This window comes from Hevea brasiliensis, chromosome 4, assembly GCF_030052815.1.
Source record: "Hevea brasiliensis isolate MT/VB/25A 57/8 chromosome 4, ASM3005281v1, whole genome shotgun sequence".
Lineage (NCBI taxonomy): Eukaryota > Viridiplantae > Streptophyta > Magnoliopsida > Malpighiales > Euphorbiaceae > Hevea > Hevea brasiliensis.
The window spans coordinates 11,244,691-11,388,381 of record NC_079496.1 but is presented as its reverse complement, the minus strand read 5'-3'; the positions used below and the strand labels follow the sequence as shown (position 1 = coordinate 11,388,381).

General features: G+C 34.5%; 11 protein-coding genes, 1 long non-coding RNA gene and 1 pseudogene across 15 annotated transcripts; 3 read left to right on the top strand and 10 right to left on the bottom strand.

The window, feature by feature from the left end:
• Positions 1–10,819: 10,819 nt before the first annotated feature.
• Positions 10,820–12,408, top strand: LOC110665217 (uncharacterized). 3 transcript variants are annotated; one of them, XR_009148186.1, is made up of 3 exons: positions 10,820–11,202; positions 11,317–11,856; positions 12,248–12,408. It is a non-coding gene; the product is annotated as an uncharacterized LOC110665217 (long non-coding RNA). The 3 variants fall into 3 exon arrangements; XR_009148187.1 differs by having other exon boundaries at positions 12,171–12,408; XR_009148185.1 differs by lacking the exon at positions 12,248–12,408 and having other exon boundaries at positions 11,317–11,895.
• Positions 12,409–13,617: 1,209 nt separating this feature from the next.
• Positions 13,618–18,129, bottom strand: LOC110665218 (zinc finger CCCH domain-containing protein 18). Its single transcript, XM_021825243.2, has 9 exons — positions 18,061–18,129; positions 17,773–17,947; positions 15,810–16,732; positions 15,551–15,718; positions 15,279–15,458; positions 14,982–15,058; positions 14,590–14,760; positions 14,380–14,503; positions 13,618–14,232 (listed from the first exon to the last, which is right to left on the bottom strand). The coding sequence occupies exons 3-9, from the start codon at positions 16,721–16,723 to the stop codon at positions 14,163–14,165; spliced, it is 1,704 nt and encodes a 567-aa protein (XP_021680935.2). The 5' UTR covers positions 16,724–16,732; positions 17,773–17,947; positions 18,061–18,129; the 3' UTR covers positions 13,618–14,162.
• A 15,586-nt stretch (positions 18,130–33,715) lies between these two features.
• LOC110665219 (protein transport protein SEC24 A) lies at positions 33,716–44,003 on the top strand. The gene is made up of 14 exons (XM_058145325.1): positions 33,716–34,065; positions 34,365–35,467; positions 35,575–35,713; positions 37,657–37,847; positions 38,497–38,604; positions 38,745–38,948; positions 39,518–39,749; positions 40,311–40,460; positions 40,634–40,790; positions 41,234–41,361; positions 41,450–41,772; positions 41,854–42,042; positions 42,958–43,198; positions 43,715–44,003. The coding sequence occupies exons 2-13, from the start codon at positions 34,415–34,417 to the stop codon at positions 43,189–43,191; spliced, it is 3,108 nt and encodes a 1,035-aa protein (XP_058001308.1). The 5' UTR covers positions 33,716–34,065; positions 34,365–34,414; the 3' UTR covers positions 43,192–43,198; positions 43,715–44,003.
• A 3,801-nt stretch (positions 44,004–47,804) lies between these two features.
• On the top strand, positions 47,805–49,745 carry LOC110665220 (uncharacterized). The gene has a single exon (XM_021825246.2). The coding sequence runs from the start codon at positions 48,146–48,148 to the stop codon at positions 49,553–49,555; it is 1,410 nt and encodes a 469-aa protein (XP_021680938.2). The 5' UTR covers positions 47,805–48,145; the 3' UTR covers positions 49,556–49,745.
• Positions 49,746–52,230: 2,485 nt separating this feature from the next.
• On the bottom strand, positions 52,231–52,794 carry LOC110665183 (heavy metal-associated isoprenylated plant protein 47-like). Its single transcript, XM_021825194.2, has 2 exons — positions 52,604–52,794; positions 52,231–52,514 (listed from the first exon to the last, which is right to left on the bottom strand). The coding sequence occupies exons 1-2, from the start codon at positions 52,695–52,697 to the stop codon at positions 52,231–52,233; spliced, it is 378 nt and encodes a 125-aa protein (XP_021680886.2). The 5' UTR covers positions 52,698–52,794.
• A 4,670-nt stretch (positions 52,795–57,464) lies between these two features.
• On the bottom strand, positions 57,465–67,464 carry LOC110665221 (putative DUF21 domain-containing protein At3g13070, chloroplastic). Its single transcript, XM_021825247.2, has 14 exons — positions 66,475–67,464; positions 65,628–65,725; positions 65,437–65,530; positions 64,775–64,852; positions 64,544–64,647; positions 63,899–63,980; positions 62,837–62,976; positions 62,679–62,757; positions 62,502–62,565; positions 61,638–61,729; positions 60,774–60,839; positions 60,015–60,131; positions 58,833–59,012; positions 57,465–57,885 (listed from the first exon to the last, which is right to left on the bottom strand). The coding sequence occupies exons 1-14, from the start codon at positions 67,054–67,056 to the stop codon at positions 57,631–57,633; spliced, it is 2,031 nt and encodes a 676-aa protein (XP_021680939.2). The 5' UTR covers positions 67,057–67,464; the 3' UTR covers positions 57,465–57,630.
• Positions 67,465–68,483: 1,019 nt separating this feature from the next.
• On the bottom strand, positions 68,484–74,499 carry LOC110665223 (ABC transporter C family member 3). 2 transcript variants are annotated; one of them, XM_021825250.2, is made up of 10 exons: positions 71,919–74,499; positions 71,625–71,711; positions 70,913–71,533; positions 70,615–70,779; positions 70,085–70,376; positions 69,772–69,986; positions 69,384–69,689; positions 69,214–69,277; positions 68,889–69,128; positions 68,484–68,801 (listed from the first exon to the last, which is right to left on the bottom strand). In XM_021825250.2, exons 1-10 carry the CDS (start codon positions 74,292–74,294, stop codon positions 68,689–68,691), a joined length of 4,479 nt encoding a protein of 1,492 aa, XP_021680942.2. In that variant the 5' UTR covers positions 74,295–74,499; the 3' UTR covers positions 68,484–68,688. The 2 variants fall into 2 exon arrangements, with proteins under 2 accessions (XP_021680942.2, XP_058001306.1); XM_058145323.1 differs by lacking the exon at positions 71,625–71,711.
• Positions 74,500–76,649: 2,150 nt separating this feature from the next.
• Positions 76,650–78,972, bottom strand: LOC110665224 (putative glycerol-3-phosphate transporter 5). The gene is made up of 2 exons (XM_021825251.2): positions 77,757–78,972; positions 76,650–77,378 (listed from the first exon to the last, which is right to left on the bottom strand). The coding sequence occupies exons 1-2, from the start codon at positions 78,721–78,723 to the stop codon at positions 76,834–76,836; spliced, it is 1,512 nt and encodes a 503-aa protein (XP_021680943.2). The 5' UTR covers positions 78,724–78,972; the 3' UTR covers positions 76,650–76,833.
• Positions 78,973–79,432: 460 nt separating this feature from the next.
• Positions 79,433–85,853, bottom strand: LOC131179207 (ABC transporter C family member 3-like). Its single transcript, XM_058145322.1, has 10 exons — positions 83,097–85,853; positions 82,822–82,908; positions 82,081–82,731; positions 81,734–81,898; positions 81,140–81,431; positions 80,823–81,037; positions 80,438–80,743; positions 80,259–80,322; positions 79,921–80,160; positions 79,433–79,839 (listed from the first exon to the last, which is right to left on the bottom strand). The coding sequence occupies exons 1-10, from the start codon at positions 85,485–85,487 to the stop codon at positions 79,721–79,723; spliced, it is 4,530 nt and encodes a 1,509-aa protein (XP_058001305.1). The 5' UTR covers positions 85,488–85,853; the 3' UTR covers positions 79,433–79,720.
• Positions 85,854–90,729: 4,876 nt separating this feature from the next.
• LOC131179205 (ABC transporter C family member 3-like) lies at positions 90,730–96,942 on the bottom strand (annotated as a pseudogene).
• Positions 96,943–99,097: 2,155 nt separating this feature from the next.
• Positions 99,098–101,442, bottom strand: LOC131179204 (putative glycerol-3-phosphate transporter 5). The gene is made up of 2 exons (XM_058145321.1): positions 100,201–101,442; positions 99,098–99,824 (listed from the first exon to the last, which is right to left on the bottom strand). Exons 1-2 carry the CDS (start codon positions 101,165–101,167, stop codon positions 99,280–99,282), a joined length of 1,512 nt encoding a protein of 503 aa, XP_058001304.1. The 5' UTR covers positions 101,168–101,442; the 3' UTR covers positions 99,098–99,279.
• A 501-nt stretch (positions 101,443–101,943) lies between these two features.
• On the bottom strand, positions 101,944–108,271 carry LOC110665222 (ABC transporter C family member 3). The gene is made up of 10 exons (XM_058145319.1): positions 105,562–108,271; positions 105,287–105,373; positions 104,546–105,196; positions 104,199–104,363; positions 103,611–103,902; positions 103,294–103,508; positions 102,909–103,214; positions 102,730–102,793; positions 102,392–102,631; positions 101,944–102,310 (listed from the first exon to the last, which is right to left on the bottom strand). The coding sequence occupies exons 1-10, from the start codon at positions 107,950–107,952 to the stop codon at positions 102,192–102,194; spliced, it is 4,530 nt and encodes a 1,509-aa protein (XP_058001302.1). The 5' UTR covers positions 107,953–108,271; the 3' UTR covers positions 101,944–102,191.
• Positions 108,272–115,313: 7,042 nt separating this feature from the next.
• Positions 115,314–121,468, bottom strand: LOC131179203 (ABC transporter C family member 3-like). The gene is made up of 10 exons (XM_058145320.1): positions 118,971–121,468; positions 118,678–118,764; positions 117,967–118,587; positions 117,624–117,788; positions 117,037–117,328; positions 116,722–116,936; positions 116,337–116,642; positions 116,158–116,221; positions 115,709–115,948; positions 115,314–115,627 (listed from the first exon to the last, which is right to left on the bottom strand). The coding sequence occupies exons 1-10, from the start codon at positions 121,356–121,358 to the stop codon at positions 115,512–115,514; spliced, it is 4,494 nt and encodes a 1,497-aa protein (XP_058001303.1). The 5' UTR covers positions 121,359–121,468; the 3' UTR covers positions 115,314–115,511.
• Between the last annotated feature and the right edge of the window lie 22,223 nt (positions 121,469–143,691).

Sequence of the window (143,691 nt, the reverse complement as noted above, 5' to 3'; positions counted from 1 at the left end):
TATCAGATATAGACTCTTCAAAATGGATTGATGCTATGAAATCCGAGATTGATTCCATGTATAAGAATCAAGTTTGGGATCTTGTTGACCCACCTGAAGGTATTGTACCTATAGGGAACAAATGGGTTTTCAAGAAGAAAATTGATTCTGATGGAAAGGTAGAGACCTATAAGGCAAGGCTAGTAGCGAAAGGGTTTCGCCAAAGGCAAGGAATCGACTATGAGGAGACTTTCTCGCCTGTTGCCATGCTTAAATCAATTAGGATTTTATTAGCAATAGCTGCATACTATGATTATGAGATTTGGCAGATGGATGTCAAAACAGCTTTTCTCAATGGATACATTGAAGAAAACATTTTCATGGAACAACCTAGGGAATTTGAATCCCAAGATGGTTCCAAGGCATGCAAGCTAAAGCGATCCATTTATGGGTTGAAACAAGCTTCGAGGAGTTGGAACATCCGTTTTGATGAAGCCATTAAATCCTTTGGTTTTATCAAAAATGAGGATGAGCCATGTGTATATAAGAAGGTTAGTGACAGTGCTATCACTTTCCTTGTCTTATATGTGAATGACATACTATTGATGGGTAATGACACAGGTATGTTGATGACTATAAAGGTATAGTTGTCAAATACATTCTCCATGAAAGACTTAGGGGAGGCAACCTATATTCTTGGGATTCGCATCTATAGAGATAGAGCGAAAAGAATAATTGGTTTATCCCAAAGTTTATACTTGGAAAAGGTGTTAAAGAGGTTTAACATGCTTGATTCCAAGAGAGGATTGTTACCAGTGAGACATGGTATCCATCTTTCCAAAGAGATGTCTCCAAAGACACCTGAAGAAAGAGATAAGATAGCCAGGATTCCATATGCTTCGGCTATTGGAAGTTTAATGTATGCAATGTTGTGTACTAGGCCGGATATCGCATATGCTGTTAGTTTGACTAGCAGGTATCAATCCAATCCAGGTTTGGAACACTGGATAGCTGTCAAGAATATTCTTAAGCACTTGAGAAGAACTAAGGATTTATTCTTGATTTATGGAGGTGGAGACTTGCAATTGGATGGTTATACTGATTCTGATTTCCAATCAGATATCGATGATAGAAAGTCTACCTCTGGATATGTGTTCATTTGTAATGGAGGTGCGATCGGTTGGAAGAGTTCCAAGCAGAGCACGATCGCAGATTCCACTACGAGGTGAGTATATTCTTTGCATCGAGATCTGCAAAGGAAGGCTGTTTGGATAAAGAATTTTGTTACATAACTTACAGTAGTACCTTCCATTGAGTCAAAGCCCACTACACTGTGACAATAATGGAGCAGTCATACAGGCTAAGGAACCAAGGTCTCACCAGAAATCTAAACACATAGAAAGGCGCTACCACATTATCAGAGAAATAGTTGGGCGAGGCAATGTAGCCATGTAGAAAATAGCATCAGCTGAAAATCCAGCTGATCCATTCACTAAGCCTATGTCACAGACTCAGTTAGACCGACATCTTGAGAAGATAGGTCTAAGATATTGTAATGAATGGCTCTAGTGCTAGTGGGAGATTGTTAGTAGTATGCCCTAGAGCATATCATTTAGTATGTATCTTGTACATATTTTATTAATAAAAGGCATTTCCACTTTTCCGTTTACATAAGATATTTATGTGTAATAGAAAAGGTCCATTGATATTTTATTAGAAATATTATTCTTAAGTTGTTAAGAATATGAGTGACAATATTTCTAGTACAAAATATCATAAATAGGTTCACAATCGAGGATACTTCATAATGAGGACATGACTTATCCAGAAAGATTGTATTCATGTTTGTTCCTAAGTTATTTATATGAGATATAAATAAGATGGAATGGTGAGTCTCATGCCATATAACAAATATGATAGGCACTTATAAATGATAATTAGGTGAACCGGTGACACTTATGACAAGCACATGGAGTTTACTCTTGTCAATGTTTTGTCATAAATCATATCGATGCATATAATCTTTAGACACGAGATAGCACAGTTATCTTGTATATAGGTAGTTTGAGTTTGATCTGCTTTCATACTTGTACTTTGTATGAGTATATGGGCATGTGTTGGCTCCTACTAGTTATATATGGAGGTAGGTTTTGATCAAGATGGAATCTATTCCTCTAAGTAAATAGAGATAAAATCCTATGTTCATATAATTGTTCTTTATGTTTCAAGTTCTGGCCAGACAGATAGATTTATTCAGAAAAGAGTTTCTGATGAGAAAATCTTTTTAATCAAGAACTGGAATTAAAAGAGAACATAATATTCATAGCAAATGGAGTTTGACATAAACCATGACTCCAGCTTGAGTTGGGATTTTGTAACAGAGAGATTCTAGTGCATGGTAACATATGATTATAGGTTCATATAAGGTAAACCTTATTACTAATTGGGTGGCCATGGCATGCTATGCTAGGTGTTAACCATGGTCTATGAGGTTCATAAAATGATTTAGAGAAATCATTTATGGTAAGAAAGAGTTCTGATGATATTAAGAGTTTATATCATGTCTCATTGCCAATTAGTGATGAGCCTAGTAAGTCACACACATACACAAGTTATCACCTAATTAAATATGATTTAATTAATTAATTAAAGAGTTTAATTGATTAATTAAATAGGTTTGGTTTGCAATTAGTTTGCAAAGTCCCTAGCATGACTTGAAACCAAATCTAGATTATTGGATGTATAATATATGTTAAATTTATATTTAAAGTGTTTAAATATGAATTTAATTAATGAGAAATTAATTAATAGAGATTAATTAATTAATTTATATTTGATATAAATTAATTAGAAGAAGAAAAATAATTATTTTGGGTTGAGAACTCAAAATTAAGACACAGGGGCATTTTGGTCATTTTACAGTGTGACATGTGGCACCATGAGATGGTGACACATGGCATAACACATAAGCTTGCCAAATGTTTTTAATCATGTAAGATGATTAAAATCAAGATTACATATAGGTTTGACACTTGGCACAATGTGATTGGGTCACTTAAACCTAGAGCTAATCAAAGGGTGACATGTGGCAAGGGTTTAATGTGTTAACCTAGCTATTTAAGTGTTGTTATGAGAAAATAAAATGTAACCAGCAGCCACACTCCTTGGTCACGCCATTTTGCAGCCCTCCCTCTATTCTTCTTCATCTCTCATCAATTCAAAGAGATTAGCCATCAATCTCTTGAATTAAGAACACTAGAAATTGTTTCTAGTGTCCTGTTTACATCTCTAATCTCTTAAAAGGCAGAACTTGAATTTCTAATTAATAGAAAAGGCTTTAGAAGCTGTTCAAGGGCTGCCATAGGTGTTCTTGGTGTGGACAAGCTAGAGGACAACATCCGTGTCAAAACGAATCTCAAAGGCACGCAGACATTGCGATTGCATCAAGAGGTTAGTGTAATCGTTCTTGATTTAATCTAGAGTTCTAAAATTAATCTGATTAATTTTAAAATCTTAAATGGCAAATACAGATCCAAAGACATATTAAAAGAGTTTTAATATGTTGTTTATCATTGAAATCAAATATATAAAAATAAATCTTGCATGATGCATGTGACCCTAGGTGAAAATTTTTGAATTCAATGGTATAAACTTGTGTTTTTCACGCTTCCGTTCCTTCAAGGGCAACATGAGATAGAGAAGAGTGAGAAACCTGGTGGTCACAGCTCGAATAGTAATTTAGGGAAGAGAAAAGAATTTGAGAAACTCCGAGCACAGGGATATGATAGAGGCAGATCATCAGAACAGAAGCCACCAAGGTCCAGTCGTGGAACAATTAGAAGCTCATATCCTCCTTGCATTTGCAACTCTTGTGGCAAACTATATGGAGGCATTTTTCGTTAAGCCACTGGAGCTTGCTACAGTTGTAGAAAGCTTGGACACTTTGCTAGAGATTATACTAAAGAACCTCGATCTGCTCTCCAAAGTTCACAAACAGTCAGTAGAGGACGAGATAGAAATAGAGTTGGTACTTCTCACAATCTAAGTAGAACAAATCAACCTGAACAAAGTAGTGAACCAGCCAGGGTGTACTCCAGGCACCAGAAGGAAAGAGCAGAAACTTCGGATGTAACTACTGGTAAGTTCTTAATTTTTAGAAGAAATAATTAGTTATTATTTGATCCCAGTACTACTTATTTGTATGTTAGTGTTAGAATTATATGTTTTGTTGCTACTTCTTTATAAGGGGAATAAATTTTAATACGTTCGTAACTAGTCCTTTAGGATAAAAACTACAATAACAAGTATGATTGACATTAATTTTGGAAGAATTGTCAACGAAAAGTATTTTCTAACATACCATAATTTATAAAGCTAATTAGTGATCCTACTTAAAATAAGGCAAGAGGACCTAAAAGTTAATTACATTAATATAATTGCTCTAGATTAGGGCAAAAATGTTACTGCTAGTAATTGTCAATGGATACGATAATTAGAATAAGTTTTGGATATTAGTGAATTCGAAAAGAATAAAATGTAGGAAAGTTTTATCTATTGGAATGTATCGTAGACACTATGCAATGTTCTTAATGTTTGTACTGTAAGCTGCATATTACAGTACTGACTTGAGATTATTGTGTAGAGCTACATACTAGCCGATAGTGCACTAAGATGAGGATTATTGCAAACAACATCTGTTTTGGTAAAATTCTGCCAGGAAAGAATTTTATTATTGGAAGGGAGTTTGAAAGTCCTAACCCGGGATTTAAAACTCTAAAGTTAGAATATCGAAAGGTTATAGTTCAGTACAAAAGGAAGTAATGATTACACATTAGTGCAAAATAAGCTATAGAATATCGATAGATAAAAGAGTTGTGGAAGTAAAAATTAGAATAGTTGGTGCAAATGTAATAAAGAAACGTTATGAATATTAGTTAAAGTATTGACTATAATGGTCAGAGGACCAAATCAAAGTAATATTGAAGTATAGTGGATTTATTAGGGATGATAAGAGGTGCTAAATCATGACTCGACAGTCAAGTTAAGGAAGAAGATAAGATTGAGGAATAAAATAATTAAAGTTAAGTTGTGGAATGAAAAAAAAAAGGAAACAAATAGAATAGTAAGAAATGAGAAAAACACTAGATGAGGAATTGCCACCAGGGCAAACAACCTACTTAAGACGCGTAACGATATCCCGAACTATCTTATCAAGAAAGAAATAAGTTAAACAAAAGCAAACAAGATAGTGCAAAATAGCACATAGGCCTTAGTCATAAATAGAGATGGTAAGATAATGGTTATGGACCTATGGCCAATAAAGAGATAAGCAGTTCATATATGACCAACAAGGTCATTTAAAAAAAAAAAGACTACAAAGGAAAATAATTGCTAAAATAACAGCAAGAAAAGACTAAAATATTCCAAACTAAACTGAAGGTTGCATCAAATGATCAAGAGATTTGATAAGAAAAGAGTAAAACTAAGTTCTCACCCATAGGATCATACGAGGTCCTAGAAAAAGTGGATCCACTAGTACACAGATTTGCTTACCTCTAAAATTGAAATGAATTTGAATCTAACTTATGACAGAAGCTCATAAGAAATTTGGCACACGAGGTGAGCTATCGATGAGTAAATAGTATTGGTTAAAGTGCTATGGAACCATCATTCAGGCCAAGAAGCTACTTGGAAGCGTGAAGAGGACATGAGGAGACAGTACCCATAGCTGTTCAAAGACTGATACCAGGTAAAAATTTCGAGACGAAATTTATTTTAAGAGGGAGAGAATTGTAACACCCCTATATGCATAGCCTGGTATATTTCACTGTTCTGGTGACCAGTGTCAGTCCGGACAATTAAGAGGATTAAAACCATGTTAAGACACCTAGAAAAACCCTGAACGAAAATAAATAGTGCTGACTAGAAGGTTAAGTATAAATAAAAAAAACATTGCATAAAAAGTTAAATGAGCCGATGGTCACAGCGATGGGTGACCTTATCGAGAAGTGACTACGAGGTCAGTCCTAACTCCAATTTTGAATGGGAAATTGTGACACCGCAGTCCTAAGGACTATTACAAACCTAGTGGAAAAGAGAAAATTACAGAAAAAGGCTGATAAGTAGGTCAAATAATTAGGTCAGGACTCCAAAAGAAACGCTGAATTATTTACAAACCGGATCAAACTGGCGAGAGGCAAATTGGTCAATTCACCCCTAGAGGTAACTCCTGACCTAGCTGTCCAATAAAATATGAGAAATTAAAATTTTGAAGTATAGATTTAAATTGAAAAAGTATGAAGAAAATAAAGGAAAAGAAAAGAAAATTAAAATAAGAATTATGACATCACTAGTGTGACCTAAGCATGAGTTAATAATTTTATATTTTCTAATTATGATAATTATGGGATAATGACATAAAATGACAAGAAAAGAAAAAAAAATTACATCTCCATTTCTTCTTCCTAGTGCCGTCTCCCACATCTCTCTCTTCTCTCCCATCTTTCTCTCACAAACCACCATTAAAGCTCATTTGGAGCTTGATTAAACACCAAACTTAGCCCTAATTTCCCAACTCACTTAATTAAACCTTGCCCTTGCAACTTGAAAAGAAGATTGAAGAAGGAAAAAGAAGAAGAAATTGAAGAAATTAGAGCTTGAGAAATTGAAGAAAGAGGTTAGTAGTGAATTTCAATTTCTCTCTTTAAATTTATGCACATATAATTGAATTAACTTAGGAATTGTGTAAAAATCAAACAAAAATGTTGGATTAAGGGACTAATGGAATTTCAGCCAACATTAGAAAGGGTAGGGTTTGATAGATTTTTAGGGAATTAAAAGTGTAATTAAGCTTAATTTAGTGTTTAGATAGTGTTTATATACTTTAATTGCAAGAATTTAATCCAGTAGAAAAATTAGGGTTCTTGACCCTTAGGGTTTAGGGGGAAAAATTAAGAATTTAGTAAATTGATTTAGTTTGACCTAAATGGGGTTTAAAATGGTTAAATGGTGTTATTTAGAATGTGTTGAATGGTGAGAAGTTAAGTCAAATTCGGATTGGTGAGGGGTCACTATTGGGCAGCCTGACCTAGGTCCATTTCAAGGACCAAAACTGAAATTTTACCAACTCAATTGGTGTGAAGCTAATTGGGAATGAAATAGACACATAAAGACACAATTTTCATTTAGAAACCATGCCTAGAAAATGACATTTAGATAGTGAACAATTAGGTCAAATCTGGGTAATGTGCACTGCCACTGTACAAAAATGACCAAATGAATATTTGTTCATTTGGCCATAACTTGGCCTAGGCAGGTCCAAATGACCTGATTTTTGTGGCATTGGAAATATGTGACATAACACTACAACTTTCATGAAAAACACCAACTCAAATTCTGTCTATAACCAAATGAAATTGCCATCCAAATTTAGTTGTCCAAAACTGCCAGAACCTAAACAAGCCCAGAAATTCTGGGTCACCAATCCGGCCAGCCTTAGTAAAATGACCATATATTGGCCTAAAAACTCCAAATGGAGTGATTGAAAAAGAGAATTAAAGATAAGACAATAAGGAATAACTTTGATGAAGGACACTTAGCCAAATTTTTACAGTAACTAGACCAATAGAACAATGCAAAACAGGGGATCAAAACTGAAAAATGGCAATTTCTCTTAGGAGAGTTAGAAATTGAAATGGCAACCAAGACCAACAAATTTGACACTCAAAATGTGGTATGTGAGTGTAATTAGAATTCACATACCTATTAAGCATGAGAAATTCAATATTTTAACTTGAATAGTATCATAAATAGTAACCCCGAAAAGTAAATTTCAAAGAACGTTAATTTAAGCATATTAGGGCTAGAATTCAGTAGACATGAATTATTTATTAGATTTATTATAAGTTATGATACTAAAATACTGTAAATTGTGTGTTTCAGTTGAAAAAGAGACTGAAAAGGGATCTTCAAGAAAAAATCGAAATTTAGAGTAAACTAGTCAACAAAGAGGTTTGTGCACAACTAGTGTTTTTATTGGTTATGTTTCTTCATATGTCTTTTGACTAAATGATTTCATTTCTTATTGTATTATGTTTATCAAATATTGAATTTATCTCAACAATTATTGAAATGTGTTATGGTATGAATGAGTTTAGTTTTAGAAAATGAAATTAGTTATGATTTTATTTTGTCATGAATTGAATAAAGTTAACTTTGAAAAAATTTTGATTGAAACATACTTGACATGGGAATGGATAAAATTTATTTTGAATTGTGATGAGTATAAAATTTTTTGGATATTGGAATTGACATTGAATTGAATTGTGTTGTGATTTATACTAAAAAAAAAATAAAGAGATTCATGTTATTATTTTATATCTCACTATAGATGCTTGATAAAGTTATTACTCGTCTCTCTCATTTGTTGAGGAGACAATGGAGTTAGCTTTGTTTTGTTTTGAATACCATGGTATGTGCACAGGCTTAGATTCTCCTCTTATTAGAGGTTAGATCTAAGTTTTTCATTGGCCCTTTCAGAAGTTGCATTATTGTGGTGTATTGTGCACGATGATTCAACCTCCCCGACCACAGGGAGTTAGAATCCTGATTCGACCTCCCCGACCATAGGGAGTTAGAATTGCCCCGAAAGTGGCCCTTACGGATTAGTCTTGCATAGTTAGTGAGATAAAGAATGGGTTTTGAACAGTAAGAATTATGATTTCAAATGAGATTTGTGCATAATTGATTTTATTGAAATTAAGATTTGTTTCCATAAATTACTAGAATTAATTTAAATGTTCAGTTATGATTTGATAAATTGAAATTATTGAGCAGAGTCATTTTAACAAATGATTTATTTTATTGGCAACGAATATTCTGATTTTTAGAATTTTGATTGAATTTCAAAATTTTCAAATTCTTTGCTAAAATTTTGGTAAGATATTGTATATTATGTTTTAAATTATGGTTGTGCACCACTGAGTTCACCACTCAGCCATAGCTTTGTATGCTGTCGTAGGTGAAAGTAATGATAGAGCAGCCGAGTGAGATTTTCGGTAGCTATGCCTTGAAAACTCATTAGGATTAACTTCGGGTATATTAGAGGTATACCCTTGTGCATTAGATTTTGATGTATGCATGTAATTATATGTATGTAAATTGGTTGAGCAGTTGTACAAGAACTTTTGTAATATTATTTTGGATATGTAATTAAAATGCAAATTATTGTAATATTCAAATTTATTTCTGAGTTTTGTAATCAATGTAAATAATTAAATTTTTATATTTTGTGAATGAGAAATTATTCTTTTTTTGAAATGAGATGCTTCGAATTGCGGTTGATTTTGAGTTGAGCTTCTTGTATGAGATTGTGAGATGAAATTGATTTGTATTAGAGTTATGGTTGAGTAAAAATATTGGAAGTGTGTTTCTTTTCAGGTTTTGAAGAACTGTTTTCTCAAAATACAGCCGGTACTCTGTCGAAATTTTTGTAAAAATTGTGGTAGTTTTAAATATCTAAAAATTTGATTTGTGACTTAATGTCAATTAAAAGTTTTAATATTTGTGAAAAAAATTTACCCACAAACTTAAAAATGTATAGAAATTATTTTAAAATCCCTTATAGTTTATTTAATGGGTTACCGGTAGGCGAAGTACGGTAATTCGTTAGGTGTACTACGGGATCATGTTATGCTTTACGGAGGAGTATGATGTAACAGATGGCTCCTTGCTGCGTCATTTGGTTACGTTCTCTCTCTAAAGAGTGAGTTTTTCTCTGTTTTGTTCTTTTTTCTTAGGGTTCAAAGGCCCTCATTTTTCGTCATTTTCTATGGCCTTCCTCTATCCCAGGCAAGAGAAGGTCATCCTTTCCTGGCTCGATGAGTGGGTTCCCTCCCTACAGTTGGGTCGGGTAGTAGATACTTGTGATTTTGTTTTTGTGCAGCCTGGATGTATATTGGAAGATGATTCTCTGATAATCTACTTATTATGCTTGTTGTTAATAGTCTTTCTTGACTTTGGAAGAGGAAAATCGGCTTTGCATGAAGGTTTGGTACCCCTAGGATATAAGAGATAGTCGCATGTTGCAGCTGCCCCCTTGGCTATAAGAGGTGAGATGCTGGTGGGTTTTGCCATCCTTCAACCGTTGTCCATATTTGAACTGTCAACGACTTACAATTTTTCTATCCCTTGTGGGTTTAGAGGGTGTTGGCTGAGGATCTCTTACTTTGGTTGGTATAGGCATGCTCTTAGATAATGGCTTCTATGGAGATCCTCTTATTGTCTTCCAACCACAAGAGCTTTGGGAGATGATGGCGCTGGAGCTACTGGAATGCAAAGTTTCTTTGGTCATCTGCTAGCTAGGGTTCCACTTTGTTGGGCCATGGGCTTATTCATAGACCTTGGGCAGAATAGGTTGTTTATTTTTCTTATTTGGGCTGGATTTGACTTGGCCTTATTGTAATGATTAGTATCTTTATCAATTAAACAAGCTATCTTTGAGAAGAGGAGAAAAAAAAAAAAAAAAAAGATGTGAATGCATTTATTGTACGAGCTAGTCCTGGCTATTGTGGCCCTGAGCCAGATCAGTTTAAATTGCCTCAGAACTATATCAGAATTGGTCAAACTCATAGTTGATTTAAATTGTAATTAAATCGAATTGAAATTGAACCAAAATGGATTAGTTTGATTTCAAATTAAAACTGGATATTTTTTCATTTAAAAAATGAAAAATTTTGGAAAAAAAAATATGTTCCATTGAATTTGATCAAAATCAAAGCAAAAAATATAGAATAAGAATTGCATTGGACCAAAATCAAAATCAAAACTATGGAAGAATCTTAGGAATCGATTCAAGTTCATATCTCGGTGAACCAGAACTGGCGATTTGGAACCAGCCCGTCACGAGGTCTATTCCCAGCAAGTAACTGACAGTCTGACACCCCATTTTGTTTTAGTCGTTAGTTGTCAAATTGACATCTGTGGGATCTCTTTGCCTTTTTTTTTTAAAATTCATTTCTCTTCTTTTCGGGAGTGGCAGGCCAGTAATTGTTAGCTGTTTGTTGATAGTGTACTGTCAGTAAGATATACATGAATTTGCTTTTTCCTTGTTATAACTTCTTTCAATTTCATGTGCAACGTCTTCAGGATGAATTTGCAGAACCGGTAGAATTTTAAATTGCTGGAGAAGGTTGAAATCTCAAAAGAAATTCAATGAAAGACAAGGTGTGATCCAAATTCCAAGGAACTTTCAAGCTTTCATTGGAGAAAATGGCGCTTTCATTGGAGAAAATGGCGCTTTCATTGGAAAAAATGGCTAAGGATGATTTGTGCTTGCAGGTGGTCAGACAGATAGATGTAAGCAGGTACACTCAGGAGAAGAGAATTAGCTCCTAGGAGGCCATTTCCTCTGAGATCATTAGTTCCAACAGATGAATGTTTTTGTCAACAATGGGCTGGAACTAGTTTACATAAATATTTGGCATTTTGGCAACAATTACTAGTTAAGGAGTTTGCAAAGAAATATGGAAGACAGATAATGTATTACCAATTACCGTTAAGCCTGTGTGTTCTTTTCACTAACACCGAGTAATATAGCAAGGTCCTCCACTAGTCAGCAAGTCAGCAACTTGTATGGCTCATTTTGCAAAACTGACCTGGATATTCAAATTACTCTGAAACTGGCTGCTGACCTTTTGATCCACTTGTTTCTCATTTTACTATCTGTTCTGTATTACTGCAATAATCTATGCAGCTGCTGCTCTAGTTCTTCACATAGTTGAGGTTTAAACTCCAGAAGGCATGTAACCATGTTTGTGAGACTATTGTTAAACTGTGGTGACTGAGACACAAAAAGATGACAATAAGGTTTCCATAAAGGTCAGTATCATTGTCATAACAGCAAGTTTTTCTCGGTAATTATTCTTGTATGATTATTTTACTTCTCTACAAATTGTCAAAATTGCCCTGGTTCTTGCTTCTCTGTCTCAATTCTTGTTTGACGTAGTACTGCATAGGGATTTTGCTTGATCCACTTAAAAATCAGGGAACCTGGCAGCCTATTTTGTTCACAACTGCCACCAAGAATTCATTTTTTTTCCTCTATTTCCTCTCACTATTATATTTGAGACTGTCATCTGTAGAAGAGAATATAAGCAGTTTGTTAGAGTTATGGCTATTTTTTGTTGGTACAGCAAAAAGTTCTATACAACAGTGAGGGGCATGTCCAAGTATATGGCTTGACAGCATAATAATTGGTATGTTCCTGCAGGTCCTACCACTTTGTAGGGTACAGCTTCAGCTTTTTTTTGCGTTTTTCGGTGGTGGGTGGTTAGAGATTGTCTTATTGGGAATTATGCTATCCTATTTTTAAAGTACAACTGTATGTAACAACAATGATTAGTATGTAGACTGTAGTGTACTAGGAATAGGCCTATTAAATGGTAGCATGATTCTCATATGATATTTACTAATTACTTCTATTCGCTGGTTGTGTTTTCTCACAGTCAGAATTATTGCTCATTATTAGTATTAAACTAGTTCTTTGTGTTTAATTTACTACTCCTGTTTCTTTGAAATGTGTCTATTTTACTATTTATGGATGGATTTTTCTTGTCATTTTTGCTTTCCTTGGTTGGATCCCAAGAGGAGATGGAAAAGGGAGGAAAAAAAAAAAGGTAAATTAAAAGGCTACTTCAATTTGGGTATAAGGGTGGTTGGAAAGATTGAACTCATTCCTTCCTTCTATCTTCTGGGCAACCAAAAGCTTTATCAGGTATGCAATTGGTTAGCAGGTCACTCTCAGATGACAGGACAATTTTTCCCCTTTCTTTTATTGTCTTAAAAATGCTTCTAATAGTGATTCAATCAAGTGTGGCTCAGCTAAGGGAGATATCGTCAAGGGGTCCATCAATTGGTGATGTCAATTCCAGAAATTATATATAGCTCAACAGATAGAGATAATGAATGGGACTTGCTTGGAACAATGCAGGTTGTCTTGATCTTGCTTAGTGGAACTACTTTGTCTCTTTGTTATCTGGATTATGGGTTTTAATACTACTTCAAACATAGATATTTTTTGTGAGCTTCCACATATTATATTGCAAACCCTTATCTGGATGTCATTTGTGAAGAATGAGCATATTGCCTAACTTGCCTTTGTCAATGGGGTCCCCCAGAGTTTCATTTATTGTGTTGCTTGTTGTATGCTGAAGTTTTGGCTTTACTTATGTCCTGACACTTGTATCCATAGAATAATTTGCCAATACGAAAGGCTTTTTAAGATTTGCAGAGATGATTAGCTTAGATATATCACTAATCCCCATATCATAGTTAAATTATGTACATTTGTTCTTGTTTTTAGTGCCTCGTCTAGGTTGAGTTGTGAGTTGAACAATGCACCGAATGCAGAGAGTATGGTGGAGTTTACTTGGTTATAAAGAATTAGTCTATTTTTCAGTTTCTTGCCTTAAATGACAGGATTTTGAGCAGAGGACATGCTTTGTTTTCTGGAATACATACAACTTTAATTTTGAAGGACGAAAGTTTCATTGCCACTGTTTGCTCCCATCTTGGCATCTTTACATGAAAGAAAGATATGGCTATGGAGAGAGAATATAAAAATCAACTCCAACATCTATCTGAGGCAAGTAACTATTGAAAATTGCGGATAATGATTCTTTGTGCCTAAGCCAAAACAAAGGCAAAAGCATGCCTACCTTGTAAACAGAAAATGGAAAGACTATAAACAACTTTTGCTAAACTGGTATAAGCCAACTACTAATCCTTCTGTTGAAGTTATTTCATCTATCAGTGAGTGTTGCAGAGGTTTTAAACATTAACTTCTCCCAACACTGCATATGTTCTAATTCCTTTGATCCGCTAAAGACTAATTACATCTTAGCTACTTAATATTCAAACCTTCTTGCATTGTTTCTCTAACATTAGAAAAACTGTAGCATTCTTACGTGTATTTCTGTGTATCATATTCTGTTTTGCTACTTCCTTTAGGAGGAGATTCTTCTTGTTTCTTTCATTAGCCGTTTTGTGCTAGCTGTAAACATTGGTGAACAAGTTAAGAGAAGACGGAAGGAAAAACGCGAAAAAAAGGTGCTGTTATGTATCAAACCGAAGATGTTGCTGTTGCCTTTGTTCAGGTAACTCTATAATTCTTCTGCGTGCTGAACCTATATAACTGTAGAAATGCTGCTAGCTATTGGAGATGCAAACGGACTCTCTGGTAAGTTCAGTCCTTGACTGCACAGCAGAGGTAAAGATAAACTATAATGAGTCAAAAAGGGAAGGGATCTAAGACCAAGAACTCTGAAAGGCTAGAATGAAAATTCAGCATATCTATTTGCTATGAGCTCATGAAATCAACATTTACAAGAAGATGACTTATACCTGTCCGGATCCATGTAATTGGTCTCTGTATGCCTGAATTTGTCATCACTCACTGAGCCACTGTTCAAAGCGTCAAACAGAGCTTGACAACTAAAACGTTCAGTGGATGGCAAATTGAAATTATCTGCAAGAGCAATGAGATGAGAAAACAGGAATGAGAACACTAAAAGTATGCAGAGACAAAGGGAAATGAAAGCAGAACTCGCTAACCTTCTGAGACTTTAAGCCCATCCAAAGAGTAGCCAAAATAGGAATGATTGGACATTGGCTTTCGAGGCATTTGCAACTCTGCAAGTTGCCTCCTCCGAAATTCAAATGCTGGATCCTGCTCTTCCATTAGCTGCTTCCTCAGCAACCTTGAGGTCTCGTATCCTCTTGGCACTAAAATCAAAGTATATAATCAGATAATGCTAAAAATAAAAATAGAAAGGACAACTACCAATTGTTGTGTGCATTTGCAGTATATTAAGACTTCCAACAGATTTTACAGACTTAAAATTTGAATTTTTTTTTATTTCTTTATAATTATAATTGAATCTATATTAATATTTCACAATTTTATCTTTTCATTTATGGAAATTATTGAAAAAGACCAAACTTACTTGGATGAAGCTCAGAATCCATATCTACATACTGAGAAGAGAAATACATTGGAGGTTCAATTCTCTCCTGATACTTCCTGCACCGAAAAAAATGGCAACAAATAATTTCTGCAATTTATTCTAAAGTTCTACCATTAAAACATAATGTAGGTTTCTGATATGATGGTTTGGACACCAGAGTTAAATTCACATAAAAAGCTACGCTAGAAAAACATTAAATGGAATACAATTCTTGATAAATTGTAAAGTCACAAGGAGATTAGGCTCTTGCATTTCAAATGTTACAGATAATTTTACCTATCAATAAGCTTTGATTTTTCCCTGTAAGGTTTCACAAGAACTCGAGCACCACAAACAAAATGAGGATTTCCTTTTGCCAAAATCATCTTCACAGTATCTGCACTTTCAAATGTTACGAAGCCGAACATCCTTTTCTGTTGGCAGGGAATCCTTACATCCTCAACTGGTCCAAAGGTGCTGTAAATAAAACCGAAAACTATAAGAAACAAATGCACATTGAAAAAATAGATGCCAGGAGCCCGCAAAGAGTTTCTAGACTAGACAAGTACTTGAAGTAGTTGGAGACATCATCTTCTGTAAAAGTGCTCTCCGCTGGGAAGGTTAGATATATCTGCCGTGATCCACTAACAATTGGACCGGGATCATTTCTGTCACCCCAATTTTCCATGTATTTTGGAATATCTTCAGCCAACATTACTGCATGCTGACCGTGAGGTCTGCAACTCAAATCAAGAGAAGATACGAGTTAAACACTTGCATATAAAAAGATATTAAATGAGGAAACCCATAGAAGCTCATAATTTGCACCTGTCGATCAGTCGAATGCTGTTTTTCAATCTAGCAAGAAGTTTAGTCAAACTATAACCAGCTTTCCCATGTCTCTGGCTCTCTGTGAGGTACCCTTCTGCTTGAAGAACTTTTCCATACTTCTCGTAGTATATCATTGGTAAAGAAGCAATTGAAACAGGATTGCCTTTTCTTGATTTCAAGAGCTCTATGATTTCCAACTCCAACTTCTTAAGTGACCCTGGTGAGAAAATTTGGTCTTCATCGATAGCATCAAATGTTCGAGGGAAGCTCTCCGAGACTTGTCCATGATAGTATCGACAGTTACTTCCGTGCTTACAAAAACCCTTGTTGAAATAGTGACAAGTCTTAACTGGGAAATCATTTAAGCTTGAATAACGGTGACATGCCCTTGCACTTAAATTAGCCACTGCAGCATCCGAGTTGAAATAATCACTTGGGAACCCCATATTTCCCAAGTTGACGGGCTCTATTTGATCTTCCAAACTCAAGAACTGAGTTTGGTTTTGGAGCTCAGAAACAGAATCCAGGTAGCCCATGGATGCAAAATCTGAATTATGCTTAGCTCCAACTTGAGATTCCCAATAGGAAGAAGGGGGTCGGAAGCCTGCTGCTGGCGACAAAAAGGACCGAGAAGACACAGGAAAGAAAGGAGCGAACGGTGAGGAAACAGGTGGTGAATTCATGGATGGTGAGATTGGAGAAGTTGCTGATTTAAGGGCTAATTGATTTAGTTCAGCTTTAGCCTTATAAATCACTTCTTGAATAACCACATCAGGACTCATAGCCAGATTAATCATTTCTTGGTCACCACCATCTTGTAAAAGAAGATAGCCAATAATCTTAGTAACATTCTCTGGTTCCAGTTTCTTAATTCTATTGAACACAATCCTCGTATGCTCTGAAAAATCCATCTTGTATCACTGCAAATGATACCAAAAATAAAATAAAATAAAATTTCTACACCAATTAAAAAGTCAACCCAAAAAATAAAAGAAAAAGAAGGCTACAGGAGAATGGAGGGGTGAAAAATCCACTTCACAATCATTGTATCTGGCACTATAAGATAAACCAAGAACCAAACGAAGCCCAAGAAGAAGGAGAGAGAGAGAGAGAGTAAAAAAAGTACAGAATCTAAGCCGGCATAACAAGTTGCAGATCTAGTAAACCCACAAAATAACTCAAACAAAATGGAGGAAAAAAATTAGGGTTTCGAGGCTTATGAGAGGAGATCTTCCAGGATTCCATAACTCTAAAAAGGAAGATGGAAAAATAAAATAAAATAAAAAACGATTCATGCAGAGTCTAACCCAATCTCTGCACTGTATTTTTGTCTCCTGAACATAAAAGTAAACCCTTTTAAAGTCATCCTAACCAGAACATCATCAGAACCAGAAATAAATCTTTTCTACCCAAATATGGAAATATGAAACAGTATTAAACATTTACACGCTCTGAAGTTGAGAGAAAATAAGTCAATATATGCTTTCCATATTGCAAGAGGAGAGAAAGTAATAAAAACAAGAATGTGTTATGGTGATTTGAACAGAAAAACACAAGCAAAGCAGTAGGGAAGATTAATTTCTGTCTCTCTGTACCAATCCAAAAATGTTTCTTGCTCAGAAAAGAAAAAAAGTTCTTTTTTTACTATGAACTCTTATATAGAGCTAAAATGACAAAAGTTTAAATTGTTTTCGAACTCCACATCCCAATAATTAATCATGGGTAGAAATCCACATGAAGATAAAGTTTGCAGAGAAAACATGAAGAAAAAGGGGAGAAATTTGAAATTAAAAAAAAAAAAAGAATTAATTCATGTATAGAAATCCAAATGAAGAAAACAACTTTACAGGGAAAATTTCAAGAAAAATTCCACAGCGAAACCAAAACCAAATTTTACGCAAAGCTAATATGATATGATTGTACAATAAGAACAACATAAACAAATAGAGATCCAACATACCAACAAAATCTTTCAATCTCAGTTTTGAAGCAAAAGCTGTCTCAGATGAACCAATAAAGACATCTCTACAACCTCTTCTCCTCCTCCCCTATCTCTCTCTCTCAGGCCGTTGTTCTCGAGAAGCAAATTGGCAGAAATGATCTTTATACTTCAAGACACTCCACACCCACAAAAACTGCATCAGTTTGGTTTACAAATCACTGTTATTTATAGTATGTAAAGTATATATGATTAAAAGGAAAAACTTAAAAAAAAAAAAATCAATCATTAAAAATAGTTGCTACTCACTATAGCAGTAGACTTTTTTTTTATTATTATTTCTTAGATTCCATAATTTCTAGTCTAGATTTTATAAGCCACAGAGAAAAAAGGCTATATATTTTCCTTCATTTTAGAACTTATTATAACAGTTTCAACCCCCTTGAATTACTGAAATGACCTCAGAAAAATTTTTTATATTACAATTTAAAAAATAATAATAAATAAAGATTTAAAAAAAATAATTTATTTATTTATTCGGAAATTCCAATGTGCTAAAATTTAAAGTTACCACGACACTTGTCGGCAAGATGCATCTCCTGAGGCTGAGTGGCGGAAACATGTATTTTATTTTGTCTTTTATTAAGGAAGCTAAAAGCTTCCTTAATTATGTACCGTTGGATTGACACCGATACTCACTGTGTACCAATCTTAGTGGTGAGATCCGTAAGAAGGATGTATGCCTTCGGTGTATGCGAAAAGCCTATACCATTAATCCATGCAAATTTACTTCTTAGAAAAAAAAAAAAAGGAATTCTGTTTCATCCAAATCTGAATATTTTTTGTAAGTTGATTAAAATTAATTTATAAAATTTAAAAATATATATTTTTATTTAAAATTTATTTAATATCTTTTTAATTATTCTAATATAAATATATTTATAATCTGTTTTTTACTAAACACATTAAAAATAACTATTTCAACAATTAATTATTAACTTAGCATATATATATATATAATTATTAGATTATTAATAATATATTATAATATAGGACTTAAATTGAGGCACTGTCTTCAGTGAAAAGGTTATAATTAATATATGAAATTAATTTATTTTGAGAAAATGAAATGTGGGCTAGTAAAAAAAATGAAAATGAAATGTGGGAAAATGGAAATAGAGTTAATTTTGTGAATAAGAATGGTGAGGAGGGCAAGAAAGGAAGCATAAGAATGAAGATGAAGGTGGTGACCTATTCTAGTGGAGAGATATGTGGGGTTTACTAGTCAATAATAACAATAATTAGAGGAAAATAAATCTTTGTTGAAGAGAGATTAATAGATAAATGACTTAATTAAAAATAAATAAATTTAGTTAATATTTTGATTATAGTGAGAATCGGGCTTTCTGTTGTATTTATAATTTATATATCTCAATAATAACAAAGTGGCTTTTTTTTTTAACACCTCATTACAAAATAAACTGGTTTTAATAATAAAATTTAATATATATTTTTATATTTTATATTTTATATTTATTTTGTAAAATTTTATTAATAATAAAATTTAAATTAATTATAAATTTATATTAAGTGTTAATATATAATTTTTTAATAATAAACAATATAATTTTTTATTTGAAAACTTTTAAAAATGTATAATATTTAATTTTTAAATTTTTAAATAAGTTAGCTCATAGATTATTTTGAAATATAACAATAAAAGGATAAACAAAATAGAGAAAAAAAAACACATATATATCATGTGTAGATTTTTAAAATATTGTTATTAAAATTTTTATATTTCAAATATGAAAAATATTTTTAAAAATAAATATTTAAATTTTATAAAAAAAAATTCTGGTAAACAATTGTTTAAACATATATTAATATAATTTTATAAAAAAAAATATTCATCATTTTTCTAGTCTAAACGAAAATTTTAATTAAAAAAAATGTTGTTTTTGGAGATGTAAAATATGATCAACAAAATTTTATAATGACTGAAGCATAATTTTAAAATTTTTGGAAAGATATAGTAAAAGAAATTTTAGATAGCGTATTTTTTATTAGATAAGATATTAGTAGTTAAAATTTGAAAATATTTAAATAAAAAATTGGTTAATATGATAAGTTTATTTTTATTTAAAAAATATAAAATTAAAGAAAAAAAAGCTATGCACGAGAGAATTTCTAAAGCCTTTTTATTAAATTTTGTGGCACATTCAAGTTTTTTTTTAAGGTTCAGCTTTTATATATATATATATATATGGTTATTAAAGTTTTTAGATTTTAAATATAAATTTTTTAAAAATAAATGTTGAATTTTATAAATAATTTTTTAGTGAATAATTATTTAAAAATAATTCATTATTTTTTTAATATAATAAAAAATTTAATTAGAAAATAACAAAATTTTTATAATGTTTAAAATTGTAAAATTGAAAATTTTTAAAAGGTGTAGTAAAAAAATTTAAAATAATTACTGTTTGTGTGAGATAAGATTTTAATATTTGAAATTTAAAAATATTTAAATAAAAATTAATGTTAATATAATAAGTTACATTTTTATATAAAAAATTATATCAGAAGGTAATTTTTTAAACCTTTTTATTAAATTAAGTGATACTTACGAAATCTTTTTTAATTTAAGCTTTATATATATATATATATAGATTTTATTTCAAATAAATTGGAAAGCTAAAATTCAGGTGAATAATAATTTTGGATTTTTTCTTATATGAATTGATTTTATGTCAATAATATTATTTTTTTTTAATTTAGAGATTTTAAATTTAAATTGGAGTTAAAATTCAATTAACCAAATAAATTATAATGACTGAAGAATGTGTGATTAATTATTTGTTTTACTTACTATATGGTATAAGACATTAGAATTTAAATATTAATTTTTATGTTTTTTTAAGTTTTATAACATAAAAATAATAATAATTTATTACTAATTTATAATTTTTAATAATTATGAGAGTAGTATTATTCATATTTAAGGCAATAGGTCCACGTTCAACTATTATTAGGTCCGCATATAAAGAATATTCTGAATTATTTGTTTTGCATGCTGTTATTATGAAGAAAAAATATTTTAAAAAATACCAAGATAAGTTGGGAGTCCTTATCATATACATAATGTACTAATGCTATGCCTCTTTCCTCTTCATAGATACATTATACATATGATAATGGGATCGTCGCACCTAATATCATAACAAAGATATTTCTGATACACAGGATCCTCTATTAAGGCAAGTGTAGAGTATACGTATCTCTGATCATAAAAGTATAATACTCGTTCTAAGGTTTTCAGGAGAATGAGAGAGAGTTTAGAAAGCTATAGGAGAAAACTCACAATAGTATTTTAGAGAAAACTTAAGTCTGATTACAACTGAAGAGAGCAACTCCTTATATAGGCTTGGAGGCTCTGGGATTACAGGCAACCGGTTAGATACTGGTTACCGACACTCTAAAGCAGATAAATGAATAAAGTAAAATAAAGCACACTTATTACATGATTAATCGACAGACTTTAACTTTCATCATAGCGTTGTTGACAGATTAAATGTGTCATAGTCAGAATCATCTGAGTCAACTCCCAAAAAGTCCTTTGGCCACTGTCGGTGCACAGGTAATGGTGGGTCAGCACTCTTAATGGCTTCTCTTGCCTCGATGTCCATTGGATCCTGAGAATCTTGCCAGATTGGATGAGACCAATCTATGGGTTCATCAGTGAGAGACCGGATGGGACCTAGAGACATATAGTTCACATGAGGAAGGATCAGAGATTGGTAGCCATTGATTTCGCAGAGATGCTCTGCCAGTTGTCTCCTTAGTGGTCCCATAGTGTCCTTTTCAGTAACAGACCCTTCGTAGGTCCTCCATTCATACTCAGTGTTTTGGGTCCAGAGAAGTCCATCAGGCCTTCTGAAAAAAGGCCTATGCATGATAAACATGGTTCTGATGTTGGGCTGAGTTCTAATGGGCCTGTCCTCAATCCCATGGGTGTCTATGAGACGTTTGAGGCTGTATTGCCATGCTAAGATGGGCTTGAACCATTATAGGAATCTGAACAGGAGAGTCCTATTTGTCCTGTCTAGAGTGTACTGATACAAGCTTGTGAGCGGAAACTCTATTCCTGTAGAATAGAGAGTAACCATGCACCATAGGAGCGATAGTTCCTCAAGGATGAGGTATCTGTCAGGATGGATACTAAAACATGTGAGGAAGGGGTTGTCAGGAATAAAGATAGATGTGGAGGGAAGCAGTCCCCTTAAGGTATTCCTAGCGCTCAGATAATGGAACAGGTGGTCATTTGCAAACTGAGCTATTCTTGGGATGGGCTGATTAGGAGAATAGCCAAGTGGAAAACTGTCCGGAGTGGGAACAAGGAAACTAGGAGTATGTGGGGAAGATGAAGATGCCATAAAGATCAGGGGTAAAGTAAAATGAGACTTTATGAGATGAAGTTCCTTGGGTTTGGACAGTAGGTCTGGGATCAAGTTATGCTTTCCTGTAATGTGTTGGACTGTGAATTTATACTTAGCGAACTAGTCCTTTAACCTCAGAAGCTGTGGCTCAGGGAGAGACTTATTCTTGAAGTCTAGGATCTTCGGAAAGGATGAGCTATCCATAACCATAGTAAAGTGGTGGACAATGAGGTGGAATTCAAATCTCTTTATCCCATTTTTGACAGCCAATATCTCTTTGTACACTGAATGGTAGTGCTTCTGTGGCTTTGGAAATTCTCCACTAGCATGTTCGCAAATGTGCTTTTCTCCTTGGATTTCTTCGATAAGGACAGCACCCCAGTGAGTGTCACTAGCATCAGTCTGAAGGGTCCGGTATCCCATGCTAGGAATCTTTAGAGGTGGCGGATTTAAGGCCACTTCCTTTAGTGCTTTGACTGCTTCTGTTTGTTCCTTCTTCCAAGGTGGTGCAGTCTTTTTAAGCATCTTTGACAGCTGGCTGGTGTGAGTGGCAACATGTGGAGTAAATTTTCTGATATAGTTGATAATACCAAGGAACTATTGTATCTGTTTTACTGATAAGTCCCTGTCAGGGAACTTTAACAGTTCTTCTGCAATGTGAGGTCCCGGTTGGTATTTCACGTCTTTGAACTTCATTCCAAGGAAGTCAATATCAGTCTGGGCCAAGGAACTTTTCTTCTCAAATAGCATGATCCCATGAGAATCAACTAAAGTCTGGAAAGTGGATAAGAGTTCTTTACGGGCTGTGACATCTTTTGAGAATAGGAGGATGTCATCTATATAGATAAGAGCACTGTGGAGTATGGGCTCGAATATCTTTGTCATGGCCTTTTGGAAGACAGATGGGGCTGTCTTGAGACCAAATGGGAGAACAGTCCACTGGTATTGGGCTGTAGGGATATAGAAAGCTGTTTTGGGCCTATCCGAGGGATTGATGCCTAGTTGCCAAAATCCAGCTTTGAGATCGACTTTTGAGAAGATACGGGCCTTATGGAGTTGGGTGAACAAGGCTTCAGGTTTTGGTAAAGGGAACTTATCATCCTGAAGAAAATGGTTGAGAGGTTTATAGTCAGTGACAAGTCTGTTTTTCCCCCTTAGTCTTTTAGATCTTTTTTCCACATAAAAAGCCTGGCAAGCCCATTGAGAGGATGTGGGTTCTATGAGACCCTGTTGGAGGAGCTGCTTGCACTCTTCTTGGGCCAAAGCTAAGTCTGTTGGATTCATCCCCAGGTGTGATGCTCTGGTTGGATTTATATCTTCATTGAGCTTGAATGGGAGATTGACATAAAACTCTAGATTTTTGCACAAAGGGTGGTGATGATGGAATTGTGCATGAGAGTCAGCACAGCATCTTAGGAGAAATTCCTTGTGTTCTTAAAATTCAACTAAGACATCAGTCAAAGAGTACAACCTTGGGATAGAGGTGAATGATTGGAAACTCCTTTTGTATTTTTATCCTGTTGGAAGGATCTTCAAATGTTTTGCTTGCTAGTATAAATCAAAACCAATTAGCAAGTCTTCATTAGGAAGGTCTGACCCGATGACCTTGGTCCAAAGAACACAGTTGGGAAAGAATTGTATCACAATGGGTTGTTTGGTAATGAGGCTGGTCTTGAAGATATTTTCATCTGCTGCCTTAAAATATTCTGTATGAGGGACCCAATATTCTAAAGGTAAAATGGCTGGGTTCATCATGCTTTGATGGGCTCCAGTATCAAGAAAACCAATTATATTGATGGGCCGATCATACTTGCTAAGGAGGATGTGAAGTGGCATTAGTGGGATTGGAATAGTGTCTGGGTTGTAAGCTAGATGAGAAGATTGGATATGTTGGGCTAGGTAAGAAGGATAATGGGCTTCAATTTCAGATTCTGAATCTTTCGAAGACAGAGAATAGTCTTGGTAGAAATCAGTATCTGCTCTAAGGGCGAAAACAGTTTCTTCATCTGGTTCTTTTTGTGTTGAGAACAAAGACTCGATATCATCATTCTCTAAGGAAATGTGACAAGCTTGCTGCATGTGTTGTAGGAGTTTAACAGCCTTGTTAGGATTCTTGGGGCAATTCTTTGCATAGTGGCCCCGATTGCCACAAATGTAGCATCGATCAGATTTCTTTGTGCCCGTTCTTCTTTTTCGAAAATATCTGACTGGCTTCTTCCCTTTTCGCTGTTTGAAAAGGGGTTTCGATCCTGAAGAACTAGAATACTTCTTGTAGTGTCCCTTCTTCTTAGGTCTGCACTCATAATTCTTTTCCTTGCAAAAATAATAACTTCTGGTAATTATTTGATGGCAAGGTGAGACTTCTGGTAAACATTTTTCAAGGCCTTACTATTATCAATAATATCTTTGAATAACTTCTACTGTTCACACATCTTGTCTAAGCAGGCCAAAGTCATCTGATGGATTTCTCCGATGGTGATGGCATTCATTGCTCTTCTGGCAGCAGTAATGCTCCTATGGAGTTCTGGTTGGAGAGCCTCTGGGAGGGAGGCAATGTATGTATGCCAGAGGTTAATATCATTATAACCATTCAACAGGTAGTAACGCTGAGCTATGTGCTGATAATGTCTCTCGATATCTATCCTCTTCAAAGAATAACATCTCATGTCAAAATATTCCTGTCTCAACTGTTTGCTGTATAATGAAGCATCTCCAAGGAATTCAGCAAAAATAGCGTTGACAACTTGTACAGTATTTAGATGACCAAATTGGGCTTTATGATATTCTCCAATGGAGGCAAACCAGTCTTGTAATGTACCAACTATTCGAGATATAAATTCTCTAAGAACAGCATGAGAATCAGCACCACTTCGAAGCATTTGAACATCAAGCCACGCCTTGAATTCTGCAAGGCTATCTCTCCACTTTGATGGAGGAACATCATCTAATGTGAACCATGGGCCCGAGCTGGGCCTGGATTGTTGTTGGGCTCCTTGGAAGTTAAAATCCAATATTGGATCATCCTCAGGAATTTCTACATGCGGACTTGGGCTTGAGGAGGTCCAGTAGTGGGGCCCATAGTATCACTGGTAGAATCTGTGGCTGGCAAAGAATTTGTTTGGGATGAGGCTGGTGGTGGATCAGCCATGAGCAATGTCGTAACGTCCATTTGTCTATTCTCACTATCATCACTGGATAACTCTTATGAAGAGTCATATTCTGGGTCAGAAGGTACTGATATCATGTGCTGAGGAGGAGTCAATCTTTCTTTTTAGAGGATGAGATTCTTCCGAAGAAGATGGGCTTCTTGATTCATATCTGGTAGGTGTAGGAGTTGGTCTAAATAAGGGAGATGGGTTGTAAGTGGTTGGAGTTAGTTCATATGAATAGTTAAAAGGGCCAAAAGGGGAGTAAGCAGGTTCAGGAGTGGGAAGGAAAGGACTATGGGACATTTGTGTGGAGAATGGGTTATAAGAAATAGGGGCTTTTGTTAGTTTGTGCAGGTATGCTTCAACCTAGGCTAACTGTTTCTTTAGCCTTCTAATTTTAGCTTCCTTCTGGTTGAACTCCATGCCAAATCTCCGTTGTTGGATCAAGGATTTTAAATCCTTGTCAAGCTGTGTGATCTTCCCTTGTAAATCTCTATACATGTTCTGAGCAAATGCAGTGAAAGAATCGACCTTCTGATCAATATGCTGAGTCCTTGTAAGGACCTAATCAATCTTAGAGTCAATTCATTGCAACGTCTTATTCTAGATAGCTGCATTCTTTGTCTGCCAATTCAGAACTTCTTCAGCTTGAGTGATCGGGGTTATCTAACCTTCAGTGTTAACCTTAGTTGAATGAATGAAAGGTCTAGTAGAGATTTTGGTTTGCTGGTCTATCTGTTGAGCTAGTGGGGGAAAGTCTGCTTCATAAGAGGTAGAAGAGAACATTATACAAGGTTGCACCAAGGGTAGTGCGAGAGGAGTAGAAGGTTGTCTCCGAGGTCTGCTCTTTTCTTCCTTCCTGATGATCTTTAAAGCAAGTTCATAAATGGGAAGAGGTTTCTTCTGATTGGTTTCTTCATGGATGTCAATCCATGGACTGTTATCTGGATAATCTCTTCTGAGAACTTGTTGTGGCTTGCAAGAAGCCTTCTTAGTTTTCTTAGTAAGCTTCCTCTAGTTCTTATCAGACAAAGAATGATTGTATTCATTTTCCTAGTAATTATCGCAACAATCACAATCTTAATCACACATTCCAGATCCTGGGAGATCCCAGGGATAGTGACCATCTATCTTTTGGGGATAGACATAATGGTTATCTGGAGTTACTGCTCCGATGGGATAATCTTCCTGCTCTTTTTCTAAAGGCTGAATCATCATGGTCTGAAACACAGGCAAGGATCCTATGGAGTGCCAAGGTGGCTGGAAGATAGTCTGTACAGTACCATCAGCATTTCTTCTGAAAGAAGATTCTGTAATCTGGATCGGTTGAGAAGTTGAATGAAGCATTTCATAATTGTTAACCAATCCTTTGGAATGAGCTGCTCAAGCTCACTTTTAGGTAGTTGCCTAGGTATCTGAACTATAGTTAGAGTAGTTTCAGTATTAGCCAATACGAGCAAAGCATCAATGGAAATGGATAGCTGTGATAGGTCTACCGCATGATCTTGCAGCCTGTAGATGATATGATGATGTAAAGTAGCCATCATAGATGATATTACTTGTGTTGCGCCTGTAAGTTGAATCTGGACTTTCAGAGCAGTGCTAAGACGTGGATCTCTTAGAAAGAGATTATAATTTGGAAAGAACGTCAATACCATACTCCCAGCATATAAAGTGGTAAGACATGTTTCAATCACTGCATATTTATATTGTAAAAACCTAGTGTCAAGAAGTGACACCCTAGCCGTGACATTAGAAATCCCACCACAACTAATTCCAAAATGGAGACAGGAGGGATTTTCTCATCAATTTTTACTGCACTGATAAAAAATAATAATAAATTAATATTAAAAATTAGCTTCAAGTTAATTACATCTCACATTTATCGGAAAATTTTAATTTAGTTTACTTTTAAGTTTTAATTTAATTTAATTAAATTAATAAATTTTAATTTAAACTTAATTTATTTTAAAAATTAATAAATTAAATTTTTTAATTTTTAGATTTAAATAAAAAATTTAAAAATTTAGTCTCAAAATTAAAAAATTATATTTTTTAATTTTTTATTTAAATTAAAAACTAAAGAAATTTAATTTATAAATTTTAATTTTTAAATTAAATTAAGATTAAATTGAAATTTTGAGACTAAATTAAATAAGAAATTAAAAAATTAAAATTAAATTTTTTTAATAAATATAAGAGTTAAATTAAACAATTTTTTCATTAAGAATTAGAAAAAGGGTGGGACTTGGGAGGGAAGAAAAAAAAAAAAAGAAAAGCAAAATGGCACCTACATTTGTTGTTTTTACTCACAATAATTGAATAAAAGAATTAATAAGTTATTTGATGGCTGTCCGTCATGCTTATGGACCTGGATTATATTCTACAAAATAAGTCATTTTCAATGAACAACATTTATAGAATTCCCTCTGCCCTCGTCTTTGCAATCATGACAATGAACCACCTCTTCTTTATTTCTTTTTACACGTTTAATTGTCCCAATCAAGTTGAAATTGCTACCTTACCTTTCCACTGCTTATTTTTCTATTCATTTTGAACCAATTAAAAATTTTAATTTCCAAAATTTTAAAAATTAAAATTTAATTAATTTTTATAATATAAAATTGATTTATTCTAAAAAATATTATAAATTTTTATCAAGTAAAATACGTATGAATGGGATAAATATAATAGTTTTTATCACTTTTTTTTATTATTATTTATAAATATAAATATATTTTTTATATTTTATGAATGTTTTCAACTCAATGCATCATAACTAATCATATTCACGTTAGGTCGATCCACTAAGAGGTAAAGCTAATGAGTATTTTTTCTATATGTGAGGATCGCTTAATCTCACTTAAATGATAAGAATGCCAAATCACTCATATTAAATACTCATTGATATAAACATAAATGTATTTATGTGAGTGGAAGTGGGAGTGAGATAGAGATTTTATACATTAAAAAAAAATAATATATATATATATATTATTGAATTAAACAATGTATGGTTTATGCCAGTCAAAACTAACCCTAATATGGCTAAAATGTGTAACAATAATAATTAAAAGACAGTGATGATTACTTAACATATAAAATTTGATTAATAAAGTAATAAATCCAATAGGAAAGGGAAAGTCTATATATCAAGTGATCACAACTATCTATTTTAATGCCCAATTCAAACCATTCAGAGTGGCCATAGCCCATGTGGAATGAATGGATTCAACTTGAATTTCCATCTAAACTCAACTTCAAGTTTTAATGTGGCACATGCAATTTATGTTAGACATGGGTGGCCATAGAAAAAGTAGATACATTTTCATGCAAGTCATTCAAAAGAAAAACAACTAAATCTGATCAAGACTTCAAATTATATATCCATTCCCATTTTGCTTCCTTTAATTTTGAAAAATACCAAGGAAACAAATAAATGTCATATATATATATATATATATATATAGATATCAATCTCCCACTTTTAATTCAATGTAAGTATTAAGTAAATGTTTAAGCAGCTGACAAATCATGGATGTTGTTGTTTGATGTCCATGTCCAGTTTGCCTTCTTTATTATTGACTCCTTTCTCTTAAATGAACTCTTCAGTGGAAATTTAAACTGCCCATCAAATGCTTTAAGTTTGGATCCTACTTTTCTAGTGAAAGTGTGGTTTGAAGTTCTCATTGTTTCATCAAATGGAGCATTTATGGCAATCTTTTTTCAGATTGAAAAACATTGAATTTTTTTTTTTTTTTACGTTATAAGCTTTGTTTGAAAAGATTATTTGTAAGACAAAAAAAAAAATTAATTTAATTATAATTATATTTATTTTATTTTTTAAATATTTTTTTAAGTAAAAAAAAGTTTTTATAAAAAAAAAAAATTTCATTACATTAAAAAGGCCAAGGGTTTATTACATAAAGAGATCCATTTAAAATCTAAACGTCGCAAAATAAAGATATAGGCCCAAACTCTAAAAATATTCCAGTAAAGAAAGAGGAACACCCCAACTGCATCAAGTTTGATTCAACCCAATTATCCAAATCCTAAGAGAGAGCTAGGCCTGAAAGGCAAATCCTAGAGTACATTAGATCTTCAACACAAAATGGACCATGACCTGACACTTCTATAGCGCAGGAACCCTTTTCGCCCTTGAAGCCACTCGGAAAACAGAGCAAGCTATTAAATACTCTTGATGTATATATGTGCACCCTTACTCGTAGATTTAGGCCTCACATTCTTAAATTTAGAGTGTAACAGATTTTTTTAGAGTGATGAATACACTATTTTTTTTTAGTGTAGCAGATGCACCATATAATTTACCAAAAAATAGATCTACCCCAAAGGAGCCTCATCAAAGTAAGATGGCAACCATGCAAATTCTCCTGCACCAAACCATACTTGAAGGATCTTCTTTTCCCCAAAGAGTCCCAATGGCTTCCAGGCAGTTCAAATAAGCCTAACACATTAGAGAACTCCCAATAGATGTAGAAAATCGATAAGAGCAGAGAAGAAAATGTTGATGGTGTTTTTTAGTGTCCCATTCGCGTCTTCTCAACCAGTTTCCGCAATTCACCATCACAACTTCCCCTCACCGGGCACCAGCAAAACTCTAACTTGTATGCTTAAATCAAAACTAGAAATGAGTCACTTATAGAACTCTCTCCTTGCACACTCATAGACCTGTTAACCCAAAACAACCTAAAAAACGATCTACAATCCCTACCTTCGTGAGGGGAGTTTAAACGCCACACTCAGATAGAAAGGAGGAGCTCCCCCTTGCACGAAAGGGGCAGAGGAAAGCTATACACTGCCACCAGACGAATAAGACATGTTTTTACTAAATAAAGAAAAACTTGGACCAAAAAAAAAAAAAAAAAAGGGGATCCTCCTTTATTAAAGTCGCCCTCAGAAAGCTAAGATATCATAATGGTGAATTGAATTCTTTCGCCCATTAAATTTTTAAATACAAAAATTAATTAAATTAAATTATTATAAAATTTTAATTTCTAAAATAGGAGTTAAAGAATTTTATATTAAAGAACAGAAAAACAACATACATACAAAAATCTCCATAAATACATTACATGGTCACGCGAAGATGGGACACTGACACCATAAGATGTTTAGATGGACCGATTTGATTGGCCACATGTGAAATCCAGGGAGGCAAGTGTTAATTGGTCAGTTACTTTCCACCCTGTCATGTGGTTAATGATGATTTTAATCAAAGTTTTCATGCCGGTCCAAGAATTAAGGTTTAATGAAAGTTAAATTTCTACACCATATATTTAATATTTTTTTATACATTAGTATTCATATATTTTTAAATATTAATATATTAAATTAATAAATATAATCTTTTATAAATTAAATATAATATATTAGTTAGTATATTATAAATATTTTTTTAATATCTAAAAATTAATAAAATTTAAATAATGTCAAATAAATAATAAAAGACTTTAGATAAATTCTAGAAAAAATATCGGAAATATGTTATCTTACATTCATATAAATATAGAATTTATGTTTTTATAATTTATCAAAAAATTTACGTTAATATAAATATTATAAATACTAAAATTTAATACTTTATGTGCATTCAATATCTCTCTAGATTGCTAAAAATAAAAAATCCAAGTTTTCTAAAATATTTATAATAATATGTCCAGGTTTTATATGTTAACGCCTGGCCCAAGACTAACATACAAGCCCATTAATCTCTGTCAAAATTACAGTTTTTTATTTTTGTTGGATTGCGTTGATCTATATATATATTAAAGTTAGAGCCAATAAATAAATTTACAAAACTATGTAAAGTAACTTAAAATATTATTATTTGTCTTTTTTTAGTATAATTATCATTAATCTGTTGATATGTATACTACTTGTCAAAAATGTCACCCATTTAAGCTTGTTTTATTTACAAGTATAAAATATTTAGAATTTATAAAGTATAAAATATTTAAATTTTCATTTTAATTAATTTTTTATTTTAAAAAAAATATTGAAAATTTAAAAAATAAAAAATCTCTATTAAAAAATAATTAGTTCATTTGTCTAATTATTAAATTTAAATTTTCATTTTAATTAATTTCTTATCTTTTTTAATTATTAGTTATAAAAATATTTAAAATTTAAAATATAAAAAATATTTATTAAATAAAAAATGATTAGATTGTTTATCTAATCATTCAAAAATATCTTATTTTAATTATTAACGATATAAAATATTCAGATCATATATATATGTATATATAATTATTCATTAAAAATTAATTATGAAATTTAAGAATGTATTTTTAAATATATATTAATATATATTTAAATAATTATTCACTAAAAAATTATTTATGAAATTCGAAAATTTATTTTAAAAATATTTCTCATATTTAAAATTTAAGAATTTTATAATAATAATTCAAATATAAAAATTGCTTTTTTTTCTACTTTATTTGTACTTTTATTGATATATGAAAATTAATTTAAATAATAACATAAAATAATCTATTAATCAACTTATTTTAAATTTTAAAATTAAATGATGTATTTTCAAATAAAAAATTATATCCACTACAATTAAAAAATTTATATATTAATATTTGAAATAAAATCACCTTTTTATTTAAATATTTTTGAATTTTAATAACTAAAATTTTATCTAATACTAAAAAGTAAGCATAAAAAATAAAGTTATTTTAATTTAATTTTCAATTAGATTAAAAAAATGGTAAATTATTTTTTAAAAATTATATTAATATTTAAAAATAATTATTCATAGGAAAATTGTTTATAAAATCTAAACATTTATTTTTAAAAATATTTATTATATTTAAAATTTAATAATAATAATAATAATAATAATAATAATAATAATAATTTTAAAATCATCATATGATATACTTTTTTTTTTCTTTATTTATCCCTTTGTTGGTATATGAAAAAAAAACAATTAATTTAAAAAAACTAGAAAATAATCTATTAATCAGCTTATTTCAAATTTTAAAATAAAATGATATATTATTAAATATAAATTATATAAATTATTATTAAAAAATTATATATTAACACTTAAATAAATTAACTTTATATTTAAATATTTTTAAATTTCAACTATTAAAATCTTATATTATGCTAAAAAATTATCAAAAAATATTTAATTAAAATTTCAAACAGATTAGAAATAGTGAATTATTTTTAAAAAATTATGTCAAGATATATATTTAAATAATTATTTATTAGAAATTATTTAGGAAATTCAAATATTTATTTTTTTAAATATTTCTTATATTTAAAATCTAAGAATTTTAATAATAATAATAATAATAATTTAAAAGTTGCAGCATAATATATATTTTTTATTTTATTTATCTTTTTATTGGTATATGACAACTAATTTATAGAAAATATAAAAAATTTTAAATTAACTTATTTGAAAATTTAAAATTAAATGATATATTATCAAATTACTATTAAGAAATTTATATATTAATACTTCAAGTAAAATCAAAATTAACTAAAATTTTTTCATTGATAAAATTTTATAATATGATTATGAAAATATAAAATATAAAAAAATATATATTAAATTATATTATTAAATTAAAATAATAAATGTTCTGCATAAAGCGAGGACAAAACTATTAATTATTAAATAACATCTATGTATATGTATATATATATATATATATTTCATTACGTTAATCATATTCGTTTATATGTTTTTTCTAGAAGCAAGTATTTATGTTAATTAAATATATTTGACTTTTCTAATTATATCAATTTTCTCTTTATAAATATGTTAAATTATAACTAAAAAAATTGCTTTCTTTACTGTTAGTCAAATTTATTTAGATATGTTATAATTAATATAATCAAAATATTGTTTTAATTCTTTTTATCAATTTTCCTTAATTATGTTATAATTATTCAAAATTTATTTTCTTAAATAGTTAGGCTAGATTGTAAGATTTGGATTTGAAATTCGAACAAATGTTTGATTTGAATCAAACCCAAATCTATTTTCATTTAGGATATTTAAATAATAAAATTTAAATTTAAATTTATAAAATTTTAAAAATATTTATATTTTAAAATATAAATGATTAGTAGAAATATTTTTATAAAAATTATTATTTAAAATATTTAAATTTATTAAATAAATTCAAATATTAAAATAAATTTTAATAGATTTTATTTAAAATATATTTAAATTTAAATAAAATAATTTTTATAGTATTTAAATAAAATATTAAAATTTATAAAAATCATGAATATTATTTATATTTAATATTCATGATAAATATCACGGAGATAATTAGTTTTATCAGTTGAGGGATAAGAATTTTTCTAAAAAAAATGGGTCGGATCTAACGATAACTCGAATACCGCTCCTAATCGCACAGTCCATCTTCGCAATGCATACTATCGTATGAGTTGTTCGTTTGTGTACTGTGTCTGTGTCCCTCTCTTTCTCTCTCAAAAATCCTTGCTACTTTTCTTCGTCTCTACGTTGATTGGATCTAGGGTTTCTGTAGCCCAATTTCCGATTTAATCAATCGCAATTTCTCTCTCTAGCCTTTTTCTTTTCGTTCCAACTCCGCCCTCTCGAGGCAAAGCTAGAAGGAGATAATCAATTCTCCACCTCTTTTCATTCATTCTAGCCATTCTGTTACGCGGACACCCAAAGTTTTGCTCCTTACCTAATCTCTGATCAGGTAATCACTATAGCTTACCTGAATTGCTTGTTTGCTTTGTGTTGTTTTTTTTTTTTTCTGTTAGCTCTGAAATTTTTATTCAATTTCAGTTCTTGTGTTTTGCTGACTCCGTTTAGTTTGGTAGTTTTTGTTTGAATTGTAATGAATCTTTTGATCATTGCATTATGTATTTACTTCTCTAAAGCATGCTGGCTTATCCTTAATGTGTAATTTGTGAATAACTCATTGAGCTGCATTGTTATGTTATTTGTTAATTGCCATTTTTTAATTATTGAAACTTTCCTTACTTGCCTTGGCAGGTTATGGAAGCATAGTTATACGACATTGACAAAGTTGTTTTGTAGAAGCCATGGGGACTGAAAACCCTGGTCGACCTAATTTTCCTATGGCATCTTCCACTACACCATTTGCTGCTGTTCCTCCAACTATGTCACCATTTTCATCATCTGGTCCTGTGGTTGGTTCAGAGGCCCCTGGTTTTAGAGCTACCCCATCAGCGTTTCCTCAAACTACAATACCTTCGACACTATCTGGGCCTGCAGGTGGACCACAGACCTCTGGCTTTAGACCTGCTTCCCCGGCATCATACATACCTTCTACTGTTGGACCCTTCCAGCGTTTCCCGGCTCCACAATTTCCTACTACACCTCAACCTTCCCCTGCTGGAGCTCCTTCTGCTGGGCAACAATCATTTCAACCTTCTGCTGGTCAGGTATCATCTCCACTTATATTTCGCCCACAGCCACCACATATGCCTTCAGTGCCAATGGGATCTCCTCCCCCTTCAAATGTGAACGTTCCTCAATCTACATCAGATTCATCCTTTTTTGCTTCAGGGCCCAATTTTCAGCCATCTTTTCCTCCAGCAGATTCGTCTTATCCTCCTGCTAGAGCCACTTTGCAGCCACCTTTACCTGGATACATAAAGCAGTCGACTGCAGTTTCACAAGCCCCTCCTATACAGTCCCCTTTTGAAGCTCAACAAGGAAGTTACATACCTCCTGCACCAACACCATCTCCCCCTTTTCCTTCTCACCGAGGAGCTTTTGGTCAACCTCCATCAGTTGCTGCCCCTTATGGCTTGCATTCAAAGGACCAATTCCAACAGCCAGGCTCCATACCTCCCATGGGTGGCATCCAAGGTTTGTTGGAAGATTTCAGTTCACTGTCAGTTAGTTCTATGCCAGGATCAATAGAGCCTGGACTTGATCCAAAAGCTTTGCCAAGGCCTTTGGATGGTGATGTGGAGCCAACTCCATTACCTGAGGCATACTCTATGAATTGTGATCCTAGATATCTTCGGCTTACCACTAGTGCTATACCAAATTCTCAGTCTTTGGTTTCAAGGTGGCATTTACCTCTTGGAGCAGTTGTTTGTCCTCTTGCAGAAGCTCCAGATGGGGTTAGTGTTTCTGCAATTAAAGTGAATTGACAATTGACATGCCATAATTACCATTTATTTGAGAAATCTTTTCATCTTCATTGTTTTGGCTCTTCTTTTCTACTCAGGAGGAGGTGCCGGTACTCAATTTTGTTTCAACTGGCATTATTCGTTGTAGGAGATGTCGTACATATGTGAATCCATATGTAACCTTTACAGATGCTGGAAGGAAGTGGCGTTGCAACATCTGTTCTCTACTAAATGATGGTAGATCAAAAATAGCTTTTGATAAATGTAGATGTAGGGGCCAGAAAGAAAATCTGTTTACAATCAGTAGCCTTAAGTGTCTTCTGAAGATTTTACCTATGGCTAAGTGTGTATTTTCTGCTATGAAGCATGGAAACGCCTATCACTGGCGTTTCCAAGTGTCGGAAATGTTTCAAAGTGTCCCGGAAACGGTGGGACACGGACACGGCCTTGAAACGTTTCGGGGCCGTGTCTGGAAAATCCAAAAAATGGAAAAGCTTTTCCCATTTCTCCAAAAAAAAAGGAAATTGCAGCAGGAGGAGAAGAGGATCCAACTCTCTTTTACTGTTTCATTTCCCATCAGCAAGCAACCAGGCCAACAAAACAAAATTTACCAGATCAACAAACCAAGTCTTTTTTTTTTCTTTTAATTACACAATAATACAAAATGTAATAAAAAGGATCAAGGCAAAGCAAAAGCACAGGAATTGAAAGATGAATTAGAAGAAAGAAAACCCTAGATTAACTAGGCAAAAGTTCAAACAATGACTCACTTGGAAGAGAAGAGATTAGATTGAAAAGACAAATTAGAAATGGAGGTTGTGAGATCTGAAAAAGTTGAAAGGCAATTAAGGAGAAAGAGAGAGGGAGATTAGGGTTTGATAGAATGGAACCAAAAAAGATGATAAAAAGCTGATAATCGGTGGAGAAGAAGAGTATTAGAGAGAGAGCGTGAGAATGAGAAGAACGGGAGGCTGGCTTTTAACGTTGTGTTGCACATGGCCAGAAAACAAATGCTAGAAATGCTAGCTTTTACGGAGAGAGAGAGAGAGAGAGAAATGAGAGGCTGGCTTTTAAATTGAAAATTTTTATTGTAATTTTTATCTTTTTATTTTTACTCTTTATTTTTTGAATTGATTTTAATTGAGATGTAAACTCAAATTTTAATATCTTTAATAGACTACTTTTTTTAATAATTATACAGGAGGTGGGAGTTCAAAATAAATAAACCAATAATACAAAATGCAGTTTCCCAGTGTCCGTTTCCGTGCTACATAGATTTTCTGCATGCGTTAAACAATTTTAGTCGTTTTGAGAAACATCTTTATGAGTAACTTAAAAATTTACTGGGCTGTATATTAATTGTAATTGATGACACAGGTGTACATCTTGGTGCTGTTTGAACCTGCCATTTGAGGATTTTTGGCTTTATTCAAATCATTAGTCTAGATGTAAAATGTGAAACAGGAAGCTACTCATGTTCAACTCTTTGGAGTTGTCTGTTATTCAAGCTTATTGGCTTTACCTGCTGCATTGCATCTAATAGTTTTCTGTATGATGATGTTTAGGGTGTGGTTTCTGTGTATGTGGTTTCAATTTATGTGAGTAAAATGCTATAAATTCTTGACAGTGATGACTCAAAAATTTTCCTTAGCTCAGATTGGGATAGCTCGGTATGTGTCAGAATGTGATTCACAATTTCTCTTTGCCTGCACTTTTCTCCTTCATGTTGGTGGGGGGGGAGAGGGAGAGAGAGAGAGAGAGAGGAAAGAAAATAATGAGTGATTTTCCTTTTTGGAAGAAGACGGAAAATGGAGAGAGAAAAATGATTGGGAAGTGTAATGCGGGATCATAAAACAATTCTGCCTTCAAATTGGGGAAAAGTGGCTCCTTTCAACCCTTCTTTTGCTCCACACAAAGTGTTAGAGACTGGCTGTAGTACATTTGGGACTGGTAAAAAGTAACCACAGTCAATTATGTCTTCTTATTTGGTCAGCTACTTCATTGGTTACTAGGCTGTGTTTTATTTGGTTTATCTTTTGTTGTAGATTTTCTTTCATACTGTTTGGGCACGATACTGTATCTTTTCAAAGTTTGGTGTCCTTAGGATGTTTTTTACATTTCTAGTATCTTTATTTAGTTACAAGCACAATTGCTGAACCAAATTTAATTATCATTTTTAGTTCCTGGTGAGTATTTTGCACATTTGGATGCCACTGGCAGAAGAGTTGATTTGGATCAGCGACCTGAGCTTACAAAGGGTAGTGTGGAGTTTGTTGCTTCAACTGAGTATATGGTGCGGCCTCCAATGCCACCATTATATTTCTTTCTCATTGATGTTTCAATATCAGCTGTTAGAAGTGGCATGATTGAGGTAAGTTCTTTCATCTTAGGAGTATTTCTGCACCAAATCATCTAGCCTTCTAGGATTAAAATGTATATGTGTAGATGAAACATAGGTTAAAATCAACCCTGAAATGTGATTCTTGTTTCTGATAAATGATTCTTGCTTACTCATGAGAAGTATGGGTGTCATTTGTACATTTCGCTGTTTTATTGATCACATGCAAGGGGTGGAAATAAATATGTTTTGTTATGTGTTTTGAAGAATATGTATATTGTATAGTGCGATCATTTTCTTGTTTCAAGTGTTATGATGTGCTAGTTAGGCATGCTTTAAATGATATATGCAATTATGTCCTTATGTCTTGGCTTAAGTGAACGTACATAATAGAGGGAATGTTTCAGCTGTGACTATCACAACAACCATATTAAGTCAAAAGTGGCATCTTTTTTGGATGATTGATTGATAATTTTTTATTATATTCTTTTATAGATTCTTCTCATTGATCAAATCAAAAGGATTTGCCAGGTCTTAGACTCTTATTGTCTTGTTTTGAGTGGTTAACTTTAATTTAATCTGGAATGACTTGTTACCAGTGCAGTGTATGTGTGTGCATGTTCAGCTGAAGGTGTATGCACAACTTTATTCTTAACTTATACTGACCTTTGAGTTCATATAGGTTGTGGCCCAAACTATCAAGTCTTGTTTGGATGACTTGCCTGGCTTCCCCAGAACGCAGATTGGGTTTATTACTTATGACAGCTCTATACATTTTTACAACATGAAGGCAAGTGATGCGTAATTATCTGGAAGCTAGTGCTCTGAGATGCTTCATGCATCTTTCCCCATTTTAGTTAACAATTTAGCTGAACAAGATGTTTCTTTTTTCTTTCACCCCCTCCCTTCCTTTCCTTTCTTTTGATGCAGTCATTATTGACGCGGCCTCAGATGATGGTGGTTTCAGATTTGGATGATGTTTTTGTTCCATTGCCTGATGATATCCTTGTTAATTTGTCTGAGTCAAGAAGTGTTGTGGAAGCATTTCTAGATAGTTTCCCATCCATGTTTCAGGACAATATGAATGTGGAATCTGCCTTTGGTCCAGCTTTAAAAGCAGCTTTCACGGTCATGGTGTGTTCTTTTCTTTTATAATTTTTTTTAACATTTACTACTTTATTTATTCGCTATTCGTTTAAATATTCAACATACCTGCAAATATAATGTCCTCAAAAACCCATTGAATCATTTATGTACCAGTTAGTCACAACATAAGATGAAAGGAGGCAAAAATAATTGAATGATTATTGAACTTCTTTTATTAGTTTTTTTTTCAGCGCCAAACTTTTTCTTGAGTAAAATATTTGCTTGAACAAAGAGTGGGAAACAAGCTGGTACGAGTTTCAATAATCTAATGGGTTTTTAAGAAAATTATCTTTGAGTGGCCTTTTAGATACAAGTACAACTGCAGTTTGCAGCTGCAACTCAACTAAATGTTAGTTCCAAATTGGTTGAGAGAGGCTTTTTTGATGTTTAACATCTCTGTCCTTTTCTTTTCCTCTATAAGATAATCGTTTGTGGCATGCTTATGTTTTCCTTTTGAGGGTAATATAGTTGTTGCTTGCTATTCCTTTCTGAAGTAGTTCAGTGATCCATCTCCTTTTTACTAATTCCTCTCTCCTTGTCTCTCTCACTTTCTACAGAACCAACTTGGTGGAAAATTGTTGATTTTTCAGAATACAATGCCATCTCTTGGTGTTGGCCGCTTAAGGTTGCGTGGGGATGATCTTGGTATTTATGGAACGGATAAAGAACATGCTTTAAGAATACCAGAGGATCTGTTCTATAAGCAAATGGCTGCTGATTTAACCAAGTACCAGATAGGAGTTAATGTATATGCATTCAGTGACAAGTACACTGATATAGCTTCTATAGGTACCACATTCACTTTATCTTGAACCATGTTTCTTCATTGTTACTATATTTTTCTTAACTTGCCTCATGTATTACTTGAACGTGGCCCCCAAATAAACTCCCCATGGTTTCTTTTCTTCCTTTTTCTTTTTCGATATTTTCTGTAGAGAATTTTGAGATATGCTTTTGGGAGTTGATATCTGGTGAATGTGGCCTGTAATTAGATATGAGCAGGATGATTTATGCGCCCTTCATGAGCTCAGCATTGTCATTGCTATCTTGATTTTATTATTCTCTGCTTTCTGATGCTGCTTTTAGAATATTAAACTGAAAAATATTTTGAAGTATGATTAGAGGGTCTTTCTGATTTTCCTTTATTTGAGGAGTCTTATGCCTATGCTTATTGACTATGTGTTGAAAGCGTGTTTGAAGGTGGAGATGCACATTCTGTTGCTATGTTGTTGGTCATTTCTTCTTTCTGATGTTCTTAATTATTTGTTTATATGTAAACAACACTCTTCAAAACTTTTATGATGGTAGTGTTAATAATTCATATAAATTAGTTACTATCTCTCTTCGTAGGGACTCTGGCTAAATATACTGGAGGACAGGTTTATTACTATCCAAGTTTCCAATCAGCTAATCATGGAGAGAAGTTGAGAAATGAGCTGGCTAGGGATCTTACAAGGGAAACTGCCTGGGAAGCTGTCATGCGAATAAGATGCGGAAAAGGTCTGCCCTAAATTTTTTTCCCTGGAACGTTCTGTATTTTAAACAGATGCTTGTCCATGTGAAAGCATCATTGTTGTTATTGGCTGCTTCTTTTCTTTCTCTCTATTTATCGCTCGTTTCTCCCCTGGATAGATGGGCAGCTGATTTTCTCTCCTTGTGCTCTTTATTTCCAGGGATTCGGTTTACATCTTATCATGGGAACTTCATGCTAAGGTCCACAGATTTACTAGCGCTTCCAGCTGTTGATTGCGATAAAGCATATGCGATGCAGTTATCACTGGAAGAGACATTGTTGACAAGTCAGACAGTATACTTCCAAGTTGCTTTACTGTATCCTTTGAGTGGAAATTTGTATAATAAAATTTCTGCATCTCTGCCATATGCTCATGTGTGTATGGCATGCTTCTGTTAGCTATTAGTTTGAACTCCTCCATACATAGGTCATAATCTAAATGCACTACTAGTTGCCCACTCTCAACATTTTTTCCCCCTGTTTTTCCTTTTTATTTCTGTCATTTTTTTATGTCAAGTTGGTCAGAAAATTGAGAGAATATGTCTGTTGGATTGTCAGTGTCATCTAAATAATTCACGGGTTTCCTTCTATATTTTGTACTGGAGAGTCTTTTGGGGAGAAAACAGAGGATATTTGACCCTCTCTTCTATGACTTTGTGTTTCAGTTTCGCTTGGATTTGTCTTCTTAGCCTAAACTGGTAGGCCAATTTATTTTGAGTTAAAGAATAAGTGTAATCAAAGTTTTCTTAACCATCAAAAGATACACTGCATCCTGTGGAGAGAGGCGTATCAGGGTACATACAGCAGCAGCTCCAGTGGTTGCAGATTTGGGGGAGATGTATCGCCAAGCTGACACTGGTGCTATTGTTTCTTTGTTTTGTAGGTTAGGTAAGTCTAAACCCTATGCCAATACTCATACTGAATCCTGATCCTGAGACAAATGTGATTTTTTCTATTGATCTGAAATAATTTGCAGCAATTGAAAAAACGTTATCCCATAAGTTGGAAGATGCACGAAACTCTGTACAGCTTAGGATTGTGAAAGCTTTAAGAGAATACCGGAATCTCTATGCTGTGCAGCATCGCTTGGGAGGTCGGATGATATATCCGGAGTCTCTAATGTTCTTGACTTTGTATGGATTAGCACTTTGTAAATCAACACCTCTCCTAGGAGGGTATGCCGATGTTCAGCTTGATGAACGTTGTGCTGCGGGATTTACGATGATGGCATTACCTGTTAAGAAATTGTTGAAACTTTTATATCCTACATTGATTCGGGTAGACGATTATCTTTTAAAGGTAAAATATTTTCCATCATCCCACAATGATGATGTAGACTTTGTATAAAATTAATGATACATCTCAATTTCATGTGTGCAGCCTTTAGTCAAAGCTGATGAGCTCAAAAACATCATAAGGAGGTTACCATTGACAACGGAGAGCTTAGATTCTAGAGGCCTTTATATATTTGATGATGGTTTTCACTTTGTATTATGGTTTGGTAGAATGCTTTCACCTGATATAGCTATGAGCCTACTTGGTCCAGATGCTGCGGCTGAGTTATCAAAGGTGTGTCATTTCCATAATTAATTAGTATGTTTTGAAGTTTGGGTCCGTGTAATGGAATTTAGTCTTAATTCATGGATAAGAAACAAAGGAAAACAAAAGTTAATTGTTTTAGTTGCCATATTGAAATGATATTTAATACTTATGCTTTAAAGGAAAGCATAAAATGGATAACTAATACTGTCTATCCACCAGTTTTAAGAGAAAGCAGCATGGGTCTTGAGGTTATACATAATTTTCCTTTACCTTTCTTTTCATTCCCATTAAACATCCATACAAAACGATAAGACTTGATCCAAATGAAGCATTACAGTATTTCCCTTTTCTTTTCACTCCTTTTATCTATCCAAATGAAGCATTACATTTTTAGATGAGTCATCATCTTGTGTAAAGACACTATCATTGGTGTTATTTTTCAACATTTAAATACTGTTATAACACGTCCTCAATTTAAATAAATCTTTAGGTATTTATGTCTGGAAATGCATGTGTCCCAGTGAGTCAACTTTCAAAAGTGAGCTAGAATGGAGTGTCTTGTTATGTGCATTTGTATGATATCAGCTAAATATTGAAGGTGGTGTTTATGTCATGCTTGCTGATGGTTGCAATGAAAGAAAATTCTGAGATGAAATCATTCGTTGTAATTATTTATCAGCCTGTATTTTTCTTAGGAAAATAAAGGGAAAGAAAAGATTTAACTGTTGTTGATAGCTGCCTTTTACTTGTAACAAAATTTCAATTATATTTCATTTTCTTGGTTGGTTAGGATTTTATTTTTATTATTTTACTTGAGATCCCTATGCAAGGTTATTATTTCTAGAATATTTTGTTATTACTGTTTTTCTCAGTTGTTGACCAGCTTTCCTTGCTGCTTTTTATGAGGCTGTAGTTGACCTCCTATTCTGCTAAATTAATTAGGTTACACTCATTGAACGGGATACTGAAATGTCAAGGAAGTTAATGGAGATGCTTAAGAAATTAAGGGAGAGTGATCATTCATATTATCAATTGAGCTATCTTGTAAGGCAAGGTGAGCAGCCCAGAGAAGGCTTCCTTGTTCTCACAAACCTTGTGGAGGATGCTATTGGGGGTACAAATGGCTATGTTGATTGGATGCTTCAAATACATCGACAAGTCCAACAAAATGCGTAATTTACAGGTATTCACATTTTATGCCAATTACAGTGAGGTTACTTTTACAAAAGACTTGGCATAATTTATGCATCATTACATATTTGGTTTTTGATTAAGGAAATGTATGATATTCTAGTAGCTGTAGATGTTTTCTCATGTTAAGCACGGTCCTAAAGGAAAAGCTAATATTTACCTATTGTTTTAACATTTTTGCTTTTATGTGTTCTTTCTGTTATGGATCATCCCTTTTCTGAAGTTTTATTTGTGAATGTCTTGAAGCACAATCAGTTTTAAGCTTGGCATTGTCTTAATGTGGAAACTTTATACTCTTTGAATCTCCTGTGTTGTTAATGACTTATACTTCATGAAAATTGCTGACTTCAAGACATTAATGTGATTTTTATTTTTTCATGTCATATGTCGTTTGCTGAGTTCTTGCTTGGTAGATTTAGCTTCATTTGGATGACATGCTCGTATTAATTATGACGTGAAAATTATTTTGTTTATAGTTTTCTAGTTTTGGCAATTTTTCATTTTGCAGGATTTTATCATTGGCTTTTGTGGGGGCCCATTTGTAGAGTGATGAATATCTCAAAATAATCTGAACTGTTCATGTGTTTACTTCAAAATTGTGGGTGGTTGGGTGGACGATTAGGTTCTGAAACAACAATTTGTTTAGCGCATCACAGGATTTAATAATTAGAGTAAGATGTACTTTAGCAATTAGTATGGTGTCCCAGTTTTTACCTGGGAAAGCAAACCAGATCAAATTTTTGTATCTGATAGCTCAATAATTATCAGCAATGCTTATAGTTGTGCTATATTCTCCATTTTTTCTTAAGCTAAAATTTTAAACTTACATTAGGCATTTGTTTTCCTAGATGTTTGTTTTTAATTCAGGTTGTGTTTAGTATAGTTATTTTAATTTTATTCTTAATTATAAATGGTAATTGATATTTTTATTTGGCTACCACTTTTTGAATCTCCTCTGATCACCATTGTTGGCGTTGTTGGTCCCAATGTAAGTTTAGTGGTACCCTTCACTCGTCCTATACTAGCTCGTCCTATCCTTGCTAGTAATAAGAGAAATTGCCAGATTTAGCTCTTGCTTGGTTTTTCTCTTTCTTCTTTTCTTTCCACTCTTTTTTAACTCTGACCCTCTCTCCACTAGTTTTATGCAAATAAACCAGGAAGTTAACCGTAAAGTTAAACAAAAGCCACAATAATAGAAACCTGAGCTTTTGAAGCTTCGGCCACGAGAAAGATAGGAGCAATGACTGGTGGTGGAGAAAGCAACGGCTGAGCAATAAATGATTTTAAATAAAAAATCAAATCGAATCGTTATTGTTCAGTTTTTCATTCGTTTGGTTATTATTTTTGAAAAATTCAGTTTTTTTCTGGTTTGATTAATATGATAAAAAAATGAATTAATCCATTTACCATGCGGCATTATTTTCCCTCCCTATAAAATTCTTAAACGCTTCCCCAAATCCTAGATCACATTCGGCTCATTAACCTCAGCCCCTGTTCGGACCTCGATCTCTGATCCCTCTGTCCCTCACTTCAACTCTATGAATCTAAGCCCAATCCACTACCTTAACCTTCTGTTCTTTATGAGGGAAATATCACACACTGTTTTTATAAAAATTATTAAATTTTAATTTTTTTATTATAATTAAAGATTTTTAGGTATTGCTGATGTATTAATTATTTTATAAATAAAATTATTTTATTTTATTAATTTTTTTTTTTAAATGATGCTTAAAACGAATCCATCTATCTCCTTTTAAATTTATCTTCTTTCTCTGTTTATTCTTTATAAATAAATTTTAGTCAGATAATTTTATTTATAAAATAATTAATAAGTCAACATGTTAACCTAAAAATCTTTAACTTTTCTTTCATAATAACTTTTATAAAATTAAATTAAAATTAAGTGAGTTTTTAAAAAAAATTTAAAATTTAGTAACTATTATAAAATACTCATAAAATTAAGTAATGGCGTGTAATAATTATCCCTCTATCATACTTAGCCTTGAGCCTTCATCTTCTTCCTTTTTCTATTAATCTCTTTCATGCCCAGCCTCTATATTTTCCCTCATCTTACCCTTTCTTTTTGTTTGGATCCTTGACAAGAGAAACAGAGAGAAATTAAAAAAAAATAAAAAAAGAAAACAAAGGAAATTTAATTTACTCTGTGTTGTTTGGATAGATTATTAAAATATGAACAAAATACAATTTCTCCCTTAAAAGTGGAGGTGTGCAAATGGTCGGTTTGATTCCGAATCAAATTGAACTGATAAAATCAAAAATTGAAAATTAAGAATTTTAAAAACTGAACCAAGCTGAGCACTAAGAGACAACCGAACTGATATTTATTGGTTTGGTTCAGTTAGGTTTTAAACCAATCAAATCAAATTTTGTAAGATTTCATATTTTCAACATTAAATCTCAATAACAAAAACATAAAAAAATAGAAATCAGAACTAAAAAATCTTAGGGTTTCTTTTATATATATATATATATATTAATAATTTTGGTTCGGTTCGATTTTTTTTATTTTTATGAAAATAACTGAACTGAACCGATTAACTAAAATTATCAAAATTTATAAATCGAACCGAACTGATTGAACCGAATTGACTCAATTTAGTTTGATTTTTTAATTCAGACCAAAATTTACTTAAAAAAATACAGGGAAAATAACTATTATAACCTCATTTTCTTTCTTATATTTATATTGTAGGAAGATATTTAAATATTTTAACAATCATTTCTCATTATTTTCTATCAATTTGGAGAGAAATATTTTGGTTTAAAATTTTTACTACTTTCTCTTCAGTTTTCTCTTTTATTTAATGTCTAAACAAGGGAATTTAAAGAAAACAAATTTCTTTCTTTACTTTCTTTTCTTCCCATTTCTATCAATCCAAACAAAAGGTTAATCTCTTTTATGCCTTTCTTCTTCTTTCTTTTACGTTTTTCATGCCCAACCTTCATATTCCTTTTCTTCTTCTTTCTATTAGTCTCTCTCATATCCAGCCTCCAAAATCCCCTTGCCTTCCCCTTTCTCTTAGTCTATTTCATGTCATTTTCTCTTTCAGTCTCTTTCATGCCCAACCTCCAAATGATTTTTCTTCTTCTTCTTCTTCTATTAGTCTCTTTCATGCCCACCCTATAGACTTTCCCATGCTTTTTAGAATCTCTTTTGTAGTGAGAAAAAGGGAGAGGAAAATGACAAGGAAGGAAAAAAGACAATTCATTAAAGTTCAATTCTCATGTTTTGTAAGAAGAAAAATTGGAAAAGGATAAAAAAATTATAAAGATTTATGTAGAAAATGCTCAAAGGGCATTTTGAGTCATTTTATTTTCCATTTAAATTTGATGAAAAAGGTGAAAAACAACATTAATTTTTTTGTTTTTCTTTTGTGCTATTTTCCCCCTTCAATAGTTTTTTAATGTAATTTTATTTAATTAATATAGGTGTAATAGTGAAAATATAATAATTATTTTCTCTCAACTTTTATTTTCATCAAAATATGAAAAATAAATAAATAACTGTAACACTCTAGGCAAATCCCACATCGACAAAACACGGGAGAGATGCTGGGTTTATAAGTTGATGGTTCGTAACTCCTAATGACGCGTTTTAAAACCGTGAGGGATTTAATCCAGAACGGACAATATCATTAGTGAGTCAGGCCGTTACATTTTTTCTATGAAATGTAACAATAACTTTCTTTCTTTTCCATATGAAAAAAATTTATAAGAAAAATAATTTTTTTTTCTTCATAGAGATTTTACCTTGTTTATAATTCTACTATTTTTTCTTCTTTAGCTTTTCTTTTCACAAAACATTCATCTTCTTGCCTAGCCTTAATAACCAATTATTTCATTATTATTATTATTATTATTATTATTATTATTATAGGGCATGTTTTGTAGAAAGGAATGATAACGAAAAAAAAAGTGAGCGAAATTATAAAGAAAGTTAAATTCTTAAAAAAAATTATTATTTTTTTATAAAATTTTTCATAGAAAAAGAAAATGAAAAGAAATAATTTATTTGTTTTTTATATTTTAATAGAGTGAAAGAAAAATAAAAAGAAAAAATTATTATATTATTATTATTATATTCATATTGAATAAATACGATTAAATTAAAAAATAACTATTGAAGTAAAAAAGAGCATAAGGAAAAATAATATAGTTTTTCTCTCTTTTTCACTTAATTTAGGTGAAAAATAAAATGAAAAATAAAATGACACAAAATACTTTTTAAATATCTTTTACGTAAATTCTCATAATTTTTTTCCTTTTTTCTTTTCTTCTTACAAATTTGAGAAATAAATATTTAATTTTTTTCTTTAGATAAAATAAAAAAAATTGCTTTTTCCCGTTTCCCTCATTACAAAACTCAATGCAGCAATGTTTGATTTCTTATCATTTTATTAATTAAATTAAATCAATAAAATAAAAAATTAATTCAAATAAAAAATTAATCGAAAAATCAAATTAGCTAAATTTAATTTAATTTTTCGATGTTAACACTTAGAGACTAAGTAAGGATAAAAAATAAATGCACGATGCACATGATGATCACGTGACAATCTAGAAGATCACAGAATAATTCTCCCCTTTCCTTCCTCCTGCTGGAACTAGGTGCCGCCTACGCTACGACATCCCATTGCGATAACCTTTTCTTTCCCAGTCGTATGATCGGATGCTTGAGGGAAATTATTTCCTCCTCGAATCCCAACTGTTAGAATTCCATTTCCAGTTCATCTGCTGCTTATCTCAAATGGGTATTATCCACTTTTCTTCCTTTTTCTTCCGTTTCTTCTACCCTTCGACTTGTATGTAACCTCGTATGCAAATTTATCTCTCCATTCTTTTGTGCGTTGTTTGATCAATACCCATTAGAATTCGTTCCCTTTTATTGTTTGAAACCCTTGTTAGTGGATTCTCCATCATGGACAATTCAGATGGAGGTAAAATTCAAGTTGACAAAAACACAGATTGGGAAGAGGCGTTTTCTCGCTATGAAAGTGTAATAGCTTCTGGGAATGAGTCTATGCAAGTAAAAGCCACAATTAGATTAGCCCATCTCTCAAAACATGCACCTGAACATGTGTTAGCTGGAACCATACCCATCCTTGCTAAGCTTCTTCTGACGGACAATTCAAACAATTTAATTCAGTCTGTTCAAGAAGCAGCAGCTTATTGTTTGAAGCAAATTGCTTGTCAAGGTGATGGCGCCTTGGCCGCAGAGATAGGCCAATCTGGTGTTACAAATTCTATCTTGAGCTTGTTGCCCCAGTCCAATAATAGGTTTCGAAAGGTTTCGATAAAATGTGTTTGGTGTCTTGTTAATTTTGGTAATGTGAATCGTTTGATTGTAGCTAGAAATGGTGGGTTGGAGATTGTTATAGATATGTTAAATTCTTGTAGGGATGGGGACAGGCTGTACTTGTTGGAGATTTTGAGTGCATTGACATTGTTAAGAGAGGTTAGGAGGGTACTTGTTAGATTAGGAGGGCTTAGATTTCTTGTTGAGGCGGTTAGGTTTGGTAGCATGATATCGAGGGAGAGAGCTTGTCAAGCAATAGGATTACTTGGTGTTACGAGGCGTGCTAGGTCCTTGCTTGTTGAATTGGGAGCAATCCAGGTGCTTGTTGAATTATTTCGAGATGGAGATAGGACAACAAAACTTGTTGCAGGTAATTGTCTAGGTGTGATATCAGCTCATATAGATTTCGTAAGGCCTCTTGCTGAAGCCGGCGCTATACCTTTATATGCTGAGCTTCTTCAAGGACCTGACCCTGCTGGCATGGAGATTGCAGAGGATGCATTCTGTATATTAGCTGTTGCTGAAGAGAATGCAGCTTCTATTGCTGAACACTTGGTGAGAATCTTAAGAGAAGGTGATGATGAAGCAAAAATTGCAGCTTCTGATATTATCTGGGATCTATCAGGTTACAAGCACTCAGTTTCATTTGTTCGAAACTCGGGTGCAATTCCTGTTTTGGTCGAGCTTTTGAGGGATGGGAACGGTGAAGTTAGGGAAAAGGTATCAGGAGCTATTGCTCAGTTGAGTTACAATGAGGCTGATCGAGCCGCACTTGCTGATGCAGGGGCAGTTCAAACTCTCATTGAATTATTGCATGACGAGTCAGAGGAGATGAAGGATAATGCTGCCGAGGCTCTAGTGAATTTTGGTGAAGATCCTCGGCAGCGTGATATAATATTGGAAGCAGTTGATATTACTTCATTCCAGGGTATGCAGAATAGAATGGCTCGACTTCGTTTTTCTGATGAGCGCATTGTTAGATCACTGAGACGGGTGAACCAGCAGCTTACTTGGGACCCAGTTCTGACCTAATTTTCTTGTATGATATTTCTTTAATCTCTGCTGCCTGTAAATTGCTTAAATTTTAGTTAAATTGATGGTAGTATGTTATTGCCACTGGATATCCTTGCTTGATCAGCTTTCATCTGTTTCATAGGCTCGTAAGTTTTAAAGCTTTACACACGTTGTGACAAAGTGGCAATTAATGATATGTTGTTTTGCATATTGATATTGCTATGAAGTGTTGAGAACATACTTTTTTCTTAGGTATGAATGCATGTTAATCGATATATGTTCTGAGCTTGATCCATCAAAGTGTATGCTGGTGGGTGGAAAAATATAATAATGTTAAAATTAGGTTTTTCATCTTTTGTTTCTATGGAACTATCTTGCAATTCTAAAGATCTATTTAAAGGGTTCTGCATGAAATAGTTACTACAAGTTTCCTGAGTAAACAAACTACTTTGTTGAAAGGCTATAAGATCTCTTAATGAGATGATAAAATCTATAAATGCAACAAGACCACCATTTAAACATTGGTAGAGCAGGGCAAATAGGGGTGAGTTTAACTTGGATAGCTTGGATTCTGATCTTTGTTGGGATTACGTATTGCACATTGGAAAAAATAGAAAAATAGAAAAGTGAAATAGTGAGAAAATAAATAGAAAAATAGAAAAGTGAAAAGAGTTAGAAAATATCTTAATATTTTATATAAGCTCATATTAAAATGAATTAATGTCTAATATACCAGCACTATTTCGGAATTTAATAATCTTTGGGGAGAACAACTGTACAATAAACTCAATAGCATTACAAGACAAACAAAAAAAAAGTCTAAAAAAGAAAAATAAAAAAAAAAGAACTGTGACATTAAGCTATTAAATACTGCTGAGCTTGAATGCTGAACCTAAAATATCAAACTGATTTAGTATGGCTAGGCCAGCATACCATTGCTATCAGCAGATCGTATTGAAACTGCTCACCAACAAATTGATTTTTCCTTTTTCTCTTTCAAGAAGCACAGCCTACCATCTGAATGCTATGGTGGGCAAATGCAAATTGGAAACCTGTGGACATGCAGCAAGATTGGACGGTGCTTTTTGTATCAACTATTTGTTTGAATTCTTCTTCTTCTTCTTTTTTTTATTTTTTTTTTATTTTTTTATTTGTTATTATTGCTTAGGAGAAACCTTTCCTTATTATCTCCCATCTGAAAAAAAAAAGGTTTCTTTCTCCTATTTCTTTCACCAGCTCCAAGACTCTCACCCCTCTCTCTCCTCCCATTTTTTCACCAGAAGACCAAAGACTCACCCCTCTGGGAGTTGATGGGCGAGCAATGGGGCTTCGGAGGATGCTGCCGCTGATGAGAAAGCTTTAGATCAGACGAAAATTGATAAGTTACCAAGCCAATGTAGGCTCAAACTTATCAAGAAGGCTTATTAAGAATCTTTTCTATAGTTTTTTTACCAATCAATTTTGATGATTTTGCAAAAGAATATATGAAGATAACTCCAAAAATTTAGTGGCAATAATATGAAAACTAAATTACTTCATAATTGAATTAAATCCCAACAAATTATCCATGCATCTCATATTTGATATATTAACCCAACATATTTAAAAGTGTAGTTATTTAAATAATTAGTAAAGAGCGATGAAATGGACTGTAATGCCCTTCATTTAATTCTTGTTTTATTCTTTATTCCCTCTCATCTTTTTTCTCTACATTCCATGCCTTGATACATCATAGCCTGGAGATACTAACCCACAGCAAACATCTGATCTGAGATATTAACCCTAAGAAGTCTAGCTTTGTTTATGAAACAAAATCTGAATGTGAAATTTGATTTGGCATTAATGGGTCTTTTTGTTAATTGATAAGCCTAAGGGGATGGATGACGTGGCTTCCAATTTAATTAAATGCCAGTGATCTGTAATCCAAATGAAAGATAATATATTAGTGGTTAATTAATTATTCACATGCAATATGAGAAATCAAATAGCGAGGTTTTAATTCCTTGCATCTCATATGGATTATCTAATTATTTTATACAGAAGGCCATAGAGAGAAAGGACAAAGGGATGTGACTGAACGTCGTGAGCGTACATTCAATGAGCTAGTTGTGCATGAATAAGCTAAATCCAAATCATTCTCTCTCGCGCTATGTCAACTCAAACCACATGCAAGCAGCTTCTTCTTCTTCTTCTTCTTCTTCTTCTTCTCTTTTTTTTTTTTTCCTTAAAAAAAATTCATTGGAATTGTACATTATTTTAACTGGTAAGCTTATTTTTCTCTTAATTTTTCAAAAAATCTTTTTATTCTCTTTGTCCTTACTTCTTTTTGTCTTGGATCATAAATCGATTGTACTGTTTATTCATATTATGTAATTTAGTATAATTTCTTAAATGAAAAAAAAAATTATCAAAAATTTTTCATAGAGAAAATAATGATGATTTAATTAGGACTAAAGCAATATTGTTAATAGCATAAGTGACTAATTTAATTATAATATTTTAAATTTAAAAGACAAATTTTAATGTAAATGCCATATAACTATCTATGAATTGAATTTATTTTTTGTTATAAAAAATTTAAATTCTGAAAAAACTTACTTAGATTTGATCTATTATAAAATTAAAATATAAATTCGTGGGTTCTGTTTATTTTACATGCAACCTCCACCATGCATATTATAACAAAATTTGGTTCACATTATGGTGCAAGTTGGTGGACTAGGATCATAAACCACACTAACCAATTCACAACGAGTTGGTGGTGGTTGACAGCAATGTGGAGTAGGTTTTTTATCATCATCTTTCTTTTTGTCATCATCAGGCTTTTTCTCTTGGGGCTTCACCTCTTCTACGCTTTCTATGCTTGCGTAGTTTATCTTCTTCCGAAGGGCCTTGGTCAAGCATGCTGCATCTACTCTTTCTCCTATCACCACCAACTTATCTTTGTCATCTCCTTCTATTGCCACCGAATTCACACCTAATTATATATCACCATAGAGAAAGACATTAGCTTAAGTAATCAGTATATATGTTATTAAATCAAATAAACTATATTATGAAACTCACCATCAGCAATAGCAGCTATCTTCATAGCTTTGCATCGGCATTTATCACAACAAGTCGTCACCTTGATGACAATCTTTTGCTGCAGCATTATCATAAAATCATGCTAAGTGATTCATTATAATTAACTAACTAGTTTCTAATATAAACATAAATGGGCTTTCTTTCTAGTGCCAATTGCACTTACCTTCATTTTCTCGAGCACCAAATTAAGGTTTTGTATAATTATTGAGTGGTATTTGAGTGAATAAGAAGAGAGAATCAACAATGGGTATTTATAGACGGAGATCAAACAGATCCAAATTAAGGTTGCATGAGAAGTATAACTTGCACATGATCATGGGAAATTACTAGTTGTGCATGGAATTTTAAGGAATAATAATAAGGAGATCCACTATTTATGGGTTCAACGCATACATTACCATACTTTATTAAAATTAAATCTTTTGCTTAATTTGTTTATTAATGATCCCATTTACTAAATAATTTCAAGTCAATGTTTATTCAAGTAATTAGTTAATTCCATTTAAAATGACACCAATTCAATTACCGATAATTTTGCATTCACATGTTCTATTTTAAACACCAAGTCAATTGCCAATGGCTTGGCATTCACATGTTTTATTTTGGAGGTCTTGTTTAATTAATCAGCCTACTCAAATGCTAGCCATTCTCTCTAAATTATCATTGCATTAGTAGTCTAATATGATCCTCTATCAAATTATATCATTGAATTAATACTTTACTAGTCAAATTAATACATGTTTTCAGAACAGACTTTTCTTTTAAAAATTTCTAAAATATATAAAAATAAAAGTTTATCAAATTAGTAGTACTATATATAAGAACAATGTGATAAATTCTGAATTTGACTCTATTAATATGATAATTATAAATAGTTGGTAGAACAATGTATATTTATTTGAGTATTTAGTTAATATGTAATGTAGTGGGACTACAAGAACATTTTGACTCCATCTTGAATTTGATAATAAGGCTTCGTTTATTTTGTAAAACATAACTTATACATGAAAAATATTTTCTTAGTAAATATTTTTTCATGAAAATATTTTTCATTATTTGATTACAATATTAAATTAATGATATATGTTTATATCATGCGTGTATAAATGATTTCATTTGTTAATAGAAAGTGACTTAACTTTACATTTGATCAAGAGAATGTTTTCCAATAACCCATTTTTCTGAGTATTTCAAACATTAAAAAATATAAAAAATATTTTTCATAAAATAAATGAAGTCAAATAATTATAACTTGATAGAATAAAATAAACTTTTATGACCCATCTTGATTTTGATAATTAGAAGATGGTAAATAGAGGAATATATCAACTTGAGTTTTTATTTAATTTGCAATGGTACTATAAGAACATTATGACCCCTTCTTGAATTTGGTACTAATTTGATGATAATTTAAGTTTATAGTCATATAAAGTAGTGATCTATAAATTCAAAAATTTGAGGGTTGGATTGAGAGTCAACTTGCTCATATGATTTGATTCAAAGATAACTCATTTGAATTGACTTGATTAACTTCAAAGATAACTCATTCACAACCCATATATATATATATATATATAATTTTTTTTTTCTTGCGCTAGGGATCTTATTCATAAAACAATTTCTAGAAGTCCAATCTGCCACGGCATCAGCCTGACCAGATCCACACAAGAACAATATAAACTTTATTTTTTGTTAGTTAATTTGTAGTAAGCTCCACTATATGACCAAATTCATTCAATATGTATGGAAAAAGTCATAGGCAATATTGTAATACAAGTTGGCAAATGTGTTAGAGCAGTCAACTGGTACTGTATATTATTTTAAGTTCGACCCTTAATTAATGATATGCTTCTTATTGAAGAAACATACTTAGTACCCTGAAAAATGGCCTTATTTTTATGTTAGTTAATTTGCACTAAGCTTGTTCATACCTAGCCATTTTCGGCATTCAAAATTAAAATTAGTAAAGGATACAATGGACTCTTACTTCAGCTAATTACAAGGGATTAAAGGGGGAGCTAAACCAAACAAGCGTAAGCTATTTTGATAGATACAAAACTGAACTCAGCAATTGGACCTTGCCAATAGTCTTAACACTCTTTAGCTTGGATATATATAATTTCACATGTTATCAAAGCATGCCACAATTTGAGGTCTAAAAAAATATGATAGGCAGTGACGCAGCCAGATAGACTCATGGACTAGTAAATGATAACTATACTTAATAACTCGAGTTCAGTTTAATAGCACCTGAGAGGGAGTATTTACAAAGAATTAATGAAAAATATATTGCAAAGAGTCAAATTGATTTAAGCCATTTTGATGGAAGCGATCTAAGTTCAATAATTATCAAAAGTTTTCATCATTTTTTATGTGGAGGCAACTCCAAACTCAATAATATATAATGACTTTCATATTATAATGAGTAGAATTCAAATTTAAGATGCTTGAATTGTTATTAACTGAGGGCATGTCTCTGTAACCTGTTGAATGTGATATAAAAATCAAAATTTTGAAATTGGTATTGAAAATGGGGTGCAGAAGCAGGACAATCTATGGTAATACGATAAAAGGAAAACTCTTAAACAGTGTTAGGCGTGAATCTTTAACAGATGATAATTCTGTTACACGTGAAAAATAGTCCCACTTTTCTGTACTTTTCTGTCTAGCTCAGTTAATAATATCATGGAATATGTGGGTCCTTCCATGTTGATGATCATCCTTCATTTGGCTGTTTCCTACCAACTTTTCTATCTGAACTAAAGGTTAAAACTAGCAGATGAACACATTATTGGTTAAAAATTTAAAAAAAAAAATTCCTTTGTTGTTGCTTCCCCTTCCCTTTCCATCATTCTTGATTTGGGTGCCCCAAAATCCAACTAAATTTTGCCTCCATTTGATGCTTTCTACTAGCAATTTTCAGCATTATATAAGCAATAAGGCCAGCAAAGCCATCTTGGTCTTGCTAAAATCAATGAGAGTATAGACAACTCTGTTAAGTCCTCTTGCTTTTCCTCCTCTTCTTTGAATCAATAAGGCCAATCAAGCTAAGATATTTATTTATATTTGTTGAGTATGAAGACAATCCACATTGTTAATCATGAGTTTGAAATTTGAATGCGTCTGAACTTTGAAGAGCTCTGTGAAATGCGATCCAAAAAATTAAAAATATTTAGCTTTATGAACATTTTAACTCTAATAGATACATTTTATTACTGATCATAATAGTCTAGTGGTAAGCTTATGGTGTTGAATGTCTCTAACTTACCTTCAACTTTTTCCATTAACACCTAAAAACCAAATATTGACTCCATCTAGTATGTATATTGATTGGCTACAAATTATCCATATTCTCGACACTTTGAAACCCATCTCAGACTTGGTAGTAAATTCATTTTTAATAGACTGGATTAAATTAAGAAGGTTAATTTTCGCTAATTTTTTTCTTTTTTTAAGAAAACGATATTTGGAGGGAAAATTTAAAATAATAAAAGAAAGAAAGCATTGTGGTTAAAAACCTAGGGATTAATAATATGGAGGAATGTTTTTTTGTCTGTCAGATTAAGCCTATATCTTATGAAAAGAAACTAAAGCCATCATGTACTTTTTCGCTAAGAGAAAGGTGATGAGTATGACATTCCTAGATGTAGGGTAGGGTAGGGTACCCTTTAAAGCACGCGCCCAATGGGCAAGTTCAAACTGAAAGTAACAGATAGTGGGTGTCATTTGCCATACACAAGAATCCAACCACAACAGTCACACATGTATCCGATATCTCCAACTCTTTTCTTCCTCCATGCCACTTCCATCCAACAAGTCTAGGACAAATCAAAAAATGGGGAGAGAGAGAGAGAGAGAGAGAGAGAGAGAGAGAGAGAGAGAGGGGCAGGCTTTGCAACTCTTTTGCCACTCTTTGATGAAGAGCCCTTTAGTGAGGGTTCACTTTCCCTCTTTCCTATGGAATGATTCAATCAAATCCAAAAGAGAAAAAGAAAATGAACATCAATATCAAAAGTTATTCCCTGTTGCAACCCTTGTCCTGTCTCCACATTTCTTATTGCACTTCACAAAGGTATAAAGAGAAGGCTCAAAGCTATAAATAATAAAAACATCCCACCAAATGAGGCACATCTTCTCCAAAGCTATAGCAGCTCATGGAGAAAAGCAGACACCGCATTACCTATCCTTTTATTCCTCTTTAAAAACCCTTCCAAAAACTACCTTCCATTATTATTTGGATTTTCTTTCCTGCCTTTTTATCCTCAAGAGGCCCTTTGGCCTCTTCTCAAATACACCAACCCAGATTTCTTAGGTTAGCCACACAACGTTATCTTCTTGGACTTGGTACTCAGCTGCCGATTCCACTTTTCCTTTTACATCATTCAGACGCTATACCGAATGCATCACACAAACACGTCCTATATATAGGAACACAGAAATCCATGGCCTATTCAAAGAGCAGTCCCATCACTCTCATTAACAGATAATCAGTTCTCCATCAATGGGTAGGCAAAACTGTGATCCCGCTACCATGCACTCCTCCATTGCCCTTCTGCAGGAAAGGTTTAGACAGCTAGAGAGAGCAAAGGAGATGAGGCAGCAAAGGGAGCTCTTAAGACTCTTCTCTGAAGCAGAACAAGTCAAATCAGCCAAAGCTTATGAGCCATCCAGGCTTTTTTTTCACTCTGAGTTAATCCCTTCTTCACCGAGGCAACCACTCCAAGGTTCTCTATACCTCCATCCACAGGCGAAGAATGAGCATACAAATCTTCGCATCAATAAGACTCCAAATTTGGTGAATTTATGGTCCAAAAATACCGTCACGCACATTACAAATGACTTTGATGAATCAGACGTTGATACCTCACTTCATTTGTGAAAAAATTTTACAATGTTAGTAGTTTCTCCCGTGTTCTTGTTCCTTTGTTCTGTTTCTCAAGTCCTTTTATTGCTTTCATGGAGCTGTAAAAATAGAGAGAGAGAGAGAGAAAGAGGGAGAGATGTAACTACTGTCTACCAGGTCTCTCATTATCATCTTCATGTTCAGCAATTACATTGGAATCAGAAAGACCATGCTCTGGTCTATTTTGGAATGAATCCTCATCATACTTGGTACCATCAGAATCTTCATCACTGCTCCATTTCCTCTTCACGATTCTGGGAACCAAGCGAGTAACTTCTTTGGCCTCCATCATTACGTCATCATTGTTTATCCGTTCAAATCGAACAGCACTCACTTTTCTGGCATTTCCAGCTAATATCTGCACCAGGACAAATTAATCACAGATATTGATTGTAATTCTGTAACAGCTAACCACAATATAGTTTTTCTTAGATTCTATGATCTGTTAGATCCACAAAAGAGATGAGCAAAAAGTCAATAAATTATTAAAATCTGGACCCCAGAAAAATGATTTATTGTTAATATCACTAAGACATTTCCTACTAGTTTACTTTGACTAAATGCATGGCTCACCAATCTGCTAGGATATACCAAATGTACAAGGGAAATGCAACAAAGCAATTTAAGAAGGAGAAAGTAAGAGTTTTTTGGTCCAAGAAGAGGCTTCACATCACTATATTCAAGTCAACTCAACTACAACACAGTTAGCTACATAAATACTTTTTCTCCCTTCTATTTCATTCAGCATCTAACTTTCTATAAGCCCTTATGGTGCAATGAAGCACCCCGACATCGCTATGAATAGGCAAACAGTTGAATTGCTGTCTGTACAAGTTAGTTGGATGTCATGGTATAGTAATGACTTGCAGCATTCTACTATTGGTTTTATTTAGCAAACTTGCACTGAAATAGTAAGGCAAGATGTCATTTAAGCAACTATTAATTCCATCAGATCTCAAATTCTTATATTTTTACTAACGCCGCTAGTTTGAATATCACTGCAAGACTAATAAAACATGAAGCAATAGCCTTATAATGTCTCTGGCCCAGCAACCCCTCAAATTATGAACCAGGCCCAAGTCAGGCCAAAAGTTTTGGACCTTGGCTCAGTCCTGGCCTGCCTATTTAAGCCTATTTCTTTGAGATGAGATGGAATGAGCTCAGAAGAAAAACTGCAGAAGTACAAGTTGCTGTACACACAAATCAATCATACTTCACGCAAGAATACAAACAACTTTATGACCGCATATTTGCATAATGAAGCTTCCAGAATAGGTAAAGCTAGACAGGTAAATCAATATATACCTCAAGTTTATATACATGATGTTTTTCATTCTGATCTTGTCGCTCAGACTTGCCTTCAGTCTGTTCATCATCCTCTTCTTGATTTTCCTTCTCGAGGATCACTTTGATGCTCTCACCAGTCCTTGGGATGTATCCAAATGCCTCACATATAAAACCTGACACTGTCTCATATTGATGACCCTGTAAAATTGTGCAGAAAGAGAATGCTATTGAGAATGCAGATTTAAGAATAAATAATCAATATGCATAAGTAATTGAAGTGAGCCCGGAGCCTTCATTGAAGTGACAAAACCATACAATTTAATTGCCCAATAAATGGCCAAGGTCATAGTGTAATAATGGTTTAAAATGAACATAAATCAGGCACTAATTTTGGAGCAGCAAAAATAAAGCAACAATGCTACACCTCCCCAAACTGCAAATATTGCAGACTGGGCCCTTATTCTGATGATTAATTCCCTAGCATATATACATTCTTCAATTTCATAAACCAATCAATAACAGCATATTTGCACTTTGCAGTATATTTTTTGTAAAAAAAAGAAAAATGGTTGGTGTTATTTGTATAATAATAAGATCATATATTTTTACGCACTAGTATTTTTTTTTTTTTGAACTGACACAAGTGAATTACTTTAAAATCCTTATTCCCGTTTAAATGAGAATAATCACTGGTTGAGTTGAAAGGGTATAAAATAGTCAACTAATCATCAGCAAAGCTTATTTTCTTGTTGAAGATTAGCATCTTACTAGAATTCCAGTTAACCCTGTTGTTTTGAGTATCAACAAAAGAAAAATATGTAAAATATTTGAAAAATCCTAGATGAAGCAGGTTAGAGAACATCACTTTGGGTAATATTTACCAGTAGTTGGCAAAATATTGAATGCCTAGGAAAGATTTTTGTGCATTATTTTGTGAGTAAAATGAACAAATGAGTGGCAGAAACAAGAGCATCTAGTGAGATTTTGTTATATACACATGTAGAAGCATAGGCCTACGGTAGCTGATGTGGCAATTTACAGGAAACTGAGAGGGTTCTTCCACCCCACAATTAAACTATGCCAGAACAATCCAGGATTCATATTCACTGATCTACATACCAGACAATTATCATCTATTTAGGTGCTTCAATAGCATATACATGGAGAGTTCATTCTCAAAACCAAAAATATATAACATACCTCTGGCATTTTGATATTTAGGTCTTCAGAGAGTTGATCGATAGTTGTATTAGCATCAACATCATATATTCCCTCTGCTCGCATTACAATGTAGCCAGTTTTCTTCTGTATCTCTTCCTACGATACAAGAAATAATATCAACAAAATTAAAGGTGTACTCGTATGCTGGTATTAAATAAAGCTACAAAAACTTGCTATATTTTCAGAACCAGACAACTTTAACACCCTATAATAACCTCCATAGGAACTTGATGCCTCTTGTTCCATCAACTACAGTTTATTGACAAAAATCTGTAGAAAGTCTGAGGATTTCTAATGTTGCTGTCCATGTTAAAAGTTACCAAGTCTTGCCAAACCCACATACAAATACTATTTTACTCTTTTTTGGGCAACACAAGTCTTCTAAAAGTATAAACAAATGGATAACTACACAAATATACAGAAACAACCACAAGACATTCTTCAATAAGGATTGTAGCTTGCAACATGTCATCTAAAGATCAAGATTAGCAAGACTTCTGCTATCTTTATCTCATCTTGTCTACTCAAGTCTGCAGCCTGCATTCGATTTTCTTTCCCTATACAACTTATTAACCAGAAAATTTAAAATAGCTTTGCTGCTATTCCATCACAAAGTGGAGAAAAATAGTTGGCATTCCAAAGAAATCTACACAACCATGAGAATATAATCAGAAAATAAAAATCTACAACTCCACACAAGCATATTAACAATGCATGAAATGTTATTTTCAGCTTTACTTTTGAATCATTTTCATCGAAGATTTCACCAACAATCTCCTCAACAACATCTTCAAGGGTTACTATCTGCTTTGTCCACAGAAATGAGAGAACAAATATTAGATAACATAAACATAAAATACATCACGAGCATAATTGAATATTAACATCGCCTTCATCAAAGCTTCTACAAACAGAAAATAATAATAAATGTTCTGAGAGTTCAGCTGAGTGTTTAACTTCAAGGTGTCTATAACCTGTCTTGTTTGCATCAATGTTAAACCTACAACTCCTAAAATTGTTGTGATAAACACATTACACCAGTGTCAGGTACCCCAGACCAACTAGAATAGCGATCAACAATTGCCTATAGAAATATAGATTTAACATCTTTTTTTTCCCCTATTTGGTAGCAGTTTGGCCTTATAACGTGATATTTTTCATCTTTTAAGCTTATTGCTTTTGGATGTCCTTAAAAAAAAATTATCCTTAAAAAAAAATTAAATCTCTCTTAAATTAGGGTATTACATAACCTCCCAAACAATGAAGACTTTGATATTTGAATATTCTTGTTTATTCCATGTTGTTGATTCTTTTAGTTTTAGAGATACTTAGCATGAAGCAAATTTCTATAGCATCTCCATTCACTACAAGACTTAAAAAAAAAAAAAAAAACCACCATGACTAGTATCATAACTTCCACTTTCGAAAATAATAAGAATTCTTCAAAAACAACTTTTAAATCACCAAGTGAAGACCCTAATAATTACTAAAACTAGGTTGAAACAGCGGATAACAAGCTATATCTCAGCCATGAACTTCTCTAAAATGTAGAAGGGTAAATACAGTTTTGAATTAGGAGGATCAGTTAAGATTTGTACATACTCCAATAGTTCCACCATATTCATTAAGAACAACTGCCATGTGAACCTTCCTGATGCGGAACTCTCTAAGAAGATTCCAGACTGACATTGAATCTGCAAGTACAGTAATTGCGTTCATGACAAAACCAATAAATCAATAAAAATCATTCACAAAAAATTCAAAACAAAAGAGAGCTGTCAGTGGCATTATAGCAATGTGAACGTCTTGAAGCACTTTATCAAGAAATAAGGTCCATCCTTAACAGTTATCCTGACATCTTTAATTCATGGTGCCCCATGAAGCCGATAATAGCTCTATTTTACACGACAACAATAAATGGAATTCATCAAAATTTGATAGAAAATTCACATTATAGCAATATATCATCTCATACAACTCTCTAACTGAACTTAATGAATTAAATTTACATGGTTGAAGTTCAATTAGCTAGTCGAAAACCATGTTATATTATTTTAACTTAAAATTTTCAATCTCATTTTTTATAACATCTGATAATGTTGAATCCAGATTCCAGATCTCCAAGCATTCCTTTGGTAATGACCATTCAGTAGCAAGTCTGAATCAATATCAAAAGGAAACATGTAGAACTGAACCTACAAAATGAGGCAACTTTTCTAAGCAACAGATGCATAAAAAGCTTTATTGAATTTGGAGTCTGCAAGATATTGATGAGACAAGGCTGTCTTCCAGCCGCCAATGATTGGGCAATGTGAGACAGACAGCACCTGCACAACTACCCAAATGTTCTCCTAATTGAATAGGTAATAAACTAAATTCCAATCCTAATACAGATTATAATAAGAGACAAATCACAACATATACTACTAAAAAAAATCAATCACAGGTTACAGAATAAAATATTACCAGGCACAAAGTATGCAGGTTTGTGAGCCATGTCTCCTACAGTTGTACTTTCTAGTAGCTCACCCTTCAAAATTAAACATATAATAATTCTACAATCTATGAGATTGTTGAATACCTTCAAGTAACAAAGTGATAGAGATTTCAAAGAGGGAGGAATAGGAGTAGAAATTGCCTAACCTTCCGAACATAATCTAGCAGATCCATTGCATATGCAATACCCATAATATTGTCCACTCGCTGCTCAAAAACAGGAACCCTATAAAAAAAATGTTGACAAAATTCTTAGCATGTTGCTAAAAGAAATGGTTGGCATGAAGTATTGTAGATTAATTTACCTTGAATATTGATGGGTCACCCACAACTCATGAAAATCAACAAGAGTTGCACTGGCATCAATTGCGACTACATCAACAAGAGGTGTCATGACCTCTCTAACATGTGTATCCTTGATCTCTAGCACATTTTCAATCATATCCTGTTATAGAATACGAGACATTCGAGCACCTTAACCAAAATATGTAGAATAGGAATGTACTTCCAACATTTAAAAGACTCTCATAGAGAGGCTTAAATTTAATGATATACAAAGGCAAGCCTATCAAGACTACAGATTTTAGCGCAATGTGAAGCCCTGGCGAGTTTGGTTGGAAAGTTCCAACATTAGGAAAAATCAATGCAAATAGAAAAACTCGTGTCTGAGGTCATCTTTCAATCAAAGTTAGCTTGCTTCTGCTTATCTTAGGGTAACTTATATTTATTAAAGTCCACTGGCAAACAAAGGGACTGATACTATTAACATCATAAATTTTTCATGATTTTACCTATGCCAAAAGGTTATTTGTTGATACCAGTTATTATTCTTTCATAACTGGACACAAATCTTTAATAATTTCTCCTTCTCGTTCTTGCACAAAAAAATAAAAGATACTGTTAACTTGTACATTTGTCATTACTTCTCACTGTATCCAAAAGTTATTTGTTGATACCCGTAATTATTCTTTTGTGCTAGGTCACAAGTTCCTCATAACAAATTAATAATCACTCTCTCCCTCTCTCTCACACAAGGGGCCTGATACTGTTAACTCGTACATTTTCCAACTACACTATATCCAAAAGGTTATTTGTTGATAACAGTTATTAATCTTTCATGCCTATTGTCTGGTCACAAGTTCCTCATATCAAATTACTCTCTCTCTCTCTCTCTCTCTCTCTCTCTCTCTCCACCTCCTCCCCCCCCAACACACACACACTCTTTTAGTGTTCTTTCATATTCAGAGAATGTTTTGTGTCAGAAATAGCAGATAAATGCACAAAAGATGAAAGTCTATCAATATAGCATGCAGAAAATACATCAAATTGCTAGCAATTTTTTTCAGGAACCAAGATTATTATATTACCTGTTCTTCTTCCTCTATTGCCCCACTCAATTCTGCCCCACGCAACATCAACTTCAATTCTTCTTCAGTAACATATGGTTCACTAGCAAAAAAAATGAAAAAGATGTGAAGAAATGAGGAAATACTAGTTCAAAGAGCATAAATGAAATGACTTCAGAACCTTCTATTGACACAAATACCAGAAACAGATCCATATACTAAAAATGAAGGGAAAAAGAAAAAGAAACAAAATATGGAAAAAGGATGCATGAATAGAAAATTTCAGATTTCTAGTAATGTCTTGAATCACAAATGTAAAAGGCTATTGCTATTTTAATTTATTAAGGAATCAATACCATATACATTTAAAATGGCCAAACAAAAATGCAACAATTATTTCAACCATAAAACTTTGTATGCAACAACAATTTCAACCATAAAACTTTTACATGTCAATTGTTAATACAGAACAATATCCTATATTGTCTAATATTCTTCCACAAAAAGTCAGAGAACACCTCCAAGGTCCTTGAACTACCCAACCATAATTCAGAAAATAAATACAAATATTCTGAAAATAATAATAAAAAAAAAAAACAAAATCTAACTTCCATGTCAAAAAATGCAAGTTATAAGAAAGGTTCAAGAAGTTTAGGATTAATTCACCTTCTTCCTTTTAAACCAAGTAACTTTAGCATTCCCATCGACAAGTAGGTGACGACTCTTCCCACAGGATACAACACCAGGGAAAGCCATGCCACTGGCCTGACCTAAAGGCATCACAAACAAAATTTAAGTAGCAATAAATTTGGCTAAGGCACAGAAGAGCTAAAAACCACAAACGTAACATAAACTAATAAATTAGCAAACATATGTACTGGGCACACATGCACTTACCACAAACCTAGCAACCTCTGCGGCATTGTGAACAGCTATACTTTTCGGAGTGATCTCAGTGAGGAGTAATATTGCAACCTAGATTCATTGAAAAAAAAAACAAAGAGATAGCTGGTTAAAGAAAATTTTGCAAAAAGACAAATATGTCTTTGGGTGTGATAAAGAGCTCAAGAATAAGCTTGATACACACTTCCAAGCTCTTTGACATCTCATTTATTGGGACACTAAACTAAGCACCTTCCCAACACCATATTTTCATATTCTAGTGTAGTCTTATCTTATATAATTATAAATAAAGAGTAACATGCTGAAGGGCCATAAACACAAAGCCATAGAAGTAAGACTGACTACTACACAGTGAAGTCCTATATTCACCTAGAATAGGATTGATTATCAAGAGGAACTTCAAAATTCCTTCTCATTCATCTCTAATGCATTACCTCATAAATGAAAAAGAAACTTCATAAACAATCAAACAGAGATATTTTCCAATTTGTCATTCATTTGAGAGCAGCTGACTGATTATGTCAGACCAATCTTTGACAGTTACCCCCATGGCTCAGCTTGGACACCAAGAAGGTCCTTTCATCCTTGGGCATTTCCACATAACTCAGTACGAGTTAACACACATGCACAGAGAGAGAAAGGAAATTTGTACATACAGTCATTACTCCAGTGGCTGCACTAACACCAGCTTCACCAAATATTGCTGTGGCTGCATCTGTGACTAATGCAGTTGCCCCAATATTGACCACACTAAATACAGAAACAGAATCTACAATGAGAAAAAGCTTCTGAACTTAAGCAGAAAACATGGAATCAACTACGCTATCAATGATTAGAAGGGCAGTACGTTGTGCCAATAAGAATAGTTGTCAGAAACCGAGTAACATCACTACGGAGCATTTTGAAGACACCATCATCAGGCTCTTTTTCAGCCAGCTCACGGACCTGATAGATTTATGTTGGATGGACAATTAAATCAAAGAAAAATCATCACAGAGATGAAAGAAAGAGGTAACATATGCAAACATCAGAACACAAATAAATGCATAAAGCATAAGACCATAAGTTATTTAGTATTTAAAATATATGGAATATAGTATGCTGCAAAAAGATGTATATTACAGCTTAAAGTTCGTAAGTGTTCCTGCATTTATCACTTAAAAAATTATGCTACTTATAAAATTTTAATGCTGTCTACTCAATTTTTATGAGTTGCACTTTGAATCTAATGAAACGTGTTCAGCACATAATGTTGTGTGGCGCATCAACGTTCAAAGTAAAGATTAACATATAAGAAAATTACATACTGCAACATACAAGCTCAAAAAACCTTGATCCCTTAATATAAGTTCATCAAATAACACCAAGTTACACACTTCCACTAGATATCATGCTGCAATAAGTTTATGTCAAAGTGTTTCTATTTGCCAACTATATCACATTGACAGGCAACACTACTGCATTGTATCAATCAAAATAAATGTCACATTGACACATCATGAACTCAAGAAACAAGAATTTCTTCTGATTTCTTCTTTTTAGATTTTCAACATTATGTATGCGTCTTAATCTTTTTTTCTTCTTTTTATTATAACCACAAGCAAGAACTCATTGTGCACAAAACCACTTCAGCTACATTCACAAACATTCCCTAAACGTAAAATCCATCCAATCTCTAAGTTAGAAATCCATACCTTCCATGGCCACAACGTGGTTATGGAAGTCTCAGCCATAGAAAAAAAAGCTGACAAACCCAGAAGTGCAGCCAATACCAAACCCTGCTCCTTGAAAACCGTAAGAAGCTGAGAAAGCTTAGGCCACGCACTCCTCAATGACAATATGCTTTGCCCAATAACACCATACCCAGCATTCACCACACCTTCAGCTGCAAACACTCTTTTGCACCTGAACACCAAAACCCCACACACCATTGCACCCAAAACGAGGCCGCGTTTGACCAACAATCTTATTAATCCTGAATTCACACCCGTAGCGGCATTTTGTTTAATACCCAGATCAGCATTAACTTTGCTTCGTGATTTTGAATGAGCTATAGCATCAGAAACGCTGGCTGTAGGAGAAGCTGAAATACAAGGTGGTCTAAAACTGTACGGATTGGCAAAATTTGATGAGATACGAGATGAGAATTGATAGTTCTTTTGAGAAACCTTAACTGTTATCTTTGCAACTCTATTGTAAAGCAAAAGACGAGAGGATTTTGATCCAGAAACGAACTGGGACCGCCCCAGAATGGAGGACTCGCATGCAATTGCCATCAGTAAACCTCACTCAAAACCCAAAATTTTACTGCACGAAAAAATAATGGAAAATCTAGCCAAAAATTGGATGAGCTAACCCTAGTGCTATTTTTGGAAATAGAATTGAAATGATAAAGACTGGAAAACGAAAAACCAGAATTGGGGCATAGATTTTAGTAAGTGTATTGTGGAAGAGCGAAATTTGAATATGCAAGAGAAAGTAATAGAAAAGAATGAAAATGAAAAAGGGGTTTTAAAGGGTCAGAGACAGAGAGAGAGATTTTTTTCATATTGATTAAAGAAGATGTTTTGATGGTGGCGAGGGTGATGGTGGCGAGTTCGAACGCTTTGGCTGCGTCGAGAGTTGGTGAGGTGGAGAAGATTCTGCAGACCAGCAAGTGCTGTACATGTGAAATTACTCTGTTTGCCCTTCTATGATTTATATGTATAATGATATAATCTACTATCTGTCCTTCTATATTTATTTTTCTATATCCTTGTGTAAATTAATAAAAGATAAAAATATTCTTAGTATAATTAAAAATAATTATCTTTATTTTTTCTTTATTTTATTATAATATTAATAAATTTTAACAGTATTAAGAAATTAAAAATTTTATAATATGGTAAATTATATATTTATTTCAATAAAATAAATTACAACTATGTTACAGATAAGAGTTTTATTTCATTTTATTTTTTTTTTAAATTTATTAAATAAAAAACTTATTATTAATAATATTATAATTAAATATTATAAAAAATTTAAAGAACAATTAAATATTTTAAGAAATAAATTAAATTAATTAACAATAATTTAAAATAAAATTTATTTATTTTATAAAAATTAATAGTAATAAAAAATCATTAATAACAATTAAATTTAAAAATAATTATCTATATTATTTATAATTATATTTTTTTAAATTTACTATTATAGAATTAGCATTATATATTAATTAATTAGATAAATATTTATATTATTATAATTATTAGTTTTTTTTCCATTGTTATTTTTTTAATATTCAAAATAAGGATGTGCACAATTTTTATTTTTAAAAATGAGCTATAAAATTGAATTAGATTATAACAAATAAAAAGAATGAAGAAAAATTGATTTTATATATGTATTTCTATATTTTTAAATATATTATATAATTTTGATATAATTATATGATTGTGTAATTAAATATGTAAAATACGTATGATGTATTAAATTAATTAATTAATTTAATTAAAATAAGTAACTAGAAATGTTCATTCAACATATAACTTTTCTCTCATAAATATCAGTATTTTATTCATTAAATTTGAAATATTATATATTTAAATAAAAATATTCATAGAATAACACACTTTTATGATATCATTTTTTTTATAAACAAAAGTTATGAGTAGATGAAGTTTAAGTATAATATTTTACAAAAAGAAAATTATGAAAAAAATTCAAAATAAAAGTTTTTGTAGGATTAAAAATAAAATTACACATAGGATACATAGACATATATTTTAACTAAATAGTTAATATTGTAAAATTTTAATGGATAAATTATTAATATAATATGCTTCCCCCACTTGACTTCAGTCTTCATCAGGAAAATTATTGCAGCTGAATTGTGTTTCACAAGACGCTTTTGTGATTCAATCAGGCTACTTCTGAATACTTGTGTTTGACCTCATTGCGTACTCGGATACAAGTCGTGCAAATGAAGATGACTTGTTCTGTAACAATCTTGTTGGAGAATCATATTCCTCGATCAGACCTGCAATACAATTCAGATAATCAAGAAAATTCAGCATCAACATTCAACAGAATCTGCAGGACTATTAAATCATACTGCCATACTAACCATCACTCAGAAGCAGAACCATGTAACTGTCAAGAACGGAAGTTATCCGATGTGCAATGGTTATAACAGTAGAATCAGAGAAGTGTTGCCCAATAGTTTGCTGAATCAAATTATCAGTGGCTGTATCAACTGAGGCGGTAGCTTCATCAAGGACCAAGACCTTACTCCTCTTTAGTAGAACACGTCCAAGACAGACCAGCTGCCTCTGACCCATACTCCAGTTCTCCCCATTCTCAGTAACTGCAGCAGCAAAATGACCGATCACACTTAAATTCCACTGCATTATTTTTGCACAATTAATTTGTTAACTGCTAGCAAAACGAACCTATGGAATCTAACTTTTTCTCCTTCTTCCTGACTTCATGTCCAAGCTGACACTTATCGAGAGCCTAGGAACAAGAAAACATATATCTGTCAACATGTGCCATCTTGGAATAAACAATCCAAGGAATACTTGAAAACCTTCTTCCAGTGAACAGAATAAGAACCACCCACCTCCCAAATTTGTTCATCTGTGTACTCTTCAAGAGGGTCCAGGTTGCTCCGAACAGTCCCTTCAAACATGGTTGGTTCCTGAGGAATAATGCTTAATCTCGAGCGCAAATCATGCAGTCCAATCGATGAGATATTGATGCCATCAATCACAATCTGACCAGCTGCAGGTTCAACAATGCGGAAGAGAGTTTGTATTAGAGTCGATTTACCACTGCCCGTTCTCCCAACGATACCAGTTTTCTTCCCCCCTGGAAAAGTGCATTTGAGACCTCGCAACACAAGTGGCATATGTGGGGCATACCGGACCTACAGCATATTGGTCATTACTGACATATATCATATGTCATGAATCTGAGTCATCAATTAAACAAAGCAAAGTGAAAATTACCTGCAGATTATCAATATCAACTTCTCCATGTGATGGCCAAGAATGGTCTGGCCGATTTCCTTCTATTACAAGAGGAGGCTCACTAGGAGTAGACATGTACTGAAATATTCTTTCTACAGATATAATCTTGTTCTCCAGATTGCAAATTTTCCATATTAACCAAGTTTGTATGGTGTTGAGGTTGAGTCCATATGTCACAGCTAGGCCCGCAATGGCTTGAATAATGGAAAACCAAAAGACGTAGACATGAAATTTGCCAATTTGTTGCCAATGAGAACAATATTAGATAAGATTCCAGAAAGGAACAGCTTACCTGGATCAATTCTGTCTTGAAAAGAGATTAATAAAACCAATGATGTCGCAAATGTAATAGAAGAAAACACATCCAAACGGAAGCAAAGCCATTCCATTGCACCAGCAATATGAAATTTAGGCCGACAAAATGTGTCCATAACTTTCATATTTGTTCTTTGGAATCTTGATTGCTGATCAAAGCTCCTGATCGTAGTTGATCCTGATATTGTTTCAGCAAAATGCTGGAAAACTGGAGCTTTGGACACTCCAACCAATCGTGAAAGTTCTCTTGCAGAAGGGATGTAATATTGCTGCAGAAAAATAATAAATAGAGTTGTGAGATCTCTCTTGCTTTACAATAAATATTGCAAGTAAAAAAAAAAAAGGCCACATCTAAATGCATAAAGTAATTCTAATACCATTAAAACATCAGAACGTCAGCAACAAAGATACAAGGAGTGACAGCATAAAAAAACACAAGGACAACATAAGATGAGCTAATAGATATTAAAATATGAATTTGAACTTCGAAGATATTACGAGGTATACCTGATACCATATGCAGATAGAAATCACAGGCATAAAAATGATGATAACTTGCCATGCCACCTGAGACATCACTCCAATGATTCCCAGAAGCTGGATCAGGGTGAATGCAACGGACCCAACTTGAGCTGCCATTTGCAGATCAACCTGGCTTTGGTCTGTAGAAGCCTATAAAAGATCAAACCAATACATTAAGAAAAAAAATGCTAATACAAGCAAATGATCAGGACCTTCTAAATTCATATTTCAATGCAAATATTTGGCCTCCCAATTGACAAGCATTAGATTTAAGCCACCTTACTCTGTTTAGGATTCTTCCACTAGGGGTTGCATCGAAGAAGGACATGGGGGCACGGAAAATGCTCAAATGCATTTTATTGAAGAGTATAGTTGCTGTCTTGTACCCTGCTGTTACAAGAAGGATGGCTCTGACGAGGACACAGAAAGAACTTCCGACAGCAAAATCTACATAGACAAATATTAGTGTAGATTCACTAACGACAGGTTTCACATCCTTTGATTCAGGAGTTGCCCATGCCATCCAATAGTTGCTGCAGATTTGAAGGATCTGAAAGAGAATCTCTGCCAGTAATATAAAGGGTACAAGAGCTCCACCATATACTGTTGTGATATACTTCCAGTATACTGGAAACCCAACTCTACCTTTCTCTCTCTCTTCTTCTTGAATGAGCTGACCTTTTGGCCTGGCTCTCTCATCTGCTTTACCACTTTGTAAATATTTGTTTTCTTGTTTCTGCAAAACCGTACTCATGCTACCATTGTCAGAAAGTGGCCCTTCTGGTTTGGAATCAAGCGTGGATAAGGCTGCCTTGTGTGCGTCAACAAGTTCCATAAAATCAGATCCTGGAATAAGAGTGTCATTGTACTTTCCATCCTGTGTAATCCTTCCATCTTTCAGGACCTAAAAAGACGGTACAAGTTGAATCCAGCAACTTCATTAGTTGAGGCGATAATCTCAAACGCAATGAAGAAGGGAAATCTAATTTACTCACCAAGATTAGATCAGCAGCAGGTAAGAACTCAACTTGGTGAGTAACATAAATAACAGTTTTTGAACTCAGAAGATCAAGCAAAACTTCCTGTCGTACAAAGATCATGAAAATACACATAACTAAAGCACCATAAATAAAAAGATGACAGGAGAAAGAGAAGCTAAAAGCTAAAAGTAAAACACAATAAAGAAAATTTGATTTTTACGGACTTATTAGTTTTTCTACATGAAATAAAAGCAAATCTTAGCTTTCACCATGTTCATTTTTGTTATGCAAGAAGGAAAAAAAAATCACCTTGAATATATGTGATCCAGTATGAGCATCCACAGCACTAAAAGGATCATCAAGTAGATAGATATCAGAATCTTGGTAGAGAGCACGTGCAATCTGTATTCGTTGCTTCTGTCCACCACTTAAATTGATACCCCTCTCACCTATAACCGTTTGGTCAGCAAATGAGAGGATTTCTAAGTCCTCCTTCAAGGAACATGCTTCCAGTATCCTCTCATACCTTTCTCTGTCCATTTCCTTACCAAACAATATGTTCTCTTCAATTGTGCCACTCTGTATCCAAGGTGACTGGGCGACATAGGCCTTCGTCCCGCTCAACTTAAGTGTCCCTGAGATTTTGGGAACTTCTCCCAAAATGCAGGAAAGTAAGCTTGACTTGCCTGAACCAACAGGACCACAAACAGCAACACGCATACCATGTAATACTTTGAAATTTAAATCTTTCAGTGTTGGGACAGGCAGAGACAAATCCCAAGAGAAATTCCCATCAAGCATCTCGATTGCTGTGTCGGAACTAAATCGTGGAAGCTTCTCAACAACATCAGATTGCAGGTCTTCAAGACAAAGGAAAGATGCAATTCTATCAAGGGAAACCTTGGTCTGAACTATCATAGAAATTGTATCAGGAAGGTTATAAATTGGCACTTGAAGTATTCTGAATGTTGCTAGTGCAGATAAAATCTTCCCTGATTCAAGTCGGATTCCCATAAGCATACAAGCACCAAAAGTGGCCACAGACACAAAAGTAGGGGCAACCCAGAAGACAAAATTGGTGATTGCTGAAGTGTAAAAATATTTCTTCAACCATCCTTCCTCCATCTTCCTGATCTTGAAAATCTTAGTCAAAAACTTCATTTCCCAACCTTGAAGCTTGAGAATTCTCATATTCCTTAAAATCTCAGATGTCGTCTTCATTCTTTTATCTTTCGATTCCATCATCTTGTCCTGAAAATTCTCTTCCAATCTACCCAAAGGATAATTCAACAACATGACTATTATCGTTGCAACAAAAGCAGCGATTGATGCAAGTCCGAGATTCTTGTACAATATCAACAAGGCCAAACCAACTTGCAAGAAGATCAACCACACATCGTGGATGTACCAAGAAAAAGTTCCAATTCTCTCTGTATCAACGGCCATGTAATTAATGATTTCCCCACTTGTATGTCTCTGCTTTGACGAATGCGAAAGGGTCAAACCCTTGTTGTAGATGGTGGCCACAAGCGCTGCACGGATCCTAATCCCAATTTGCTGCAACCTAAAGAACCAATGCCTCTGCGAGAGGCACTCTACGAGTTTTGCAACAAAAAATGTGGAAGCTAGAAAATATCCCTGATTTTTGAACTCTCCTTTCCCACTGAGGCACTGAACAAAAGTGGCTATAAGGTATGGACCAACAAAAGAAGCTGATGTGTATAACAGTGCTAAAAAAGCTGTCCATAGAATTTCCTTCCAATATGAAAGGATTAATGCTTTCGTGAGCTTAAACGTGGTAACTCCACCAGCAGTATCACTGTCCAACCCAAGTTTATTTCTAAAAACTGGAAATGACCCAGCCCCAGTATCCTCGCCATGAAGTTGAGGAACATCATGAAGGTCTAAAGTTTTCTTATTGCCAACAGCAATTAGAGAACCCATCCAAGAGAAGGTAAGGATACTAAAGAAAGCAGCATTTGAGTAAGGAGTTACAGTGTCACTCCCTTTGGACTCAGCTGACTCCAGGTTATTAGGTAAACTAGAATCGCCATTCAAAAGGGTTTCTTCCAGAAGGGTACCTTTACTCTTGATTTTCAAGAATCCCACATAACACAGGAATAAACCAGTGAACACAGAGACTGCATCAGATGCTAAATACTGAATTTCTACGTAGGACATGTGTTTCCCATGAAGAACAATGTCAACAATAAGGCTACAACAAGATATTGTGAGATAAAAACCCCACCAGACTCTCAACAGAAATGGGAACTCTGCTTCAGCTGAGTTATGCAAGTGAGTGTGCAAATAAACACCCAGTGCTCCCCAAGAGAGTGTTCTCAGTGCTAAATCCACAAGTATCATCAGTTTATCATCAGACCAAGCACTCCTATACCAATAATCGTAGCTCAATAAACACAAGACAAGGTTGAACAACGAAACACCAAAACAACAGAACAAAGCCTGTTTATAACATAAAACCCTCTTGTTCTTGTCGAACCTCCCCTCAGAACTTTCTCTATCACCTACTCCAAGTTTCATGCACAGAAAGGAGACAAACAACACAAGAAACAAAACTAGGTGTAGTGAACCAGAAAGCCCACGTAGGAAAATGGGTTTAAGGACCAAGCAAATCATCATCGGAGATGAGTTCGAAAGAAAGGTTCCTAAATCAAGAATTTCCATTCTCGAGAACTTTAAAATTGGTAACTACAAAGACTAGGATTTTTCCTCCCTGACACAGTGTGTTGTGGATAATTTGGTTGCCGATTGCTGAATGTTCTTTAGAGTTTAGACAGAAGAAAGGACGATTTGAGATTTGAACTGAACTCGGTGTTTGATCTGCACTTCATAGGCTGCGAGCGCTCGTGGCTCTGTTGGCCGGCTAATTATTAGAGTTATTTTTACAATATAAAAAATAAACTTTATATAATTACGATATACGTACATATTACGAGCCTAATCATTTCTCCTGTTGGCCAGCCAGGTAGTTGTTCTCAAATTAGTCATCTCCACGCGCAATTCAACCGGCAGACATGTATCAGTGTGTAATTCTGGAGTTAAAAGCTTCTTTGGCTTGTCTTTTGTGATAAAAAAAAAAAAAAAAAAAAAAAAGCCCACTAAAATTGTGCTCTACCGTTATTTATAAAAGGAAAAATTACTATTTAGGGTTTATATTTTAATAAAATTAATTATTTAATTTTAATATTTTAAAATTTTAAAATTTTTATTATTTAATTTTTATATTTTATTTTTATTAAATTATTTAATTTTTTTATTAATTAATATTAATTAAATTATTATTTAATTTATTTATTTTAAAAAAATTAATTATTTAATTTTTTAAAAAAAATACATTAGTTAATTTTTATAATTTGATTGTAATAACTATTTAGTTCAATAATTATTTTTTATATCTAAATTATTATAATCTCTTCTTTTTATTTTTCTTTTATTTTTTTTCATTTCTCTCTTTTTCTTTTCTACGCGCGAGCATCATTCTCCTCTTTATTTTCATTTGTTGATAAAAATAGTATAAACTATTTATATAATGAGTTAATCTATTCTCTTAAATTTATAAGTAATTCAAAAAAATTATTTTTTAGTAAAAAAAATATAAAAATATGTTTAAAAAATTAAAAAAATATAAATTTAGATTTAGTATCTATATAATAAAATTTTTATTTTTATCTAATAATATATTTTTAAAAATATATGTATCAATTAATTAATTTTATTAAATATAACTAAATAATAATTTTTTTAAAATATAAAAATTAACTAATTAATTTTTTTAAAATAAAAATTTAAATAGTAATTTAAATAATATGAATTACGTAAAATTTAATAAAAAGATTAAATAAAATATAAAAATTAAAAAATATATTTTTTTAAAATATAATAATTAATTTTATTAAAATATAATAACCAAATAGTAATTTTCTCTTCAATTCTTTTTTGAGGATTCAACATGGATTTGTCATGCCTTCAGCACTTAACTAACTAGGTGCTATGCGTAAATTTTTATTTACAAATGAAGGGGTTACCGACTCACCGCTTCGTGTTCTATTATGCAAACAACTCATATAATTGATTATACTAAAATTATAAAAAATTTTATTATAAATAGTCGAATTTATTTCACTTATAGATATTTATAGATACTCCAAAAGGCACCCCACCATGGTTTCAGAAAAAAAAAAATGTAATATATGTATATATAGTCAGCAGATATTTGCCTTTGGCATCGCACAAGTCAAAATGAGGCGGCCCACAGTGTTTCCTGTGCTTGACTGCTTGAGCAGCAAGCAATCATAGAAGTCGAAGGTGATGACAAAGATCAACATTTCCAAACTCGTGTTTGACCAATTTTAACGTGGTTTCAGTATCTATCGATCCTTTCAATGTATTTGCAGGGAAAGAAAAAAAAAATTAGAGGAAAACAAAATTGACCCTATCTTTGAAAACTGATGAATAATAATTTAAAAAAGTAGCTATCTATATGCATGCTTGAGGCAGAAAACCATAGAATAACAGGCTGTAAATTCCTGCAGTTGCAGAAGATTTAAGGACTTGTTTGATTGGAGTAATTTTATTAGGGAACTTAAAATTCTCAGGAAGCATAAAAATATTGTTATCTGGTTATTTTCTCTTTGTAGGGAAAGTAATTTCTTGAGTTTAATTTAAGAAAGTTGAAGTTATTGGGTATAAAAATTATTTCTTTTAATTTTATATTTTTTATACTATTTGAAAAAGATTATTTTTAATATTTTAAAATTTTTATTATTAAAACTTATCAAATTTAATTTTTAATAATTTTTTAAAACTTCAAACAATGATTTTATCAATAACAATTTCAACAATACTATTAATCACAATTAAACTAGGACAGGACTGACTTAAAGAGTACTACAGTTGTAATGGCTTTGAAGCCCTTCAAATTTAGAACAAGGATAGGATAAAAACCACTTGAGCGCGAACAAAACACAACTAAGAATACAAATGAGGGCACTATAATAGCCGAAACTTTAAAATTCTAGATATGAAAGAAAGATGTTAAGAATCTTTAATAAATTATCTCCTGTAAGTGTACAAATAAATGAGCAAAGAATAAGGTTCATAATCACTACAACACATCTCCATCTATGCATTTTTCCTATTCACGTAAGTTTTCTAATGATATACAACACAAACACAAAAATACATGCCTCGAGAAGACTATCCATCAATGTGCACTTGTGCTGTTTGAAACCCATTTCCCCTCATTCATCTTTCTTTTAATTTCAGTTTTTGCAACTCGAATCAAGAGTAAACTTGCAACGAAAATTGAAACAATGAGCATTAGAAAAACACTGTTCCATCCTCTTGTTGAAATATACCCAGCCAAAAGTGGGCCAATAGCTGCCCCAACAGAGCCAGTACCATCTATAATTGCAGTGACAGTAGCCAAGGCACGGGAATTTCCCTTGATTAAGTCCTGGGTACCAAGATCGGCTGCAACAGCCGTCGTGATTAATGAGTAAGGGCCATTCACAAGCAAACCAGAAAGAAGCATCAAAGCTATGTTCATAATCATAGACAGGCTCCCATAAACTCGGTACAAAATAAGGGCTGGAATTGATAACAACAAGAATACAATTGAAGTTACTGCACGAGCTTCAATCATATCAGATATGTATCCAGCCAAAATTCCGCCAAAGACTCCTCCAATGTCAAATAAAGTAGAGAGAATACCAGCAGTTTTGTGTGACAAATGCACACCTGCAACAGCTATAATTCCAACACAAACTTGTAATTAATAATTAATATCTAACATCTGATTTCAGGAACTTTAAGCAAGTTCAAGTATGAAATATGCTTAAGCCATATAAGCACACAAAGCATTCAAGGTACAAAATACATCATGTAAATGGACATGCTAAAGAAAGGACAAGTCACTGCCACAACAATTGGTCTAAAATCATTTTTACAAAGTTCACAAAATCAAAGGTCTCAAATTCAGAATATCTTTTGTGACAATAACATCAATTTTCTACCAGCCCTAGTCCCATTCAGCACTTGTATACCAATTATGTAAATACAACTAACATGAACCTATATCAATTGCTAAACAAAGATTCATCAACAGGTAGAAGTAGAAGTAATTACCAGTGTGCCTAATGTAGAAGGGCAACCAATATAAAAAGGTGTAAGCCACTAGCTTCGAAAAGAAGAGGCAGAAAGCAAATGGCGCCACTCCAGGTAGTCTCCAAGCTTCCAGAAATCCAATGGCAGCCAAAGAATCTGAATTTTCCATCTCAAGAAGCCCTGCTTCTTCTGATTCCACTTTCTCTAAGTTCTCCCTTCCTTCTACCTCCACAGCCATCTCAATCTCCATCCCTAGAGGCTCAAATCCAATATCTTCAGGACTAACAACGAGAAACAAAAACACCAAAACCCCAACTAAAATCACCAAAATCCCAGGCACCGCAAATGACCAACCCCATCCAAACTCCAAAACACCAGAAGCCACAACCGACCCAATAATGTTTCCTACTGAAGTATGTGAATTCCATACCCCCATTATCAACCCTCTCTTTGCTTTCCCAAACCAATTCCCAACAACTGCCACCACACAAGGCCATCCTATAGACTGGAACAATCCACACAAAATCTGTATACCCACAAAAAATCCTAAAGAATGTATATCAAACCAATACCCGAACCCAAAAATAATAGTGAAAAGACCACTACCTACCATACCAAAAACAAGAAACAATCTCAAATCAATCCTATCACCAACATGTCCCGCAAAAAACATCCCGATCGAATAGGCTGAAAGAAAAGCAAGATCAATCTCCCCAAGGCGATGAGTTCCCTCCGTACCATTGAATGGAGGCCAACCAGTATCCATAGAGCTTAAATTGGATTGAATTATCGAAGAATTTAAGTGCACAGTTGGTCCAAGAACGCTCTTGACGATACTGGGCGGCTTTCGAGAGGCATGGAAGGAGGCGTATGCAAAGAAGGTAATGACTAGGACGAAGATTTGGTAGAAAATCAGGGTTTTGGACGGGGGTTTAAGGAATGGGAAAAGGGTAAGAGCTGGAGGTAAATTTAGGGTTCTGGATTGCATTTGTTATTAATCTTGTTCAAGTTCATACAAATTAAATCGCTACTAAAAAAAAAAAAGCTTGTGAATTTTACAGAAATTGTGATTACAGGGAAGGAAGAAGGTGGATCTGAGTTCGGGCTTGTGATATTTTGATAACAAAATGATTGGAATAGTAAATAAAATCTTCTTTTCCTGAGATTTTGATGTGATTAGGAGGAAGAAGAAGGTTGAGTTCGGGACAATGGCAAATGGGAGTCAGAAACTGGCTTTTCGATCTGGTCAGATTAGTTTCATTCCTAAGACTGAGATTTTATTTTTCCAATTATGCCCCTGGAAATATTTTTCTTTATATTTAAAACTTGAATGAGATTTTGTTAATTATTATCTCTAAAATTATATTTAATTTTAGCAAGTAATTTTCCCTTCTCTTTTACAAATACAAATTAATATTTTTCAGGTTTTAATAGAAATATTGTTGTATAAAATCTCTCTCCATCGTTATATTGTCATTATTACAAAAATCAAATATTAATTTTAATAATTAATTTTTTTCCCCTCATAGCTTATAAATACAAATTAATATTTTCAGGTTTTTTTTTAAATATTATAATATAAAGCCTCTCCATTTTTATATTAAAAAATAATAATAATAGAAATTATTATTATTATTATTATTATTTCATCTTTCATTTCTTTCAAGGAAAAAAAAAAACGTTAATCGCTGGATAAGCCAACCATAAACAGCATTAACATCCTTGTACCAACAGAAAGTTGAAAGGAAAACATAGTGAAATTAACTACCAAAATACATTTAAGCTTTGTGCTTATGCATTAATTCCAAACAAAATTTACACACAGTAAGTAAAACATGACTATAATAGACTTCAACTGGCTAGTTGGCAACCTAAACTCTGTCCTATTATGACGACAGGTGAGAATTGAGGATCTGAGTAAATTTTCGCAGTCATCAACAAACTTATTTTCTGATACTGTGGTTTATGAAGCTTTAGCATTGAATTCAGCTTAACTTCTCAAAACTGGAGTTAGATCTCGCTGAGTACTCTGCCACTAGTTGTGCAAATGACGATGAATTGCTTTCTAATAACCTAGTTGGAGTGTCATATTCCTCGATAAGCCCTGCATCATGATTATAAATCATCAAGAACATTGAGTATCATCAGAATTTGCTACAACTGCTAAACAAAGTAACACGCTCACCTTGAGTCAGAAGCAGAACCATGTCACTATCAAGAACAGACGTTATTCGATGTGCTATGGTTATGACGGTACAGTCAGAGAAGTGTTGCCTAATGGTTTGCTGAATCAAATTATCAGTAGCAGTATCAACTGAGGCAGTAGCTTCATCCAGCACCAAAACCTTACTTTTCTTCAGTAGTACACGCCCAAGACACACCAGCTGCCTCTGACCCATACTCCAGTTCTCCCCATTCTCTGTAACTGCAGCACCAGGATGAAGATTTCAATGCAAATGACTACACAATCTAACCTAACCTCATTATAATTCAATTACTTGTGTGATAATAATAAGAACAAACCTGTGGAGTCTAGCTTTTTCTCCTTCTTCCTAACTTCATCTCCAAGCTGGCACTTATCAAGAGCCTGGATACATCAAATATATATGTTAGCATGTGCCTTACTTGATCAACAATTCTTGGAACACTGGTTGTCAGATAGAAGAACTCTTCTTCCTGTGGAAACAACATAAACAACCCACCTCCCAAATTTGTTCATCTGTGTACTCGTCAAGGGGGTCCAGGTTACTCCGTACAGTTCCTTCAAACATGGTAGGATCTTGAGGAATGATGCTTAGTCTTGACCGCAAGTCGTGCACACCAATTAATGAGATATTTATGCCATCAATCAAAATCTGACCAGCTGCGGGCTCAACAATTCTGAAAAGTGTTTGTATGAGAGTAGATTTACCACTGCCTGTTCTACCAACGATACCGGTTTTCTTCCCTCCAGGGAAAGTGCATGTGAGACCTCGCAACACAAGTGGCATGTGAGGGGCATACCGGACCTACATCAGGTCATTTTAATTAATTAAAAACATGTAATGAAAGAATCAATCATCAATTGAATAAACCATGAAAAATTACCTGCAGATTACCAATATCAACTTCTCCATGTGATGGCCAAAAATAGTCAGGCCGATTTTCATCTATTACAAGAGGAGGTTCACTAGGAATAGACATATATTGGATTATTCTCTCTACTGATATGATCTTATTCTCCATATTGCAAATATTCCATATCACCCATGCTTGTAACATGTTTAGGTTGAGTCCATATGTCACAGCTAAACCGGCAATGGCTTTAAAAGGGGAAACCAGAAGAAAGAGATATTATTCAGGCTTGTCAATTTGTTGACAAATAGAGAAGTGACAAATAAATATACAATTCTGGAACTACTAACCTGGATCGATTCCCTTTGGGAAAGAGATTAAGAAAAACAAAGAGAAGGCGAATGTAACAGAAGAGAACATATCCAAGCGGAAGCAAAGCCATTCCATTGCAGCAGCACTATGAAACAAGGGCCGAGAATATGAATCCATCAGTTTCATGTTTGTTTCTTGGAATCTCAATTGTTGATCAAAGCTCCTTATAGTTGTTGACCCTGAAATTGTTTCAGCAAAATGTTGGATAACTGGAGCTTTGCACACTCCAACCAATCGTGAAAGTTCTCTTGCAGAAGGGATGTAATATTGCTGCACAACAAAAAGATTTGTTAGAAAGCCTTAGTTTCTGTATAGTATTATATCCACGACAAATTTAAAGTCACTCGATATCTAATACAATATTGTTGAAACTTACGCAGCTCTTTTAATTTTTTTTTAAGTTCAGCATCTTAAGGAGGAAGAGGAATAACCAAATAACCAAAAAAAAGTTGGAACAGAAAGCCTTTGCGGAGTAAATCATTCATTTTAAGGCATGATGTGTATGGTGAAACATTATTTGGCATATAAATTTATCTGTCTGGACTGGACTCTGGAGAGATCATGACAATTACCTGGTACCAGATGCAGGCAGCAATCACAGGGATAAAAACGATAAAAACTTGCCATGCCACCTGAGACATCACTGCAATGATTCCCAAAAGCTGGATCATTGAGAAGGCAACTGCCCCAACTTGATATGGAATTTGCATGTCAACTGCACTTTGGTCTGTAGAAGCCTAATACAGCAGAAACAAATCCATTAAGTGACAACAAGTTTCCACCAACTTTCATAGTAACTAAGACAGAAAAGTCAACGAAAATACTAAAATGAAGCAGGCAGATACAGCATTCCAAACTCACATTCAGTGTAAATGTTAATTGACCAAATTGAAGAGCATATACTAGGAAATTTACTTACTCTATTCAGGATTCGTCCACTGGGAGTCGAATCAAAAAAGGACATGGGGGCACGGAAAATGCACAAATGCATTTTATTGAAGAGTAGAGTTGCTGTCTTGTACCCTGCTGTCACAAGAAGTGTGGATCTGGCCAGGATGCAAAAAGAACTTCCAACCGCCAAAGCTACATAGACAACCATTAGTGTGTAACTGCTAACAACAGGTTTCACATCCTTTGACACTGGAGTTGCCCAAGCCATCCAATAATTGCTACCAATTTGAAGGATCTGAAAGAGAATCTGTGCCAGCAAAATAAAAGGCACTAGAGCTCCTCCATATGCCGTTGTAAGATATTTCCAGTAGACTGGAAACCCAACTCTACCTTTTTCTCTCTCTTCTTCTTGAACAATCTGTCCTTTTGGCTCAGCCATCTCATCAGCTTTTCCAATTTGCAGATCCTTGTTTTCTTCTTTTTGGGGAACCCCATTGGTAGTTCTCATGCCATTATTGTCCTTGCTGACGCTATCATTTCCAGAAGCTGGCCCTGCCTGTTTCGAATCAAGTGCTGACAAAGCTGTCTTATGTGCACCAACAAGTTCCATAAAATCAGACTCTGAATTGAGAATGTCATTATAATTTCCAGCCTGAGTAATCCTTCCATCTTTCATGACCTAACCAAAAGATATACGTTGAATCCAATGAATCAATTAGTTGACATGACAAGTCCCAAAAGCATTCAAGAAAGAGATGTGATTACTCACCAATATTAGATCAGCAGCAGGTAAGAACTCAACTTGATGAGTAACATAAATAACAGTTTTCGAACTCAACAGGCCAAGCAAAACTTCCTGTAATGCAATGATCAAACAAATATATTTTATTAGAAGAACCATTATCTTTTACTACACCTAAAAACAGCATCAAAGAAAAAAGTAACTTACAGCAATATTTTTTATTCAATTGGAAGTGCATAAATTGAAAACAAACAATAGCCTGCAATATGTCCAATGGAATTAGGAAATAAAAATTTTTTTACCTTAAATAAATGAGATCCAGTATGTGCATCGACAGCGCTAAAAGGATCATCAAATAGATAGATATCAGCATCTTGGTAGAGAGCTCGTGCAATCTGTATTCTTTGTTTCTGTCCGCCACTCAGATTGATACCCCTCTCACCTATAACTGTTTGGTCACCGAACGAGAGGATTTCCAGGTCCTTCTTCAAGGAACAAGCCTCCAGTATCCTCTCATACCTTTCTCTGTCCATCTCCTCACCAAACAATATGTTCTCCTCAATCTTCCCACTCTGTATCCAAGGTGACTGCGCAACATAAGCCTTTTTCCCACACAACCTAAGTGTCCCTGAGATCTTGGGTACCTCTCCCAAAATGCAAGAAAGTAAACTCGACTTGCCTGAACCAACAGTACCACATACAGCAACCCTCATTCCATGGAATACTTTAAAATTGATATCTTTTAGTGTTGGATTAGGAGAAGACAAATCCCAAGAGAAATTCCCATCAACTATCTCGATTGCTGTGTCAGAACTACCTCTTAGAAACTTCTCGACAACATCAGACTGCAAGTCATCAAGACGGAGGAAAGATGCAATTCTATCAAGGGAAACCTTGGTCTGAACTATCATAGAAATTGTGTCAGGAAGATTATAGATAGGCTCTTGAAGAATCCTGAACGTTGCAAGCGCTGATAAGATCTTTCCTGACTCGAGCGGAATTCCCATAAGCATACAAGCACCAAAAGTAGCCACAGACACAAAAGTAGGAGCCCCCCAAAAGACAAAACTGACAATTGATGAACTGTAAACAAATTTCTTCAACCATCCTGCCTCAGTCTTCCGCAGCTCTTCAATCTTAGACAAAAACTTCATTTCCCACGCCTGAAGCTTGAGGATTCTCATATTCCTTAAAATCTCAGAAGTTGCCTTCATTCTTTTATCCTTACATTTCATCAACTTATCCTGAAAGTTCTCCTGTAATCTTCCCAGCGGATAGTTCAATAACATGACAACAACTGTTGCAACCAAAGTAGCAAGAGATGCAAGACCAAGATTTTTAGACAATATGAACAACGCCAAAGCAACTTGGATAATGACCAGCCATGGATCATGCATGTACCAGCTAAAGTCACCAATCCGCTCTGCATCAACAGTCATAAAATTGATGATCTCCCCACTAGTATGGCCCTGCTTTGACTGGCATGAAAGGGTCAAGCCTTTGTTGTAGATCATTGCCACAAGTACTGCACGCAGCCTAATTCCAATTTGCTGCAACCTAAAGAACCAATGCCTCTGTGTGAGGCACTCTACAAGTTTTCCAACCAAAAAGGCTGAAGCTAAAAGATATCCCTGATTTTTGAACTTTCCTCGCCCATTGAGACATTGAACAAATGCATCTATAAGGTATGGGCCAACATAAGAAGCTGATGTGTATAACACAGCTAGTAAAGCTGTCCACAGAATTTCCTTCCAAGCAGAGAAGAACAAGGCCTTCACGAGTTTAAACGTGGTAACTCCGCTAGCAGCCCCACTATCCAACTCAAGTTTATTTCTGAAAACCGGAAATGCCCCAACTACACTATCGCCACTATAAAGTTGAGGAACATCCTCAAGGTCTAAAGTTTTCTTATTGCCAACGGCAATTAGAGAACCCATCCAAGAGAAGGTAAGGATACTGAAGTGACCAGCATTTGCGTAAGGAGTTACAGTGTCACCCCCTCTAGACTTAGTTGACTCCGACTTATTACTTGAATCACCATTCAAGAGGGGTTCATCGAGAAGGGTATCTTCACCCTTAATTTTCAAGAAGCCCACAAAACAGAGAAACAAACCAGCGAACACAGAGACTGCATCGGATGCTAAATACTGAACTTGTAAGGAAACATGTTTTCCACAGAGAACAAGGTCCACAACAAGACAATAACAAGAAAATGAGAAATAAAAGCCCCACCAAACTCTCAATAGAAATGGGAACTTTGTATTAGCTGAATCAAAAAATTGGCTGTGCAAGTAAACCGAAAGTGCACCCCAAGAGAGTGTTCTAAGAGCTAAATCCAAAAGGGTCACTAGTTCATCACCAGACCAACCATTTTTATACCAATAGAAGTAGTTCAATAAACACCAGACAATACTAAACACCGAAACACCCAAACAACAGAACACAGTCTGTTTGTAACACAAGGCTCTCTCATTCTTATTGAACCTATCTTTAGAACCTTCACCATCACCCCCCCAAAGTTTCTTCCAGACAAACGAAACGAATAACACAAATAACAAACCCAAGTGTAATGAACCAGAAAATCCGCGTAGGAAAATTGGTTTAAAGAGAAAATGTGTACCTGAATACATTAAAGAGGGTGAGTTGGAAAGAAAAGCTAACATACCATGCCTCAAAGAATCAGCAAGTTCCATTCTTGAGAGGTTTTTTCAAGGTTTTAGCGAAATGGATGTTCGGCAGAGTAGTTGGTTTTTCTTTTTCTAACTTTAATGGAATATGAAGATTTTAATCTATCGCGGTTGCCATATATATATGAAGAGATAGGGCGTGTATGTTTGCGTTAGTATTGTACCGCCCCAAGATTAAAATAAAGATCGAAACAGAAGGTCAAAGATGCAATCCTTAAGGCGATGAAACGTAGAGAGCAAGAATTTGCAAACGGACGGAGACTTGGATAACGAAGGCAAGAACGAGGAGCGAAAGAGACAAAAAGTTTTTGAGTCTTTTATAGGAAAGGTGTGAAAACTTTCTTGGAAAAGTGGAAATCAAAACTGGAAATCCCGTTTTCCCTTTTTTTTTCCCCCAAAACTCCCAAGATTTGGCCAACGAGGCAATCAGCACTTCACTACTTAGAGCGTAGTGTTTGGTAGCAGATAGTACACAGTCTCATAAAATTCCCATTAGATTCGCATATTTTGCTTATTATTAGTCACATATGTCTCTAAAAATGGAAAATTCGATTAGTTTCCATGTGTGTATCCTGCTAACACTTTGTTTGGTTGAATTACACTACACAAAATTTTATAAAATTTAATTAAATTTTATGAATATATAAAAATTAATTATAACTAAATTTACTTAGATTTTAATTAAAAAAAAACCATAATATTAGAAAAGTAAAAAACACAATGAACAGAAAACATGAATTCTTACTAGAAAAATACCCTCAATGCTAGAAAAGTAATAAAGTAACATGAATTTTTTAATTTTGTAGAAAATTGTAACATCAATTTTATTCTTAAAAGTAATTTAGCAAATAAGGACAAAATGAATTTCAATTTTAGAATTATACCAAACATGAATAGTAAGAAATTCAATTGAATTTTATATTTTAAATTCTGTCATACAAAATAATAAATTTCATTTTAAATAAATTCTACCTATAATTTATTTCCAATGAATTTCAAATTTTGTGATATAATTGAACCAAATACTATATAAGAATCAATCTACAAAGAAAAGAAGTGTATTTAACAGCTAAATACTCAAATTAAAACATAGTAATTATTTAAATAGATTTGATTAGTAAGTAATTAAGTTAATTTAAGCATTTATTTCAATTATCCTCGACTACAATTTAATTGCCATTAAATTAATTAAATCTACACAAAAAAAAAAATTCATGTAAATCAAGCAGTCAAATACTTTATTATTAACACTTTGTTTGAGAGGAAATATAGTAAAATAAGATTTTTTTAATTATTTTTACATCTTCATTATTTTAAGGGGAGAACTTTTTTTTTTTTAAAGATATTTGGAGGTTTTAAGGAAAACACCTTATTAATTCACAAATTTAGTAAATTTAAAAACCTTATTTTAAAAAACTTAATATTCTCTGGACACAAAATAAAGGTAAAAGTCTATTTTAATAAAAATAAAATAAAATAAGTGGACATTTAATTAAAAATATATGTATAAAAATCACCCAATTTCTATAATTACTAAAAATTTTAATGCAATTTAATAATTAAAAAAGTTTGAAAGGTTTGGTAGTAATGATAAGATTAAATTAGGCAGTTGGTTAGAGAAAACAAAATTGGATAGTCATGAATTAGTCAAAAAATAGAATTAAATGTTAAATTGGAAAAAATTAAATACTATGAAAATAATGTTTGGAAATTAAGATAATATTATTAACAAAAATGTTAATAAATTAAATATTATATATCAACATTTTTATTATATAATTAATTTCTATTTTAATTAAAAAAAAAAAGAAGGAATGTATATGAAAAAGGAAAAAGAGAGAAAAAGATTAAAAAAAAATTATGGTGGTAATATTTTTTAAATAAAAATTAAAATTAGGAGATATTATTTAAATAAATTAAAATTAAATAATTGAAATGAAATCATTCTCGTTGAGTGATTGTAATGTAATTTACCCGAGACATATGCTTAGACTTGTAGGAAGAACCACTATGAACGACAAAATGATAATGCCACAATTTGCTGTAAATTGGCTTATTCGATGTGGTCAACAGTCAGTAATTTGCTATTTCCGCCTTGGAATTACTAATTACACTCCATTACCAAGCAGCTTCGTCTACTCAAAGCATGGGACGGACAAAAAAAAATTAAATATTTTTTTAAATTAAATCATTTTAATAAAATTATTTTTTAAATTTTAATTATTTTATTAAAATATGAAAAAAAGTAATACATATGAAAGGTGAACATATACCATATTTTAATATTATAATTAAATAATAAAAAATATTTTTGTAAAAAAAATTCTTTTAGAAAATAACTACTATAAAATATTTTATATGTATATTATTTTTCATAAAATAAATGATTTTACATATATAAAATATTATTTTCATTTTTTTAGCATTTGTGATGTTTGTATATAAAAAAAAAGAAAATAAATTTTCTTTTACATTTGCAATGCTTAAAAATGTTAATTAATAATGTAAAATAGTGTTCTAATCAAAGAACAAATAATGGGCAGATGAATTGTTCATTTTAAAATATTAACATTTGTAAATATTGAGATACTCATAAGAAAAGTAATGTAAAATCATATAAACTTTATGTAATAATTTTTTTAATTATTATTTATCATTCTTAGTCATTACATATGAGTCCAATGGTATCATAATTTGCTATTCCTTATAATAATAATAATAATAATAATAAATTAAATTGATTCATTGCATTTAAATTAGAGAAAATTATTATTTAGTCAATATATTTTAATAAAATTAATTATTTAATTTTATATTTTAAAAAATATATTATTTAATCTATATAATTTACTTTTGTTAAATTTTTTAACCCTTTCATCAACTAGTTAACAGATTTTTAATGCTAATCAAATTATTATTTAAATTCTCTATTTTAATAAAATTAAAGTTAATTTATTGATTTATATATTTTTAAAAGGATAATATTTTAAAAATATAATTTTAAATAAAAATAAAAATTTTGTTGGAAATTAAATCCGAATATACTTTTTTAAAAAATTATTTTAAGTATATTCATTTTAAAAAAAAAAAGAATAAACAAGTTTGGGGGCATGGCCCTCTTTGATCACTGAATAGTTCAGCTGCTGCACCGAAATCAAAACTAAAAACTTCGGATTCGAGTTAAAGCTACCGAGTGAAAACATGGCAGAGACATAAGTGATTGAGTTTTTTTTATTTTGCTTGAATCCTGAGTTGATTTTTTTCAATTAAATTACAAAATTTAATGTAAATTGCTCATTTTGTGATTTATAAGAAATTTGTTCGTATGTCCATTGCTGATTCTTCTTACTATTGATTTGTGATTTTTCATTTTGGAATTATCCGATGTTTACTGTACGCACTGAGGCAATAAGGTTGATTGAAGTGAGGAAGAAAGAAAGGGCAAAAAAGAGAAAAATAGGTGAGGGAGGGGCAAATGCCAAAATAAGAGAGGGAGGGAGGCAGGAGAGAGAGAAAAGAAAAGATAAGAGACTCTCTTTTTACCCCCTGTATTTCCATGTCTTGGAGCTGTGCACTGCAAACTGCCTTGGACTAAGGCTATTAATGCATTCAAGTCATCGATGGTCACCACTCACGAGCCACTCTCATTCTCATAGGCAAGTGGCAACAGAATCCACCGTCTATTGAAAGCTGTATGCGGGTTTGCCTAATCTTAATTTCAAATATTCTCCTTTTCTTGTCGCTTTATGCAACCTTTGTTTCCTTGGGCAACAAGTCAGCACTAAAAATCAACGAAATCCCTTTGTTTTTTATATGTATTTTCCAGGCCCGTGTTTGACATGTTAGCTTTTTTTGCTTACACCTTGTTCCCCTAAATTTATCACCATTTGAAAATGAAATAAATTCTTTATCGTCAAAATAGTAAATATTTTTTTTCGTATTTGTAGAAGAAAAACTCTACCAATCCTCTCCATAAAAATTTTATACTCGTCAAAATTTAATATAAGAATAAAATTTTATTTTTAAATTATTATTAAATTCTTAAAAAAATTTTAAAATATCAGGGTCTAATGCCCCCTTCGTCCATCCCTGACTCCGTCTATGAAGATGGGCATCCACACAAAAACATATTTTTTGCATAAAGTAAGACCAAAAATTCATTTAATTTTGCTGGGGAGCAAAAGATTCCACACCCTCACCCAAAAAAAGTCAAGAGTGAAAGGCAGGCCAATGGAATTATGGATAAATTAAATTATACGAATAATCAATTGGTGCTTGGTTGACAAGAAATGGAATAATTCTTTATTCTTCCATTTTTTTTTTCTGTTTTATATTTTTTGAGTATCTTTAAATCAATATATCAAGATTAATCATATTCACGCTAAATTGACTCGCTAAAAAAGTAAAGTTAAAGTGATATTTTTTTTCATCCACTAAAATTAAATATTAGACATCACTTAAAAAATAAGAACATTAAACTGTTCATATCAAATATTTAATAATTCTTCTTTTTATTATTATTATTAAGATACACAAAATAAATTTAATAATAATTAAATTAAATATTTATATTATAATTATATAAAATTAATTAAATTATATATAAATTTGAGCTCGAGTTTCTACTCTTATTATTATTATATTTTATTAAGGGGTGCAGCATTGAAACGTGCCTTCCACTAACATTGAGGAATAGGAATAATTCTGTGAGGTTATTAACTACAATCATGATATCATCTATTTAGAAATTGAGAGAAAGTGAAATTTCATTTATGACTTGTCAATTTAGTTATAGGAAACCTTTAGGATTTCCTACTGTAATTGTGGGTTTCTTTTTCAACTTTTTTGTCTCATGCATGCATACTTTGAAATATATATAAAGTAGAGATGTCGCATTCACTCGAATTCATCTATTTTATAATTTATTTAAATTTACATTCAATTTAAAATATCTGAAATCAATAATTAATAAATTTTAGATTCATCTTCGTAATTTGCATAATTTAATTTAAAACTGATTTATTTGAATTTAACTTATTCAAACTGAATATTCAGCCACAGTAGAGATTTGCACATCTTGTTTTGCTCACGATTTAATTTTAGATAGTATTTCATGGAATATCAACGAATTTTGTTGTATTATAATAGTGTACTTCTAATCTGGTTTTCAAGAGAGAGGTCCTATCCTTCCTCATTTATATATTACATTAATTGAATCGGGTGAACGAAATTCTTATATATTTATTTAAAAAAAAAAATACACACCCAATAATTTTCTTTCTTTTACAATTAGATTTTTTTTTTTCTTTTCAATCACACCATAGTTACTAGCCCTTTTCTCTGCCTTTCTCATGGTTTCATTCTAATCAAAACATTATTTAGGTGTTACTTTATTTCTTGAACCATAAGAAATTTACAACTTCTCAAAACTGGATTGTGATCTCGCTGAGTACTCTGCCACTAGTTGTGCAAATGACGATGAATTGTTTTCTAATAACTTAATTGGAGTGTCATATTCCTCGATAAGCCCTGCATCATGATTATAAATCAGCAACCACATTGATTATCATCAGAATTTGCTACAACTGCTAAACAAAGTAACACGCTCACCTTGACTCAGAAGCAGAACCATGTCGCTATCAAGAACAGACGTTATTCGATGTGCTATGGTTATGACGGTACAGTCAGAGAAGTGTTGCCTAATGGTTTGCTGAATCAAATTAACAGTAGCAGTATCAACTGAGGCAGTAGCTTCATCCAGCACCAAAACCTTACTTTTCTTCAGTAGTACACGCCCAAGACACACCAGCTGCCTCTGACCCATACTCCAGTTCTCCCCATTCTCTGTAACTGCAGCACCAGGATGATCATTCACAACACAAATTCTATGCCATTTAAATTTTAAAGATTTGCATACTAGTTAGTTCAAGTAAGAAAAATACTATTCTCCGTCTTTCTGATACAGCAAATAATAAGGGAGATTTCAATACAAATGACTACACAATCTAACCTAACCTCATTATAATTCAATTACTAGTGTGAAAGTAACAAGAACAAACCTGTGGAGTCTAGCTTTTTCTCCTTCTTCCTAACTTCATCACCAAGCTGGCACTTATCAAGAGCCTGGATACATTAAATATATATGTTAGCATGTGCCTTGCTTAAAATCGACAATTCTAGGAACAACAGTGTCAGACAGAAGAACCTTCTTCCCGTCAAAACAATATAAGCAACCCACCTCCCAAATTTGTTCATCTGTGTACTCTTCAAGGGGGTCCAGGTTACTCCGTACAGTCCCTTCAAACATGGTAGGATCTTGAGGAATAATGCTTAGTCTTGACCGCAAGTCATGCACACCAATTAAAGAGATATTTATGCCATCAATCAAAATCTGACCAGCTGCAGGCTCAACAATTCGGAAAAGTGCTTGTATGAGAGTAGATTTACCACTGCCTGTTCTACCAACGATACCAATTTTCTTCCCTCCAGGGAAAGTGCATGTGAGACCTCGCAACACAAGTGGCAAGTGAGGGGCATACCGCACCTACATCAGGTCATTTTAATTAATTAATAACATGCAACGAAAGAATCAATCATCAATTAATCAAAACATGAAAAATTACCTGCAGATTACCAATATCAACTTCTCCATGTGATGGCCAAGTATAGTCAGGCTGATTTTCTTCTATTACAAGAGGAGGTTCACTAGGAATAGACATATACTGGAGTATTCTCTCTACTGATATGAACGTATTCTCCATATTGCAAATACTCCATATCATCCAAGCTTGTATCATGTTTAGGTTGAGTCCATATGTCACAGCTAAACCGGCAATGGCTATAAAAGAGAGAACCAAAAGAAAGAGGTGTTATTCAGGCTTGCCAAGTTGGTGACAAAAAGAGAAGTGACAAATAAATATACAATTCTTGCTACTAACCTGGATCGATTCCCTTTCGGAAAGAGATTAAGAATAACAAAGAGAATGCAAATATAATAGAAGAGAGCATATCCAAGCGGAAGCAAAGCCATTCCATTGCAGCAGCATTATGAAACTTGGGCCGAGAATATGAATCCATCAGTTTCATATTTGTTTCTCGGAATCTCAATTGTTGATCAAAGCTTCTTATAGTTGCTGACCCTGAAATTGTTTCAGAAAAATGTTGGATAACAGGAGCATTGCACACTCCAACCAACCGTGAAAGTTCTCTTGCAGAAGGGATGTAATATTGCTGCACAACAAAAATATTTGCTACAAAGCCTTAGTTTCTGTATAGTATAATATCCACCACAAGTTTAAAGTCACGCCACATCTAACAGCATACTGTTGAAACTGAAGTAGTTCTTTTATTTTATTTATTTATTTTTTTCATTTCAGCATCTCAAGGAAGAAAGGGAATAACCAATTAACTAAAAAAAAGTTGGAATAAAAAGCCTTTGGGGAGTTAATAATTCATTGTAAGGCATCATGTAAAGGGTGAAGCATTATTTGGCATATAAGTTTATCTGTCCGGAGAGATCACACCAATTACCTGGTACCAGATGCAGGCAGCAATCACAGGGATAAAAACGAAAAAAACTTGCCATGCCACCTGAGACACCACTGCAATGATTCCCAAAAGCTGGATCATTGAGAAGGCAACTGACCCAACTAGATATGGAATTCGCATGTCAACTGCAATTTGGTCTGTAGAAGCCTAATACAGCAGAAACAAATCCATTAAGTGACAACAAATTTCCACCGACTTTCATAGTAACTAAGAAAAGTCAAGGAAAATACTAAAATGAAGCAGACAGATACAACATTCAAAACTCACATTAAGTGCAAATATTAATTGACCAAATTGAAGAGCATATGCAAGGAAATTTACTTACTCTATTCAGGATTCGTCCACTGGGAGTCGATTCAAAAAAGGACATGGGGGCACGGAAAATGCACAAGTGCATTTTATTGAAAAGTATAGTTGCTGTCTTGTACCCTGCTGCTACAAGAAATGTGGATCTGGCCAGGAAGCAAAATGCACTTCCAACAGCGAAAGCTACATAGACAACCATTAGTGTGTATCCACTAACAACAGGTTTCACATCCTTTGACCCTGGAGTCGCCCAAGCCATCCAATAATTGCTACCGATTTGAAGGATGTGAAAGAGAATATGTGCCAGCAAAATAAAAGGCACTAGAGCTCTACCATATGCTGTTGTGAGATATTTCCAATAGACCGGAAACCCAACTCTACCTTTTTCTCTCTCTTCTTCTTGAACAATCTGTCCTTTTGGCTTAGCCATCTCATCAGCTTTACCATTTTCTTCTTTCTCGGGAACCCCATTGGTATTGTCCTTGCTGATGCTTTCATTTCCAGAAGCTGGCCCTCCCTGTTTCGAATCAAGTGTTGATAAAGCCGTCTTATGTGCGCCAACGAGTTCCATAAAATCAGACCCTGAATTGAGAATTTCACTATAATATCCAGCCTGAGTAATCCTTCCATCCTTCATGACCTAACCAAAAGATATAAGTTCAATCCAATGAATCAGTAAGTTGAGATGACAAATCCCAAAAGCATTGAAGAAAGAGAAGTGATTACTCACCAATATTAGATCAGCAGAAGGTAAGAACTCAACTTGATGAGTAACATAAATAACAGTTTTTGAACTCAACAGGCCAAGCAAAACTTCCTGTGATGCAATGATCACACAAATAGATTTTATTAGAAGAACCATTATATTTTACTACACATAAAAACCATTATAGGAAAAAGTAAAACAGCAGAATAGCACAAACTAACTGCAATGATTTTTATTCGATTGGAAGTGCATAAATTGAAAACCACCAATAGCCCACAATATGTCCCAATGGAATTAGGAAACAATGTTTTGTCTACCTTAAATAAATGAGATCCAGTATGTGCATCGACAGCACTAAAAGGATCATCAAATAGATAGATATCAGCATCTTGGTAGAGAGCTCGTGCAATCTGTATTCTTTGTTTCTGTCCGCCGCTCAGATTGATACCCCTCTCACCTATAACTGTTTGGTCACCAAATGAGAGGATTTCCAGGTCCTTCTTCAAGGAACAAGCCTCCAGTATCCTTTCATACCTTTCTCTGTCCATCTCCTCACCAAACAATATGTTCTCCTCAATCTTCCCACTCTGTATCCAAGGTGACTGCGCAACATAAGCCTTTTTCCCGCACAACTTAAGTGTCCCTGAGATCTTGGGTACCTCTCCCAAAATGCAAGAAAGTAAACTCGACTTGCCTGAACCAACAGTACCACATACAGCAACCCTCATTCCATGGAATACTTTAAAATTGATATCTTTTAGTGTTGGATTAGGAGAAGACAAATCCCAAGAGAAATTCCCATCAACTATCTCGATTGCTGTGTCAGAACTACCTCTTGGAAACTTCTGGACAACATCAGACTGCAAGTCATCAAGACGGAGGAAAGATGCAATTCTATCAAGGGAAACCTTGGTCTGAACTATCATAGAAATTGTGTCAGGAAGATTATAGATAGGCTCTTGAAGAATCCTGAACGTTGCAAGCGCTGATAAGATCTTTCCTGACTCGAGCGGAATTCCCATAAGCATGCAACTACCAAAAGTAGCCACAGACACAAAAGTAGGAGCCCCCCAGAAGACAAAACTGACAATTGATGAACTGTAAACAAATTTCTTCAACCATCCTGCCTCAGTCTTCCGCAGCTCTTCAATCTTAGACAAAAACTTCATTTCCCACGCCTGAAGCTTGAGGATTCTCATATTCCTCAAAATCTCAGAAGTTGCCTTCATTCTTTTATCCTTACATTTCATCAACTTATCCTGAAAGTTCTCCTGTAATCTTCCCAGTGGATAGTTCAATAACATGACAATAACAGTTGCAACCAAAGCAGCAAGAGTTGCAAGCCCAAGATTTTTATACAATATGAACAAGGCCAAAGCAACTTGGATAATGACCAGCCAAGGATCATGCAAGTACCAGCTAAAGTTACCAATCCGCTCTGCATCAACAGTCATAAAATTGATGATCTCCCCACTAGTGTGGCCCTGCTTTGACTGGCATGAAAGGGTCAAGCCTTTGTTGTAGATCATTGCCACAAGTACGGCACGGATCCTGATTCCAATTTGCTGCAACCTAAAGAACCAGTGCCTCTGTGAGAGGCACTCTACAAGTTTTCCGACCAAAAAGGCTGAAGCTAAAAGATATCCATGATTTTTGAACTTTCCTCGCCCATTGAGATATTGAACAAATGCATCTATAAGGTATGGACCAACATAAGTAGCTGATGTGTATAACAACGCCAGCAAAGCTGTCCACAGAATTTCCTTCCAAGCTGATAAGAACAAGGCCTTCACGAGCTTAAACGTGGTAAATCCACTAGCGGCACTATCTGACTCGAGTTTACTTCTGAAAACCCGAAATGCCCCAACTACACTATCGCCACTGTAAAGTTGAGGAACATCCTCAAGGTCTAGTTTTCTTATTGCCAAGAGCAGTTAGAGGACCCATCCAAGAGAAGGTAAGGATACTGAAGAGACCAGCATTTGAGTAAGGAGTTACCGTGTCACCCCCTCTAGACTTAGTTGACTCCAAATTATTAATTGAATCACCATTCAAGAGGAGTTCTTCGAGAAGGGTATCTTCACCCTTAATTTTCAAGAATCCCATAAAACAGAGAAACAAACCAGCGAACACAGAGACTGCATCCGATGCGAAATACTGAACTTGTAAGGACACATGTTGTCCATATAGAACAAGGTCCACAGCAAGACAATAACAAGAAAATGCGAAATAATTAAGAGCCCCACCAAACTCTTAATAGAAATGGGAACTTCGTATTAGCTGAATCAAAAAATTGGTTGTGCAAGTAAACAGAAACTGCAACCCAAGAAAGTGTTCGAAGAGCTAAATCCAAAAGAGTCACTAGTTCATCACCGGACCAACCATTTTTATACCAATAGAAGTAGTTCAATAAAAACCAGACAAGACTAAACAACGAAACACCCAAACAACAGAACAGAGTCTGTTTGTAACACAAGACTATCTCATTCTTATTTAACCTATCGTTAGAACCTTCACTATCGCCCACCCAAAGTTTCTTCCAGACAAACGAAACGAATAACACAAGTAACAAACCCAAATGTAATGAACCAGAAAATCCGCGTAGGAAAATGGGTTTGGTGAGAAAATCAGTACCTGAATATATTAATGAGGTTGAGTTGGAAAGAAATGCTAACGTACCATGCCTCAATGAATCAGCAAGTTCCATTCTTGAGAGGTTTTTTCAAGGTTTTAGCGAAATGAGTGTTCGGCAGAGTAGTTGGTTTTTCTTTTTCTAACGTTAATGGAAAATGAAGATTTTACGGATGGTAAATATATCATAGAGAGGTAGTGTGTGTTTGTGTTGTTCCGCCCCAAGTTTAAACGGGAAGAGAAAGACTTTGCAGAAGGACGAGACTCGTATAGCGAAGACAAGAACGAGGAGCGAAAGAGACAAAAAGTCTTTTGTCTTTTCCGGAAAGGACGTGAAAATTTTCTTCGAAAATGGAAAGGAAAACTGGAAATCCCATTTTTGTATTTTTTTCCCCGAACTCCCAAAGATTTGGCCAACAAGACAATCTGGCATTTTTTTTTTCAAAAAGGGATGGTGAATGCATTGCGTCAGCATAAATATATATTTTTTATTATTAATTATATGTTTTGTTTGTATAATATACCAGTCATGCACGCGTATTAATAATTTTAAATTTTAAATTTTAATTTAATTAATTATATAAATAAAATTATTTATTAATTTAAAATTTATTTTTTTACTTAATCAGATTTTTATAAAAGTGATGTATTATATTATTAATATATAGTATTAATTTAATTATAAACTACAATGTAATGTAATTAAAAAATTTAATATTATTTAAACTCTATTATATTATTTTTAAAATAAGTTTAATTTTTTATAATTTAAAATAATGTTAACTTCATAATGAAATTGCATATTGAAATTAATGTGCAAAAAAATTATTTATAAAAATTAAAAATAGAATAATTTTTTAAATAAATTTTATTAGTTTAGCGCATTATCATTGTTAAATTTTTATTTTTATTATATTAACACCTTGAAATTTTATGTTATTTAATAAAAAAATTTTAAAATTTATTTAATATATTTAATAAATATTTTTATTTTTTTAATTATAAATTAGATTATATATAGTATAAATGCATTATAGATTAAAATATAAATATAAATGTACTCGTGCATATTCTAATTAAAATTATATATATGTTGGTTCAAGTTTCTAATTCTAAATTAAAAATTATAAATTTTTATAAAAAAATTAAAAAAAATAAAATGTATAAAAGAAAATTATAAATTTATATTATTAATATTTATAAAAATATTTTTATTAAATCAAAAAGTTGGTCTCTCATATGTACTTTTATATATATATTGTAGTGCATATAATCTATTATTATAAATCCATCTATGTATTACATGTTTAAATTTTAATTATATTAAAATTATATTATGTATCTAAAAAATGACAAATAATATTTTTTTAATTTTATTTTATTTTATTTTTTTTATTATAATATGTTTAGATCTATGAAATATAATAAAATGGTATTATTTTTTTTATATTCAACTAGTATCTCTAATTTAATGAATCAAAATTAATTATATTCATATCAGATTAATTTACAAAGAGATACAACGCTCACAATGAATATAAAATAATATTATTTTTCTTTTTATATGCATTCACATAGAAAAAAAATAATTAAATTAAACTCAAATTTTTCTATTATAATTTTTGATAAAAAAAAATTTATTATATTTTGTTTATCATTATGCAGTTAAATTTTAAGCAATATAAAATATGCTCTACTAAATATTTAATATTTAGAGTAAGGATATTTGTGTCATTCCATTGTCACTTTTTATTAATTCACTTTTTCTTCCTGAAGGTTTAACATACTAATAAACACACACTAACCAAACATATTCAAACCATACTAGGAAATAACTTCACAGTGTACTTTTCAACAAGCCATTTTAAACTAAACGAAGCCAAAATATTACAGGCATTCTTCCAGTAAACAGAATGGAAACAAGACACCCCACTCCACAAGCTGCTCCAGGTCAATCCATATGGTAAGACCCTAAATGGTGAATGATATACTTCCCAGGATGTAAAACTAACATAAATTAATGCCCGTTTGACATTATAATTAAAGGTCAAAACTGTTTTTTAAGAAAAAAAAAAAACTATTTTCTATACTACTTGAAAAAAATTATTTTGATATTTTAAATTTTTTATTATTAAAATTTATCAAATTTAATTTTTAATAATTTTTTAAAACTTCAAACAATGATTTTATCAACAACAATTTCAACAAGAATACCGTTAATCACAATTAAACTGGGACAGGACTGACTTACTAATCACAATTAAACTGGGACAGGACTGACTTAAAGAGTACTACAGATGTAATGGCTTTGAAGCCCTTCAAATTTAGAACAAGGATAGGATAAAAACCACTTGAGCGCGAACATAACACAACTAAGAATACAAATGAGGGCACTATAATACCCGAAGCTTTAAAATTCTAGATATGAAAGAAAGATGTTAAGAATCTTTAATAAATTATCTCCTGTAAGTGTACAAAGAAATGAGCAAGGAATAAGGTTCATAATCACTACAACACATCTCCATCCATGCATTTTTCCTATTCACGTAAGTTTTCTAATGATATACAACACAAACACAAAAATACATGCCTCGAGAAGACTATCCATCAATGTGCACTTGTGCTGTTTGAAACCCATTTCCCCTCATTCATCTTTCTTTTAATTTCAGTTTTTGCAACTCGAATCAGGAGTAAACTTGCAAAGGAAATTGAAACAATGAGCATTAGAAAAACACTGTTCCATCCTCTTGTTGAAATATACCCAGCCAAAAGTGGGCCAATAGCTGCCCCAACAGAGCCAGTACCATCTATAATTGCAGTGACAGTAGCCAAGGCACGGGAATTTCCCTTGATTAAGTCCTGGGTACCAAGATCAGCCGCAACAGCCGTCGTGATTAATGAGTAAGGGCCATTCACAAGCAAACCAGAAAGAAGCATCAAAGCTATGTTCATAATCATAGACAGGCTCCCATAAAGTCGGTACAAAATAAGGGCTGGAATTGATAACAACAAGAATACAATTGAAGTTACTGCACGAGCTTCAATCATATCAGATACGTATCCAGCCGAAATTCCGCCAAAGACTCCGCCAATGTCAAATAAAGTAGAGAGAATGCCAGCAGTTTTGTGTGACAAATGCACACCTGCAACAGCTATAATTCCAACACAAACTTGTAATTAATAATTAATATCTAACATCTGATTTCAGGAACTTTAAGCAAGTTCAAGTATGAAATAGGCTTAAGCCATAAGCACACAAAGCATTCAAGGTACAAAATACATCATGTAAATGGACATGCTAAAGAAAGGACAAGTCACTGCCACAACAATTGGTCTAAAATCATTTTTACAAAGTTCACAAAATCAAAGGTCTCAAATTCAGAATATCTTTTGTGACAATAACATCCATTTTCTACCAGCCCTAGTCCCATTCAGCACTTGTATACCAATTATGTAAATACAACTAACATGAACATATATCAATTGCTAAACAAAGATTCATCAACAGGTAGAAGTAGAAGTAATTACCAGTGTGCCTAATGTAGAAGGGCAACCAATATAAAAAGGTGTAAGCCACTGGCTTCGAAAAGAAGAGGCAGAAAGCAAATGGCGCCACTCCAGGTAGTCTCCAAGCTTCCAGAAATCCAATGGCAGCCAAAGAATCTGAATTTTCCATCCCAAGAAGCCCTGCTTCTTCTGATTCCACTTTCTCTAAGTTCTCCCCTCCTTCCACCTCCACAGCCATCTCAATCTCCATCCCTAGAGGCTCAAATCCAATATCTTCAGGACTAACAACGAGAAACAAAAACACCAAAACCCCAACTAAAATCACCAAAATCCCAGGCACCGCAAATGACCAACCCCATCCAAACTCCAAAACACCAGAAGCCACAACCGACCCAATAATGTTTCCTACTGAAGTATGCGAATTCCATACCCTCATTATCAACCCTCTCTTTGCTTTCCCAAACCAATTCCCAACAACTGCCACCACACAAGGCCATCCTATAGACTGAAACAATCCACACAAAATCTGTATACCCACAAAAAATCCTAACGAATGTATATCAAACCAATACCCTAACCCAAAAATGATAGTGAAAAGACCACTACCTACCATACGAAAAACAAGAAACAATCTCAAATCAATCCTATCACCAACATGTCCCGCAAAATACATCCCGATCGAATAGGCTGAAAGAAAAGCAAGATCAATCTCCCCAAGGCGATGAGTTCCCTCCGGACCATTGAATGGAGGCCAACCAGTATCCATAGAGCTTAAATTGGATTGAATTATCGAAGAATTTAACTGAACAGTTGGTCCAAGAATGCTCTTGACGATACTGGGCGGCTTTCGAGAGGCATGGAAGGAGGCGTACGCGAAGAAGGTGATGACTAGGACGAAGATTTGGTAGAAAATCAGGGTTCTGGACTGGGGTTTAAGGAATGGGAAAAGGGTAAGAGCTGGAGGTAAATTTAGGGTTTTGGATTGCATTTGTTGTTGATCTTGTTTAAGTTCATACAAATTAAATCGCTATTAAAAAAAAAAAAAAAAGAAAGCTTGTGAATTTTACAGAAATTGTGATTACAAGGAAGGAAGAAGGTGGATCTGAGTTCGGGCTTGTGATATTTTGATAACAAAATGATTGGAATAGAAAATAAAATCTTCTTTTCCAGAGATTTTGATGTGATTAGGAGGAAGAAGAAGGTTGAGTTCGGGACAATGGCAAATAGGAATGTCAGAAACTGACTTTTCGATCTGGTCAGATTAGTTTCATTCCTAAGACTGAGATTTTATTTTTCCAATTATGCCCCTGAAAATATTTTTCTTTATATTTAAAAATTGAATGAGATTATGTTAATTATTATCTCTAAAATTATATTTAATTTTAACAAGTAATTTTCCCTTCTCGTTTACAAATACAAATTAACATTTAATAGAAATATTGTTGTATAAAATCTCTCTCCATCGTTATATTATCATTATTACAAAAATTAAATATTAATTTTAACAATTAATTTTTTTCCCCCTCATAGATTATAAATACAAATTAATATTTTCAGGTTTTTTTTTTAAATATTATAATATAAAGCCTGTCCATTTTTATATTAAAAAATAATAATATTAGCAATTATTATTATTATTATTATTATTATTATTATTATTATTATTATTATTTCATCTTTCATTTCTTTCAAGGAAAAAAAAAACCGTTAATCGCTGGATAAGCCAACCATAAACAGCATTAACATCCTTGCACCAACAGAAAGTTGAAAGGAAAACATAGTGAAATTAACTACCAAAATACATTTAAGCTTTGTGCTTATGCATTAATTCCAAACAAAATTTACACAAAGTTTAAGTAAAACATGACTATAATAGACTTCAACTGGCTAGTTGGGAACCTAAACTCTGTCCTATTATTACGACAGGTGAGAATTGAGGATCTGAGTAAATTTTCGCAGTCATCAACAAACTTATTTTCTGAACTGTGGTTTATGAAGCTTTAGTATTGAATTCAGCTTAACTTCTCAAAACTGGAGTTAGATCTCGCTGAGTACTCTGCCACTAGTTGTGCAAATGACGATGAATTGCTTTCTAATAACCTTGTTGGAGTGTCATATTCCTCGATAAGCCCTGCATCATGATTATAAATCATCAAGAACATTGAGTAGCATCAGAATTTGCTACAACTGCTAAACAAAGTAACACGCTCACCTTTACTCAGAAGCAGAACCATGTCGCTATCAAGAACAGACGTTATTCGATGTGCTATGGTTATGACGGTACAGTCAGAGAAGTGTTGCCTAATGGTTTGCTGAATCAAATTATCAGTAGCAGTATCAACTGAGGCAGTAGCTTCATCCAGCACCAAAACCTTACTTTTCTTCAGTAGTACACGCCCAAGACACACCAGCTGCCTCTGACCCATACTCCAGTTCTCCCCATTCTCTGTAACTGCAGCACCAGGATGAAGATTTCAATGCAAATGACTACACAATCTAACCTAACCTCATTATAATTCAATTACTTGTGTGATAATAATAAGAACAAACCTGCGGAGTCTAGCTTTTTCTCCTTCTTCCTAACTTCATCTCCAAGCTGGCACTTATCAAGAGCCTGGATACATCAAATATATATGTTAGCATGTGCCTTACTTGATCAACAATTCTTGGAACACTGGTTGTCAGATAGAAGAACTCTTCTTCCTGTGGAAACAACCTAAACAACCCACCTCCCAAATTTGTTCATCTGTGTACTCATCAAGGGGGTCCAGGTTGCTCCGTACAGTTCCTTCAAACATGGTAGGATCTTGAGGAATGATGCTTAGTCTTGACCGCAAGTCGTGCACACCAATTAATGAGATATTTATGCCATCAATCAAAATCTGACCAGCTGCGGGCTCAACAATTCTGAAAAGTGTTTGTATGAGAGTAGATTTACCACTGCCTGTTCTACCAACGATACCGGTTTTCTTCCCTCCAGGGAAAGTGCATGTGAGACCTCGCAACACAAGTGGCATGTGAGGGGCATACCGGACCTACATTAGGTCATTTTAATTAATTAAAAACATGTAATGAAAGAATCAATCATCAATTGAATAAACCATGAAAAATTACCTGCAGATTACCAATATCAACTTCTCCATGTGATGGCCAAAAATAGTCAGGCCGATTTTCATCTATTACAAGAGGAGGTTCACTGGGAATAGACATATACTGGAGTATTCTCTCTACTGATATGATCTTATTCTCCATATTGCAAATATTCCATATCACCCATGCTTGTAACCTGTTTAGGTTGAGTCCATATGTCACAGCTAAACCGGCAATGGCTTTAAAAGGGGAAACCAGAAGAAAGAGATATTATTCAGGCTTGTGAATTTGTTGACAAATAGAGAAGTGACAAATAAATATACAATTCTGGAACTACTAACCTGGATCGATTCCCTTTGGGAAAGAGATTAAGAAAAACAAAGAGAAGGCGAATGGAACAGAAGAGAACATATCCAAGCGGAAGCAAAGCCATTCCATTGCAGCAACACTATGAAACAAGGGCCGAGAATATGAATCCATCAGTTTCATGTTTGTTTCTTGGAATCTCAATTGTTGATCAAAGCTCCTTATAGTTGTTGACCCTGAAATTGTTTCAGCAAAATGTTGGATAACTGGAGCTTTGCACACTCCAACCAACCGTGAAAGTTCTCTTGCAGAAGGGATGTAATATTGCTGCACAACAAAAAGATTTGTTAGAAAGCCTTAGTTTCTGTATAGTATTATATCCACGACAAATTTAAAGTCACTCGATATCTAATACAATATTGTTGAAACTTACGCAGCTCTTTTAATTTTTTTTAAGTTCAGCATCTTAAGGAGGAAGAGGAATAACCAAATAACCAAAAAAAAGTTGGAACAGAAAGCCTTTGCGGAGTTAATCATTCATTTTAAGGCATGATGTGAATGGTGAAGCATTATTTGGCATATAAATTTATCTGTCTGGACTCTGGAGAGATCATGACAATTACCTGGTACCAGATGCAGGCAGCAATCACAGGGATAAAAACGATAAAAACTTGCCATGCCACCTGAGACATCACTGCAATGATTCCCAAAAGCTGGATCATTGAGAAGGCAACTGCCCCAACTTGATATGGAATTTGCATGTCAACTGCACTTTGGTCTGTAGAAGCCTAATACAGCAGAAACAAATCCATTAAGTGACAACAAGTTTCCACCGACTTTCACAGTAACTAAGACAGAAAAGTCAACGAAAATACTAAAATGAAGCAGGCAGATACAGCATTCCAAACTCACATTCAGTGCAAATGTTAATTGACCAAATTGAAGAGCATATACTAGGAAATTTACTTACCCTATTCAGGATTCGTCCACTGGGAGTCGAATCAAAAAAGGACATAGGGGCACGGAAAATGCACAAATGCATTTTATTGAAGAGTAGAGTTGCTGTCTTGTACCCTGCTGTCACAAGAAGTGTGGATCTGGCCAGGATGCAAAAAGAACTTCCAACAGCCAAAGCTACATAGACAACCATTAGTGTGTATCTGCTAACAACAGGTTTCACATCCTTTGACACTGGAGTTGCCCAAACCATCCAATAATTGCTACCAATTTGAAGGATCTGAAAGAGAATCTGTGCCAGCAAAATAAAAGGCACTAGAGCTCCTCCATATGCCGTTGTAAGATATTTCCAGTAGACTGGAAACCCAACTCTACCTTTTTCTCTCTCTTCTTCTTGAACAATCTGTCCTTTTGGCTCAGCTATCTCATCAGCTTTTCCAATTTGCAGATCCTTGTTTTCTTCTTTTTGGGGAACCCCATTGGTAGTTCTCATGCCATTATTGTCCTTGCTGACGCTATCATTTCCAGAAGCTGGCCCTGCCTGTTTCGAATCAAGTGCTGACAAAGCTGTCTTATGTGCACCAACAAGTTCCATAAAATCAGACCCTGAATTGAGAATGTCATTATAATTTCCAGCCTGAGTAATCCTTCCATCTTTCATGACCTAACCAAAAGATATACGTTGAATCCAATGAATCAATTAGTTGACATGACAAGTCCCAAAAGCATTCAAGAAAGAGATGTGATTACTCACCAATATTAGATCGGCAGCAGGTAAGAACTCAACTTGATGAGTAACATAAATAACAGTTTTCGAACTCAACAGGCCAAGCAAAACTTCCTGTAATGCAATAATCAAACAAATATATTTTATTAGAAGAACCATTATCTTTTACTACACCTAAAAACACCATCAAAGAAAAAAGTAACTTACAGCAATATTTTTTATTCAATTGGAAGTGCATAAATTGAAAACAAACAATAGCCTGCAATATGTCCAATGGAATTAGGAAATAAAATTTTTTTTACCTTAAATAAATGAGATCCAGTATGTGCATCGACAGCGCTAAAAGGATCATCAAATAGATAGATATCAGCATCTTGGTAGAGAGCTCGTGCAATCTGTATTCTTTGTTTCTGTCCGCCACTCAGATTGATACCCCTCTCACCAATAACTGTTTGGTCACCGAACGAGAGGATTTCCAGGTCCTTCTTCAAGGAACAAGCCTCCAGTATCCTTTCATACCTTTCTCTGTCCATCTCCTCACCAAACAATATGTTCTCCTCAATCTTCCCACTCTGTATCCAAGGTGACTGCGCAACATAAGCCTTTTTCCCACACAACCTAAGTGTCCCTGAGATCTTGGGTACCTCTCCCAAAATGCAAGAAAGTAAACTCGACTTGCCTGAACCAACAGTACCACATACAGCAACACTCATTCCATGGAATACTTTAAAATTGATATCTTTTAGTGTTGGATTAGGAGAAGACAAATCCCAAGAGAAATTCCCATCAACTATCTCGATTGCTGTGTCAGAACTACCTCTTAGAAACTTCTCGACAACATCAGACTGCAAGTCATCAAGACGGAGGAAAGATGCAATTCTATCAAGGGAAACCTTGGTCTGAACTATCATAGAAATTGTGTCAGGAAGATTATAGATAGGCTCTTGAAGAATCCTGAACGTTGCAAGCGCTGATAAGATCTTTCCTGACTCGAGCGGAATTCCCATAAGCATACAAGCACCAAAAGTAGCCACAGACACAAAAGTAGGAGCCCCCCAAAAGACAAAACTGACAATTGATGAACTGTAAACAAATTTCTTCAACCATCCTGCCTCAGTCTTCCGCAGCTCTTCAATCTTAGACAAAAACTTCATTTCCCACGCCTGAAGCTTGAGGATTCTCATATTCCTTAAAATCTCAGAAGTTGCCTTCATTCTTTTATCCTTACATTTCATCAACTTATCCTGAAAGTTCTCCTGTAATCTTCCCAGCGGATAGTTCAATAACATGACAACAACTGTTGCAACCAAAGTAGCAAGAGATGCAAGACCAAGATTTTTAGACAATATGAACAATGCCAAAGCAACTCGGATAATGACCAGCCATGGATCATGCAAGTACCAGCTAAAGTCACCAATCCGCTCTGCATCAACAGTCATAAAATTGATGATCTCCCCACTCGTATGGCCCTGCTTTGACTGGCATGAAAGGGTCAAGCCTTTGTTGTAGATCATTGCCACAAGTACTGCACGCAGCCTAATTCCAATTTGCTGCAACCTAAAGAACCAATGCCTCTGTGTGAGGCACTGTACAAGTTTTCCAACCAAAAAGGCTGAAGCTAAAAGATATCCCTGATTTTTGAACTTTCCTCGCCCATTGAGACATTGAACAAATGCATCCATAAGGTATGGGCCAACATAAGAAGCTGATGTGTATAACACAGCTAGTAAAGCTGTCCACAGAATTTCCTTCCAAGCAGAGAAGAACAAGGCCTTCACGAGTTTAAACGTGGTAACTCCGCTAGCAGCCCCACTATCCAACTCAACTTTATTTCTGAAAACCGGAAATGCCCCAACTACACTATCGCCACTATAAAGTTGAGGAACATCCTCAAGGTCTAAAGTTTTCTTATTGCCAACAGCAATTAGAGAACCCATCCAAGAGAAGGTAAGGATACTGAAGAGACCAGCATTTGCGTAAGGAGTTACAGTGTCACCCCCTCTAGACTTAGTTGACTCCGAATTATTACTTGAATCACCATTCAAGAGGGGTTCATCGAGAAGGGTATCTTCACCCTTAATTTTCAAGAAACCCACAAAACAGAGAAACAAACCAGCGAACACAGAGACTGCATCGGATGCTAAACACTGAACTTGTAAGGAAACATGTTTTCCACATAGAACAAGGTCCACAACAAGACAATAACAAGAAAATGAGAAATAAAAGCCCCACCAAACTCTCAATAGAAATGGGAACTTTGTATTAGCTGAATCAAAAAATTGGCTGTGCAAGTAAACCGAAACTGCACCCCAAGAGAGTGTTCTAAGAGCTAAATCCAAAAGGGTCACTAGTTCATCACCAGACCAACCATTTTTATACCAATAGAAGTAGTTCAATAAACACCAGACAATACTAAACACCGAAACACCCAAACAACAGAACACAGTCTGTTTGTAACACAAGGCTCTCTCATTCTTATTGAACCTATCTTTAGAACCTTCATCATCACCCCCCAAAAGTTTCTTCCAGACAAACGAAACGAATAACACAAGTAACAAACCCAAGTGTAATGAACCAGAAAATCCGCGTAGGAAAATTGGTTTAAAGAGAAAATCTGTACCTGAATACATTAACGAGGGTGAGTTGGAAAGAAAAGCTAACATACCATGCCTCAAAGAATCAGCAAGTTCCATTCTTGAGAGGTTTTTTCAAGGTTTTAGCGAAATGGGTGTTCGGCAGAGTAGTTGGTTTTTCTTTTTCTAACTTTAATGGAATATGAAGATTTTAATCTATCGCGGTTGCCATATATATATGAAGAGATAGGAGGGTGTGTATGTTTGCGTTAGTATTTTACCGCCCCAAGATTAAAATAAAGAGCGAAACAGAAGGTCAAGGATGCAATCCTTGAGGCGATGAAACGTAGAGAGCAAGAATTTGCAAACGGACGGAGACTTGGATAACGAAGGCAAGAACGAGGAGCGAAAGAGACAAAAAGTTTTTGAGTCTTTCCCAGGACCGTTCTCGCTGTTTTTTCCCCCCCAAACTCCCAAGATTTGGCCAACAAGGCAATCAGCACTTCACCACTTAGAGCGTGGTATTTGGTAGCAGATAGTACAGAGTCTCATAAAATTTCCATTAGATTCGCATATTTTGCGCATTATTAGTCACATATGTTTATAAAAATGGAAAATTCGATTAGTTTCCATGTGTGTATCCTGCTAACACTTTGTTTGGTTGAATTACAATACACAAAATTTTATAAAATTTAATTAAATTTTATGAATATATAAAAATTAATTATAACTAAATTTTCTTAGTATTAATCAATATACACGAATACATGTCATGTATGTAACACCCCAAAAATTTTAAATTTTATTATTTGATGAGTATTATTGATATTTTAGTTTTATTTAAATTTTAAGAAAATTATTTGAGATTTTTCGGATTTTAAAAAAATCGGGTTCGATTTTTCAAAAATATAAACTTTGATGATTTTTAAAAATTAATTTAAATACCACGTGGCAAAACTAAAAATATATTTGGAGTCTACGAATTTTTTTGAGTTTTCTGAAATTTTTTCGGAATTTTTGGACCTCGTTTTCGATCTCGAGGCAGAGTAAAAATTCAAAATTTTGTATTCTGAATCGAACCGGATCGGATCGGACCGGTCGAATTGGACCGACCTTTTCTTTTTCTTCTTCCCTTCCCCGCGCGCGTCCGACCTCCTCCCCTTCTCTCTCTCTTTTTTCTCTCCTCCCTCCTCCCCTTGCCGCGTCGCCACCTCCCCTGCCTCCCCACCTCGCCAGCGCGCCGCCTCAGCCCTCCCCCATGGCCGACCGCCTCCTGGAACGCCGGAAAACGGCTTCAGAAGCAACGCGCAGCGCACGCGCGACCGTTCACCTTCCCGGTCAAAATCCGACCGATCCGGCCACCAATCGGACCGGGTCTTGTGTCTAAACTCATCTACTCATCGAGAGCTTTACATAGATATCAAGAACACCGAAATCCATCTAGCGGTTTGTCCAATTTTTGCCCGGGAAGTTTTAGCCCATTTTGACTTTTGGGCTAGATTTCTCACAAACCGTAAACCCCACTAGAAAACCGAGAGTACCAGAGCGCTCCACTCGTCTAGAGCTTAGCGGCGACATAAATTTCGAATTTTTCCGACAGCGTTTTTCGATGGGTCCCACGGAACTTCGCAGTGTTTTTCCGAGCATTTAATGAGCTTAGAAAATTCTGAAAATTTTATGTACTAACCCCCGTATTATGGGCTTCGTGTAGGTATCTTCAATTCGCGGAAATTCGACAGTTGTCCGGGTCTGTGAATTTCCACGCATGCACTCCGCCACTGAAAAGTCTCCGATTAGATCGAGGTTCGCTACCCCCATTGTTAGACGCCCCGAAAGGCCCCCAAAGTCGGAATCGGCAAAGGTAAACCCGAACCTTGCTTTTTCGTAATTTTCTAGTGCTTAAATAGGATTAAAAATCCATAAAATATTCGTGGTAGCATAGAAAATTATGATTCTTTTTGTAATAGCTTAGTAATATTGCTAAGGACCGCGGGGCAAAGTTTTAGAATTTTTAGAGCTGATTTGGGCAGTTTTTGTAAAAATGATCAATTATAAGGACTAAATTGAAATTTTACATATTGTGATGGATGACTGATTTGATGGGCCCAGGAGGGGCTATGTGATGTGATTGAGTTGTGAATATATGGATTGTGGATATAGAAGTGTGTTTTGAGCCCTTTTACAGGTTGGGTAGGTCCTAGGTATAGGGGAGACTCTGCCGGATTTTCGGCACGACTTAGAACGTATTTGGTCTTTTTCTTTGTTTGTATTGAGTCAAATTTATTAAATGATTGTAATAAAATTGTCAGGTGAGCCGGGACAGCCGTCTTCCTCCGCCCAGCCGCCACAGTGACCGTTATCAAGTCTGTGAGTAAAATATTAATTTTAATTGTAATTTCGATATTATTATATGTTCAAGCATGCCCATGCATCACTTATATGCATATATTTATGTAGTTAAACTCTAGGCACGATTTATGTTGCATTCATAACTGTTAGCGTGCCATGGATGTTGTTGTGGTAATTTGGAGCAATGTGCGTGCGTTGGCGTGCGTGTGATGTGGTGTGGACTATGGATAGGACGGGTAGACACGGCTTGAGATCTTCGCTGGGACTCGGTCCTTCGGGGTAGAAACGGCTTGAGTTCTTCGCTGGGACCCCGATTTGGTTATTAAGTGGAAGTCCGAGCTGAATTCTTCGCTGGCACCAGGTTGGATTTAAGAGAGCTGTATAGGGGATCAGCTCCCATATATTATGATTGATGTTACAGGATGCGTGAGTGCTCCAAATTATCTTTTTGATGTTATGATGTGAAAATGTTATTGATGTTGCATTTCACTTCACAGGTTGCATTAGTTCTAGATAGTTATAGAGATTATGGTTAAAATTGATATTTTACTCTCTAAGTCGAACGCTCACTCCTGTTCAATATTTTTTCAGGCTACAGGAGGATTTTATTGTGGTTAACCTGTTTTTCTCCTTCGCAGGTTGTTTTATCAATATTTGTGTAATTTTATTTACTCCTATAATTTCTGCATGTGTTAGAGATATTTAAATGATTCGGGTCTATAATATAAAGTGTCATGTGGACCTGTAAATTATTATATGCATGTTTGATGGATTGGATGAGGGAGCTGAGCTCCCATTTATCTTTATGTTGATTTGAGTATGTGGAGGGTGAGCTGAGCTCCCCAATTGATGATATATTTTGTTTACAGGTCGGGTGAGTCAAAAACTCTCCGTTGGAAGGTCCATTTTATTATCGGACTCTGTCCGGTTGTTTTCTTGAAATTGGGCCCAAATGGGCCTTAGAGTTGGGTTAATGAATAGTTAGGCTTATTATGGGCCTCGGGGGCTTTAGGCTGGCCCAGGTCCTAGTACCGGTCCGGCCCATAGGTTGGGTCGTGACAATGTAGGATAAATGTTGTATTAATATCATTAATATAATTAATAAATGATAAACTTCATGCTTAGATTTTAATAAAAAAAAAACCATAATATTAGAAAAGTAAAAAATACAATGAACAGCAAACATGAATTCTTACTAGAAAAATACCCTCAATGCTAGAAAAGTAATAAAGTAACATGAATTTTTTAATTTTGTAGAAAATTGTGACTTCAATTTTATTCTTAAAAGTAATTTAGAAAATAAGGACAAAATGAATTTCAAGTTTAGAATTATACCAAACATGAATGGTAAGAAATTCAATTGAATTCTATATTTTAAATTCTGTCATACAAAATAATAAAATTCATTTTAAATAAATTATACCTATAATTTATTTTCAATGAATTTCAAATTTTGTGATATAATTGAACCAAATACTATATAAGAATCAATCTACAAAGAAAAGAAGTGTATTTAACAGCTAAATACTCAAATTAAAACATAGTAATTATTTAAATAGATTTGATTAGTAAGTAATTAAGTTAATTTAAGCATATTTATTTCAATTATCCTCTACTACAATTAAATTAATTAAATCTACACAAAAAAAAATTTCATGTAAATCAAGCAGTCAAATACTTTATTATTAACACTTTGTTTGAGAGGAAATATTGTAAAATAAGATTTTTTTTTAATTATTTTTACATCTTTATAATTTTTCATTATTTGAAGGAAGAATTTTTTTTTTTAAGATATTTGGAGGTTTTAAGAAAAACACCTTCTTAATTCATAAATTTAATAAATTTAAAAACCTTATTTTAAAAAACTTCATATTCTGTGGACACAAAATAATGGTAAAAGTCTATTTTAGTCAAAATAAAATAAAATAAATGGACATTTAATTAAAAATATATGTATAAAAATCACCCAATTTCTATAATTACTAAAAATTTTAATGCAATTTAATAATTAAAAAAGTTTGAAAGGTTTGGTAGTAATGATAGGATTAAATTAGGTAGTTGGCTGGAGAAAACAAAATTGAATAGTCATGAATTAGTAAAAAAATAGAATTAAATGTTAAATTGGAAAAAATTAAATACTATGAAAATAATGTTTGGAAATTAAGATAATATTATTAACAAAAATGTTAATAAATTAAATATTTATATATCAACATTTTTATTATATAATTAATTTCTATTTTAATTAAAAAAAGAGAAGGAATATATATGAAAAAGGAAAAAGAGAGAAAAAGATAAAAAAAAAATTATTGTGGTAATATTTTTTTAAATAAAAATTAAAATTAGGAGATATTATTTAAATAAATTAAAATTAAATAATTGAAATGAAATCATTCTCATTGAGTGATTGTAATGTAATTTACCCGAGACATATGCTTAGACTTGTGGGAAGAACCCTATGAACGACAAAATGATAATGCCACAATTTGCTGTAAATTGGCTTATTCGATGTGGTCAACAGTCAGTAATTTGCTATTTCCGCCTTGGAATTACTAATTACACTCCATTACCAAGCAGCTTCGTCTGCTCAAAACATGGGACCGACAAAACACCTATGAAAAATAATTCCTTAAAAATCCTTTTTTATATTTTTTAGTGTTTAGGATATTCCAGAAATTGATTAATATAAAATATTTTTTAATTAAAAAAACTTAAATCATTTTAATAAAAAAATTATTTTTTAAATTTTAATAATTTTATTAAAATATAAAAATGTAATACATATGAAAGGTAAACATATACTATATTTTAATATTATAATTAAATAATAAAAAATATTTTTGAAAAAAAATTCTTTTAGAAAACAACTACTATAAAATATATATATATATATATATATATATATATATATATATATATATATATATATATATATATATATATATATATTGTTTTTCATAAAATAAATGATTTTACATATATAAAATGTTATTTTCATTTTTTTAGCATTTGTGATGTTTGTATAAAAAAAAGAAAATAAATTTTCTTTTACGTTTGCAGTGCTTAAAAATGTTAATTAATAATGTAAAATAGTGTTCTAATTAAAGAACAAATAATGGGCAGATGAATTGTTCATTTTAAAATATTAACATTTGTAAATATTGAGATACTCATAAGAAAAGTAATATAAAATCATATAAACTTTATGTAATAATTTTTTTTAATTATTATTTATCATTCTTAGTCATTACATATGAGTCCAATGGTATCATAATTTGCTATTCCTTATAATAATAATAATAACAATAATAATAAATTAAATTGATTCATTGCATTTAAATTAGAGAAAATTATTATTTAAAATTTTCACCACTCACGAGCCACTCTCATAGGCAAGTAGCAACAGAACCCACTGTCTATTGAAAGCTGTATGTGGGTTTGCCTAATCTTAATTTCAAAAATTCTTCTTTTCTTGTCGCTTTATGCAACCTTTGTTTCCTTGGGCAACAAGTTAGCACTAAAAATCAACGAAATCCCTTTGTTTTTTCTATGCATTTTCCAGGCCCGTGTTTGACATGTTAGCTTTTTTGCTTACACTTTGTTCCCCTAAATTTATCACTATTTGAAAATGACATAAATTCTTTATCGTTAAAATAGTAAATATTTTTTTTCGTATTTGTAAAAGAAAAACTCTACCAATTCCCCCCCATAATTTTATTTTTTATAATTAATAAATAAATTAGAGAGAATTTTTATTTTAATATTAATCAATAAATTTTTTTTAATAATTTTAAGATGGACAGTGACGTAATTAAAATTTTGATTTAAGAGAGCTCAATTAAAATACATAATTTATTAATAAATTACTTATTCATGTATTGATTAAAGGGATTGAATAACTAATGATGATAATTATTTCGTAACTATAAAATAAAATTTATATAAAATTACTATTAAACTCACTTAAAATTTTTAAAAATTTTATACTCATCAAAATTTAACATAAAAATATAAAAAAATTTTAATTATTATTAAATTCTTAAAAAAAATTTAAAATGTCAGGGTTCCAATGCCCCTTCCTCCACAACTGACTCCGTCTATGAAGAAGGACATCCACACAAAAACATATTTTTTGCATAAAGTAAGACCAAAAATTCATTTAATTTTGGTGGTGAGCAAAAGATTCCACGCCCCCACCCAAAAAAAGTCAAGAGTGAAAGGCAGGCCAATGGAATTATGGATAAATTAAATTATACGAAAAATCAATTGGTGCTTGGTTGACAAGAAATGGAATAATTCTTTATTCTTCCATTTTTTTTTCTGTTTTATATTTTTTTAATATCTTTAAATCAATATATCCATATTAATCTCTAAATTGACTCACTAAAAAGTAAATCCAAAGTGATATTTTTTTCATCCATAAAAATTAAATATTGGACATCGCTTAAGAAATAAGGACATCAAACTATTCATACCAAATATTTATTAATTATTCTTTTTATTATTGTTATTAGGATACACAAAATAAATGAGCTCGAGTTCGTACTCTTATTATTATTATATTTTATTAAGGGGTGCAGGCATTGAAATGTGCCTTCAACTAACATTGAGGAATAGGAATAATTCTGTGAGGTTATTAACTACAATCATGATATCATCTATTTAGAAATTGAGAGAAAGTGAAATTTCATTTATGACTTGTCAATTTAGTTATGAAAAATCTTTAGGATTTCCTCCTGTAATTATGGGTTTCTTTTTCAACTTTTTTGTCTCATGCATGCATACTTTGAAATATATATAAAGTAGAGATGTCACGTTCACTCGAATTCATTTATTTTATAATTTATTTAAATTTACATTCAATTTAAAATATCTGAAATCAATAATTAATAAATTTTAGATTAATCTTCATAATTTGCATAATTTAATTTAAAACTGATTTATTTGAATTTAACTTGTTCAAACTGAATATTCAGCCACATTAGAGATTTGCACATCTTATTTTGCTCATGATTTAATTTTAGATAGAATTTCATGGAATATCAACGAATTTTGTTGTATTATAATAGTATACTTCTAATCTGGTTTTCAAGAGAGAGGTCCTATCCTTCCTCATTTATATATTACATTAATTGAATCGGGTGAACGAAATCCTTATATATTTATTAAAAAAAAAAATACACCCAATAATTTTCTTTATTTTACAATTAGATTTTTTTTTTCTTTTCAATCACACCATAGTTACTAGCCCTTTTCTCTGCCTTTCTCATGGTTTCATTCTAATCAAAACATTATTTAGGTGTTACTTTATTTCTTGAACCATAAGAAATTTACAACTTCTCAAAACTGGATTTTGATCTCGCTGAGTACTCTGCCACTAGTTGTGCAAATGACGATGAATTGTTTTCTAATAACTTAATTGGAGTGTCATATTCCTCGATAAGCCCTGCATCATGATTATAAATCAGCAACCACATTGATTATCATCAGAATTTGCTACAACTGCTAAACAAAGTAACACGCTCACCTTGACTCAGAAGAAGAACCATGTCGCTATCAAGAACAGACGTTATTCGATGTGCTATGGTTATGACGGTACAGTCAGAGAAGTGTTGCCTAATGGTTTGCTGAATCAAATTATCAGTAGCAGTATCAACTGAGGCAGTAGCTTCATCCAGCACCAAAACCTTACTTTTCTTCAGTAGTACACGCCCAAGACACACCAGCTGCCTCTGACCCATACTCCAGTTCTCCCCATTCTCCGTAACTGCAGCACCAGGATGATCATTCACAACACAAATTCTATGCCATTTAAATTTGAAAGATTTGCATACAAGTTAGTTCAAGTAAGAAAAATACTATTCTCCGTCTTTCTGATACAGCAAATAATAAGGGAGATTTCAATACAAATGACTACACAATCTAACCTAACCTCATTATAATTCAATTACTAGTGTGAAAGTAACAAGAACAAACCTGTGGAGTCTAGCTTTTTCTCCTTCTTCCTAACTTCATCACCAAGCTGGCACTTATCAAGAGCCTGGATACATTAAATATATATGTTAGCATGTGCCTTGCTTAAAATCGACAATTCTATGAACAACAGTGTCAGACAGAAGAACCTTCTTCCCGTCAAAACAATATAAGCAACCCACCTCCCAAATTTGCTCATCTGTGTACTCTTCAAGGGGGTCCAGGTTACTCCTTACAGTCCCTTCAAACATGGTAGGATCTTGAGGAATAATGCTTAGTCTTGACCGCAAGTCATGCACACCAATTAAAGAGATATTTATGCCATCAATCAAAATCTGACCAGCTGCAGGCTCAACAATTCGGAAAAGTGCTTGTATGAGAGTAGATTTACCACTGCCTGTTCTACCAACGATACCAATTTTCTTCCCTCCAGGGAAAGTGCATGTGAGACCTCGCAACACAAGTGGCAAGTGAGGGGCATACCGCACCTACATCAGGTCATTTTAATTAATTAATAACATGCAACGAAAGAATCAATCATCAATTAATCAAAACATGAAAAATTACCTGCAGATTACCAATATCAACTTCTCCATGTGATGGCCAAGAATAGTCAGGCTGATTTTCTTCTATTACAAGAGGAGGTTCACTAGGAATAGACATATACTGGAGTATTCTCTCTACTGATATGAACGTATTCTCCATATTGCAAATACTCCATATCATCCAAGCTTGTATCATGTTTAGGTTGAGTCCATATGTCACAGCTAAACCGGCAATGGCTATAAAAGAGAAAACCAAAAGAAAGAGGTGTTATTCAGGCTTGCCAATTTGGTGACAAAAAGAGAAGTTAAAAATAAATATACAATTCTGGCTACTAACCTGGATCGATTCCCTTTCGGAAAGAGATTAAGAATAACAAAGAGAATGCAAATATAATAGAAGAGAGCATATCCAAGCGGAAGCAAAGCCATTCCATTGCAGCAGCATTATGAAACTTGGGCCGAGAATATGAATCCATCAGTTTCATATTTGTTTCTCGGAATCTCAATTGTTGATCAAAGCTTCTTATAGTTGCTGACCCTGAAATTGTTTCAGAAAAATGTTGGATAACAGGAGCATTGCACACTCCAACCAACCGTGAAAGTTCTCTTGCAGAAGGGATGTAATATTGCTGCATAACAAAAAAATTTGCTACCAAGCCTTAGTTTCTGTATAGTATAATATCCACAAGTTTAAAGTCACGCCACATCTAACAGCATACTGTTGAAACTGAAGTAGTTCTTTTATTTTATTTATTTATTTTTTTCATTTCAGCATCTCAAGGAAGAAAGGGAATAACCAATTAACTAAAAAAAAGTTGGAATAAAAAGCCTTTGGGGAGTTAATAATTCATTGTAAGGCATCATGTAAAGGGTGAAGCATTATTTGGCATATAAGTTTATCTGTCTCGAGATCACACCAATTACCTGGTACCAGATGCAGGCAGCAATCACAGGGATAAAAACGAAAAAAACTTGCCATGCCACCTGAGACACCACTGCAATGATTCCCAAAAGCTGGATCATTGAGAAGGCAACTGACCCAACTAGATATGGAATTCGCATGTCAACTGCAATTTGGTCTGTAGAAGCCTAATACAGCAGAAACAAATCCATTAAGTGACAACAAATTTCCACCAACTTTCATAGTAACTAAGAAAAGTCAAGGAAAATACTAAAATGAAGCAGACAGATACAACATTCAAAACTCACATTAAGTGCAAATATTAATTGACCAAATTGAAGAGCATATGCAAGGAAATTTACTTACTCTATTCAGGATTCGTCCACTGGGAGTCGAATCAAAAAAGGACATGGGGGCACGGAAAATGCACAAGTGCATTTTATTGAAGAGTAGAGTTGCTGTCTTGTACCCTGCTGTCACAAGAAGTGTGGATCTGGCCAGGATGCAAAATGCACTTCCAACAGCGAAAGCTACATAGACAACCATTAGTGTGTATCCACTAACAACAGGTTTCACATCCTTTGACCCTGGAGTCGCCCAAGCCATCCAATAATTGCTACCGATTTGAAGGATTTGAAAGAGAATATGTGCCAGCAAAATAAAAGGCACTAGAGCTCCACCATATGCTGTTGTGAGATATTTCCAATAGACCGGAAACCCAACTCTACCTTTTTCTCTCTCTTCTTCTTGAACAATCTGTCCTTTTGGCTCAGCCATCTCATCAGCTTTACCATTTTCCTCTTTCTCGGGAACCCCATTGGTATTGTCCTTGCTGATGCTTTCATTTCCAGAAGCTGGCCCTGCCTGTTTCGAATCAAGTGTTGATAAAGCTGTCTTATGTGCGCCAACGAGTTCCATAAAATCAGACCCAGAATTGAGAATTTCATTATAATATCCAGCCTGAGTAATCCTTCCATCCTTCATGACCTAACCAAAAGATATAAGTTCAATCCAATGAATCAGTAAGTTGAGATGACAAATCCCAAAAGCATTGAAGAAAGAGAAGTGATTACTTACCAATATTAGATCAGCAGAAGGTAAGAACTCAACTTGATGAGTAACATAAATAACAGTTTTTGAACTCAACAGGCCAAGCAAAACTTCCTGTAATGCAATGATCACACAAATAGATTTTATTAGAAGAACCATTATATTTTACTACACATAAAAACCATTATAGGAAAAAGTAAAACAGCAGAATAGCACAAACTAACTGCAATGATTTTTATTCGATTGGAAGTGCAAAAATTGAAAACCACCAATAGCCCACAATATGTCCCAATGGAATTAGGAAACAATGTTTTGTCTACCTTAAATAAATGAGATCCAGTATGTGCATCGACAGCACTAAAAGGATCATCAAATAGATAGATATCAGCATCTTGGTAGAGGGCTCGTGCAATCTGTATTCTTTGTTTCTGTCCGCCGCTCAGATTGATACCCCTCTCACCTATAACTGTTTGGTCACCGAACGAGAGGATTTCCAGGTCCTTCTTCAAGGAACAAGCCTCCAGTATCCTTTCATACCTTTCTCTGTCCATCTCCTCACCAAACAATATGTTCTCCTCAATCTTCCCACTCTGTATCCAAGGTGACTGCGCAACATAAGCCTTTTTCCCACACAACCTAAGTGTCCCTGAGATCTTGGGTACCTCTCCCAAAATGCAAGAAAGTAAACTCGACTTGCCTGAACCAACAGTACCACATACAGCAACCCTCATTCCATGGAATACTTTAAAATTGATATCTTTTAGCGTTGGATTAGGAGAAGACAAATCCCAAGAGAAATTCCCATCAACTATCTCGATTGCTGTGTCAGAACTACCTCTTGGAAACTTCTGGACAACATCAGACTGCAAGTCATCAAGACGGAGGAAAGATGCAATTCTATCAAGGGAAACCTTGGTCTGAACTATCATAGAAATTGTGTCAGGAAGATTATAGATAGGCTCTTGAAGAATCCTGAACGTTGCAAGCGCTGATAAGATCTTTCCTGACTCGAGCGGAATTCCCATAAGCATGCAACTACCAAAAGTAGCCACAGACACAAAAGTAGGAGCCCCCCAGAAGACAAAACTGACAATTGATGAACTGTAAACAAATTTCTTCAACCATCCTGCCTCAGTCTTCCGCAGCTCTTCAATCTTAGACAAAAACTTCATTTCCCACGCCTGAAGCTTGAGGATTCTCATATTCCTCAAAATCTCAGAAGTTGCCTTCATTCTTTTATCCTTACATTTCATCAACTTATCCTGAAAGTTCTCCTGTAATCTTCCCAGTGGATAGTTCAATAACATGACAATAACAGTTGCAACCAAAGCAGCAAGAGTTGCAAGCCCAAGATTTTTATACAATATGAACAAGGCCAAAACAACTTGGATAATGACCAGCCAAGGATCATGCAAGTACCAGCTAAAGTTACCAATCCGCTCTGCATCAACAGTCATAAAATTGATGATCTCCCCACTAGTGTGGCCCTGCTTTGACTGGCATGAAAGGGTCAAGCCTTTGTTGTAGATCATTGCCACAAGTACGGCACGGATCCTGATTCCAATTTGCTGCAACCTAAAGAACCAGTGCCTCTGTGAGAGGCACTCTACAAGTTTTCCGACCAAAAAGGCTGAAGCTAAAAGATATCCCTGATTTTTGAACTTTCCTCGCCCATTGAGATATTGAACAAATGCATCTATAAGGTATGGGCCAACATAAGTAGCTGATGTGTATAACACCGCCAGCAAAGCTGTCCACAGAATTTCCTTCCAAGCTGATAAGAACAAGGCCTTCACGAGCTTAAACGTGGTAAATCCACTAGCGGCACTATCTGACTCGAGTTTACTTCTGAAAACCCGAAATGCCCCAACTACACTATCGCCACTGTAAAGTTGAGGAACATCCTCAAGGTCTAAAGTTTTCTTATTGCCACGAGCAATTAGAGAACCCATCCAAGAGAAGGTAAGGATACTGAAGAGACCAGCATTTGAGTAAGGAGTTACAGTGTCACCCCCTCTAGACTTAGTTGACTCCGAATTATTAATTGAATCACCATTCAAGAGGAGTTCTTCGAGAAGGGTATCTTCACCCTTAATTTTCAAGAATCCCATAAAACAGAGAAACAAACCAGCGAACACAGAGACTGCATCCGATGCTAAATACTGAACTTGTAAGGACACATGTTGTCCATATAGAACAAGGTCCACAACAAGACAATAACAAGAAAATGCGAAATAAGAGCCCCACCAAACTCTCAATAGAAATGGGAACTTCGTATTAGCTGAATCAAAAAATTGGTTGTGCAAGTAAACAGAAACTGCAACCCAAGAAAGTGTTCGAAGAGCTAAATCCAAAAGAGTCACTAGTTCATCACCGGACCAACCATTTTTATACCAATAGAAGTAGTTCAATAAAAACCAGACAAGACTAAACAACGAAACACCCAAACAACAGAAAAGAGTCTGTTTGTAACACAAGACTCTCTCATTCTTATTTAACCTATCGTTAGAACCTTCACTATCGCCCACCCAAAGTTTCTTCCAGACAAACGAAACGAATAACACAAGTAACAAACCCAAATGTAATGAACCAGAAAATCCGCGTAGGAAAATGGGTTTGGTGAGAAAATCAGTACCTGAATATATTAATGAGGTTGAGTTGGAAAGAAATGCTAACGTACCATGCCTCAATGAATCAGCAAGTTCCATTCTTGAGAGGTTTTTTCAAGGTTTTAGCGAAATGAGCGTTCGGCAGAGTAGTTGGTTTTTCTTTTTCTAACGTTAATAGAATATGAAGATTTTTCGGATGGTAAATATATCATAGAGAGGTAGTGTGTGTTTGTGTTGTTCCGCCCCAATTTTAAACGGGAAGAGAAAGACTTTGCAGAAGGACGAGACACGTATAGCGAAGACAAGAACGAGGAGCGAAAGAGACAAAAAGTCTTTGTGTCTTTTCCGGAAAGGACGTGAAAATTTTCTCCGAAAACGGAAACGAAAACTGGAAATCCCATTTTTGTATTTTTTTCCCCGAACTCCCAAAGATTTGGCCAACAAGACAATCTGGCATTTTTTTTTTTCAAAAAGGGATGGTGAATGCATTGCGTCAGCATAAATATATATTTTTTATTATTAATTATATGTTTTGTTTGTATAATACACCAGTCATGCACGCGTATTAATAATTTTAAATTTTAAATTTTAATTTTAATTTAATTAATTATATAAATAAAAATATTTATTAATTTAAATTTATTTTTTAACTTAATCAGATTTTTATAAAAGTGATGTCTTATATTATTAACATATAGTATTAATTTAATTATAAACTACAATGTAATATAATTAAAAAAATATTATAATAAATTTTTAATAATTAAAGTAAATTAATAAAAATATAAATTAGTTCAACGAATTTAATATTATTTAAACTCTATTATATTATTTTTAAAATAAGTTTAATTTATATATATTTTTTATTTTAATTTTTAATAATTTAAAATAATGTTAACTTCATAATAAAATTGCATATTGAAATTAATGTGCAAGAAAATTATTTGTAGAAATTAAAAATAAAATAATTTTTTAAATAAATTTTATTAGTTTAGCGTATTATCATTGTTAAATTTTTATTTTTATTATATTGACATCTTGAAATTTTATGTTGTTTAATAAAAAAATTTTAAAATTTATTTAATATATTTAATAAATATTTTTATTTTTTTAATTATAAATTAGACTATATATATTATAAATGTATTATATAGTAAAATATAAATATAAATGTACTCGTGCATATTCTAATTAAAATTTTATATATATATATATATATATATATATATATATATATATATATATATATATATATATATATATATATATGTTTGTTCAAGTTTCTAATTCTAAATTAAAAATTATAAATTTTTATAAAATAATTAAAAAAAGAAAATTTATAACAGAAAAATATAAATTTATATTATTAATATTTATAAAAAAATTTTATTAAATCAAAAAGTTGGTCTCTAATACGTACTTATATATATATATTGTAGTGCATATAATCTATTATTATAAATCCATCTATGTATTATATGTTTAAATTTTAATTATATTAAAATTATATTATGTATCTAAAAAACCACAAATAACATTTTTATTAAATTGATTTCAGCTATAATTATTTCTTTATTTGATATTCAGTATGATTGGATATAATATGATTCTTGATTTAGTTATCAGAACTATCAATATAATAAAATAAATTTAGTCTAATTTGATTTGATTCTTACAATATTTGTTTTATTTCAATTTTTTTTTTTATTTCATTCAAAAGAATAAGAACTATGGACACTACTATTTTTAATTCTAAAAATAATAAAATAGAAAAACATTAATAACACAATAACATAAATATAAATTTAATTAATTAATATATTACTATATTACACCTTTATTTATTATTAATACAAAAGATAATATTCCATATATGATATAATGCTAGCTGTATAATAACAATTTTTAAGAAATCATACTTGTAATAATATAGATGTACATAGAAATAAATTAATTAGATTTAAATTTAATTGTTTTTAATATTTTTTTATTAATATTGATCTTTAATTAAAATTAAATAAAATTTCTTATAAGTTGTTTATTTAACAAAATTTAAAATTAATAATAATTTTTGAATGGTTTATATTATTTTTATTTTTTTTATAAATTATAGTTATTAAAATATTTAATTTCAATTAATATTCAAAGTTTTATAAATATTAATATATTATTTCATTGAAATAAAAAAAAAATCTTAGATGAAAATTACTTAAAAAAATTGTCGCAAGGTATTTTGCGGTCGCCTGGACGAAAGCTCTTCACTGAAGTGGAAAAAGTGAGGAGTCGCCACCTTAATTTTGAGGAAAATTAAGGAAAACCATTTGTGAAAATAAATTAAAAGAAACCACTTTAAAAACAGAGATTCTAGGTTCGGGGTCCGTATATGGGCGGAGAAGGTGTTAGACACCCCGCCTCGTCCCTCAATGAGGGCAAATAAATTTAATGTCATGCTCTTCTATAAATTAAAAGGGTAATTAGGGGGGTTGGAGTAGTGATGATGTTAATCCTTCGTGCAAAATAAAGGAATGTTTGATATTTAACTCATTTTTGGGTTGCCGAGGAACACAAGTTCGTGAGGTGACCCTTTAGTGAATAGGTGTTTGAGTGAGGTAGTCTCGTGTATTAGGATCATGTTATTTAGTTTGAATTTTGTTAAGAGAGCTCGGGCAGGGAACTTCTCCCGATCTCTAGATATACTTTATTAAGAGTTTTGAGTGGGAATTTTCGGATAAGAACTCTCCTCCGATCTCCCTGTTTATTTGACTGAGGATCAGGTAAGAACTCTCCCCCGACCTCTTTGGTTCAAAAATTTAAATGAAGGATCTCGGATAAGAACTCTCCTCCGATCTCCGCTTTTATTTGACTGAGGATCAGGTAAGAACTCTCTCCCGACCTCTTAAAGTATTTGGTTTGGAATTCTTAATGAAGGATCTCGGATAAGAACTCTCCTCCGATCTCCGTTTTTGTTCGAATGAGGATCGGGTAAGAACTCTCCCCCGACCTCTTAAAGTATTCGGTTTAAGACCGAGCTTTTCACTGATCTCGTATACGACTCTCTTGTCCGAACTCTTTGGCTGGCTACATCCGATCTCTTTCAGTCACCAGTCCGGGGTCCTACCTCAACCCCCGCTAATATGCTATTTCCTAGACTTGTTTAGTAGCCCGACCTCATGACTTTTCTCCTGATTCCCTATTCACTCTTTGATTATTTTTATTTATTCAAAGAAACTCTCATGTTGAGATACTGCTACCAACATTTTATCAACTTACCTACAAGTTACCCGTAACCGGGATACCTATATTCGAAGGAAATAAAAGCTAAGAATAACTAAATAACGTGAACTGATGAATAATAATAAAAAGGTAAACTCGAGAGAATAACTATCGACCTGAAAGATATACGTGGGGATCTTTAGGATAACTGAACTTAATGAAAATTACGAGAATAAAAGCATAGAAGGTAAAGCGCGAGCGTTCGGCAAGGTGACAGTCTAAACACTTACCTGTGCGAAGTCAAGGCTATCAAACTAACTCAGGAGATCACGAATATTGTTGCGTTGAAGGCAGGCGATATAGGGACCAATGCTCACTATGAGATTGCAAGAGTCAGGTTGAGATGCAGTAGAGCCTAAGCGACGAAAACCGGGTTAGAACAAGATCAGGCAGAAAGAATAATGTGTTGATATTTGGGGTAATGCAGACGGGATGGCAATAATAGAGTGATGAACAAACTGAAAATGAAGAATTTTAGGGTCCGAAAACTCTATCAATGGAGATACTCAAGAAAACTAGTTTCTGAAGTTCCTCTATTTTATGTAAGCTTAGAATGGCAAAGCAGTAAGACTGAATTAAATTTTAGAGCCTTTCCACTATAATCACCACCACCTTTGTTCGTCCATCCCTTCTACAGTATTGCATGCAGGTATTTATAGGGAACGGGTGCTCCCAACGAAGGGTCAAGATCTCCCCTTGGGGAGACGGAAGGTTTGAATTTAAAAGGACATAATCCGATGCCTGAGAATTAAAAAGAATCAAAATGGACAGCTGGGATCTCATCCTGAATATCTGTCCTTTTTCTTCCCAATCCAACGGTTCAGGATCCTTTCTTACAAAAAGGATCCGAGGGCTGGGAATAAAAGGCACCGGTCCTGTCGTCTGTTTTTGATCCAAGGGCTCCGAGTTTGTCCTTGCAAGTGTGATCAACGGTGAGGATTGTGATGTATAGAACTGTCATAACTGTTTTTGACGCCTGTCAGCAATGTGGGCGATTCTGCAAATGAAGCATGCGGTGAAGATTTGATCACGCCTGCAACGCTTTAACTACCTCGGCTCTGATTATGTAGAGGATTATTGGAAATTGTCTCATCCTCTCCTTGCTTTTCGATCTCCCATTCCTTCTGATCTCTCCATTATGACCCTTTTCCGATCTCTCATGTCGGGCCCTTTTCCCGATCTCTTCCATTCTAGAACCTTCTCCTACATCCGAGCTGCCTCAATCAAAGCATTTAATTCTTTGGTTACCGATGCATCTGCTTCGGTTTCCGTAAGTAATAAATGCTCAGGCCCCCTATATATATGCCTCAGCGGGGAATCTCTCCCACATTCCATTTCTCCTTTTCCATTTCTCAATTCTCCTATTCTAGTTTCTCCGGCAACAATCCCAGCCATGGTGACCGCTTTTAATCTTTTTCCGATTGTTCTCTTTGTTCCTCGTCTGAAAATTTACGATCCCGGTGATCGGAGAATCATGATAACCACATCTGATGATAGTGAGAGTACCGGACTAATTTGCCGATCAAGATCGAAAATATCGATCGTGTCGATCTTGAGTCGGTCTACCGATATGATCGGTGAATTGATTTCGGGCGAGAAGACTGCTAATTTTCCTCTAAATATCGATGACCGCCTCTTGAAGTTCATTTGGCTCCTCACCACATCGGGTGTCCCGACTGCAGCTCGGTTCTGGTCGATGACATCGACGATGACTCCTCCCATCATCATGAGAGTCATAGTCATTCCATCTGAGCTGCACATTTATCCGATGCCTATGGCTGGCTTTCTGATTAAACACATCTTTTGATTCAGCCACAAGACTAGGCTTTGACATAGGTCCTTACTTGGTAGGATGTCGTGCCGATCTTTAGAGATCGCCCAAATGATGTAATCTGACCTTTAAAGGTTCTTAATGATGTAATCCAGTCTCTTGAGATCGCCCAAATGATGTAATCTGACCTTTTAGAAATGAAATGAAATTTTATTTGACAGTTATCATTTAATTATTGCATTGGTTATTTTCCTATCTCTAATGTGCATATTCGATCTGGTTTCTAACTGAATCACCTTTAGCCGATTTATAACTTTGAACATCCGCCTTAATCCGATGATCTTAGCCAGCCGATCTCCTCTTATGTTATTTATGGTGTTTTTGGAATCTTCCTGCGACGTGTCAGAAAAGCGGGCGGATCTCGCTAACCGATGTGTCGCTTGGGACACTGTGAGCATTGAATGCTCAGACGGGTATAAATAGGGGAAGGGTCAGTCAGTTGCTCCCTTATGTTATTTTCAGCATTTAGCGAGCGATTCCAAAATTCTCTCGTTTCTTCAAGTTCTTCCGACGCCGATCACATTCCGGTAAGGGTTTTGATCTTTCTCTTAGTTAAACTTCTTTCATTTCTTTGAAAATGAGCGGCGCCGAGGGTTAGAGAGTGGCGAGCCCTCCTTCCATCCATGTCTCGTGGTCATCGGATGAAGTAGAGGTGATTAGGTCGAGTGGGTACCCTGAGCCTCCTACGACCTCTGTTTCAGCCCGTGGTCAAGCGGCACCATCAAGACGAACACATTCCTCAGGGAGAGAAAATCTTCCCATGGATAAGTTGCCGTCAATCCTCCAAGAAATCGATCTACAGTCGATTACTCAAGAGTACAACCTTCGAACCGACTCATACGAGCTTATCAGATGCCATGGCGATCTCCGAGCCGATCACTTCTTTGAAGAAAATGATGCGATCATGATATATGAAGAGCAATTAAAAGTCGGGCTCCGGTTTCCTCTTAACAACTTCTTTAAGGGCGTTCTGAAATTCCACCACGTATGTATAACCCAAGTACATCCGAACTCATGGCGAATTTTGGTGGCTTTCAGAGGCTTATTCCGAGCCAAGAAGCTTGAGCCCACAGCAAAGGTTTTTGCCGAGCTGCATAGACTTACTCGTCGAAAGGATGACGAGTATTAGTTCTTCCAAGCCAAACTACACTGTGGGCTTTTTACCGATCTCCCCTCTTCACTGAAAAATTGGAAGAATCGCTTCTTTATTTTGAGGAACAAGATTCCGAACGGTTTTGAGGGTTTCCCATATAGCTGGCTACATCTGGGCCCATCAATTCCAAAGAAGATCGCCCTGAGTAGGGACAAAGGTGCCATGGTAATGGAACTTAAGGATCAGGCAGCCACTCAAAAGTACTCGTGCCAATACGCTATTATGGCCGAACTGAAATGGTGGCTGACGCGGATGGTCACCAACGAAAACTATGAATTGCAGCTCTCTGACCTCAGACCCGAGACCGGTATAACCTAAATCTTTAGTCTCCTGGCTTAGGTAATCTCACTAACTGTTTTTCTGTGCAGAAATAGCTGGAGGCGAAGGCGCAAAGGAGAGCCGGAAGCGGAAAAGAGAAGTCTCCCGAAAGGTGCGAGAAATGAAGATCGCCGCGGCATCACAGACGCTAGGGCGGGATTCAGGAGAAGTGCCGGAAGACTCGTCCCAACCTACGAGGCAACCGATCTCGGAAGTAAAAGTGGCTCCTTCTCCCCCTCGACAAGAAGAGCCGCCACTTCCACCTGTTCCTTTTAGTGCGGAAGGCGGGCCTTCCCAACCTACTGTGAGGACCCTGTCTCGAGGCGCCCAGGTCCTCATTCATTCCTTAGAGAGGAACCAATCAGTTCGGGAGAACCCGGGCTTTGCCAAGGTTCTGGGAGCTTCCATCTGCCTCCAGGAGGATTGAAACAGGCTGATCCCGAGTAGTATTGAAGATCTCCTGACCCAAATGATGAGTTTGAGTGTAGAGAGCTTGGTGAACCAGCATATAATCAGGGAAAAGGCTCGTATTCTGAGGCAAGAAATTCTAAAAGCGGTCCAGGACGCAGCTTCTGCCCAAGCCCAACTTTCATCCGCCTATGACTACATTGCTAAAATCGAGGGTCAGATGAAATCCTATGAGGATAAGTTGGCCGATCAGGCTCGTGAACTTGAGGAAGCTCGGGCGCTCCGAATTGCTGACGTTGCTCGCCTTACCGAAGAGATCAGAGCGAAAGAAAAAGAGGCTGTAACGAGGGAAGCTGGTGCCTATGTGAATGCCCACAGCGATCTTCTGGCTGAGCTTAAGAGGCGTTACCCCGGGGAAGACTTCTCGTGGATTGTGGATCTGGCTACTCAAGACGAAGAGGAGAGCGAGGAGGAAACCGAAGGAGAGAGAGAGACTGAGCAAAATGTAGAACAGGCTGGAGCCCCAACTGAATGACTTGTATTTTATTTTGATATGAAATGAAATCCCTTTTGTTCAATTTCTTGATGAGCTCGGAAAGTATCCAAATTGCATGAATACTTGATTGCTTGAACGTATTGGGACATCAAACTTAACAACGATTATTAATCTAAGTATAAGAGGTCGGAAGAACATTATAACCATGAGATCGGCCTGAGCCGAGACCAAACACAGGATAAAACTTTAGATCATTAAAATTGGAAACTTGATTTGAACACTTAAGATCGAAAACACCATTAAGTCAGACTGAAACCTTAACTTTATCAAACGATTATCCACAATATTTATAAAGGAGAGATCGAAAATAAGACTGGATGGCACGGAGATCTGATGTTGGTTTGATTTCCTTTGACGAGAGATCGAAAATGTGATTGAATGGCGTGGGGACTTGATATTGGTGTGATCTCCTTAGTTGAGAGATCGGAAAACATTCGACTAGCTTCGGGATCGGTTCATTTCCTAATCAAGTTACTTGTAACTGAGGAATGTCAGTGGAGGGTTGATTTTCAAAGTTTATTGACTTCGGTGATCGGCCAAAATATGGTGTCGACAGCTGCCTCTCTTTACATAATTTTTATTAAAGGGAATAAAATTTTCCCGTATAGGAGTTATGTAAAGATTCAGACCCATATTTTGGGCGATTGGGTATCAAAAATGCAAACGTCGAAACTCAGAATCTGACTTGGAAGTTAAAGTTAGAGACTAAGATCAACTCGGATCAAGGAACCAGAGGTTGATGACAGGAATTAAAATGTGAGAATTAAAAATCAACTTGGAAAATTAAAATCAGCTTGAAAATTTAAATGCACAAAATTAAAGTCAACTTAGAAATTGAAATGCACGAAATTAAAATCAACTTGTATCAAGGAACTAGAGGTTGATGACAGGAAATTTAAATGCTGGGAATTAAAATCAACTTGGATCAAGGAACCAGAGGTTGATAACAGGAAATTTAAATGCTGGAAAATTAAAATCAACTTGGATCAAGGAACCAGAGGTTGATGACAGAAATTTAAATACGACAATTAAAATCAACTTGGATCAAGGAACCAGAGGTTTATAGCAAGCAATTTAAATGCTGAAAATTAAAATCAACTTGGATGCTGAAAAATTAAAATCAACTTAGATCAAGGAACTAGAGGTTGAGAACAAGAATGTAAAATGCGAAAATTAAAATAAACTTAGATCAAGGAACCAGAGGTTGATGACAGGAATTTAAATGCTGGAAAATTAAAATCAACTTGGATCAAGGAACCAGAGGTTGATAACAAAAATTTAAATGTTGAAAAAAAAATTAAAATCAACTTAGATCAAGGAACCAGAGGTTGAAAACAGGAATGTAAAATGCGAAAATTAAAATCAACTTAGATCAAGGAACCAGAGGTTGATGACAGGAATTTAAATGTGAGAATTAAAAATCAACTCGGAAAATTAAAATCAGCTTGGAAATTTAAATGCGCGAAATTAAAGTCAACGTAGAAATTTAAATGCACGAAATTAAAATCAACTTGGATCAAGGAACCAAAGGTTGATGACAGGAAATTTAAATACTGGGAATTAAAATCAACTTGGATCAAGGAACCAGAGGTTGATAACAGGAAATTTAAATGCTGAAAAATTAAAATCAACTTAAATCAAGGAACCAGAGGTTGATGACAGAAATTTAAATGCGACAATTAAAATCAACTTGGATCAAGGAACCAGAGGTTGATAGCAAGCAATTTAAATGCTGAAAATCAAAATCAACTTGGATGCTGAAAAATTAAAATCAACTTCGATCAAGGAACTAAAGGTTGATGACAGGAATGTAAAATGCGAAAATTAAAATCAACTTAGATCAAGGAACCAAAGGTTAATGACAGGAATTTAAATGCTGGAAAATTAAAATCAACTTGGATCAAGGAACCAGAAGTTGATAGCAATAAATTTAAATGCTGAAAATTAAAATGCTTACAAAGCAAGCCTAACCTAACATAAGAAGTCCTTCCGCGACGGAGTGTATTTAACAGGATCCCGAACATAAACGATTAATAGAGGATGAGTCTCAAGATTCCAACCCATAACCTTCCCTTTTACTCACTTCTCAGGAAGCCCTTTCTGTTCTTAACTTGCTTATTTTGCGAAAAGCGCCCTTGCGGGTTTTTACTTTCCCCTCCGCCCATCTGACTAGAAGCGCCCTTCCGGGTTTTCACCCCTAGTCTCTCTTTTTTTTTTCTTTTTTTTTTTTTTTTATCGATCATTTCCTGCAAATATCTTAGCAAAGTGCATGAGGTTATCAATATCCAGATCCTAATCTTATGACAAAATTTTAACAGATTAATAGCGCACAAAATAAAGATGTAGGAAAAGACGGCATTAGAGTATAAAGATAAATCTTAGTGAAAGCAATAAATTAAAATGCGAATGTGTAAAGAAGATAGATTAAAGTGAAAGGATGACTTTATTATAGCTTGAGAGGAAAAGGTATAGTTTCAAAGAAAAAGGGTGCAAGAATAGATCTTACAAATGCCTTATAGTTAACTTTGAAGTCCCTTAACTGCTAATACTTCAAGTACTCTGTTGACGAACATTCGTGCCGTGGTAGCTTATTTCCTTTTCTTGGTCTGTATTCCCTTCCTTATTTCTCCATTTTTTGATTCTAAGGGCGCCTTTTCGGATTTTCACCCCTAGATTTTTTTTTTTTTTGCTCGCTCTTTCAGGGTGCCTTTTCGAGTTTTCACCCTTTACTCATTTTACAGAAAGCGCCCTTCTGGGTTTTCACCCTCTTTAACACATTTTGTTAGGAGAGCCCTTTTGGGTTTTCACCCCTACCCCTTTTTTTTTTCTTTCTTTTTTAGGCATAATACCTTTTGACAGAGTCGGCATTTACGAGTCTTGGAAATTCTTCGCCGTCCATATGGGTTAAGATCAGGGCCCCACCAGAAAATACCTTTTTAACTACATAGGGTCCCTCATAAGTTGGCGTCCATTTGCCCCAGGCATCATTTTGATTTGGAAGCACCTTTTTCAGGACCAGATCTCCTGGTTGGAATTCGCGCGGACGAACGCCTTTGTTAAATGCCCTAGCCATTCTTCTCTGGTATAAATGCTCATGACACGCTGCTGCTAGCCTTTTCTCATCTAGCAAATTCAGTTGGTCTAACCTTGATTGGATCCATTCCGACTCATCAATCTCTGATTCTTTCAGAATTCTTAGGGAAGGGATTTCGACTTCAATAGGCAAAACAGCTTCCATCCCGTAAACCAGCAAGTATGGAGTTGCCCCAGTTGATGTCCTCACGGAGATCCGGTATGCATGAAGGGTGTAGGGTAGCATGTCATGCCAATCCCTATAGGTGATGGTCATTTTCTGGATTATTCTCTTGAGATTTTTGTTAGCGGCTTCCACCGCTCCATTCATCTGGGGACGGTACGGTGAAGAATTGAGATGTCGGATTTTGTATTGGTCACATAAACTCTGGATATTCAGACCATTCAAATTCTTGGCGTTGTCAGAGACGATCTCACTGGGGAGACCGTGTTGGCAAATGACATTATTTTGGAAAAATTTGAGAAATGTGTTTTGCGTGATGTGGGCAAATGACGTCGCTTCGACCCATTTAGAAAAATAGTCAATAGCTACCAAGATGAACCTATGCCCATTGGATGCCTTGGGATTAATGGGACCAATTACATCGATGCCCCACATTGCAAAAGGCCAAGGGGAGACGAGATTGAACAGTTGATGAGGCAGGACGTTTATCGGATCTGCATAGATTTGACATTTATGACACTTTCGAAAGTACTCGATGCAATCCTTCTCCATAGTAGTCCAGAAGTATCCCCGTCTCAACATTTGTTTAGCCATCATATGTCCATTAGCATGGGTTGCACAATTCTCCTCATGAGTCTCGAAAAGGATCTTCCTTGCTTCTTTTGCATCTACGCATCTCAACAGTTCACCGTTGGAGCTCCTTTTGTACAGAACTTCACCACTGGGGAAGTATCCCAAAGCTAATCTCCTGATCATTCTCCTTTCATTTCTGTTTGCCCCAGGAGGGTATTCTCTGGTTTTGATGTAGACCTGGATGTCATGATACCATGGTTTGCCATCTGTTTCTTCCTCGATCATGAAGCAGTACGTCAGCTCACTCTTTGCTTTGATTTGTAATACCTGAGTCGTCTGCCCCTCCTCCATTTGAGCCATGACAGCCAGAGTGGCCAAGGCATCCGCGAATTGATTCTTTTCCCAGCTGAGGTGAGTAAAAGAAATTTCTTCAAATTTCTTGACTAATTCCAGCAGGTACTTTTGATATGGGATCAGCTTCGGGTCCTTGATTTGCCATTCCCCCTTGACTTGATAAATGATCAAGGCCGAATCTCCATATACCTCCAACTTCCTGACTTTCATTTCGATGGCAGCCTGCAAACCCATCACACAGGCTTCATATTCTGTGACGTTGTTGGTGCAGTCAAACCTTAACTTGATAGCTATCGGGAAGCGTTTTCCATAGGGGGATACCGGCACAGCTCCGATTCCATTACCAGACAAATTGACAGCTCCGTCAAAATACATTTCCCATACATCAGTTGGTTCTTTCTCCTCACCGTCGACTTCGTTAACATGCTCATCAGGGAACTCGAAATCCAAGGCTTCATAATCTTGGATAGGGTTTTCTGCTAGGAGATCAGCAATTACACTTCCCTTTACTGCCTTCCGGTTCATATAGACAATGTCATATTGAGAGAGTATGACCTGCCATTTGGCTATCCTCACTAGCATGAATGGACTTTCAAATACATACTTGATGGGATCCATCCGGGAGATGAGCCATGTCTTATAATTCAACATGTAGTGTTTGAGTCGATTTGCCGTCCAGGCCAATGCGCAACAAGTTTTCTCTAGGAAAGAGTACCTTGACTCGCATTCATTGAATTTCTTGCTCAGGTAATAAATGGCCCTCTCCTTTCGTCCTGTATCATCATGCTGCCCCAAAACACATCCCATCGAATTCTGTTGGACTGCCATATATAGAATCAATGGCCTTCCTGCCACTGGAGGAACCAATATCGGCGGGTTTGACAGGTACTGCTTAATTTTCTGGAAAGCCTCTTGACAAATTGAATCCCATTGAGAGGTGTTGTTCTTTCTGAGTAGTCTAAAGATGGGCTCAGCTTTAGCAATGAGGTTGGAAATAAATCTCGAAATGTAGTTCAGCTTCCCCAGGAAACTGCGCACCTCCCTCTCTGTTTTGGTGATGACATTTCTTGGATGGCCCAAACTTTGTCCGGATCCACTTCTATTCCCTTCTCACTTACTATGAGCCCCAATAACTTTCCAGATCTAGCTCCGAACACACATTTGGCAGGGTTCAACTTTAGTTGATACTTTCTGAGTCTTTCAAATACCTTCCCCAGCACTTGTACATGACTTTCTCCCTCTCTGGATTTAATGATCATATCATCCACATATACCTCTACTTCTTTATGCATCATATCGTGGAATAATATGACCATAGCGCGTTGGTAGGTAGCCCCAGCATTCTTTAAGCCAAATGGCATGACTCGATAACAGAACACTCCCCACTGAGTGATGAAGGCGGTTTTCTCCTTGTCTTCTTCATCCATGGGGATTTGGTTGTACCCGGATGCCCCATCAATACATGAACATCTGCCCAATCCTGTAGCATTGTCTACTAGCACGTCTATATGTGGGAGAGGGAAATCATCCTTTAAGCTCGCTTTATTGAGATCCCTGTAATCAACGCATACCCTGACTCTCCCGTCTTTCTTCATTACTGGGACGACATTAGCTATCCACTGAGAGTATTTAACCACTTCCAAAAACCCAGCATCATACTGCTTTTTGACTTCATCCCTAACTTTGAGTAACGTGTCAGGGTTCATTCTTCTTAGCTTTTGCTTTACTGGAATCGCCCCGGGAATTAGGGGAATCTTGTGTGTTGCAATCTGAGGATCTAAACCAATCATATCGTCATAGCTCCATGAAAATACATCCAAGAATTCTTTGAGCAAACTGACCATATCTTCTAATTCCCCACTCTCCACAATCTTAAGTTCCCTTTTTATTTCTTTTGTGCCTAGATTGATGGTATGCGTTTCATCCCCGCAAGGCACCAAGGAAGGTTCACCTCTCTCACCCCGTTCTTCTATAGGTTCTTCTTTAGAGTCACTTGAAGTAATTGCAGTTATGGGAGTTTCAAAATTAACGTGAGGAATTTTTGAGTCTATTGAATTATTAGGCGTTAATTGATGAATAGTCCTGAAGAAATGAAAGTAGAATATATTATAAGGGTGGAGTTCAAAAGGAAAAGAGAATTGGATGCAAAATGCGCTATTAATTCATTAATATTTGTATCATAAGAAAAGGGTCCATTTACAGCATTGCACTTGTCACCATAGACGAAATGAGCAAGTGTAGATAACAAAATGTACTTTACTCGAGATTAAGCACAAGAAGGTCCTCTGCTTCCCAATTGTCCAGTTCCTGCCCCTCAGAATCGGCGAGATCAGAGCTTCATATAGGGAGTCCAGTTGTATGACATCAACAGATGGTTCTTCGAGTGACTCTTCACCATTCTCGGGATTCTTAAGGATTGGTTTGGTGAAGCCATCTATGATTTTTGGGACAACCTTCATTTTCCCGACTCTCTGGTCAAATCTCTGATCCCAAAGGAGGTTCCTTCTCCAAAATCGCCCATCCATAAGAGCATCTTCCTCAAATCCCAGGCCGAAACGGCCAATCTTCTGGATAGCCGGTATGGGTTCAACAATCCCCTGTAATGTGGCACCTAACCCCTTGCTTATCTCATATCCGCTCTTAAGTATCACCTTTGCAACCATGGCTGTGGTCCCTTCATCCCTCAGGATAGTTTCTTGCAACTTTAGAGCCTGGAAAGAACTTTCCAAGGACTTTTCAGCTGCTTCCACATAAGGAAGTGATTGCGGCTTGGTGACCAGCATGGCTTCCTCCCCCTTCACAGTGATGATTCTGCCGTCCATGATGTATTTAATTTTCTAATGCAAGGTCGAAGGTACGGCATTTGCTGAATGGATCCAAGGCCTTCCTAGCAGCATGGTGTATGCAGGTTCAATGTCCATCACTTGGAATGTGACGTTGAAAGTGCATGCCCCGATTTGAAGCGGCAAATCAATGTCTCCCAGTACCTCCCTCCTTGTGCCGTCGAAGGCTCTAACCACCATGGTACTTTGGCGTATGTTTGATCGATCGACAGTAGTCTTGCCAAGGTGGCATTGGGCAAAACATTAAGGGCCGATCCGTTGTCGATCAAAACCTTGGCAACTATGCACCCCTTACATTTGACTGTCACGTGTAAAGCCTTGGTGTGCTTTAAGCCAGCAGGGTCTATCTCTTCTTCTGAGAAAGTAACAAAACTGGATGCCTGAATTTGTCTTACTATCTTCTCGAATTGCCCCGGTGTGATGTCAGGGTTTACAAAGGCCTGATCCAGAATCTTTTATAGGGCTTGGCGATGCACCTCTGAACTTAAGATCAATGACAGCAACGAAATCCGTGCAGGCGTCTTCCTCAGTTGCTCGACAACGTCATATTCACTTTGCTTCATTATCTGAAGCAACAGCTCCTCTTCTCCACTCGATCCAACAGGTTCTCCTTTCTCAACCTCTTTTTCCGTGTTTTCCTGTGTCTCTTCCATTTTTACTTTCCCTCTCTTCTTTTCCTTCTCATCATCCCCTTAACATCTCCCGCTTCGGGTTATAAATTCCACCTCTTGCTCAGGTGGGGAGGAGTTGCTGGTAGTGACGGGCTCGGGGTTTGATTGGGGAGTGGCATTACCGGAGGGTCCGGTGTAAGTCATTCTGAAGTGTTCATGGGGAGCGAAACACGGTTTAAGAGGTGTTGAGGGTGGGGCATGGGTAAGGCTAGGAGTTGATGTACTGCCTGATGCTTCTTGAGTGAAGACTTGGAAATTATAGTTCCAAGGCACAGCATGAGTGTTTTTGAAAGGGAGCTGAGGCGGGGTTCGGATGACTGTTACTGGTGGTGGTGTTGTTGGGGCGTTAGGAGCATAGAAGGTTAATCTGGGATTGGGGGTTGAGGCATTCTGGCCGAATCTGGCGGTATTTACTTCGCCCTCCATTTTCGATCTTTTCTGGCATCTTAAAATTTTGAGGGACAGCAAGTTTTGGACCTCTTGCCGAAATCCCTCACAGTCTCGCAACTCATGGTCAGCTGCCCCTCCATGGTAGAGACATCCCATGCCCCTTTCTGCTCCTGAAGCCTGGGGAAAAAGATAGCCCTCCCTTACTGCCATAACAAATATTTCCTCAAAGTAAGGAATCAGCTGATCCATCTCTGCAGTTAACTTCTCATCCCCGGACTCTACCATGTTCACACCACTGCCTGTACCATGATTGGGCAGAGGGTCTGAAGTGAAGTTAGGGAGGGAGCCATTCCCTTTAATCTTTAACCACCCATTTCTAATCAGGGCCTGTACTCTCCCTCTAAGGGCCCCGCAGTTGTCAGTTGAGTGCCCGAGTGCCCCTCCATGATACTCGCATCGGGCACTGGCATCATACCACCTGGGGTATGGTGGCTGAATTGGGTCAAGGGGGATTGGCACTATTTGATTTATACCAACGAGGTATCGGTATATTTCGCTGAGTAGAAGGGGAAGAGGTGGATCAGGATTTCTCTGTGGTCTAGAATCATTTTGGGGTGGTCTTGATTGGATAGGTTGAGGAGGTGGTTTGGGTTGGTAAGTTGTTGGTGGTGGATACTGTGGGCGCAGATGAGGATAATTTGGGAAAGGGGGTGGAATGTTTGCAATTGTCGGGCCATGAGAAGGAGGATATGGCTGGAAATTATTCTGAGGGGATGAAGATGGGGTGTTCTATCGGGTGATGGAGTGCATATCACTTTCCTTCTTTTTGCCAAAACTGGCAGTCTTCTTTGTAGGATTCTCAGTCACCTCCTGCAATCGTCCTAACCTGAGGTTAGCTTCGATTCTCTCGTTAGCTTGAATGATGTCTGAGAAGCTATTGGAGGTATTTCCAATCATCAAATTAAAATATGGAGCCTTCAACGTCTCAATGAACAAGGAGTAGAGTTCATTATCAGTAACCGGAGGATACACCTCCGCTGCCTTTTCTCTCCACCTCTGGGCATACTCTTTGAAACTTTCCCTGTCTCTCTGCACCAGATTTTGAAGGTCTCTCCTTGTGGGGGCGACGTCACAGTTGAATTTATACTATTTTAAGAAGGCGTCGGCCAAATCTTTCCAAGAGCGCAGCTTGCTCCTGTTTAACTGAATGCACCATCTCAGGGCTGCCCCGGAGAGACTTTCGTGGAAGAAATGGACCAAGAGTTTATCATCTTCTGTCAGGGCAGACATCTTGGCAATGTAAGTGGCTAGGTGGATACGAGAGTGTGAGTTCCCGATGTATTTGTCCAAATTCAGGACCTTGAATTTGGGTGGTACTACCACATCTGGTACCAGTCTGAGCGATGATACATCTACTGAATCGTACATATTTAGTCCCTCTATTGCTCTTAATCTCTCTTCTAGAGTAGATAACTTCTCGTTCTCTCTTATTTTACTTTCTCCTCCCACTGCATGAGCTATTCCCCCAGTTGGGAAATAAGGGGCAGGATGAACCGGAGGGATCGAGATTGAAGGGTGTGTCTCAGCATTTGGGACAGCCGGGTAGTAGGGGAAGGGTAGGTCATTATTCAGGGGAGTCGGATTGACAGTGATCGTCGAATCCGGAATAGGTGGCTGGAAAGTAAAAGAGGTTGAAGCCTGATGAGAATCAATCGTTGTAGGAGGTAGGGGAGATAGTGGCAAGTTTGGTTCTGGTGTGGGTTTATTTTGGGACATCTCCCTTATCAGTTTCATGAGCTCTGAGACTTGGTCTCTTAATTTGGAAACTTGTCCCTGCAGGTTCTGGACTTGTTCCTGATCTTCCATTAGCCTCTTTGTTCGTGACCTTGTTAAGTGCACTCGTCTTGGTTGAACTACTTGTTTGGTCAGGCTTGCTTTATTTAAAGCAATGTTGATTTCCTGTGCGAGGAAAAAAAGAAGTCTTTAAATGAATTTTGAATTTCGTAAAAATTTAATGGTCCTATTTTGGACAAAGGATACGGTGGCATCTGAAAGCCAAGAATGGGATCTGCAGAAGAATAATTGCATCCATTTTATCACGGCATCGCTTGATAGTCTGACGGTGAATGACTGGATTGAATGCGTGTCTATGATACCTGTCCATATGGCGCATTCAACTTTTAGCGTAACCCTAACAAGGATAGTTCCTACGGGAGTCATACTATTCATTCATAATTTGCTAAACAATGGCCCAAAGCTATTTCATTAATTGAATAGTTCATACATAGCACTCTTTACATTGGCCTAGGCTCAGGGAGACTCTTTATAATGTAATGACATCTTTTGAGATACTCATAAAGCCTTTCTTCTTGTCTGGCTGGGTCGAATACCTTCAGGGCATACTCGGATTCTGGCAAGAGCTCTTGTTTCCCCTGTGCTATCATTCTCTCCAGCTGGTTAACATTTTCCCTTAGCTCTTGATGGAGAGTAGCTTGTCTTTCTTTTTCCTTTCTTTCTTTAGCACATTCTTTTAAAATATCATTGATAAGCTGTGCCTGTTCTTTTAGTTCAAGCTTTGTCTTTTTCCCTTCTTGTTTGTACTCTTCCATGAGTATCTCTTGGTATTCCATTTTCTCTTGGAGCTTGCTATTCCGGACTTCTACCTCTCTTATTGTAGCTTGGAGGGAGATCTTTTCCCCTTCCCATCGTGTTTCTTGTTCCTCAAACTCTGTCTTCCTGGTCATTGCCTCTTCCCTGAGCCTTCTTACCTTTCTTTTGAGGATTCGCTATTGGTCCTCCAACTGTCTTATTCGTTCTTGTAATTGCCGGTTCTCGGTATCCGCCTTTTGTAGAGAGTCGGCCGAACGAGCACTAGCTTTGTCTGAAAGGATGTTCCGATGAGGGATGCTACCTTCGAGTTCGGTTGGATAGGCAGTTAGGTGTCTTTGATCCCTGCTGGCTCTCCATTCAAGATAATCTCCTGTGGTGCTTGGACCTTTAGGTGATCTCTCCATCATAGTGACACTTTCCCAAGATTTTCGGGCTATTTTCAATTCTTCCTCACTACCGAGCTCATGATAGAAGTGACCTTGATGATATTCTTCAATACTGAATGCGGACTGGGTTGAGCCGAACTGCCTCATTACCAATGCTAGGATGTAACTCGTGTGTCCGGTCACTCCGATTAGAGATACTGAACAATTAACCGCTGTGACGAACAAAATGGATTGACCCGACGTCCACAATTTCTTCCAGCAGTAGTCGTGACTGTTGAAGCTCAGAATCCGCTCTTGCCACTGCAGCTCGTTCTTTGGGCTGATTACCAATCTGGTCATTTTCTCAATAAGAGGCTGGTCTGGGTACCAAGTTAACCCCTTTGTTTCTATAGGGCACATGTGACTGACGATCCAGAGGTGCAACAATTGAGAACAACACTTAATGGATCCCCTGCCTTATTGTCTACAGTAAGTAAGAGTCAATAGAGTCTCTACAAGGATTGCCGGTATTGGGTTAACCTTCTGCTTCTCTACTGCCCAGAATATCTCCGTGACACTGCAGGTTATGATTCCTGAAGGCCCAGGGAACAAGATCAGGCCATAGATCCCTAAAGCTAGTGCTAATGAAGCCTGCTCCCATTGTTCATTCTGAATGTATAAGTCCAACCACTTCTTGAGGTAAGTCCAATACCATCCATGCATATTTCCTTTGATAGTTTCTCTTGCCTTTGCTTCTTCTGGGGGAATCCCCAACATATGTGTGAATCGTTTCCAGGTCTGCCTATGCTCGAGGTGTAGGTAGATCCGATTCTGTGCCACATAGGGAATTTCTAGCAGTGCCTGATATTCTTCCATAGTGGGGGTTGTATCAATGTCGTTGAAGGAGAACACCCCATACTTGGGATTCCAAACCGATAGCATGGCCTTCAATGCCGAAACTTGGACTTTGACCCGTATTAAGGTCACAATCCACCCATATTTTTCCTCGAATTGTGCCTTGACGTGATCAGGAAGCGACCTCCAACTACTAGATAGACCCTCGAGACCAGTCATTCTGACCTCGACTTTGCTTAGGTCTAATGGATGTAACAGGCTAGTATCTGCCCTGGTGATATCACTTTGGGGCACTGAATTATGAGGCAGTCCGGACCACGGTTCAGCATTCTGTTCTGGTCTAGGAACTTCTTCCGTCGACTGACTCGAGGATGCCATATTAAAATTAACGCCTATTCTTTTACAGACCCTAATTCTGTGATGCTTGTGGAGAAAACTTGTTAGCAGGGCAAATTTAGGTAATTTTGAATCATACTGTTGGCGAGGTGATACTTACACATTTATCAAAGTAGGAAAATATGTAGGTCCTACTAACAGTATGATCCAAAATTTCCCTTAAAAAAATAATATGAGAAAACACAAACAGAGTAGGGTGAGAGCAAGTATGTTCCTTTTGTCCTAAAATAAGGAAAACCCTAGTACCGGGTAAGTGCTATCTAATCGAATAGTTCTATCTTAGGAGGTAGCTTGCTACGGCTTCCAGCTATTGTGATAGTTTATCTCAAGGTCTAATTTTCTAAAAAGCCACAGGTTCCCAAATTGCCCCTACTGTAAACAGTAGAGCCCCATTCCATCACCATGATACTAACGGGAGAGTTCCACAAGTATCACAGTAAATAGAACGAGTTTCAATCTGAGCAGAAGCCTTCACGGATACTAACGGGGTAAAACCCATGGGTACCGCTACATGACTCCCTCCTATTTTCCTAAAGGGTGAGAAAGCCGGGTATAGGGCTGAAGTGTGTGAGGACTTTGTGTAAGTACTCAGTGTGTGAAGGGACATATTTACCTCTTCCCTTCGTGAGGGGGACAGTTTTTTTGCATTCTTGTTTTAACGAGAGTTGCTGTGTGAAATAAGACGAGCAAAAATGGTTAGAATAATAACAAATTGATATATCGAGACTTTCGAATTTTGCAGATAAAAGCCCCCTAATTATGATTTCAATTCATAAGAGCATAAAATTAGATCTATTCTTGGACCTCTAAATGATGAGTTAAAAAAAAAGTCCCCAGCAGAGTCGCCAAGCTGTCGCAAGGTATTTTGCGGTCGCCTGGACGAAAGCTCTTCACTGAAGTGGGAAAAGTGAGGAGTCGCCACCTTAATTTTGAGGGAAATTAAAGAAAACCATTTGTGAAAATAAATTAAAAGAAACCACTTTAAAAACAGAGATTCTAGGTTCAGGGTCCGTATACGGGCGGGGAAGGTGTTAGGCACCCCGCCTCGTCCCTCAATGAGGGCAAATAAATTTAATGTCATGCTCTTCTATAAATTAAAAGGGTAATTAGGGGTTGGAGTAGTGATGATGTTAATCCTTTGTGCAAAATAAAGGAATGTTTGATATTTCACTCATTTTTGGGTTGCCCAGGAACACAAGTTCGTGAGGTGACCCTTTAGTGAATAGGTGTTTGAGTGAGGTAGTCTCGTGTATTAGGATCATGTTATTTAGTTTGAATTTTGTTAAGAGAGCTCGGGCAGGGAACTTCCCCTGATCTCTAGATATACTTTATTAAGAGTTTTGAGTGGGAATTTTCGGATAAGAACTCTCCTCCGATCTCCCTGTTTATTTGACTGAGGATCAGGTAAGAACTCTCCCTCGACCTCTTTGGTTCAAAAATTTAAATGAAGGATCTCGGATAAGAACTCTCCTCCGATCTCCGCTTTTATTTGACTGAGGATCAGGTAAGAACTCTCTCCCGACCTCTTAAAGTATTTGGTTTAGAATTCTTAATGAAGGATCTCGGATAAGAACTCTCCTCTGATCTCCGTTTTTGTTCGAATGAGGATCGGGTAAGAACTCTCCCCCGACCTCTTAAAGTATTCGTTTTAAGACTGAGCTTTTCACCGATCTCGTATACGACTCTCTTGTCCGAACTCTTTGGCTGGCTACATCCGATCTCTTTCAGTCACCATCCGAACTCAATTTGATTTTAAGAAGTCTTTTATGTAATATTCATATCATGCTGATATTATTTTCATACTTTGATAAAATTAGAGTTTCAAAAATGGTAATAAAAATTTCACAAGGTGCCATTTGTATTTCGGACAAACTGTCTTTCCAAACCTGTTGAAAACAGTTTAATATGATAATATCAAAATCTCAAACATTTCACAGTCTCTATTTCTCAGTAAAGTTAATAGACTTTTACAGTCATTAAATAGTTCCATAATACAGTCCATAATAATTTAAATATATCTAGAAAATCTTCATGTTATTTAATATGTACAAAATATTACAAACTTTAGAGCTTTCATAACATTACAAAATATAAGGCTGAATTTCAAAATATACAACAAAAGTACAAAATACAAGATATCATAAGTCCTACCATGTATGCAATGCAGTGCAGATAACTCTGGACTCCTGTACAGATCTGATGTCTCACCCGGTCGTAGGTCTGCTGGGCTCCCCAGCTGTGTCTCCAATACCTACGCGTTACAAAAGCAACGTGCTAAGCAATTTTGCTTAATGGTGCCAAATATAAAGAAATATACACTAAAATAAAGTAAATAAAGTGTTTACGAATTTATAACATTGATATACTTTGCAGTTGTTGATTCTACTTTTATTTGCTAACTTTTGGTAGTGTTATATGTCAGTAGACTGGATTTAGCTATTTTAATTTAATAGTACTTGAATTACTACCCGTGTAGCCTATATATTGACCAGACTGGATAATCGGATATACTGGCACTGGGTACCTAGTAACTCGGGCCGTCACACCATCAGTCACAAAGTGTCTCCTAGTGTGCAAATA

Excerpts from the sequence above, each read along its gene's own strand:
- LOC110665218 (XM_021825243.2), bottom strand. The coding sequence starts at position 16,723 with ATGGATTTTTCAGAGCATACGAGGATTGTGTTCAATAGAATTAAGAAA. Across the intron at positions 15,719-15,809 it reads AGCATTCGACTGATCGACAG|ACCTCACGGTCAGCATGCAG; the intron begins GTGCAAATTATG and ends TTTGAGTTGCAG. Across the intron at positions 15,059-15,278 it reads AAATCAAAGCTTATTGATAG|GAAGTATCAGGAGAGAATTG; the intron begins GTAAAATTATCT and ends TTTTCGGTGCAG.
- LOC110665219 (XM_058145325.1), top strand. The coding sequence starts at position 34,415 with ATGGGGACTGAAAACCCTGGTCGACCTAATTTTCCTATGGCATCTTCC. Across the intron at positions 37,848-38,496 it reads TTAGAAGTGGCATGATTGAG|GTTGTGGCCCAAACTATCAA; the intron begins GTAAGTTCTTTC and ends GAGTTCATATAG. Across the intron at positions 41,773-41,853 it reads TAGACGATTATCTTTTAAAG|CCTTTAGTCAAAGCTGATGA; the intron begins GTAAAATATTTT and ends TCATGTGTGCAG.
- LOC110665220 (XM_021825246.2), top strand. The coding sequence starts at position 48,146 with ATGGACAATTCAGATGGAGGTAAAATTCAAGTTGACAAAAACACAGAT.
- LOC110665183 (XM_021825194.2), bottom strand. The coding sequence starts at position 52,697 with ATGATAATGCTGCAGCAAAAGATTGTCATCAAGGTGACGACTTGTTGT. Across the intron at positions 52,515-52,603 it reads GATAGCTGCTATTGCTGATG|GTGTGAATTCGGTGGCAATA; the intron begins GTGAGTTTCATA and ends ATATATAATTAG.
- LOC110665221 (XM_021825247.2), bottom strand. The coding sequence starts at position 67,056 with ATGGCAATTGCATGCGAGTCCTCCATTCTGGGGCGGTCCCAGTTCGTT. Across the intron at positions 65,726-66,474 it reads CCACGTTGTGGCCATGGAAG|GTCCGTGAGCTGGCTGAAAA; the intron begins GTATGGATTTCT and ends TAAATCTATCAG. Across the intron at positions 65,531-65,627 it reads ACTATTCTTATTGGCACAAC|TGTGGTCAATATTGGGGCAA; the intron begins GTACTGCCCTTC and ends TTCTGTATTTAG.
- LOC110665223 (XM_021825250.2), bottom strand. The coding sequence starts at position 74,294 with ATGGAAATTCTTGATTTAGGAACCTTTCTTTCGAACTCATCTCCGATG. Across the intron at positions 70,780-70,912 it reads GTGGAAGAATCCTAAACAGA|GCTTCTACAGACCAAAGCCA; the intron begins GTAAGGTGGCTT and ends GATCTTTTATAG. Across the intron at positions 69,987-70,084 it reads TCAAGACAGAATTGATCCAG|CCATTGCGGGCCTAGCTGTG; the intron begins GTAAGCTGTTCC and ends CCATTATTCAAG.
- LOC110665224 (XM_021825251.2), bottom strand. The coding sequence starts at position 78,723 with ATGCAATCCAGAACCCTAAATTTACCTCCAGCTCTTACCCTTTTCCCA. Across the intron at positions 77,379-77,756 it reads CTTCTACATTAGGCACACTG|CTGTTGCAGGTGTGCATTTG; the intron begins GTAATTACTTCT and ends TTGGAATTATAG.
- LOC131179207 (XM_058145322.1), bottom strand. The coding sequence starts at position 85,487 with ATGGAACTTGCTGATTCTTTGAGGCATGGTATGTTAGCTTTTCTTTCC. Across the intron at positions 81,432-81,733 it reads CTGCCTGCATCTGGTACCAG|CAATATTACATCCCTTCTGC; the intron begins GTAATTGTCATG and ends TTTGTTGTGCAG. Across the intron at positions 80,323-80,437 it reads CAGATGAACAAATTTGGGAG|GCTCTTGATAAGTGCCAGCT; the intron begins GTGGGTTGTTTA and ends TGATGTATCCAG.
- LOC131179204 (XM_058145321.1), bottom strand. The coding sequence starts at position 101,167 with ATGCAATCCAAAACCCTAAATTTACCTCCAGCTCTTACCCTTTTCCCA. Across the intron at positions 99,825-100,200 it reads CTTCTACATTAGGCACACTG|CTGTTGCAGGTGTGCATTTG; the intron begins GTAATTACTTCT and ends TTGGAATTATAG.
- LOC110665222 (XM_058145319.1), bottom strand. The coding sequence starts at position 107,952 with ATGGAACTTGCTGATTCTTTGAGGCATGGTATGTTAGCTTTTCTTTCC. Across the intron at positions 105,374-105,561 it reads CTGGATCTCATTTATTTAAG|GAAGTTTTGCTTGGCCTGTT; the intron begins GTAAAAAAAATT and ends ATTGCATTACAG. Across the intron at positions 104,364-104,545 it reads GTGGACGAATCCTGAATAGG|GCTTCTACAGACCAAAGTGC; the intron begins GTAAGTAAATTT and ends CTGCTGTATTAG.
- LOC131179203 (XM_058145320.1), bottom strand. The coding sequence starts at position 121,358 with ATGGAACTTGCTGATTCATTGAGGCATGGTACGTTAGCATTTCTTTCC. Across the intron at positions 116,643-116,721 it reads TTGATATTGGTAATCTGCAG|GTGCGGTATGCCCCTCACTT; the intron begins GTAATTTTTCAT and ends GACCTGATGTAG. Across the intron at positions 115,949-116,157 it reads GAAAAAGCTAGACTCCACAG|TTACGGAGAATGGGGAGAAC; the intron begins GTTTGTTCTTGT and ends CTGGTGCTGCAG.